Source organism: Myodes glareolus, chromosome 3, assembly GCF_982192425.1.
Source record: "Myodes glareolus chromosome 3, mMyoGla1.1, whole genome shotgun sequence".
NCBI lineage: Eukaryota > Metazoa > Chordata > Mammalia > Rodentia > Cricetidae > Myodes > Myodes glareolus.
The window spans coordinates 3,486,458-3,592,747 of NC_142028.1; the positions used below are offsets into that span (position 1 = coordinate 3,486,458).

Here is a 106,290-nt window from a genome sequence, read left to right on the forward strand (position 1 = left end):
CACTCATCCTATAATTCTAGATATTTATACAAGGAAGTTGTAAGAAGGCATGTGTGTGTTGAATGGATACATTATCACTATTAATTATTTATTGTGGAATAAATTGAAATCATAGCTTGTGGTTTCTGCTCTCCTTGCATTTATGACTTTCAGATGCGATTTGTGTGCTGGAAGATTTACTATTATGCTTGTAGTTCTGTGGTTTTAGGTACGTAATTTGTCATTGCCACCGCTGTCTATAACTTTAGGAAATAAATTACAGTTTTAAGTCCTTTCTAACTTCAATTTTCTCCTGTCCCCCAGACACATTCTTACAGATGAGACTGTGTGGTGTCTGTTCTGCTGAGCTGCAGTGGGCTTAACCCTCAGTCGGGAGGCAGGTGATTGCCTCTGCACAATGCACTCTCAGTACAGATAAGATGTGTAGCTGACCAAGCTGTTTGAGCAAGCCAGACAGTTCCAGAGGAACCTACTTACTGGTTCACAAAGCGGGAACTTGGAAAGGAGTAAACAGCCACCAGGTTGCTTGAAATACCAGAACTGTCAAAATCACAACCAAACTGCCAGATTTACTCACCACCTTCTCAGATATAACCTGATTTGAGGCATGGCTGTGCTGTGTCTGTCTGGCTTCACTACAGAGACTGATTAGATGTTTTGGTTTGAACATAAGTGACTCCATAGATTTTTATAAAAATATGTTCAGTTAGTTCTCAGGGTTCCCCAAATCTTAAAATGGTTAAATACAAACCACCACTTAGCCGGGCAGTGGTGGTTACACCTTTAATCCCAGGACGCAGAGGCAGAGGCAGGCTGATCTCTGTGAGTTCGAGGCCAGCCTGGTCTACAAGAGCTAGTTCCAGGACAGGCTCCAAGGCAACACAGAGAAACCCTGTCTTGAAAAAACAAAAAAAAAAACAAGCCACCATTTAAGGAGGCCCCTGTAAACAGTGCGAGGAATGAACACCCCCGTGGTTTACTGCAGATTCCCCGGTTCCTCTTAAGGGCATGGGAAGGGGATTTAAAGGCTAAGTGGTGGTCATCCAATAAGAGACAACTTGGATGCTTGCTTCGTTTTTCACAGCACTGTCTAGATGAGGATGGACCCTGGGTTTCTGCTCCCATCCGACCCTTGTGCAAGCCAAAGCTAGCCCACAGGAGTGTGGTGGACTGTTAAAGAGTCATCCTGACAGGCTGATGGGTTGCTTTTGTGTCTGTCCTCACCAAGAAAATTATGATTGGCCTCACGGTTCAGTACTGGCCATAGTTTTGGTGTGTGTGGGGGAGGACAACTGTGGGGGTAGAGTTTGCACACTGTCAGCTTGGAGCTTTGTTGTGTACTTCCTTTGTCCTTGCTCGAAGAGGCTGAGGTTTCCTAGCGCTATTGATGATTGTAAGAGGAACTGTGGACTTCTGACCTTGATGGCAAGGGTGTTCAGAGAACAAACAGGAATATACACGGCTGCTTTCTTGAGTCTTGTCATTTGATAATGTTTTGGCTAAAGTGGCATGACCATTTGCTCGGGAGGACATTTTCTTTACATTTTCCTCTGAGTTCAGGTTAAAAGAAAAAGCCTCAGATTCGTTCTTCAGTCTCGCTTCTAATGGTCCAGCTACTGTCTTAACAGTTTTTACAGGTTAGGTCAGACTTAGTAATTGAAAAGTGTATTAGTGGCCTTATTTATTCATCCATCTTTGTCTGCTTCCTGCACAAAGAAAACACCAAGAAACACTGGAGTAACAGTTGCTGGCTTAGCTGTTGTGGTCTCTGAGTTCAAAGCCAGCCTGGGCTACAGAGCGAGTTCCAGGACAACCGGGGGCTACGCAGAGAAGCCCTGTCTCCAAAGCAGAAACAAACCCAAGATGCACATGCCTCTGGATATTTGGTCACCTGTGAACCTCTGTACTCTGCCGTGGTCCACTGAACAGCACTGGGCTCAGACCAGAGATGATCTAGTGGCGGGTAGAAAGCTTCATTGCCCATATTTACTTCTAAAACATGTATAAGCATGGTCTGTGGTTATAAATATCAACATTGTATGTGCAAAGAGAATTATACTTTTTTTCTTTTTTGCGTGATGTTTTGTGGTAGTTGGTAGTTGGGTATACACCTCCTGTGGTTGGTCCATTGGGGTTTAAGTTTCCATGTTTATTTTCCCTCCACTTGGCAGATCAAACTGATCCCATGAATTCATGGCAGTCCTGCCTCAGTCTCCCTAATGCTGCTGAGATTAAAGGCATGTGCCACCATGCCATCATGCATTGCCTTTTGTGCCCCCTAATCCATCTGCTGAAGTTGACTTAGATGTGGGGTCTCACTGGCCTCCAACCTAAAGATAGTTTTTACCTTCCTTAATATTGGGATTTTGACCAGAGGAGTTAATTCCACTCATTGGTGCATGGACATCATTTCTAAACTCTAAGGTTGGGTTTCTGTGATTTTCATATCTTCCTTTCAGCTCAAGGTGATAAATTTCCCATTTATCCCCTGTTTCCATAGAGCACAGTTGATGTGTGGAGTTTCTTGTGTCCTGGGAACAGAGGTCTTGGTGAACGCATACAACTTTCCTCCGGGGGAGTTACATTAATAATACAAAGGCACAAAATGCCAAAAGTGTTATAGAGTTTTAGTCATATTTCTTAATGGCGTGCGTATGCGGGGAGGCACAGTGAAAGAAAGAACCAGCATGACTGACTGCTCATTGTATGATGGTTTATATGTGGATATGAGAGAGAACAGCCGGAGGCATCTGGAAGAGTCCAGAGCAAGGGAGAAGGTAGATTGGACATGGCCAGGGTTCTGTAAGAAAAGGGAGAATAACCAGAGGTAGGGAAAGTAGAGAGAGCATAGTTGGAGGGAGTTTAGGGTAAAAGAGGTGAGAAGGGCTAGTGTGAAACGTATAGCAGGTATTTGTGATACTGAGGGACCCTAGAGCCCAGAATGGGCTTTGATATGCTGATAGCTGCCATGTTCCTTGAGGATGTGGTATAGTTAGTTGATAGGGTATGTAATTTAAGAAAAATTCTGTTCTCTTTTAGAATATTTGCAAGGAGAGATAAAGGAGATAGTGGGTGCCTCCCAGCTACCCAGGTATTTCTGCGTGTTCTGTGTACTGGCCCTGGTACTGTGGAGTAGTAGATCTGGGGAACCCTTCTAGTTTGTTTGACTTGGTTGTAAAATTACCTGTGCTGGGGGTGAGGTGGGTGGAGCAGAGGAAAATCCTTGCATGGTTTCTTGTCATTGCCCTCAAAAAAGCTGTGTCAATCTCCTTGTCTTTACAGCTACTGCCCAGAAGAGAAGATGTTTGGTTTTCACAAGCCAAAGATGTACCGAAGTATAGAGGGCTGCTGTATCTGCAGAGCCAAGTCCTCCAGTTCTCGGTTCACGGACAGTAAACGCTACGAGAAGGACTTCCAGAGCTGTTTTGGGTAAGATTAATTATGTTCCGTTCTTAGAGGGAAAATAGTCAATGTGTGTGGAAATATTTCCACGCAAAGCAATGGGAACAATGTGCTAATATTTAAAATCACCAATTTTCTAATATCTGGGTTAGTGAGGATTCCATGTTCTTAAAATGAGTCAATACCGACAGCTTACTCTGCCTAATTAGTTGTGAAATCTTTTATGGTTCCAATTAGACAAACCCTTTTGTTCTTAACTGTTGGGTGTATAAGTAAATTTTCAAAACGTGTCCTTATTCTCTTACCAATAGTGGGCCTCCAGTGCTGTTTCTCCATTGTGCTTATCCATAATAGACTTACGTTTTAACTTGCTGAGGAGGAGGATGACAATATATTTAATATTCTGCCCTGAAATTTACCAGAGTATTTTTCTAACAGATACCTGGATGAAATAAAATATTTAATGTTGAACCACTTCCCATGATAGAAGATAGTGTGCTTGAGAGAGAGTGCATTTGCATGAGATTGATTTTGTTTGGTTGCATGTGCACTTGGTTTTCCATACAGGGCTTCCTGTAGACCAGGCTGGCCTCTGCCAGCCTCCTGAGTGCTGGGATTAAAGGCGTGCATCACCATTGTTTGCATGTGAACATTTGAGTGCTTGTATGTGCTGTGATTCATGCTGGGTCGGGCAACCTTGGCTGTTGATCCTTGCCTTAGAGATAGTCATTCTATTTATTCCTTGCTTGTTAGGCCAGGCTGGCTGGCCTGTGAACTTCAGAGAGTCTCCTGTTTCCACCTTTCTACTTATAGATGAGAACTGGGATTACAGACGCACATGACCATGCTTGGTGTTTGCTGTGTTTTGCATTGCACACCTCCACACCAGGTTTTATGTGATTTTTGAACCCAGATCCTCCTGAAGTTTGTTCAGCGAGTGCTTTTTACCCTCTGAGCCCCAGACCGCACACTGCTTTTTCTTTACTTACTGATTGCTCATTGTTAGTTAGTTCTAGACTTAGACTTTGTCCTGCTGTTTTGTTTTTTGAGACAGGATGAACTTGCCCTGTAGGTAAGTTCTTAACTACTGGCGCTGAAGGTAGTACCTGGCCTCCTGTGTGTTCTTAAAGAGCGTGTGCTATGCTAGCCCATGTTTCTCACAGTAGCCCTCCTGCCCCTACCTGAGTACTGAGATTGTAGGCTCACATCACCAGAGCTCATACTTGGTACTCTTCAGTTTTAAATCTTGGGACTGAAGGCTCAGCAGTTCAGAATACTTGTTGCTCTTGCAGGGTCCTTCTGATCTCTGGCACTAGGCATACACGTGGTACACATGGATACACGTCAAAATTAAATAAATCTGATTTGAGTTTTTCTTTTTTCTTTTTCTTTTTTTCTTTTTTTAAAGGCAGGTTCTCACTAAGTAGCTTTGGCTGTGCTGTAACTTACTATGTCTATACCAGTCTGGCTTTGAACTCACAGAGATCCACCTGCCTTTACCTCCCAAGTGCTGGAATTAAAGGCATGCACCACTATACTTGGCTTAAAAGAGATTTTTAAATGGAATACATTGATATTGACTGGGTCTCTTGAAGCTAATGATTTCTTAGAATTGAAAATTTCGTGTGTGTGCGCACGTGCGCGCGTGTGATCATTTCTTCCCACCATTCCCTGTCATCATATTTCTCTTCCAACTTCAACTACATAGGCTCTTCTCTCTCTCTCTCTCTCTCTCTCTCTCTCTCTCTCTCTCTCTCTCTCTCTCTCTCTCTCCTTTTTAAAAAGAACCCTGATGCGTGTCTTTAATCCTAGCACTCTAGGAGACAGAGACAGGCAGATCTCTATGAGTATGAGGCCGGACCAATCTACAAATTGAGTTCTAGGACAGCCAGGGGTGACTAATAAATAAAACATAGAGGTTAAAAAAAAAGAAAAGAGTTTCTTTTAAAATACCCCTGACTCCACCTAGTGCTGTCTGTATGTACGTACGTGGGTGTAGGACTTACTGGTGCTTTAGTTTCGTATCTGAAATGCGCTAGAGGAACAGTGGAATAGATCATCTTAGGGTAGTCAGAAATTACATCGATGAGCGCATAAATGGATGTATTTTTCTCCAAGAGAAGTATCCACACCTGAAGCCTCATGAGTGAAAAGCAAGATAACACTGTTTTCCTGTCAGGTTGCACGAGACTCGCTCAGGAGACATCTGCAATGCCTGTGTGCTGCTCGTGAAAAGATGGAAGAAGTTGCCGGCGGGATCAAAAAAAAACTGGAATCACGTTAGTTTGTCCTTTTCTATCTCTATTAAAATAGCGTCAGCATCAGCACTCCCAATTTAGGAAGTTCTGTATCACTAAGATAGAAAATACTACAAGAATAAAGAAAACACTAGCCTGGTGTAGCATTTCCTGGAATGTTTACAGTGTCCTTATATTACACGTGGATCCCTTTTCACCCCTTAGAATGACATGTTGCTTTGAACTCGTGAGCACATAAGTTTAGTCTTGTTTTGTGTTTACTACTTACTACTTGTAGGCTTCTGGCTACAAAGCTGTCAGCTATCCATAGAGCTACTCTGGGGCCTGAATGAGGTGGTGCCTATAAAACAAAATACAAGGTGGATACTGTTGCGTAGGCTGTGATTAGGCCAACGGTGTTGGTGTGAGTTCTGTTACCCTTTTTACTTTATTGCCCTGTCACTAGACTCACGTAATATATATTTAGATCTATTTTTTTTTCTAATTATTAGTCTGTGAGTGTACCAGAGGTGTGGGCTGTTGGATCCTTTGGAGCTGAAGTTGCAGGCAACTGAGCTGTGTCTGTTAATGCTAGGCGTGGTACTCAGAGTCCACTGGATGAGCAGCCCCCTTATTTAATTGAGATGATCTGAGCAGCACTTTTTAGTGTTATTTTTGAAAGATGTATTTATTTTATTTTTATAAATTTGTGTGTTTTGTCCACGTTTATGTATGTGTGCTGCATGCCCCTGGAGTTCCCACAGAGGCCAAAAGATTACATTGGATCCCCTGGAACTGGTTACTGAGTGCTGAGCCGCCAGGTTGATGCTGTGACCTGAACTCACTTTTCTGCAACAGCATCAAGGGCTTCTAACCACTGTACCATTTCTCCAGCCCCCAGCGCTTTTGATTTTTCGTGCTGGGGGTGGAACTAGGGTGTGGAGCTTGCTACATTAAACCTGTGCTACTCAGCCGCCCCTCGTCTAGAGTTTTGTTAAATTCTTTAATAATGCTAGCCGGCTTTTCAGATACTTGTCTTGGTTTTTGCTTTATTAAGACAAAGTCTCATGTAGCCCCAGCTCAGTATGGCAGAAGACAACTTCGACCTTCTACTTTGACTACCCTGCCTCTCAGGCACCAGGGTTACAGGTGTGAGCCACCATCTCTGGTCAAGGTTTATGAAATTTACATTACATGAAATACTTTGCTTAAATAGCCATTTTTCTTTACCCCGCACAGTACTGTCCATTGATAATGTTAAATTGCTGCGATACATTTCTTAGGGACCTGTTATCCTAATATGTAAAGAAGTTTTTCTTTAATAGCTTAACTGAGGAAATCACAGTTGTGATGTTTGAAGGTGATGACGATCTTTTATGTTGAAGGCCCAAGAAGTAGAACCATGCCATGCTAGACAAGGGAGAGGAAATGCTGTGGTGGTAAATTTAGGGGTTAGCAGGCAGAACGGTCATAAGTAGTGCGTACTCTTTGTCATGTGACAGTTAAAGGCACACACAAACCCTCAAACACTGGTATCAACTGGTTCTTGAGTAAGCGTGGGCCTAAATGGTATTAAATATTCAGTGTTTCCTTCCAGGTGGTAGATGCAAGGGCAGGACCCAGTCTGAAGACAACGTTGAAACCAAAGAAAGTGAAAACTCTGTCTGGAAACAGGATGAAAAGCAACCAGATCAGTAAACTGCAGAAGGAGTTTAAACGCCACAGTGAGTTTAGTGTTTTATTTTTGACTGGTTTACAGTATGTGTGAATCCATTTCCTGCTTACTGTCTAATAAGTACTGGGGTGGTCCACTTCCTGTTTTTGAGTCTTGGCCTTTGGAAGGTACTTTTGACTTGGTGAATATGTTCTTATTTCTGTGAACTATGACTCTGATTTTGATATCTTAAAGTAACTAAAGGGGCTTGGGAGATTCTGCAGTGGATAAAGAGCTTGCTGCAGAGACATGAGGGTTTGTCGGATCCTAGCACCCACATAAAAGCTGGGTGGAGGCCTGCAGGGGAGCTCATCTGGAAAGGCAGTCGCTGCCCAGCCCTGGTCTTCAGGACCAGCGTGTTAGGAGAGAACCAACCCCACAAGTTGTTCTCTGACTTCTGCATGTGCACGTGACGTGTGTGTGCCTGTATACATACACAGAAATGCAGCAACAACCAGAAGCTGGGCAGACGTGCCTGCCTGTGATCACAGACCTGAAAGTTCAGAGACAGGGGGTCCCGGGGACAAGGTGGCAGGTTCAGTGAGAGACCTGCCTCAGGAAAGATGCTAGCCTGGCTTCCACATATCACATACCATGGATGAACATGTACACAGGCAAAACCAACATATTCTCATTCTCTCTCTCTCTCTCTCTCTCTCTCTCTCTCTCTCTCTCTCCACACACACACACACACACCAGAATACTGTATAATATCTGTTTAGCCCTTGTGACCTGAAGCAAAACTGCTCTGTTAAATATAAGAGTATTATTTCATAATAAGAATGTGGTTATTCACAGCAGATAGAATGGCCAGGTTGTTGTCTTTTTATTCATTTAGTAAATAGACGAGTCACTACTACAATAAAGATAAATGACGATTTCTAAGTGTTTTGGGCGTTCTGGTTCAAAGAAGCCCGAGGCTTTGTTGCCCACCTGTCTTGTGCTCTCTTGTTGATGCCTAAGTGATCCTTACCGATGAAGACGTAACAATTTCAGTTCTTCACTCTATGTAGTTGTTATGTATCTTGGTATCCTAAAGTTGTAGATTAAAATCTAAGGATACTGTAGCTTTTAAATGTAAAAATAGTACACACTGAAACTTTAAATGATTCAAAACCACTGAGCATTTGGGATAGTCAACCTCCCTCACACAGAAACTGTTTGCTGATGTTACTGGGAGGTTTAAATATCTTGCTAGATTACTCCTGAAGATTTTTTTTCTTTAGGAAGTTAAATACTATTTATTAAAGTGAATTAGCATGCTAATAACACATGACACTTAATTGAGATGTTTAATTTTACTTTATTTCTGTATTTTTTAAGAGGAACTTGTGAGATCCTTATATTCGTAAGCTTTTATTTTCCTTGTAATGCCGGAGCTCAAGCCCAGGGCTCTGTGCCAGGAAAGCACTTCAGTGCTAAACTCCGGGAAGATGTTTTAGTGAGGCTGGAGAGATGGCTCCGCATGCAGCAGCTTTTGCGGAAGACCTTGGTACCCATCAAGCACCCTTATCTGGTAGCTCATAGCTACCTCCGACCTCAGCTCCAGGGTGTCAGATAACCTCTGGTCTCCAAGACTGTATGTACATGTGCGCATGCACACACAAAATCTGAACTAAAGCTTTGCTGGTTCATAAATATCAATTAATTGTTTCTCCGGATTAGAGGACTATTCTATCCGTGTTTGTAGATGACAAGTTTAAATGGTGGTTGTGATATTCAGTACTATAGCATAGTGACCAATCAACTGAAAAGGTGTATTTTCTGGCTTTTATTTCTTTACTTTTTTTTTTTTTTTCCTTTTTTTGAGATTGGGTCTTTACCTTTCTCCAGCCATCCTGGAAATCATAGTGTTGACCAAGCTATCCTCAAACTTAGAAATTGAACCCACAGAAATGTGTGCCTCTGCCTCCTGAGTGCTGGGAGAAAGGGTGTGTGTTGTCACACTTGGCTTTATTTTCTGTTTATTTTCTGGCTTTTACATACATGGTGCAGAAACATGCTGGTGTAGCTCTAGGCTGGCAAATCACCTTTATTCTTGAGGTTATTTTCTCAATTAGAGAAATAGAGCAGCACCTGGACTTTGCACATGATGAGACTCGAATGTCTCCCGTCTTTGTTGCAGATTCGGATGCTCACAGCACCACCTCAAGTGCCTCCCCTGCCCAGTCTCCCTGCTACAGTAACCAGTCAGACGACGGCTCAGACACAGAGATGGCGTCCAGCTCTAGTAGGACTCCAGTGTTTTCCTTCTTAGATCTTACCTACTGGAAAAGGTAAAAGCAGAAGAAAAGCCTGTTTGTCATCACCTGCCCGTCTCCACCACTGGCTGCGGCGTACTGTGTGTGGAGCAGTTGAAAGTTAGTTGACAGATAACGGGTGGTTCAGAGAGGAGGTCGACTGAACAGGAATTGAGCAGACCTGGGGTGTAAGACATACATCAAGGTCCTCAGGTTTATATTGATAGAGTAGGACTAGCTGTTCTGAGAGTTGTCTCTTTAAAAAGGATAAGTGGTTAAAGTCTCTTCAAGTGTCATTAATAGGTGTCTTGGTTTCATTTCTGCTTACTGTGATAAAATATGTGAGGGGAAAAGGTTTATTTTAGCTCTCGGTCAGTTCAGGTTACAGTGTCTATCACCACAGGGAAGTCACAGTAATAGAAACTGGAGAGACCTGACCACGTCACGCCAGAGCAGAGCACAGGACACGGATCCATATGTCCTCGTGCTCAGCCAGATTCTCTGCTCTCACACGGTCTAGGGGTCTAGGCTTGGTGCCGCCCACAGTGGGCAAGTTTTCCCACCTCAAGTTGGCGGTCAAACTGTCATGGTGATGGGGACACTCCGACCAGTTCAGATGTGGACATGTGGCCAGAGAGCAAGAAGAGACAATAATTAGGAAGAGGAGAGTGTTCTCAAAGGAAAAGTAGTATCCCTGGGACACAGAACAGTTAAGACATTTCCTGTAGCCATGCCTAAAACTATACAATATGAAGGACAGTGTAGGATCGTGCAGAGAAAATACACTGCTTTCACAGGAACAACCAAGGCATAAGGATGAATTCTTTGAAACAAACAGAAAACAAGCTAGAAATCAGTATATATTAAGGTCTTCAGTTGGCTAGGAGATACTACCTCTGAGCCAGGTGTGGCCTTCGATCCCAGCATTTCTGCTGCAGGGGCAGCTGGATCTCTGAGTTCAAGGCCAGCCGGGTTCACCAAGCAAGTTCCAGGACAGCCAGAGCTACACAGAGAAACCCTGTCTTTAAGAACCGAGGGTGGGGGGCAAGGAGAGGAGGGAGAGACCCAATATAAACCTGTATTTACTGAAAAATACCTTATGAACAAGTGCATAAGACAGTTGACTGGAGCTAAGGTTGGGTTTGAGGCAACTCTGGGTGACATAATTAGGACCCCCCCACACGAAAAAAAAAAGTAATTGTGGAAGCTTAAAAATGAAGAGGAGCTAGAGAGCTTGGTGGTTGAACACTTCAGTTAAGTGCAGTTGGTGCTCGTGGACAGGACCTGAGTTAAGCTCCCAGCATCCTGCTGTGTGGAATTCACTACTGCCTCTATTTCCAGCTCTAGGAAATTTGACATTTTATGGCCTCAGTGAGCACCTCTACACACAGGAACACACACATACATAAATAATAATAAAATAGAGGGAGAAGGTTAATTACTTGTTAACATCTGTGGTAGTAAAGATGATGATGGATTTGAAATGTCCTTGCCTTGCCAATCCTAAATCTACTGAGGTCGCTAGAATCCTATGACGTGACTAAAGCCAGCAGACATGTCCGATCAGCGTGTTAACCCATATAGAAAATGGTAAATACAGGAAGAACAGAAAAAGTGAAGTAATGTGGTAGAATAGGGCTGGGCATAGGTTCCCTAATTATATGTGTAAGGACCTAGGTTCAGTCCTTACCTAGTTCTGGTCTAAACAGAAAGAAACACTAGAACCCAAATTCGTGATCATGGTGACAGCAACACTGAAAAGATGGGTAAACAAAGACTCTAGCAAAATAAAGTATATTCTATACAAGGTCAGAGACAGGAAAGTTCCATCCAGCAAAACAAAATAGTAGAAACCAACCCATATAAATGGAAGTGAAAGTATACTATAAATTGGAGCACTGGGAGGCAGAGATGGGACCCAGGGCTGTGCTGTCCAGCTAGGCTCTCCCGATTGCTGTGAACTCCGGGTGAGCTACTGTCTCAAAAATAAGATGAGGAACAATTGAGGAAGACACTCGTGTTGAGCTCTGTGTTCCACGGCAGGGTGTTTGGGTGAGTGGTCACTGCTTTTAGAGCAGTGTATAGATAGAGGTAGATTGAGCAGGATTTTTTGTAAATAATCTGAGTATCTAAGATCAATAATGTACGTAAATCCTAAAGGTCAGCATAGAAATAAGGGAGTCAAAAGGAAGTAGACAGAATCAGAGTAGAGTGGGATTTGCTAAAGAGAGTGACCGAAGAGTGCTTCAGGAAAGCTGGAGGGATGGCTGAGTGGGTAAACCTGACAATTTGAGTTGGAAAGAACGCCTGCTCGTAATGTCCTGTTTTCCTTTGTTTAGACAGAAGATCTGCTGTGGGATCATCTACAAGGGCCGCTTTGGGGAGGTCCTCATCGACACGCATCTCTTCAAGCCTTGCTGCAGCAGTAAGAAGGCAGCTGCTGAGAAGCCCGAGGAGCAGGGCCCGGCGCCTCTGCCCATCTCCACTCAGGAATGGTGACTGAGGTTCATGTAGAAGGGAACAAAGAGCGATTTTAAACTTTGAAAAGACCACAGAGCAACAAATTGACCCTCCTATTTTTAACTTGGATACCTGCTATTCTGCCAAAAGACATTTTTCTAGAATAGTTTCATGGGTTACCCATCCCCCCCATCCAACAAACTTTGAAGCCAGTTTCTTCTAGCTTACTACAAGAAAGAAGTGTACATAATATTTAAGATGCTGGGTATTTCATAGGAAAGCTGAATGCTGCTGTAAAGTGCTCTTTAAAGTCTTTTTTTTTTTTTTAATCCCCTCTAATGAATGGAAGTAGGGGAATTTCAGGGGACAGAGATGGGATTTGTGTGTGATAAATAAACCATATGTAGTTTAGTCTTTCTGTGGAGAGACAGTGGTTGGGGCATTTTTATATGGCTGGCTACACTTGTTTTCCCTCATGATGATTTGTCATAACTCAGTAGCACGACCTGCCCCCTAGAGGTAGTTAGGAATTTTTAAATGCTAAGGTGTTGCCAAGGCTCTGATGATTCAGACCTGTACTACTGATGATTACGCAGGACAGACTGAGCTTTCTGCAAATAGCTTGAAGGAGGAAGCAATCTCTGAACACACAGGCAGCACCGAGTCGCCTCCCCTCGTCATATTTGATAAAAAGACTTTATGTGAATCTTAGAAAACAGAACCAGAGCTCCTTCTGGGGAAGGCCAGCCTGTAGGATGAGCAAGGTCCTATAGGGATAGTACCAAAGCATCACCATGCGGTAGAGAACACGTGGTTATAAACTACTTAAACAGAATGTGTAAGTCCTGGGGATGCGTGGGGCACAGTTGATGCTGCTTGGGGCACATTTCTTAGAGGGCTTGCAGTGTGTAAACAATTGACATTGGTGTTACACAACTGTCTGGGATTCACTGAAATCCACACGATTCAGTTCTAGCTCTGGATTACCTCAGTTGACCTTTTGTGGAGGTTTTTTTTTTTTTTATCTATAGAGTAGCTCTTTGCCTTGTCATAACTTTATTAGGGTTTTGGGTTTTGTCTTATTGTTTTTTTCTCTCTCTATTTAAAGTTTGATTAGAAGAAAAGAGTTGTGTGTTGAGGCTAAGTTGTTTGGTTGGATTGGGTCGGCTTCTTGGAGTTGGGCTTCTGAACATCAAGATAGCTGAATGGAGCTCCTCGTGTGGAGATCTCAGTGAGGGCTTCTCAGTTGAGCCAGACTGAAAGTTGTCCGATTGCCTCTTTTCAGAGTTCAGGAAAAATAGTGCCATTTCAGACCTCTTCTAGAGGGAGGGGTGTGTGGCTGCCTTAGTATTCTGTCGCTCATGGTTATTTTAAAAACTGGAGTTTTAAAAGTCTGTTGGTGTTTCACAACGGGGAGGGCCACAGTTTGTGGCATCCTATAGTTTTATAGTTTTACATTTTGTGTGTCTCTTCCTTTTTGGAAAAACCTACCTAGTACAAGCCACCGCATGCACAGACTGCCCAGTGAGTGGGTTGGTTCTCCACGGCCCTTGGTGTAGTACAGAGTCCAGCCGTTACCATTCTCCCGCGGTGCTTTGACGCGGGATGTTTCTTTTGTACATTTTGGCTGCAGTATTGGTGGTAGAATATACTTTGATGGATCATCTCTACTTCTGTATTTATTTATTTATTACTAGACCTCAACCACAGTCTTCTCCCCTCCACTCTCTGCCGTAGGATGTACTGTATGTAGTCATGCACTTTGTATTAATATATTAGAAATCTACAGATCTGTTTTGTACTTTTTATACTGTTGGATACTTATAATCAAAACTTTTACTCTAGGGTATTGAATAAATTTAGTCTTACTAGAAAATAAAAGGAGCTGTTCTGTGGTTTTATTTTAAAGGTCTCTGGTAAGAGTGTTTTTCAGCGCTAGAGAGATCGCTCAGTTGTTAAGAGCACTGATTGGTCTTGCAGAAGACCCACGTTGGGTTCCCAGTACCACTCATATGACACCCCAAAAACATCTGTACTCTGATGCAGTCTGGCCTCTTGGAGATCAGACAGGCACACCGCGCAGTTAGTGGCAGATAAAAGCATCCCATGTACATAAAATATAAAATACAAACATGATGTAAGTTTATTTTGATGAACTGGGGTGGGGAATGAAGAATAAATGGATATTACAGCTGACATGTGGAGAACTTCATGTCTTGTTTTAACTTGAATGGAATGTCCACAGTATTAGAATGTCCATGCTAAGATTTAATTATCTGTGGGAATTGTTGTATAAAACAACTTTACAGAGTTATGAGGCACTCAAAGTCCAGATAGAAGCTTTAAACAATGTTTTTGAGAGTTATGTGTGCAAGCTGGTAGGATAGATAGGTAGTAAGCGTATGTGCTGCCAATCCTGAGTTACTCTGGAGTTACTACTATGCCACACTCTGGACCATTTCCCTCTGCCTTCGTGTGCCAAGGGTCAGAGTGCTCTATATACAGAACATGCTTCTCAGATGATACTACAAAATACCTCATTCCCAGGTTTTACTTTTTTTTTTCAGACAGGGTTTCTCTTTGTAGCTCTGACTGTCCTGGAACTTGCTTTGTAGACCAGGCTGACCTCTGAGATCTGCCTGCCTCTGCCTCCTAAGTGCTAGGATTAAAGGTGTGCGCCACCACCGCCAGTTTAGACTGTTTACTGCTGTCCTTAGTGTGTCAAGGGTCTGAATGTTAGCATAGAAACTGGAAAGCAGGAATTGAAGCAGGGGCCATAGAGAAAAACTGCTTGCTGTTTGCTTTTCATGCCTTGGTCTGCGGCTCAGTAGTGGCTGTGTCCTCAGTGGGCTGGGCCCTCTAACATTAATCTTAAATTAATCCCACAGGCTTGTCTATCAGGCTCTCTTATTAAGGCTATCCTTATTATTGTTCTATTGCTCTGAAGACACTGAGCAAGGCAACTGGGAGCTTGCTGATAGTTTCAGAAGGTTAGTCCATTATGGTGGTGATACTTTACATATTTACATATTTATCAGTAGACAATGGGCAGGGAGAGAGACACAGTCAAGCCCAGACGTTTGAGGAGGAGAAAGGACGGGTGGGTTTTTAAAGCCTAAAGCCCAGTCCCAGTACTTCCCACACTTTACCAACTGCAGCCCAAGTATTCAAAATTAGGAGCCTGTGGGAACCTTTCTCATTCAAATCTCAACCCAAGTTAATTTAAACTTGGAGAGTTGGCTCGGTGGTGAAGAGCAGTGGCTGCTCTTCCGGAGGACTCAAGTTCAATTCCTAGCACCCACATGGCAGTTCATGGCAGTTTGGAACTAGTAACTCTAGTTCCAAGAGATCTGGCACCCTCACACAGACGTGCACACAGGCAAAAATGTCAACGCACAAGGCCTCTTTGGCAGCTGAGTAGACGTGTAAAGAAGAGTGTGATGTGGATAAAACCCCACTTCTGATCCTCTTTTCTTTTTTTCTTTTTTTAAATGGTTTCTCTGTAGACCAGGCAGGCTGCCTTCAAACTTAGAGACCTTCCTGGCTCTGCCTCCCCAGTGCTAGGATTAAACCCTGCCCAGCAGTGTTTGCTTTCTTTCTTTTTAAATGATTTATGTATAACTAGAAACCTCAGGGTCCCTCCTGCCTCCGTCTCCCAACACCTGAATTACAGCTGTGCCCTCCCCACCCCCAGTGTGGCTTACTTTGTATGTGAATGTTGGGGTTCTAAATTCTGGTCCCCATCTTGTATGACAGTCACTCTACCAGTGAGCCAGAACCCTCAGTTTTTTAATGCTGATCTTCAAAATGTAAAGCGCCCATAGTAATATACACCTGTGATCCCAACATTTGGGAGGTGGAGGCAGGCAGCTTGCAACTCGAGACAACCTGAGGTACATGCGGTCCTGGGTTAGCAGTTGGACAGCCTCAAAATGTAGCCAGAATTTACTGCCTGCTGTGAAGACCTGAAGCTCTCCAGGGACTGGGGAAGGCTTCTTAATATTGCAGATCCAGCATCCTGGTGCCTGGCAGTAGGAAAGGGAGGAGACAGCCAAGTTGGATCAAAGTTAGGTAGTTTCACAGGTTCATTTATGAAAGAAAGGGACCAGAGGATCCTGCTGAGCGATTTCTCTATCTAGCGGTGGAGTTTGGTTACTCGCTATTGGTATCATGTTCCCCTACACCCTTGAGTATAGAATTGGGGGTGTGTGTCTTAGACAAGCCTATTCATTCAGCGTAGAAAGCGACTAAGATTAGAGCTGTCCTTTTGTCTCCGGGTCTGAAAAGGGAACTTACTCTGTTTTAGAAGGTCTGTACATAGCTTACCTGCACTTCACTTCAGCTGTGGGGTTTTACAGCTACAAGGAAAGATGGGGTTTATCCTTGTGTTTCTGCTTCAGTCTCAAACAATGGCTCAGCATTCTCAAGTTGTTTAGTAGGTCCCCAATAGCGTTAGAAAAGGAACCGAACAATTGTGCTGTTGTTTAACAAGTATATTCTCGGTCCTGAGCTACTTTGACAAACTCCCTGTTGACTGTTCCCACCACTCAAGGTCCCTGATGGCTTTCCTATGGGAAATGGCAAATCCCTTATAATCAGTCTCTCTGCAGGTGACCTCCTAGGGCTTCTGAGCTCCAACACCAAGTTACAAACTCGGCTTTAATTAGAGCAGAGTTTACCTGGCCTCAGACTCAAAAACTTGGCTAGGGGCACAGGGTGTAATCCCCAAGTTCAATAACAAAATCTTTTCATAGATTGTAAGTGGGCAGAATTACCGGGAAGGCTTTTGGGGAACTGTCTGCAGGAAGAGCTGCCTGCTGCAGCTGCTGCTGCTACTGCTGCTACGTACACAAACTTAACGGATTTCCTTACCTTACAAATTATGTACGAATGCCCACCAGGTGGCATAGTCGGAAAAAAACAATGAGAACATTGTCGGCATCCTTTTTAAAGACGGGATCTCCATCCCCAGCATGTGGAGCGATGGGAAGATGAGGGAACCTTTAGGAGGCAGAACCAAGCAGAGGAAGATAGGTCATTGGAGGAGTTCCCTAGAAGAGATACTGGGATCCTGAATCTCTCTCTCTGTGGCGTTGGTGTCTGTCTCTCCCTTCTCTCCCACCCTGCCCCTCATCTTCTTCCCCTTTTTCCTCTTCCCTAGCTCCTGTGTTGAACAACCTCCCGCCCCTGCAGGTTCTGTCACAATGCTCTGCCTCTTTGCTAGGATTGGAACCTTTAGTCATTAGCCAAAATAAACTTTTTCTTTTTATAAGTTGACTTTTCCAGGTGTTTTGCCACAGGATGCTTACTCACCTTAAAGACAGAAATAAGGCCTACCTTCAAAACTTTTCTTTTCGATAAGGACAAAGGATATTCCAGGCCAATATAACATTTTGATAATAAATCATTTTTATGTTAATCAGCATTTAATTACATCATTTACCCCCTTCTTCCCTTCAATCACAAAAGAGAGAGAGAGAGAGAGAAAGAAAAAGAAAAAAGAGAAGAGAGAAATTAAGAAAACACTTCACTTAATAATCTCAATTTAGATAAATTCACTGAATGGTCACCCTAATATTTTAGAACAAAAACAAGCTAACCTGTTGATTGACCCATAGTTTAGTAAAGGGTTATTTCAATCCAAATGCAAACTTTAAAAATAATTCTTTTTATTTTTGTCTTGTTTTTTTATATATGGGTGTTTTACCTACATGTATATGTCTGGGATTCCCTGGAGCTGGTGTTAAAGTTGTCCGCAGCCATGTGGGTATTGGGAATAGAACCCAGGTCCCTTGGAAGAATAGACCATGCTCTTAAACTGCTGGATGAGCTCTCCAGCACCCCACCCCTATCTGGCCCCAACAGGCTCTCCCTCTGTAGCCCAGGATGGCCTCAAACTTAAGGCAAACTCAGGGAATCCTGGCTGCCCTTGCTGCTTGACTGTTGGATTGCAACATAAACCATTGTGCTCAGTTTACAATCTGTTTCCATTTGTTTGACCAGGATAATTTAGGTTTTTCTAGACAAGGTTTCGCTGTAGTTTTAGACCCTGTCCTGGAACTAACTCTTATAGACCTGGCTGGCCTCGAACTCACAGAGATCCGCCTGCATCTGCCTCCCGAGCGCTGGGATTAACGTCATGCACCACCACCTAATAATTTAGATTCTTAGTAAGAACTCAGACAGTGACAGTTACAGCTAATGCCTGTAATCCCTGAACTTGAGACACAGAGGCAGGGTGATCATAGGCAAGTCAGAGCCTCAGTCATGACCCCCCCCCCCCTTTTTTTTAATACAACAACAATAAAAAGATTTTTTTGAATTTATTTGAATGTTATGATCGTTTTTGCCTGTAAGTTTGTATGTGTACTGTTTGCATTCCTGGTGCCCTCAGAAACTGAAAGAGGGTGTTGAAGCCCTGGGAACTGGACTTACAGAGAATTGTTGGCTGCCATATGGATACTGGGAACTGAACTCAGGCCCTCTGCAAGAACAGCCAGTGCTCTTAACTGCTGAGCCATCTCTCCAGCCCTTTTCATTTACTTATAAGGGAGGCATGTATGCCTGGTGCAATCTGCAATCGTGGTGTACTTCAAATTATTTTTAAGAGGATTTTTATTTTTATGTTTAATCATGTTACTGTCTGCGGGCTGTACATAATTGAATGAGGGTGCCCACAGGTACCAGAAGAGGATGTCAAAACCCATGGGAGCCAGTTTTTTGTTTGTGTGTTTGTTTTGCTTTTCTTTGTCTTTTTGTTGCTGTTGTTGTTGTTTTAGATGGTTTCTCTATGTAGCCCTGGCTCAGGATCCATACGTTGCCCCCATCTTGGTCATCAAATCCAGGGGCGTGGCGCCTGCTATGGAGGGAGGGAAAAGACTGTACCCCGAAGTATTTGTAGGCCTTCGTTAATTCCTATCATCAGGAACTGGAGTGTATGTGTAGGACTGGATCCTGGGAAAAGGGAGCTGAGTTTAAAATGGAAAAGGAGAGTTTACTTAGAACAGTCTTTCACAATACAGAATTGATTCCCTGACTAGGCATCCAGGAGATGGCGCTAATACACTGTAAGGTGTCTTCTAAGTACTGATCACATGACCTTAGGAAACCTTGGAAACTCTGCTGTAGCCACAGTGAAGGAAGTGGAATGCCCATAGAACAGCTATGCCAGAATGTATGTATGTATGTGTATATATATGTGTGTGTGTGTATGTATGTGTATATATATGTGTGTGTGTATGTATATATATGTGTGTGTGTATAATATATAACATATATATAACATATGTGTGTGTTACTGGGGAGGTTAAAGTAGGGACTATGAGTTGAAAAGTGAGTTTAATACCAGTCTAGAAACTTAGTAAGACTCTGCTTCAAAATAAAAGCATTTAAAGAAGAAAGGAAAGGAAATGCGGATAGGAAGGTAGAGTGGTGGGGAGCTTAGCCAGCATGCAAAAGGCCCCTGGGTTTGATCTCAAGTGCCTCATATCATAAAGGCCATAAAACCCATCATCGCTCATGTCAAATGGGAGACCCAGAGGATATTCCATCACACACACACACACACACACGTCTGGTGAGAAGGGGGCAAGAGTTGGGTGAGCGTAGTTAGTGGTAGAATATAGTATCACAGTACTGATGCCAGAGGCCTGTCAACAGCATCGATCATGGTTGGGGCCGCGTTTGATGAACATCCAGAAACAGTTGGTCATGGACATAGAAGTCAGGACGGGTCAGGAGGAAGAGATCCAGGATCAGCCCTTTGGCAGTTCAGCGAGGCCAAGTCTTCCCACCTGTGGTAGATGTGTTGTTTTCAGACGGTCTCATTTTGCAGCCCAGGCTGCCCTAGAACTCATCATTTAGGCCAAAATTGCCTTGACTTACAGAACTCCTCTTGTCTCAGTGTCTCTAGTGCTAGGATTATTGGCATATGCCACCACACTTAGACGCATGTCTACTCTTAGAGGTATGTCCCTTCCCATCTTTTCCTATAGGTCAAACTAACCCATGCCAGCCAAACCCTGGGCCTCATTTTTCATACCATTATTCAGCCAGTGTTATCAACCATATTTCAAAAACTGGGCTGCTGTTATTTAATCCATCCCTATGTGCAGACATTTCTTTATCACCAGTGCAATTAACCCGAAGTGTGATCATCGCTTATGTAGAATGCTAAGCATTTCCCTTGCTTGTCTCTGCTTCAACCTTGACTTACAATTTTTATTCCACGCTGCAGCCAAAGGGTTTTATACAAATACTAAGACTCAGATTAAAACATGAGATCATCTAATAACGCTGCTTAATGTCCTCTCTTCATTTCCCATCACACTTTGAATAAAATCCCAAACCTCTTCCATCACCCTCAAGACCCTGAGTGACCTTGGCTTCCCTCTCTGTTCTATTTTTATTATTATTCAAGCTTGCTTGAAACTAGATAGACAGGTTCTCTGTTTATCTCTCATAAAAAGTAACTCAAGCTTAACTCAAACTCCTCTAAGTGTTTTATTTTTATTTATTTATTTATTAATTATGTATACAATATTCTGTCTGTGTGTATGTCTGTAGGCCAGAAGAGGGCACCAGACCTCATTATAGATGGTTGTGAGCCAACATGTGGTTGCCGGGAATTGAACTCAGAACCTTTGGAAGAGCAGGTAATGCTCTTAACTTCTGAGCCATCTCTCCAGCCCTCCTCTAAGTGTTCTTACTGAGATACTCATGAACACTGTTCTATTTAGAAGAAGAAGGGTCGAAAAAGAATTAAATATTTTTTTCCTTTTGGTTTGATCAACTTGGATGGTGGTTCTGTTTACCGCATTGTTAATATTGGGGGGAAAGGAAGGAACTTGAGAATTCTGTCACTAGCTGATATTTGTAGGGTGTTTGGTGCTGTTAGCCTATTGCTGCATAAGAAATTAGCCCTAGATTTAGTATTTAATGGCTTAATACAACCTTGTTTTACAAAAATCTTTTTTTGACAGGGTTTTACTATGTAGCTCAGTCTGGCCTGTAACTCACAAAGATCCACCTGCCTCTGCCTCCTGAGTTCTGGGATCAAAAGCATGCACCAGCAGGGCTGGCTTAACACAGCTTTTTTTTTTTTTTTAGTATTTATTTATTATGTATACAATATTCTTTTTTTAAAAAAATATTTATTTATTTATTATGTATACAATATTCTGTCTGTGTATGCCTGCAGGCCAGAAGAGGGCACCAGAACCCATTACAGATGGTCGTGAACCACCATGTGATTGCTGGGAATTGAACTCAGGACCTTTGGAAGAGCAGGCAATGCTCTTAACCACTGAGCCATCTCTCCAGCCCCTTAACACAGCTTTTATTAGTTCAGTTTGTGTGGATCAGGGATTGTAGCTTGGCTAGGTTTTTAGGGGTAGTTAAGACTCCGCCATGAAGGCTCAGCTGCCCACTCGCTTGAACTGTTTGTTATGTGGGCAAGGTTCTACCGAGGCTTCATTTTCTCATAGCCTGGGAGTTAAAGGCTTGGCCCAGTTTCTTACCACACAAGACTCTCTTAAGAGCAGTTCACAAACTCGAGGGTGATGAGATTATTAGCAACAGAGGGATGGAGAAAAGGAAAAAGGAAAGGAGAGGATTAGGAAGTGGTATCATTTTGCAAACTGATGACCTAGGTTTCCTTCTAGCTGAAGAAAGGCCTAAGGACCAGGAAGCCCATGTTAGTGGGCAAAATTGGTGAAAGTGACTATCCTACCTCCAGCAGAGTAAATTTAGTCTGTGTTCCGATTGTCTTAGTGTCTTGGGTGATGCCCACCACATTAGTGAGTGTACTTTCCTTCACTCAAGCCCATACTTCAAATGATAATCTTTTCTGGGAATGTCTTCACAGACACAGACAGATGTAATATTTTTTACCAGCTTTCTGGACATCTGCTAGCCCAACTTTCACTGATATAAAAAAATTCACCACCCACCATCTATTTTGTTATAGTCCATGTTTCAAAAGGAAATCATTGTGCTCACACTCAAAGGACGATATCACACAGATCTGAATCAAGAATCAGAGACCATGGGGTACTATGTTGGAAGCTGCCTACCACGGGAAGGTGGTCTATGCAAAACACTTCACATGTCTTAATTCGCTTCAATTTTTCTTTTTGTGTAAAGATTTATTTCTACTATGTGTATGCATGCATCTGTGTATGTTTATGTGCACATGAATGCTCCGGCTGTGGAGGTCACAGGTATCAAATCCTCCAGAACTGGAGTTACAGGTGGTGGTGATCCACCCACTATGGGTGCTGGGAACTAAACTCGGGTCTTCTGGAAGAACAATGAGTGCTCTTCACTGCCAAACTGCCAGCCCCAAATCACAGGAATCTGACTGTGGCTTGCTCATCTTACCTTAAACGGTGCTGATATTGTTCCATTCATAATATCAACAGATAAAGTAATGTGTCTGAGGTCCGGCAACTTTCAGCCCACCCTGACCTGCTTCAGTATTTCTGTCTCCTCCTTTCTGGTGCTGGGAATTGAAAGCAAACCTTGAATACACCGAGAAAATACTGAGCTGCATCCCCGTGACGTTCTTTCTTTTAGATAGGGTCTTTCTTGCTCTGTAGCCCAGGATAGCCTTCAGCGTGCCATTCTTCTGCTTCAGCCTCCTGAGTGCTGGGGTGACTGGGGTGACTACCACATCTGGTTCAGCATCTGCATTCTCAGTGCGTTGAATGGAATGTGAACTAGAAGCTGAATTGCTTGGGTGAGCAGTGAGTTGGTGAAGAAATTCCCTGCGTTGAGAGAAGAGTCTAGGTTAACCTTAGGCGGTTCCTCCTCTCAAGCTTGCAAATCCCTGGTGCCAAAGATAGTTGCCTGCTCCTTCTGTAAATATTAAGACAGATATAATGGTGCACACCAGCACATGGGAGAGTGAGGCAGGAGGATCATAGGTCTGAGGTTGACCTGAGCTGTGTAGTCTCAAAATACCCTCCCCGTCCCATAAAGATTCAGATATTTTACTCACTGCCAAGCAGTTGCTGAAAAGAGTACTATTTTGGGGATTGCATTTGTAGCTCTCTGACTATAAAGATGATACATAAATTGAAAAGTTTGACTGACTTACTCCAATCATTCACTTAACTGTCATTTATTAAAACTTGAATTCTGTCACCATTAAATGTACCGCTATGGAGTGCTGCGATATTAGAACATAAGCAATTTGTGCTGGGTGGCGGTGGTGCACACCTTTAATCCCAGCACTCGGGAGGCAGAGGCAGGCGGATCTCTGTGAGTTCGAGGCCAGCCTGGTCTATAAGAGCTAGCTCCAGAGAAACCCTGTCTCAAAAAACAAAAACAAAAAGAAAAAAAAAAAGAACATAAGCAATTTGTAAATTATGTGCACAGATTTTAATCAGGCTTACTACCTTGGCTTTCTTATTATCTCCTTAGCAATCAAAGCCAATCAAAGTCTCCTCCACTTAGCATACAGAACTGAAAAGACCCTTCACAATATTTGCAGTTAAGATCCTTACCCTGTTACTGTTGCTTTTCCTGTAATCAAGCGCAGAATGATGTTCTATTTTCTATTTTATCAATAAATCTGTGTTCTTCCATTTGGTTCACTAATAACTCTCTATGATTTAATTTCAGAGATATTAAATACTATTCTACAAATTACACAATAACCAACTTCTCCAAATGAACCCTTAAGTTCAAACCAAAGCTAAGCTACTTTTTCTTCATTTGTCAAAGCTTGATAGTTCATTTTAGTAAGCAGAGTGGGCAGCATTCAGGAGTTAATTGGTAAGAAGTCTGATCTAGAACACAGAGAGGATATTATAGGAAAAAAGACAAGATGAAGTTACCTATGTTATCTAATTCATAATTTATAGTTGGAGAATATAATTGAAAGGCAACCTGAGAAGAACAATGTTGTTTTGCATTCAGCATTCATTAAATAATTGTGAAGAGAAATGGGTTGTAAAAGCCTACATATAAGGTGGGTGTGGTATCCAATATCTGTGATCCTAGCACCCAGGAGTCAGAGGCAGGAGGATCGTCACATGTTCAAGGCTAGCATAAACTACTTATTGATTTCCAGACTAGGCAGGGTACATAATGAGATCCTGCCTTAAAAACATCAAATCAAACTGGGCATGGTGGTGCAAGCCTTTAGTCCCAGCACTTGAGAGGCAGAGACAGGCAGATCTCTGAGTTCAAGGCCAACCAGGTCTACAGAGTGAGTTCTAAGACAACCAGGACTACACAGAAAACCCTGTCTCAAAAAACAAAAAAACAAACACAAAACAAGACTCGGGAGATGACTCAGTGGTTCAGAGAACAAGCTGCTCCTCTAGAGGACCCAGATTTGATCCCAAGTGTACCCGTGGTAGTAACTCACAACCGTCTTTAACTCCAGTTCCAGGGAATCAGACACCATTTTATGAATTCTGAGGACACTGGTGCATAGACATATATGCAGGCAAAATATTCATACACAGAAAAAAATATTTTAAAAATTAAAATATTTAAAAAACAAACCAAAAAAGCAGCAATAGTATATGGAGAATGTTGGGGACATAATGCCACCTGTGAAAAATGTATTAATTTTTGTTGTTGTTTGAAAAAGCATCTTGCTTCATAGCCTAGGTTACGTAGAACTTACCATGTAGCATATGCTGGCCTTGAACTTGTAGCAATATTTCTGCCTCAGTTGCCTGAAGGGTGGGCTCACAGGTTTGTGGCACTATGCCTTGTTTAAATATTTAGTTTTGATAAACATATGAACTACCAATCTGGTTATATTGTTATACTGTTAGATTTAGTTAAAGGACAATCAATTTCTTTTCTTTTTCTTTTTTTTAATGTGGGGGAAGGGAAGGGAGAGGGGGAGAGAGAAACAGCCCAGAGCAGCTTTGTGGGAAAGAGAGAGAGAGAAAGAGAGAGAGAGAGAGAGAGAGGGAGGCAGAGAGGGGGAAAGGAGGGGTACCAAGAGAGTAGAACAATCAATTTCATTTCGTTTTGTTTTGTTTTGTTTGAGACAGGATCTCTCTGTGTAAGAGCCTTCGCTGTCCTGGAACTCACTTTGTAGACCAGGCTGGCCTCCAACTCACAGAGGTCCACCTGCCTCTGCCTCCTGAGTGCTGGGTTTAAAGGCGTGCGCCATCACTGCCCTGCAACAATCAACTTCTAAGGGATAAATGGACACGGGAATGATTGCTTCATTTGCTAGGCCAGTTTTAAAGTTTTCATGTTGTAGCTATGGTAACACTCTGATGACTTACGTGGCTATGTCAGAGTCTTCTTATTCGTCTATTAGAATTGCTAAGACCTTCCTTCACCAAAGTGTTCATTTTTATGTATCTAGGATACCCAAACAGTTGTCCTCCAAAGAATATTATATCAGGAATTAAATGTAAAGAATTAAATATACAAGAGAGTTCACATTTGAGTCCTGGAAACGCACTGTTGGTCTAAATGAGTTCATCTGGCAAGCTTCAGTAGCCTTGAAACTCTCACTCTGTGACTCAGGCTCAGCTTCCTGAGGACTGGACCACAGGTCAGGGCTTCTTTCTTCTCTCCCTTCCTTCCCTGATCATGCCTCCCAACCCCACCTTCCAGACAGGGTTTCTCCATATAGCTCTGGCTGGACTTGCCTCAGACTGTGGCCCTCCTTCTGCCCCAGCCTCCCAAGCACTGGGATTATGGGCAAGTACTAGCTCTTAGTGTATTTCTGCGTACTTCAGCCTGTGAAACATTATATCTGTTGAACATCAAGATGCAACTTAGAGGTTTCTCAAGTATACCAGTAGACAGATCCGGTGGGCCACACTCTGGAGAGTCTAACTGGGCTCTGGCACAGACCTTTGTGGGTTTTGTTTTTTATTTGGTTTTTGATTTTTTGAGACAGGGTTTCTCTATGTAGCCTTGACTGTCCTGGAACTCATTTTGTAGACCAGGCTGGCCTCAAACACACAGAGATCCACTTGCCTTTGCTTCTCAAAGGATTAAGATTTTTACTGAATCTCAATTTTACCAATAAAGACTCAGGAGTCAGATGCTGGGGTTGAAAGCCTGCTAGCTCAGAGAGGCAGAGAAAGCGCCCAAATGACCTTCCTCCTCTGTCGACATCCCAGAAACCTCTCCTCTCTCCTACCATCTCAAACAAGACTCCTTCAACTGAATGTCCCTCCTTTCTACTTCATATGTGTCTCTCTATCCATGCTCCTGACTACTTTTCTCTCTACGTTTTTGTCTTAATAATCCTATATTGACTTCCTGTCGACTGGTTGCTTGCTCTGCCTCTTGACCTATGATTGACTTTATTTAATCCTGTTTACAATATTCAAGCAGAAAGATCTTGGATTAAAGGTATGTGCTAGGGCTGAGCCACACCACACCTAGGAATAGTTTTTTCCAGTAATAATGAAATTTCTTTCTTCTTCTTTTTTTCTTTTTTTTTGGGGGGGGGGGACAGGGTTTCTCAGTAGCTATGGAGCCTGTCCTGGAACTCCATCTGTAGACCAGGCTGGCCTTGAACTCATGGAGATCTGCCTGTCTCTGCCTCCTGAGCACTGGACTTAAAGATATGAGCCACCACCACCCAGTTACTAGCTAACTCATACAACTTTAAATAACCCATTTATATTAACCTACATTCTGCCACATGGCATTACCTCCCTTTCATTTTGTACCTCCTGTTCCTCACTCCACCCTTCTTCTTCCCAGTCTCCTTGGTCTGGTTCTCCCACTTAACCTTATCCTGTCCAGCTATTGGCTTGTCAGCTTCTTTATCAACCGATTCACAGCAATACATATTCACATAGTGTAAAAGAATATCCCACAACCCCTCCCTTTTTTTTAAACCCATCAAACTGTCTCACTGACCCTCTCATTTCTAAATTTTGTTTAAACATCAAACAAATGCCACACAGGCTGCTGTGAAGAAGCAGTGTGCTATAACTTAAAAAAATACTTTGGAATTGAGAACCATTATAGGTAGAGTATAAAATGTCCCCAAAGTCCATTGTGTTGGAGGTGTGGCTCTTGGCTGGCAGCACTACTGAGAAGTAATTTGATTATGAGGATGCTAACTTGATGAGTTAAACAATGGATGATTTTTACGGCTGGATGGATTATTAGGAGTTAGTGCCCAGTTGGAAGAAGTAGATCCTTAAGGTGTAACTTTGGTGTTTTCTCTCTCTCTTTTTTTTTCAAGACAATGTCTCTCTATACAGAACACCAGATGGTCTGGAAATAAGAGTAGCCTCCCAGTTAAGACCCTAAGCAGGGGCTGGAGAGATGGCTCAGTGGTTGAGCATTGACTGCTCTTCCAAAGGTTCTGAGTTCAATTCCCGGCAACCACATGGTGGCTCACAACCATCTGTAATGAGGTCTGGTGCCCTCTTCTGGCCTGAAGACATACACACAGACGGAATATTGTATACATAATAAATAAATAAATATTAAAAAAATAAAAGCAATAGTGGAGAGGGTACCTGAACTGGCCTTCCCTTAATTGTCATCATAGAATTTTCATCCAGTAATTGATGGAAGCAGATGCAGAGATCCACAGCTAAGCACTGGGCTGAGCTCTCAGAGTCCAGTTGAAGAGAGGGGAAGGGCAATAATATGAACAAAGGGGTCAAGACCATGATGAAACCCACAGAAACAGCTGACCTGAGCTAATGGGAGCTCACTGACTCCAGACTGACCACAGGGGAGCCTGCATAGTACTGAACTAGGCCCTCTGAATGTGGATGACAGTTGTGTGGCTGGGGCAGTCTGTGGGGTCACTGGCAGTGGGATCAGGATTTATCCCTAATGCATAACTGGCTTTTTGGAGCCCATTCCCTGTGGAAGGATGCCTTGCTCAGCCTAGATACAGAGGGGAGGGGGTTGGTTGTCCCTCAATGTGATGTGACAGACCTGTTGACTCCCCATTGGAGGCCTCTGAGAAGGAGGGGAGGGAGGGGAAACTTGGATTGATATATAAAATTAAAAAAAATACTGTTTTTTAAAGAGTAGCCTCAAACTTCTGGTTTCAGGGGTCTCTGTTACCATCATAGGCATTAGAATAATAACCCAAGGGATACAAGAAGGTAGTTTGGTTCAACAGGACTAAGCTCGTGTTGGTTCAAACTTCTAGAGTCTGACCCTGAGTAGTTTATTTTACTCACATTTAAGCACAGAACAATGTTGGCAAAAAATTTGCTGATGATAATTAACTCAATCCCATGTGTACAATAAAGTATAAAATACAACTGAACGTGACTACATTGAGAGTCTTTCTAAAGTACATGTGGCACCTTCCATAAAGATGGGTTCTATAGATTGGTTAATAAAAACAAGCTTGGGATGGAGAGATGGCTCAGCAGTTAAGAACACTGACTGCTCTTCCAAAGGTCCAGAGTTCAATTCCCAGCACCCACATGGTGGCTCACAACCATCTGTAATGAGATCTGGTGCCCTCTTCTGGCCTGCAAGCAGATATGCAGGCAAAACACTGTATACTTGATAAATAAGTAAATCTTAAAAAAATAAGTCTAAAACAAGTAATTAAAAAAAAACCTAATAAGGGGGCTGGAGAGATGGCTCAGAGGTGCTGAGTTCAATTCCCAGCAACCACATGGTGGCTCACAACCATCTATAATGAGATCTGGTGTCCTCTTCTGGCATGCAGGCAGACATGGAAAGAATGTTGTATACATAATAAATAAATAACTCCTTTAAAAAAAAACCCTAATAAATAAAGAAAAAAAGAAAAAAATCTAAAAAATTAAAAAAAAAAAAAGAAAATGAAAAACAAGCTCACAGTAAGAGTCTGGGAGAGGATCTGGTGTGGTCTTGGCCAAACAGGACAAAGGTTCTAGGCTACTTTCTGGGTAGATAGCAGGTTATGTACCTCTTCCTTTGCAGGAACAACTCTGTGTGTTTAACAATCCAGGTTCCGCAAGTGCTTATCTGTGAGTCCAAGGACCTCCATGCCTCTGACATCTGGGATCCTTTTGCTTCTTCTGTCTCTGGAGTGCTGAGATGATAGGAGCATGTCAACTCCTTGGCTTTCATGGTTGGAGCTTGTCCTTGCTGTCTCTCATCACGGACTTCCTGGCTGCCATGAGTGAAGAATGCCCTGCAATCCCCATAGGCCCAGCAGACACAGCAACAGAGCCAATGGTCTGTGGAAGGGAATCTCTGAAACTGTGAGCCCAAACCAACCTTAAATCCTTCTAGATTGATATCAGGCATTTTGTCACAGCGACTGAAAGTGACTAATACAGTGATAGTTAAGTAGGTAGGGATACCAAAAGCAGTTGTCCTGGAGAAGATGGTACTTTAGCATTGGCCGGAGTCCTTCAGCATGGGAAGCATGTGCATGGGGATCTGTGCTCCCCTAAGGTGAGGGCTGTCTTAATTACTTTTCTCTTGTTATGAAGAGACACCATGACCAAGCCATTTACCATCATGGCAGAAAGCAAGGCACAGTACTGCATCAGTAATTGAGAATTTACAATCTCTCTCTCTCTCTCTCTCTCTCTCTCTCTCTCTCTCTCTCTCTCTCTCCCTCCTTCCTTCCTTCCTTCCTTCCTTCTTTCTTTCTTTCTTTCCTTTTTTTTTGAGACAGGGTCTCTCTACATAGCTGTGACTGTCCCAGAACTCATCATGTAGACCAGGCTGTCCTTGAAATCACAGTGGGATTCCCCTCTGTATGCTGTAAATACCATTGGTTAATAAAGAATCTGCTTTGGGCCTATTGCAGCACAGAATAGGGAAAGGCGGGAATTCCAAGCAGATAGAGGAGGAGAGAGTAGGTGGAGTCAGGGAAAAGCCATGTAGCCACCCCAGGAGACAGACACTGGACACTTGACAAACCTTACCAGTAGGTTACAACCACGTGGCAATACACAGATTAATAGAAATGGATTAATTTAAGATGTAAGAGCTTGCTAGAAATATGCGTAAGCTATTGGCTAAACAGTATTGCAATTAATATAGTTTCTGTGTGTTTATTTTGGGTCTGGGTAGCCGGGAAACGAACGAGCAGTCTCTGTCTACATAGAGATTTGCCTGTCTCTGCCTTCTAAAGGCTGGGATTAAAGACATGCACCACCACAATTGGCAAGAACTTGCATTTTATCTACAGGAAGCAAGCAGAGAAAGAGAGACTAGGTAGGCCTGACATGGGCTTTTGAAATCTCAAAGCCTACCCCCAGTGACACGCCTCCTACAATAAAGGCACAATTACTAATCTTTTTAAACAGTCTACCAACTAGGAATCAAACATTCAAATAAATGAGCCCACGGGGGGGGGGGATGTCATTCTCATTCAAACCACCACAGGGGATGCCTTATTTTATGAACTCCTATGTAGGGATCCATGTCCTTCCCTTTGGCTGCCTTTAAGAACTTTTCATGAGTCACGTATTTTTCTATTTGCTATGAAAATTAACATGCTAGTTTCTTTTTATCCTCCGTGCCCCGTAGGTTGCTAGCTTGTAGGAAGAATATCATTCTCTCAGGATTCCTCATGAGATGACATGAAATATTATTTTTCAAATAATTCACTGAATTTATTCTGATACAGGCATTCACTTTAAAGCTTTAATGAGTGTGGCATGATTTAAAAGAGGCTAATTTCCAAAATCTTTAAAAATAAAATTATGATGGATGAGGCAAATGGAGAGTCATTTATTTCAAAGAATCAAAAACTCAGTTGCCATGGGGGATAGAACTTGCTTGCACACCTTCATCTAGCTAATTCTTTCATTGTGATGTGTAGTGTGTGTATCTATTTGTGTGCACATGTGTGTGTGTGTGTATGTGTGTGTGTGTGTGTGTGTGTGTGTGTGTGTGTGTGTAAGCCAGAGATCAATGCTGGGTGACTCCCTCATGTTGTGGAATAATCTTTTTGTACATTGTGAAGATGTGTACTTGTATTGGTTTAATAAAAAGATGACTGGCCAATAGCTAGACAGGATTTTGGGGTCACAGAGGATGCTGGGAAGAAGGACAGACTCACCAGCTAGACACAAAGGAAGCAGGATGTGCAGGAGAGGTAACTGCTACCAGCCACGTGGCAGAACACAGATTAATAGGAATGGGTTAATTTAAGTTATAAGAACTAGTTAGAAACAAGCCTAAGCTATAGGCCGAACTTTTATAATTAATAATAAGTCTCCATGTAGCGATTTGGGAGTTGGCTGGTAGGACAGAGAAAGACTTGACTTGCTACACCCTCAGTTGCCCCCTATCTTATTTTTTGAGACAGAGTCTCTTGCTGAAAGTGAACTCCTTACCACTTCAGCTAGACTGGCTGGCCTGCAAGCTTGAAGGCTTCTGTCTCTGCCTTTCTAGTGCTTAGCTGACAGACACATACTAGCATATTGTGTTTTTTAATATTAGCTCTGGGAATCCAAGCCCTCAGGTCTTCATGCCTGGATGGCAAGCACTTACTGACTGAGCCATTTTCCTAGCTAGTTTTTACGAGACAGGTTCTCACTTTGTAGACCAGGTTGGCCTCCAACTTGCAAAGATGGTCCTACCCAACCTCCTGAATGCTGGGATTAGGGGCCTGTGCTACAGCTGGCTTTCTGATACAGTATTCATAAAGAGAATTCAAAGTAGAACTTCAAAGTGTGCCGGACTCCTTAGCCTTAATCCCCAGGGAAAGGTGAGTGCACTCTCTCCACAGCCCCAGGATGCAGGGCAATCAGATCTGCAGCCCCACAATGCAGGACAATCAGACTCAGATGCGATAGGGAATCGAGTCAAAGCAGGAACTCAGTTTATTACTGTGAGCATCAGCTTATATAGGTTAAGTGACATCATGGCGATGTGGGGGTATCTCCAGCCAATGAGAGAGAGCCAAACCTTCCCTCTGGCTGGAGGGACATCTACCTAGATTTTGCTGGCTCATCCTCATTTGGTAGCTTTGAGACTGTCCTTCAAACTCAAGCCAGGCTTTTCTCTGTTCTACAGGCCTTGAGGTACAGGCCCTGAGATAATTTCGGCCCAAAAAAAGTGGGCAGGTTGGAGGTGATACCAGAAGGGGAAGAAGGGAAGTGTCAAAAGTGAGCATGTCAGGTAGCCAGCAGCTACTCAGTGCTCTCCCAAGGGACATCAAGGGGACTGAATGACAAAACATAAAGTAGTCGCTCCAGTCTCACAAACAGCATAAATAAGTTACTGAAACATGTTATAATGTGAAGGAAAATATAAGCCCCTCAGACATCAGTCTTAGCTGGGTGTAGTGGCACATGCCTTAGACCCAGAATTTGAGATGGATCTCTGTGAGTTCCAGGCTAGCCTGGTCTACATAGCAAGTTATACTTCAGACAAGGCTGTGTATTAATTGATTAGATGAATTAGTGTCGTAGCTAGGTTAAGTGTGCTGTGAAGAGTCACCCTAACCACAGCGACTCGCTTACACAGCAGAGGTTTAGCCCGTTAGCATTATGATAGGAAGCAAGGCAGCTGCACAGACATGGTGTTAGAGAAGGAACTGAGGTTCTTACATCTTGACTCACAGGCAACAAGAAGTGGTCTGAGATACTGGGTGTGGTCTGAGTATATATGAGACCTCAAAGTCCACCTCCCCAGTGACACACTTCCTCCAACAAGGCCACACCCACTCCAACAAAGTCACACCTCCCAATAGTGCCACTCCCTTTGGGAGTCATTTTCTTTTAAACCACCACAATTAGTTAGAAACTAGGAATTATTTCAAAAATACTCTAAATGGAGAGAGGACGGGAAAGAATGTGTGTGGGGAAGACCAATAGGGGTGTTGAATAAGAACAACATTTAGCAGGGCATGGTGGCGCATGCCTTTAATCCCACTATTCAGGAGACAGAAGTAGGAAGATCTCTGTGAGTTTGAGGGCAGCCTGGTCTACATATGGAGTTCTGGTGCAGCCAGAATTACATAAAGAGACTCTGTCACAAAAAACCAAGCTAAACAATCAAGCAAACAAAAAACAAACCCCAAAATGAACAAAACAAAATGAAAACAAATTTAGTGATATGTATGAAAATGCCATAATGAAACCCATTACTTTTTATAACTAAAACGGCTATTACGTGGATATGTGTGGTGATAGCAGCAATTTCTTCCTGTCTTAGTAACTGTTCTATTGCTGTGAAGAGACACCTTGACCAAGGCAATTATAAAAAAATCATTTAATTGGGGGCTTATTGTTTCAGAGGATAAGTCAATGATCATGATGGCAGGGAACATGATGGCAATTATCATGATGGCAGCAGCCAGACAGCTACGCATGGCCCTGGAGCAGTAACTAAGAGCTTACATTTTAATATGCAAGTTGGAGGCAGAGCGTAGCCCAGGCTGCCCTCAAACTTGGGATCCTCTCGTACCTGAGCCTCTTGAGTGCTGGGAGGCGTGTGCCTATAAAGGTGTGTGCCTGGCATCACCCCTGGTTGGAATACTATTTTTAGGTTCATTATTGCATAGGCTAACAAAGGCATAAATGCTAATGTAAATATGTCAGTTGAATTTTCCCAAGATGTGCTCATCACAGGCTTCATGTCCATTCTGTGTGGTGAAAGGTGAGTGTCTTAGTTTTCCTTCTCTCAGTTGAGTAGTGTGTTCTTCCTCTGGTATAAACAAGGAGGAAACAGACAGACTAATGTTTGTCTAATGTTCAAGGCACATAGAGGGTTCAGAGAGTCAAGGCTAAAACACAAAATTAAGGAACCGAACAGGAGAGGGAGGAGAGATGGCTCCATGGCTAAGAGTACTGGCCGCTCCTCCAGAGAAGCCCGGGGCTCAATTCCCTGTACTCACACGATGGCTCACAAGTATTTGTAACACGTTTCAGGGGATCCAACACCCCTTTCTGGTAACCATATATATATACACACAGACAAAACATCCATACACATAATACAATAAAATAAAACAAAATAAACATAGGTATATAATACCACCAGGATGAAATCAAATGGTAAGTTGCAAAATACAGAATCAAGAAATGCCAAAGGCAAGGTGATCTTTTGTGGTCTTGGTTAGACTTTAAATTGGTTGTGCCTTTGCTCACTACTGACTTTTATGATTCTTTTGAATGTCTTGTTCTAAATAATTATTGCCTCACGAATGGGACTTACAATCTATGCTAGTAGTTGGGTGTGGTGGCACACACTTTTAATCTCAACACTTGGGAGGCAGAAGTAGGCAGAGCTCTGTGAGTTCAAGGACAGCCTGGTCTACAGAGGGAGTTCCAGGACAGCCAAAGATACACAGAGAAACCCTGTCTCAAAAAGCCAAAAATTAAAAATAAAAATAAAAGAAATAGAGGTTAAAATAAAACCACGTAAAGATGAAAAATACATAGACTCTGGATACTGTATGTAATTATGTTCTCCTTGAATTGTTTGAATGCTGAAGAAGGAGCGACAGCTGATAAAAGATATTTGTTTGTAAATGCTGCTGAATTAATCCAAGATAAGTATTTTGAAAATACCTTGACTTCAAAATTGAAGTCAAAATATATGCTACTTTGGAGAAGAGATTTTGTTTTTGTTTCCACAGGAAATGAAAGGCTGTGGATTCATTCTGAGTTAAGAAAAATCATGTTTGATCAAGGAAGACACCCTGAGAAACCTGTTAGGAGTGGATTGCCCAGATGTCTGAGTTCTATATCCAGAACAGATTCAAGACTGCTGCCTGAGATGATCAAGCCTCACAGGATACTCCAGTCAGGACTTGATCATAATTCAAAATTTTCTATAGGTCCCCAAAAGATTATCAGCGCCCCCAATCAGCAAGAAATAGCCTAGAAAAACTACACCCACTTTCCCCAAAAATGGATTATAAGTGTTTGCCTTTGTTTAGAATGTTGGTTACAAGTTGTTATGGTTAATGGTCAGTAGAAAAGCTAAACAAAGGGGAAAAAAACTATTCTACTTGGTAAAATACTTGGACACAAATTGGGGGCAAGTCATTGTTTTTAATTTCTTAGTCTTATTACTTGGTTTATTTATTTTTTGCCTGTCCCAGCCTTCCTAGGATTAGGGAGTAAGCCACCCCCACTAAAACTTCTTTTGATACAGGAAACATCACCAGTCCCTCAGAAGTTTATATACTTCTAGTCTTTATATACTTCTAGTCTTTTCTACTAACTTTATGCAAGTTGATAATTCTACCAGCTTTCAGGAAATGAATTGCTTCATTGCTACATACAGCCTTGCCGCCTATTATACACACCCGCCTATTATAGTCATTGGCTCTGCTTTTGTGGCAGGGCTATTCCAGAGCGTTCTAATCTGACAGGCTGAGTCCTCAGAGAGGAAAGGGTCTTCATTTCACAGTGAAGGAAAAAAAAAAAAATCACCGGGTGGCGGGGGCAAATATGCTCTTTTATTTTAAAAGTGCGGGAAGGCCAGCCTGGTCTACAAGACCTAGTTCCAGGACAGGCACCGAAGCTGCAGAGAAAACCTTTCTCAAAAATAGGAAAAAAAAAAAGTAAGTGCCCACCTAACCATCAGTGCACACGCCTTCCGGCCTCTTTTTCAAGGACTGCAATCATCTGCACAAAGTCACGCAAGCCGCTAGTGCTGGCGGACACGAGTGGGTCCACCGAGGTCGAAAAAGCTCCGAGACCGCAGGCGCGCTCAGCAGAGAGCAGCGGAGAGCAGCTCGGGTAAGGATCCGTCCCAGGCTGGTCCGCGGCCCCGGAATGAGGCGGCTGAGGAGCCGAGGAGCACGAGAGGGGGCGGGGCGAGGACTGGGCGGGGACACCTGGAAGGCGAAGCTTCCACAGGGTAACTCGGGGGCGGGGCAGAGAACAGGAAATGGGCGGTGTGTAGGCGTGGCCTCCCGGAGCGCGGCCTACATAAGCTGCTCACGCGCCGGGCAGGGCGAACTTGGGCGCGAGGCGGAGTGGGTTTCGCGCTTCGTCGGCTGCCGGAGTGCGGGGTGGCGCCGGCTGGCGTCGCAGCGCGCCGGCTCCCGCGCGCTTTCGGAAGCAGCCCGGGAGGTGATGCTGGGGGTGGTGGGGTGGGCGGGCTACTTGGTCAGCGGCGGGGGCGGGTTGCGGTGCCTCAGGCTATTTTAGCGGCCTTGCAGAGCGCTCTGCGTCCGGGGGGCTGCGTGGGCCTTTGAACCTGTGACCCCTGCTGAGGCGCCTCTAGTTGGCAGCTGAGGGCACTGGAAGGAGCAGTGGCGTGCAGGAGCTGTCCGGCTTTGGCTTTGCTCCCTGGGTGGAGGTGGAGTGCCCGACACCTTGGTGTCTTGGGTCCTTTGGTGCGAGCTGTGGAAGTCTTGCTGGTACGGGAGTAGATGGTTGTGAGTTAGTGTAAATACAACCGGAAGCCACCTCGGTATGCAGTTTGTGAGAAGACTTAGTTGGCTACGGTGTCCGGGGGTGATGCACTTGGCTAGGCCCTGGGCCAGCCAAAAACACCTTAACATTCTTGTTCAAGAAACTTGCTTCACGTAGACTTTGAGGGAGATTGAAGTTGGGGCTAAAGTAAAGGCTCAGGTAAAAGAGGTGCTACTGTGGAAAGTGGTTGCTCCGCCCCGGGTGATGACCATAGAAATTATTCAGAATGAGGAGTCAGAAGCCTTTTGCTTGTTTGGCATTCTTCTCCGTGTGGGAAATAGAACTTCTGGAAACGTTCCTATAGTGTAAATTTTGCCTGCGTATGGGCTGTCTTTATTGGCCTTTGCTTGCGGCCAGTTACCTTAGTGGGGGAGTAGAAGTATGCTGTCTGAAGCACCATTGTGTTTTGAGTTCATTTCTGTGAAAGTGAAAAACTTTCCAGAGAAGTTAAAGCTCGCTGTGCTCCTTTAGTTTACGCTGGTTGGTACTTAGTCGTCGTCTCCCCCTCCCCCTTCTGTGTCAGTGGTGCAACTCTTCATCTTTTTTCTGTTTACCAGTCCCCTTCAGGCCATTCAGAGGAGGGAAGAGTGGGAAATATGACGTCAACCAAGTCCCATGCGAACCACAATCAGCACGGGGAAAACCACCAGGCCCTGAGCCCCCAGCCATCTACTCTCAGTTCTGCTGCTTCTCCTTCCCAGGCCTATGAAACCTATATCGATAATGGACTCATATGCCTTAAACACAAAATTAGAAACATCGAGAAAAAGAAGGTAACTTTTTATCCCCTCCAAGTTCTGAATGTGCATGACCTTAAGCCAGGGTTAAGGAGCTGACATAATCTTTATCATCAGAGAACACAGATCTTCCAAGAAATTTAGCTGACCTTGAGATTTAGTTGCCTGGGGATAATTAAGCATCCAGGCTAAATGCTTGCTTCATTTGCCAACATAGCTGAATAATAATAGTCTTCACAGTAAAATTGTTACACATACTGCTTTTGAAATATTTACTGTTTTAGGTCTGATTAATTTCTTGAATTATATTATCGTTTCTTATCCTAGATAAGGAATAGCTTGATATTTTAGTTCATTCTCCTTGTGATTGCATCAAGTGATACAGTGGTACAGCTGTTGCAGTCATTGGAAGCGTTTTATATGAGCCAGAAATGTTTTAACATTATTTTTTCCACTGGTTTAAGTTTGGTTCATGAAAGTATTATAGAGACCTTTGTAAAGAGATTTGGATTCTTACCAGCCTACCATTACAGTAAGTGGTATGGTAAAGATCCAGATAATTTCTCATTTCCTGAGTCATTTAGCCTGTGAAACTGTCCTTTGGGATGCACTGTTATGTTGTGATTCTCATTTGCTTCAGACAGGTAAGGCTGAATAAGTATCTGGACCTACGTTTTCTTAAAATGTGTGCTGAAGACCTAGCGGAACATTAGGAAAGTTTTTTTGTTTGTTTTTTATTTTTACTTTTTTTCGTGGAGTGATATGAAGAGATTTTTGAGTTTTATTAATTATATCTTCCCTTGCTTCCCTGTTTTGAAAGCTAGTGCAGAAGGACTGGTGGTTGGTAGTTTCTGATTATCTTTTTCCATGCATCTTTTGGATGAATGCATTTGATTACTAGTGTGACAAGAATATTGTGCCTGGGTCAGCACAGGTTCCTTAACCCTGAGAACCAGCCAGTGCAGTGTCTGTTAGTGGAGATTCATTAATGACTTTCCTAGCGGAGAAGCTGAATATGTGTGTTCCTGTATTATCCAGCTAAACCGTAATACTTTAATTCTGAATGTCTGTCTGCTACTACGAGTGTCTTTGTTTCCAGCTTCTAGAAAAACATTTTAAGACCTAATACCAGTGTAGGAGGAGCTTACAAAATGCTTGTGGTTTTATATCATGATTATGGGACTAATAAATGCAATATTTAAACGTGTCTTCTTAAATAGCAAATTTAGTATGAAAGACAGTGTAATATCTTGGTCCTTCTGTTAGAAAGTTAATTATTATGAAAATGTAACACAGTTCAACAGGTAGCAATTAGTAGTATAAGCAAGCATGAACTGGTGCAGAACTAGTCAGCCGTGATGCTACCGCTGTTTGTGCAAGATCAGTGGTTCTCAACCTTCCTAATGCTGTGACCCTTGAATACAGTTCCTCATGTTCCATAAAATTATTTCGTTGCTACTTCATTACTGTAATTTTGCTACTGTTATGGATTGTAATGTAAATATCTGAAATGCGACCCCCAAAGAGGTTTGCAACTCACAGGTTGAGAACCACTGTGCTAGATAATTTCTTGTTGAGAGACTGCCCTGAGCACCTGCTTAAAAGATGCCAGAAGCATTGTCTACTTCTAGACTCTGCAACTTGTGATAACCTCAAATATCTCTGGGAATGAATTGCCCTGGCTGAGCACCTATAGTTTGGGGTCTTTGGTTGACTTTAGACCCATTTAAGTAGACTTATTATAAATAGAAGCCATTAAGTGGAAAAAATTCAGGCTGTTGAGATGTCTTAGCTGGTAAAACTGTTTACTGCATAAACCTAATGACCTGAGTTCAGCCCCAGGATTCTGCAGTGGAAGATCACCAACTCCCCAAAGTCCTCTGCCTTCCACACATACACTTAAAATTTAAAAAGATTCGGGGCTGGAGAGATGGCTCAAAGATTAAAGAGTATGTACAGAAAACTGGGCATGGTAGCGAATGCCTTTAATCCCTGCACTTAGGAGGCAGAGGCAGGCAGATCTCTTGAGTTCAAAGCCAGTTTGGTCTACATGATGAGTTCCAGAACAGCCAGGGCTATGTAGAAAGACCCTGTCTCAACACCAACAGCCGCAAAGATTATTTAGAGCTCTTATTGAGGACCTGGGTTTGATCCCCAGCTCCCACATAAGGCATCTTACTCACCACCTGTAACTCCATTTGCTGGTGGTGGAGCAATGTTCAGTGATGACTCTGGCCTCTTAGGGCATCTGCACTTACGTGCATATACCCTCACTCAGATACACATAGTTAAAATAAGTCGGGCATGGTGGATTGTTCCTTTAATACCAGCATTTAAGAGGCAGAGGCAGGCAGATCTCTGAGTTCAAGGCCTGGTCTATAAAGTGAATTCTAGGACAGGCAGGGTTACACAAAGGTACCCACCCTGTCTTGAAAAACCAAAGAAAACAAAAACAGAAAAAAAAAAAGAAAAATTCAATCATTAGACTTATAAGACTTACATACTAGTTTATAATAGTAAACTTAGCATGCTGACAGCTCTGCGTATCTTGTTACTTGCCATATTTTTTCCTATAAAATTTTTCTTCATCAGTGCTGATATTTTTTGTATTCTAATTAGGTAACTCCAATGTAATCCTTTAAATAATCCCTTTCACACCTTATTTTACTACACACATTAAAAACCCCAAACACACCGATCTGCTTTTGTGTCTCATTTTGGAAAACGTCAGGTTCAATAATGCTTTTAAGTACAGTGAGTTTACTTTTTTTCTTTTTTTCTTTTGGTTTTTCGAGACAGGGTTTCTCTCTGTAGCCTGGCTGGCTTGGAACTTACTTTGTAGACAGGGCTGGCCCTGAACTCATAGAGAGCTGCTGGGATTAAAAGTGCACATCAGCACAGCCTATCTAGGAGTTTACATTCTTTTTTTTTCTTTTGGTTTTTCAAGACAAGGTTTCTCTGTGTACAGCTCTGGCTGTCCTGGAACTCGCTCTGTAGACCAGGATGGGCTCAAATTCACAGAGATTTGCTTCCCTCTGCATCCCGAGTGCTGGGATTAAATGCATGTACCACCACCACCCAACAGAGCTTACATTCTTAATAGTACTACTGTGGGTCTTTCTCCCAAATGAGGCTTAACTGTTGGATAATTTTACTGCAATACCAGGTTTCTAGGAATTCTATCATTCACATAGAAAGTTATTCCTGTGAGATTCTTTGAGTTAATTCATGGCAAAAACTCAATCCTCTAGCCGTTTTTTTTTTTTTTTTTTTTTTTTTTTTTTTTTTTTAAGTAGTGTATATCCAAGTGAAAGACTAGTGCTTATCTCAGAATTGTGGCCTAAATGAGTGGGGAATGGAGCATCTGCCACACTGCTCTGTCACCACATGACCTGTCCTCTACTTTAACTGCTGGGCAGGTTTGCCTTCTGAGAGGCATTTTCCTGTTTCCAGAAAGGGAGATCTTTGAGGTAGTTGAAATACCAGCACCAGTGCATTCCAACTACACTGGTTTGCACCTGTAGTGTTCAGCTTTTCCTTAGCAGCGTCCGCTCAGCCTCAGCTGCATTTTTGAGATGCAGACAAATTCTCGGAGCACAAGGCAAATTCTGGTTGGATGGAAGTTTTTCTTCTTCTTCTTCTTCTTCTTCTTCTTCTTCTTCTTCTTCTTCTTCTTCTTCTTCTTCTTCTTCTTCTTCTTCTTCTTCTCTTCCTCCTCCTCTTCCTCCTCCTCCTCCACTTCCTCCTCCTCCTCTTCCTCCTCTTCCTCCTTCTTCCTCTTCCTCTTCTTCCTCCCCCCCTTCCTCCTCCTCCTTCTTCTTTTTTTTTTGCATTGGTCAAGGACCTGAAATAGCTACCAGGTTGTGGTAGCTATTTCAAGTTTACCTGGAATCTGCTGGACTGATTACATGGGGCAAACAGCAGACCGATAATGCTCTATGTTTTTTCACCTTGCTTGGAACACAAATAAAGTTGCTGTCTGCCGAAATGAAATTATAGTCTGGCCTGCTGTCTTATTTCAAGAATCTTGTTTGCTTCTGTTTTTTTCTATCAGACTATACCATAAAACACATATTTCTGTTTTGTAGCTCAAACTGAAAGATTATAAAGACCGCCTGAAAAATGGAGAGCAGCTTAACCCAGACCAGTTGGTAAGTAGCTTGAGATCCTTTGTTAGGTGTACTGGTCCGCTTTCTTTTTTTTGTTTGCTGTGTTTTTGAGACAAGGTTTCTCTGTGTAGCCCTGGCTGGCCTTGAATTTACAGAGGTCTGCTTGTGTATACTATTAGATGATATTGGTTGGAAATGGGTTAAATAGAACAAATTAGATGAGTTACCATGTACATAGGAGTTTAATTTATGTGAGGAAGATGTGTATGCTCAAGTTCTCAGCTCCTACTGGTTTTATATAAACTTAACATCTTTCTCTTCTTCTCTGTTTCTTGTAGCTTTGTCTCATGATTCTGAGTTGCTCTCTTTCAATTTCTTTCATACTTGAGCTACGTCTCTAGCCTTTTAAAAATTAGCTTCACTATAAATATTGACAATACATATTTTTCTTTTGAACTTATAGTGGTACTCCTGTATCACCCTATGAAATCCTGGAATTGCAGGCATGTGAGGTGCCATGCCTAGCTACAATGTTTTCTTTTACACAGTTGGCCTGTTCATGGTATACCTGATAATTCCAGATTTTATCTAATTTGTGAAAGAGAACATTTGCAATATGGACTAAAAAAAATTCTTTATTGTTATTTGCTGTTTCTGCCTGATCACATTTCCTGCCTTTAAGATGGACAAAATGTGCCTGAAGTTATTTAAGATTCTTTCTTTCTTTCTTTCTTTCTTTCTTTCTTTCTTTCTTTCTTTCTTTCATTTATTCATTCATTTATTCATTCATTCATTCATTCATTCATTTATATTTTCTGAGACAGGATTTTTCTGTGTAACAGCCCTAGCTGTCCTCAAACTCACTCTGTAGACCAGGCTGGCCTCGAACTCACAGAGATCTGCCTGCCTCTGCTTCCCAAGTGCTGGGATTAAAGGTGTATGCCACCGCTACCTAGTTTAATATTTATTTATTTATTTATTTATTAATTATATATACAATATTCTGTCTGTGTGTATGCCTGCAGACCAGAAGAGGGCACCAGACCTCATTACAGATGGTTGTGTGCAACCACGTGGTTGCTGGGAATTGAACTCAGGACCTTTGGAAGGGCAGGCAATGCTCTTAACCTCTGAGCCATTTCTCCAGCCCTTAAGATTTATTTTTTAAAATGTATGTGTATGCTTGTATGTATGTGTGTGGGTATGTGCATGTTAGTGCAGGTGCGTATGGAGTCCAGAAGAAGATGTTGGATACCCTGAAGCTGGAGTTACAGGCAGTTAGTTCTGAGCTGCCCAGTGTGGGTGATAGGAACCAAATTCACATACCCTGGAAAGAGCAGCAAGTGCTATTAACTACTGGACTGTCCCTCCAGCGTGAAGTTATTTGATCTGGCTCATGGACTTGTTAACCTTTTATCTAAAATTTGGTTTTGTATTATAGATTTTAGACACTCAAGACTTTCTCTCCTTGCTGTGTTGTCATCTCTGACTCAGAAGTTCTATGGTGTAGAAATTAGATTCTACTGAGGCATGACTTTGTGTTGTGTCACCTTTGAGCATGATATACCCTCCATCTGGTGAAGGGGCCTGGCTTTAGCGAGCATTATTTCTTGTTTTTGTTTTCATGCTCTGTTTACTAACTTCCAAAGCTTCAGAGAAGCCCTGTCTCGAAAAACAAACAAACAAAATTAAAAAATCCTAAAAAGCACCAATGGACCTGGTGCGCACACCTTTAATCCCAACACTTCGGAGGTAGAGGCAGTAAGTCTCTTGAGTTTCAGGGTCGCCTGGTCTGCACAGTGAGCTCCAGAAAACCAGGCTACACAGGGAGACCCTGTCGTGAAGCAAAACAAAATAATAGCAAAAAATGTGTGTGGACAGTTGTAACATGAGGGCCAGCTTGTTGGGGTTTCTGTCCCGCCGGGTACCCCACAACCGGCAACTCCCAAGGAAAATCACGCACAAGACTCCATAAGATTATAAAGCTGATTGGCCCATTAGGTCAGGCTACTTATTAGTTTTTTTTTTTAAATATTTATTTATTTAGTATACAATATTCTGTCTGTGTGTATGCCTGCAGGCCAGAAGAGGGCACCAGACCTCATTAAAGATGGTTATGAGCCACCATGTGGTTGCTGGGAATTGAACTTGGGACCTTTGGAAGAGCAGGCAATGCTCTTAACCACTGAGCCATCTCTCCAGCCCCCTACTTACTAGTTCTTATAACTTACGTTACCCCATTATCCTTATCTACGTTAGCACATGGCTCCGTACCTTTTCCAGCTGGGCAAGTTACATGCTGTCTCTTCGGTGGTCTGCGCAGGAGTGGCAGAGGGAGCTTCTGCTTCCAGAATACTCCCAGTCTCTTTGCTTCACCCCTACTTCCTGTCTGGCTTTCCCGCCTATACTGCCTGCCTGGCCAATCAGCGTTTTATTAAAATATAGTTGACAGAATACAGACAATTCTCCCACACCAGACAGTGCTTGAAAACTTATATCTGAGGTTTCTCTTTGGCTTCCATATATCTGTACTTACATGAGAACACACATATATGCAGTAACATTAAAGAGGAATCACAGAATAAGGTTTCCTATGAAGGTAGAATTGAATTTGGTCTAGGTACCAGGTAGGACCCTTCATTCCTGGGTGAAGAGAAGGAAGAATGGTACACACTGATAAATTGAGATACTCCCTGACTAATTATTGCTGCCTCTTGAGAGAGGGTGTGGAATGGGATTCCTTCTAGTTTTATAGCCCTCTGAGGATTATATGCTGTCATTACATTTTCTGCCCATATAGCTGGAGAGCTTCTTTGTCTTTTCTATTATGAAATCTATGGTTCTGACAAAATGTTACTCTTAAGTTACAATGGATATAAAACAAGCGTAAGTGTTTATCTTGACTCAAGTAATACATACAAACATCACTGATGGGTCTTTTTAAAAACTTCATTTGGTGGCAGCAGCGGAGGTGTAAAAGTTCCACCAGGCCACTGCGCGAGAAGCGGGCCAGTAAGTTCATAGCTGCAGTTACTGGCTGAAACAGCAGTAGATTTGGGTGCAGCTACTGTGCCAAAAGAAAAACAGTAGAAGAGGATATTGAATCCTTTGGAACTGGAGTTCTGTATGGTTGTGAACCGCTGTATAGAGGATACTGAATCCTTTGGAACTGGAGTTCTGGGTGGTTGTGAATCGCTGTATAGGTGCTGGGAATAGAACCTGAGTCCTCTGCAAGAGCAACAAGTGCTCTTAACTACTGAGCTATCTCTCCAGCCCAGCCCCTGCTTTTGTTTTCAACAAAACCTGTTTATTCCTATTAAATTTATTAGAACTGTTTTTTTGTACCTTATGATCAATTGTTATATATTTTACAGTTTGTCTTTATTTAGAACTAGTCACTCAATTTTTATTAATGTAAGTAGCTTTATTTTATTTTTTGCTTACTTACTGTGTATGAATAGATGGACACTTCAGTTGCTTTTGTTTTTGACAGTTTGAACAGTTCAGCTTTCATCACTTTTACATATTTTGATAGGTGAAAGGCTTTCTTTTCAGGGAACAGATCAATCATTGGTTGATATCAATGGCTCTCAACCTTCCTAATGCTCTGTGACTCTTTAATCCAGTTTCTTTTGTTGTGGTGAACCTCAACCATAAACTTATTTTGCTACTACTTCATGACAGTAATTTTGCTATCGTTATGAAACATAATGTAAATATCTGATATACTACTCTAAAGGGGTCTTGACCCACAGGTTGAGAACCAGTGGTCTATAGAGTTCATCTGTAGTTAATTTTGTAGATAAAAATGTCTGATTTTTAGAATCATCATATTCATTTATAGTAGTGGGTATTTAGCAGTTCCTCTTTCTGCATATTTATAGAGACTTACTATTACCAGAATTTTATTGTTATCATGGAAATTGAGTCTAGGGCCTTGCTCTTGCTAGGTTAGTACTCTACTTAGCCAGTTTGTCAAACTTTTCTTCTAGCAGCTGTACTGAACTATAATGTATGTCACAAAGAAAATTTAATTATACAAATTAATTTATAGCATATTTATACAGCCAGGCAATTCTTACCACAATCCAGTTTTGGAAAATTTTTATCAACTTCTGATGTTCCCTTTTATCCTCTGCCTTGTTTTTTATCTTTATAAATTTTCGTTTTCTGGACATTTCATGTAAAGTAAAGACTTAAAAACATTATTTTAAAGCTAGGCACTTGGGAGGCCAAGGCAGGTAGATATCTCTGTGAGTTCAAGAAGGCCAACCTGGTCTACATAGTGAGTGGACAGCCAGGGCTACATAATAGAGAGACCTTGTCTCAAAACAACAATAACAAAAAAAAAATCTTTAAAAAACTTTAATGTATGTGAGCATTTTGCCTGCATGTGTGTCTGTGTAACACTGTGTTCCTGGTGTCCTTGAAGGCAAGAAGAGGGTATTAGATCTCCTGAAATTGGGGTTAAGAGCTACCATGTGGGTAGTCAGAATTGTACTGGGGTTCTCTAGAAGAACAGCCAGTGCTCTTAATTTCTGAATCCCCAAAGTAAATACTTTGAATCTAGAGTCTGTTTTTAAATATAGCTATGAAACTTTTTTTTTTTAAGTTGGGACTGTGCTAGGGATTGATCCCAAGTATTCAGGTGATGTATTTGTGTATTTATGTATTTACCAACTGGACCATATTCCCAGAACTCTGTTGGGTTTCTCTTAATGAGCGTAATATTTTTGAGGTTTGTTTGTGTTTTAGTATGTGGCAATGTTTTATCACTCTCAGGAAGTTGGGTTTTTATTTGGGGCTATTATGTATAATCCCTCTAAATGATCTATTTATTTTTATTTTATATACATTGGTGTTTTCCTGTATGTATGTCTGTTTGAGGGCATCAGATCCCTAGGAGTTGGAGATCCAGACAGTTGTGAGCTTTCATTTGGGTGCTGGAAATTGAACCTGGCTCCTCTGGAAGAGCATCCAATGCTTTTAACTGCTGAGCCATTTTTCCAGCCCCAGGAATAATCCTTCACTGTATATTGACATGCACATTTATCTAGATATATTTTCTTTTGAGTAATACCTAGGAGTAGAATAATGCACTACCTGTAAATATATGCTGTGTTTTTCTTCAACATATATTTGCTTGCTTTTTGGATGTGTGGATGTTCCTTTACTATACAGTGTATGTGAAGGTCAGCGAACAATCCACAGTAGTCCTTTCCTCCTACGGTGTGGGTTCTAGGAATTGAACTCAGGTTGTTGGTTTGTACATTCATCCACTGAGCAATCTGTTGATCGTACTACACTATCTTAATTACTGAGACTCCAATATTGCTCTAACTGCTTGAATAAGTTTCCTAACTTGTTCTGTTCCAAATGGACCTTGTTTTTTTCCATTTTAAATTAAAAAGGAGCTGGGCATTGTAGCACACACCATTAATCTTAGAATTAAGAGGCAGAGGCATGTATAAATCTCTGTGAGTTTGAGGCTAGCTTGGTATAGTGAGTTTCCAGACTACCAGAGCTACATAGTAAGATCTGTTTCAAAAAAACAAACAAACAAAAAACCAAACACCCTCTCAGACCAAAAAAAAAAAGCTCCAAAAAAGCCACAACAACAAAAACAAAACAAAGCAAGCAAAAACAACAACAACAACAAAAAACAACAAAACAAAACAAAAAAACCAAATTACATTTATTTATTTGATTTATTTGTATGGTGTGGAGGTCCGAGGAGAACTTGTAGGAGTTAGTTCTTTTCTTCCACCTTATAATTCCTGGGGATCAAAGTTGGTAGTCAGGCTTGGCAGCAAGTGCTATTATCCACTGAGCCGTTTCATGAGCTGGTCTCAAAATGACTTTTGTCTTTCTACACAAAGAGTTAAATTACCAAGACAAACTTCTCTTTCATTACCAGTTTTGTTGAGTATGAAATCTTTTGCCGGGCAGTGGTGGTGCACGCCTTTAATCCCAGCACTCGGAAGACAGAGGCCGGTGGTGAGTTTGAGACCAGCCTGGCCTACAAGAGCTAGTTCCGGGACAGACTCCAAAGCTACAGAGAAACCCTGTCTCGAAAAGCCAAAAAAAAAAAAAAAAAAAAAAAGAAATCTTTTATATATTATTATACTTTCTGTGTGATTATTTTGGACTTAGCAGCTGGGAACCAACAAGCGGCCTCCTTCAACAGAAACCCTGTCAAAACACACACATACACACACACACACACACACACACACAAGATTTCATACTAGAGGGTTTGGAAAAATGGCTTAGGGTATATGAACACTTATGCTCTTGCTGCTCTTGCAGGGGACCTGGGTTTGTTTCAAGCACCTATGTCATGGCTCGCACCATCTGTAACTCCTGTTCCAGGAAAGACAACACTCTCTTCTGACCTACGCAGGCAAAATGTACATACAATAAAGTAATTAAAAATAAATAAATAAAAGATGTGTGTGTGTGTGTTTGTGTGTTTGACAGGGTTTCTGTTGAAGGAGGCCACTTGTTGGTTCTCAGCTGCTAAGTCCTGAAATAATCACACAGAAACTATATTATTTAAATCACTGCTTGGCCCATTAGCTCTAGCTTCTTACTGGCTAACTCTCACATATTAACCCATTTTACCCATTTCTATTCATCTGTGTGGCTGTGGCTTACTGGGTAAAGTTCTGTCCAGCTCTGGCAGGGCTACATGACTTCTCTTTGACTCCTCCTCCTTTCTCCCAACATTCAGTTTACTTTTCCCTGCCTAGCTAATTTCTACTGTGCTGTAGGTCCAAAGCAGTTTCTTTATTCATGAATGGAATTCACAACATACAGAGGGGAATCCCACACCAGGTTTCTTTGTGTGGCCTTTGTTTTTCCTGGAGCTAGTTCGGTAGACCAGACTAACCTCAGACTCATAGAGATCCACTTGCCTCTGCCTCCTGAGTGCTGGGATTAAAGGTATGCATCAATCACTACCTGTTATGGTATGAAATCTTAAAAAAAATACTTCTTTAATTTCAATAGAATAGTGCTTATTATAATACTTACATCAGGTATTTATACATTTTCCACCATGTTTTAGATGTTTCACAGTTGCTGTTCTCCTGTGTGATACATATTATTCCTGTAGTATATTTGAGTGATGAATGGTGTTGATGAGGAATCTTAATGGCTTAGTGTTCTTAAAACCCATAGCTATCTCTAACTTAGACATTATAGATAGGGTAGAATTAGGGATCTGATTTCTATTTCTTTTTTCTTTTTTGCTAAATGTATGTATATGTGTGGTGGGTCAGATGGCAGCTGGCTGAAGTTGGTTCTGTCCTCCCACCATGTGTACCATGTGGATTCTAAGGACTAATTCAAGTCTTCAGGTTTGGCAGTAAGAACCTTTACCCACTGAATCATCTTGATGGCCCATGACTCTGATTTCTAATATAAAATTTGAGGTCAGGCATGGTAGTATATCTAAAGATATACTTGAGGGATTGAGGCAGGGGAATCACAAGTTTGAGTCTAGCCTAGAGTACATATGAGTTTTAGGCCAACCTGAGATACAGTGAGAACCTATCTCAAATAAAAGTTCTAGCATTAAAATAGATTTTTAAACATTATATAACTTGTAGATACTTTTCTATCTTATAAAGTCTTATTTCCTTTATCAATTAAGAATGATTTATGTTTATTTGTATGTGTCTGTTTGTGTATGCAAATGTATATGCAGGTGTCTGTAGAGGTCAGAGGAGGATGTCAGATCCTCTAGTACAGGCGTGCCTGATGTGGTGCCTGGGAACTCAGATCCCCTAAAGAGCAGCATGTGCTCTTAACCACTAACCCATCTCTCCAGCCCTTTAACAATTTAAGGAACACTTACTGATGCTGAGTTACCACTGATTTGCTGTTTTTAATTCTGTCTGGTAGGAAGCAGTGGAGAAGTATGAAGAAGTTCTGCATCATTTGGAATTCGCCAAGGAGCTTCAGAAAACCTTTTCTGCGCTAAGCCAAGATGTGAGCATGTTTTCATTGCTTTTCTTAGAACCACTTTAACCACTGACCTTGAAGAATATGCTACTACCTAAAAATGGTATTTGCTTGCCATTCATCTGATACCGTGTTGACAGTATACTGAGGAAGTCTCACTAACTTGCCTAGAATGTCCTTGAACTCACTGAATATAACCCAGACAAGCCTGGGTATCTGGGATTATGGGTGTGCACCACTATGCTCGGCTCTTGGCTACTTTTATTTATTTATTTATTTATTTATTTGCTAAATTTAATTAGATTTGATCTACTTGACTCTGAAGAGATTTTTCACATCTTTTTGTTTAGATAGAAGCATATTCTACATATACAAATTTGTATAAATTTGTATATATTTGTTTTCTTAAACAAATCTTCTTAAAGCTGCTTTCTCATATTTTAATTTCAACTTAGGTTTTTTTCCCCCTCATCTATGATCATTTCTTTTTCTTTTTTTTTAAAGATTTATTTATTTCATGTGTATGACTGTTGCTTCAATGTATATTATATACACCATGTGCATTCCTGGTGCCCACAGAGGTCAGGAGATTGTGTTAGATCTTCTGGAATTGAGTTACAGATGGTTGTGAGCTGCCATGTGGGTGCTGGGAATTGAGCCCAGGTCTACTGCAAGAGAAGTATGTGTTCTTAACCATTGAGCCACCTTTTCTGCTCAGGTTTTAAAACTATTAAAGAAAACAGCTGCTGGTTGTCTGTGTAGCTCCACTAGATTGTTTTCAGCAGAGTAGTTGGAGATATAGAGCCCTGTTTTATAAGTTTGGGATCTGAGACCCATGACAAATGGAATTTACTAAAAATAATGGCCAGTAAGTCACAGAACCAGGATGTGACCTTGGGTTCTTGGATCCCTTGAAAGATGTATTCTTTCTCTTAGGGCACTCATGTATGTTTTCCACCATGGTGGTTGAGAGGTAGCATCTACCTTGGCAAGTTATGATGTGTAGTCAGACTTTCTTTTTGGGTCAGCAGCCCCCAAATAATGATACTGAGACTTAATTAATTATGAAAGTTTGGCCTTTAGCTTAGGCTTGTTCCCAACTAGTTCTTATAACTTAAATGAATCAGTTTCTATTAATCTGTGTTCTACTGTGTAGTTTATACCTCTTTTCCATTCTGTATGTCTTTCTCAGTGTCTTGCTGGCATCTCCCACGTAGCTAGATTCTCACCCTCTAAGTTCATTTCTTTGCCTGAAAGTCCTGCTAACCTCTCCTGCCTAGCTGTTGGCCAGTCAGCTCTTTATTAAACCAATCACAGCGACACATCTTCACACAGTGAAAACAAATATTCCACAACAATGCTGGTTCCATGAAAGCATTTTCTCCTTTATCGTTTGTCTTTTTTTCCCTTCCAAGACAGGTTTTCTCTGGGAAACAGTTCTGGCTGTCCTGGAACTCACTTGGTAGACCAGGCTGGCCTTAAACTCACTGAGATCCACCTTCCTCTGCCTCTCAAGTGCTGGGATTAAAGGCGTGCACCACCACTGCATTTTTTTGATGATTCCTTTTTTAAAAAATTAATTGTTGTGAGTTGCCACTTGAACCAGGGTTCCCTGGAAGAACAGCCAATGCTGTTAGTCTTTGAGCCTTCTCTCCAGCACCCATGAAGGCATTCTTACTTGCTGCCAGTGCTTTAGATCTTTCCTTTACCTCTTACCTCCCCCCTCCCACATATACCTATTTGATGTGACAAATGCAATTTCCAGGATGTCATAAACCCTTAAAACACCTTGTAGTCTGAAGGCTTTTCTCCTCATCCAGTACCACTGGACCGGTTTTTCTCCATCCACTGGGTCTTGCTCACTAGATCCAGAGCTTATGAAATAACCACTCTGAGGCTTATTATCAGTTACATTTGTTTGTCCAATGTCTTAGGCTTCTTACTGGCTAACTCTAACTGTTAAATTAACCCATTTCTATTAATCTACTTATTGCCATGAGGCATGTTACTCCTTCAGCCACTATGTGGCGTCTCCTTGACTCCACCTACTCTCCTTCTGTATCTTTGTTTGGACTTCTGCCTGACTTTACTCTGCTAAGCCATTGGCTGAAACAACTTTATTCATCAATCAATAAAAGCAATACGTACAGAAGAGTATCTCACATCAACATCTAGTCTAATTTTTGGAAATAGGCTAAAGAAAAATATGAATATTTATTTTTTGTGTGTTGTATGTGTTCGTGTGTATATGTGCATGTGTCCATACATGTGCATGTATTTGGAGACCCAGTGTTGACTTTGGATTTCTTGATTATTCTCTATATTGAGATAGGGTTGCAAATGAATCCAGAGGTCACCTATCAGCTAGTCGAGTAGCCAGATTCATCAGGGATCCTGTCTCTGCCTTGTGAGGGCTTGTGTTACAGGCAGCCACCATGCCTACCTGGCTTTTAAGTAAATCCTGGGGATCTGAATTCTAATCCTCACACTTGTACTTGGTCAAGCACTTTATCCACTGAGTCATCGCCCCAGTTCAATGGTGTGGTATATGCCATCATGAAGATCTTTCGGGTAATTATTTGCCTTTCTTGTATATACTTAGATGAAATGTCTTGGAAGAGTTAGAAGTAGCACCTTTATCTTTCTGTCCTCAGACAGAAACACAGAGCCTGTAGCTTTGGGAAGTGTGACCAGTGAAGCCCATATCCAGGTCTCAGAAAAAGCCTTCGTGTGCCTTTGCCACCTTCAGAGCACAGCCCTTTTCATGCAATCCCTTCCTGTTGTCTCTTTTCTTCACTAGCAAGTTTTATTAAGTTGCTTCTAGTCTCTTAGGAATGAACTGAATATTTTTGTATTTCTTTTGAATTCTCTAATCTCAGTTAGGATTTATGGACATCGCTCTTAGGGTTTTGTTGCTATGAAGAGACACATGGCCATAGTAACTTTTTTTCGAGACAGAGTTTGTCTGTGTAACAGTTTTGGCTATCTTGGAACTTGCCTTGTAGACCAGGCTGTCCTCAAACTCACCGAGAAATAGCAACACTTTAAAAAAAACATTTAATTGGGGCGACTTGTTACAGTTTCAGAGGCTCAGCCCATTATGACAGGGAGCATGGCAGTGTGCAGGAGATGTGGTACTGGAGCTGACAGTCCTTGTTTCTTGACTCAGAGGCAACAGGAAGTCGACTGACAGGCAGACTGAGGGAAGCTTGAGCAAAAGAGACCTCAAAGCCCAACCCTCAGTGACACCCTTCCTCCAGCAAGGCCACACCTAATAGTTCCATTCCCTTTGGGGGGGCCATTCTTGTTCAGACCACCACATCATCTTTTGCTTTCTGTCTGTCTGTCCGTCCGTCCTTCCTTCCTTCCTTCCTTCCTTCCTTCCTTCCTTCCTTCCTTCCTTCCTTCCTTTCTTTTCTTCCTTATTTTCCTCTCCACCTCCCCTTTCCTTTGTCTTGCTGGGTAGACAAGGCTTGTTTAAAACTCATCTTGTGGTTGGCTATGCTCAAACTTGTGGCTCTGCCTTAGTCTTCTTAGTGCTGAAACCTTAGGCACACCTCACTATACTTGGCTGGACTGATCGTTTATAGTCTTTAAGATACTTGTATTAGTAACCCATTTATGGGAACAAATCTTGAATGTTTTCTTTCTTTGCTGTTTTGTTTTTTTTAAATAACTAATATTATGGAAACATAATCATAAAAACTATTCAGGAAAGCTATATACCTTTAGTGGAAACAGATCCACTATTTAAAAAAAATTAACCTTATTTTTAATTTTGTGTATTTGAGTGTTTTACTTGCATGTATGTATGTGCACCATGTATGTGCCTAGTGCTCAAGGAGTTCACAGGATATCAAATTTCAAACTGGAGTAACACGAAGTTGTGATCCACCATGTAGTGTTGGGTCTGAACCTGAGTCCTCTGCAAGAACAAGTGCTCTTAATTACTGAGCCGTCTCTCCAACCCCCAATTATTATTATTTTTGAGGTAGGGTCTTACTATGTAGCCCAGGTTGTCCTGAGTTTCCTATGGATACCAGGCTGGCCTTGAACTCACAAAAATTTACCTTCCTTTGCCTCCTGAGTGCTAGGATTCAAGACATGTGTCACCATGCCTAGCAATATACTTTTTATTTAAATGGTATGTCACCTTGCTTATATAACATGTTAAACTTCAATATATAGTTATGGGGGCTAGAGAGATGGCTCAGTGGTCAAGAGCACTGACTGCTTTTCCAGAGGTCCCGAGTTCAATTCCCAGCAACCACATGGTGACTCACAACCATCTGTAATGAGGTCTGGTGCCTTCCTTGCCAGCAGCACATTGTTTGGTTAACAAATAAATAAATCTTTAAAAAAAAAAGAAAAGAAAAAAGATGTAGTTATGAGCTGGGTGGATCCCAGCACTCAGGTGTCAGAGGCAAGTGAATCTCTGAGTCTGAGGACAGCCTTCTACAGAGTGACTTCCAGGACAGCCAAGACTATACAGAGAAACTCTGTCTCAGGAAAAAAAAAGTTAATAAAGTTGGGAAAGTTGATATGATTATGTTGGGTGAGTGAGTGGATGGGGGTGAGCTAGACGGGAAGGATTAGGGGATGGATATGACCAAGGTTCCTATTGTATTATACATGAATGGAGTTTTCAAAAAATAAAAATTGAAAAAAAAACCCTAAGTCAATTAAAAACTTTAATGGTGGAAGTGGAACATTAGGTTGTGTTTTTGTCTCAAATGCCTGTGGTTAGAAATTTTGGCTTTTAGAATAATTAATTACACATATAAAATGAACTATTTTGGGGATGAGACTTAATTCTAAATATATTTAATATAACTTGAGGGTAATTTTCTATACTACTTTTAATGTGCTTCATATTTAATTTTACATTTATTTATTTTGCATGTGTGTGTTGGGTGGTGGTGTGTACATGCCACAGCACACATGTGGAGACCAAAGAGCCACTTGTGTTTCTAGTATGTGGAGTCTGAGATTGAACTCAGGTAGTCAGGCTTGAGGGCAAGTGCCTTTAGTCACTGCGCCGTCTCCCTAACCCAGGATACCTACTTTTTTGACTGTGACCCATTACATGGGGTTAGATGTGGAATTTCACCTTGGTACTCAATTTCAGATATTTTTTGTTGTTGTTGTTGTTGAGACAGCAGGGTCTCTCTGTGTAGCCCTGGCTGTACTGAAACTCACTTTATACATCATGCTGGTCTCAAACAAGCAGAGATCTACCTGCCTATGCCTCTCAAGTGCTGTGATAAAAAGGTGCTCACCACCACACCCAGCCTCTGTTCAGTTCTTTAGTTGCAAAATGTATCATTTAATTCCAGCTATTTTGGGTTAGATTTTGTTATATATAAATTGCTAACATGGGTAGTTGAGATATGTGAACCTATATTTATTTTAACATAACAGCTACTGAAAGCGCAGAAAAAGGCCCAGAAAAGGGAGCACATGCTAAAACTTGAGGCTGAGAAGAAAAAACTTCGAACCATACTTCAAGCTCAGTATGTATTACAAAGCTTGACACAAGAACATGTACAAAAAGACTTCAGAGGGGGCTTGAATGGTGCAATGTATTTGCCTTCCAAAGAACTTGACTACCTCATTAAGTTCTCAAAACTGACCTGCCCTGAAAGAAATGGAAGTCTGAGGTAAGTCAGAGAAATGATCTTCATGAAATAGAGCTTGTAGCACTTTTAGCTTTTCTACTGTAGGTAGTTAGGAATTAACTAAAAAAAAAATATTAATTTGATTCAGTATGGAAAACTTAGTTATGTTTGACAGCTCATTCAGAAATTCAGTAAGTTTGAATGTCCTCATTGACATTGTCTTTCGTATAACACTGGTTTTAAAAATAATGTGTGGCCAGGTATGGTGAGACCTTCTCTCAAAACAAAACAGTTTGATCATTGTCTTAACCCTATGCAGATATTAACTGTGATACTAATTACAAATTAACTGGTAATTTAAAACTGCAAAATTGAAATTACCTAAGATTTTCTTTCCCAGTTAGCTACTATTTTTGTATGAAATGTATCAGCTAACAGACAGATCTTTATGCTTTTGCTTTGTTTAGTATGGATTGGTCCAACTCTTTGTTAGCTGTGAAGGCAGAGCCAAGAAGAGCTCATCTGTTACTAAAACATCAGCCTGGTGTAGGGAAGAAGCTAGATGAAGCTCAGTCTACTCTAGAGAGCTGCAGGCCTCACTCCATGCCGATGCCCTGTTCCTTCTCACCTACTCACTGTTGGCTGCTGCCCTCTCCCTTCGGCTGGTTCAGGGAATGAAGCTTTGAGCGTTTCAATTTCATTTTTATTTCTGAGACACATTTGATAACTCATGATACTTCACTGACAGCTTAAACTCTTGGTCTATTCCTTGATAGCTGTATTTGGTAAAATCTTTTTTTATTTATTTTAAGGAAGGCATTTATTTTTGATAAATATATATAAAATTCAATATTTTGCTTCCAAATAGTAAAAGGATAGAATTAGCATATTTACATATCTTGACTATGGATGGGTTATATTTCATATGTACATTGTTCTGCTCTTCATGTATATGTGTATGTCTAAAGCCATTCTGTTCTGCTGCTGCTTTTCCTTGTCAGTGTTGAAGACCAGATGGAGCAGTCGTCCTTGTACTTTTGGGACCTTTTGGAAGGTAGTGAGAAAGCAGTGGTAGGAACGACATGTGAGTTTCGTGTACTCTGGACTTAGGCAGTAAATAGTAAACCTTTTGTCTAGAAGTTTAGTATGATATTGAGGGTCTAAACTGTGTTAGTCCATCAGAATTTACATGTCTGACAATGCTGTATTTATTGAAAGAATGATACACTTATTTATTTGTTTGTTTACTTTTGGTTTTTGAAGACATGGTTTCTCTGTAGCTTTGGAGCCTGTCCTGGAACTAGCTCTTGTATACCAGGTTGGCTTCAAATTTACAGAGATCCACCTGCCTCTGCTTCCCAAGTGCTGGGATTAAAGGTGTGTGCCATCACCACCCGGTTGACCACTTTATTTATATTAAAAGAAGCTATTGTATATTCCTGTTTGCTGAAAGGGAAATAACAAAAGTTTCATGTGACAACCAATATGATTTGGGAACAAAAGCTTATTTCTAGTACTGATTTCAATACTAGCTTAATCATTTTCAAGTTTAGTTTCCTATTCTGAATAGTGGTACCTGTTCTATTTGAGATCTTTAAATCCCTACATTGTTTATATAAGACTTATTTAGTAGGTCATTGTAAGAAATGACAAATGGTCTGTCTAGTCTGTTGGATTGTCAAATGACCACATTCAAATTGCCAGACATGAAATATGAAGTACACAATTTAGGATCATAAAAACTCCCTATAAGCTAATAAATATTTCCATCATCAGTTGACTTCTTCCTCTTTAGAAAATATACAAGTCTAAGGCCTAGAATATGGCTTAGTAAAGTGTTTGTTGTGTAAGCATGAAACCTGAGTTTGATCTCCTAGTATCTATTTAAAAAAAAAAAAAAACCCAACTGGGCATGTAGTGGCTGAAATCCCATCACTGGGGACATGAAGAAAGGAGGATCCCTGGAGCTTGCTGCCCAGCCACTGTAGCTGAATCAGCAAACTTCAGATTTAATGAGAGAAAGTGATTGAAGAAGAGTCCTCATACTGACCAATGGCCTCCATAGACATGTGCACATGCAACCGCACACAAGTACATATATCTACAGAAAAATAAGCCATGTAGGTATAGCTATCAAGATTTATAACTGTTTAAAACTTAAACTGCAAGTTAAAATTTATATTTTTGGTCCCGGCATGGCAGGTAGAATGTACTCTAGTCCTATTCAATCAGAAGACTGAGGTCAGACGGTAGCTTGAACCCAAGAATTCAACACTAGCCTGAACAGCATGGCAAATCTTGTCTTGGAAAAAACAAAACAAAACAAAACAAAAAAACCAAAAAAAGTGGTTTGGAAAAGAATTTGGCACTTCCTCATAAAATTAATTGTATTCTTATTGTATAGCCAATTAGTCACATGTCTCAAACCCGATAGAAATGAAAACAAGTTCTCACATGAGTACCTGTCTACAGTGTTATATTGTTTATTCACAGGAGTTCTCAGTTAGCGTTAGTGTAGATGCACAGCAGTAAATTGATAAACAAATTACGCTATTTTCTTCCAATAGAATTTTAGCAATTAAGAAATGTCTGTATCTGTTTCCCATGTCTGTAATCTCTTGGGGGGCCGAGGTAGGAAGATCATTATCAGTTTGAGACCAGCCTAATCTACACAGTGAGTTCTAAGCCAGTTCTAAATTCTAACTACATGGTAAGAGCTTATTTCAGAACAAACAAACCAAACCCTCCCCACCAAAAAATCATTAAACATGCAAGAACATGGATGAATCTCAAAGTAATTATGCTTAGTGAAAGAAGCCAGACGACACATGAAAATATATGTTGTATGACTTTATATGGAATTCTAGAAAAGGTCACTATATTGTTAGGTGAGGTAACTAATTCAGGAGGGCCTTGTGGGATTTGGTGGGTGGTAAAAATGCTTTAAAATTGTGGTTCTATTGGTGATTGCATGATTTTGCATCTGTTAAAGCTATGAACTTGAAATGGGTGAAAAGTTTGGTTTGTAAGTAATACTTCAAAGATGACTAAAATATAGCCGTGGTGGTACAAACCTGTAATTCCAGAATTTAGGAAGCTGAGGCAGGAAAATTGCTGTGAGTTTGAGGTCAGTTTGGCTACAAAGTGAAACCCTGTTTAAAAGGAAAAGAAAAAAAAAAGGCTGATTAAAAAGTATCAGGCTGTGTGATGGTGGCGCACATGTTTAATCCCAACACTTAGGAGACAAAGGCAGGCAGATCTCTGAGTTTGAGGACAACCTGGTCTACAGAGTTCCAGGACAGCCAGGACTATATGGAGAAACCCTCTCTAGAAAAAAGTCAAAAACAAAAACCCACAACAAAGAAAAAAAAAAGTGAACGAATCAATGTTATAATATGCTGTGAATAATAGGCACAGACTATGGTTGTTTTGCCTGGGTTGGAATTGGGTTATTTTAGATTTGTAAAGTAAAAAATATGCAACTTTGATATTATTTTTACAATTTTCAAAAAACTATTTAGTGCCAGTTTGTTAGGAGTGACATACAGTATAACTTGAGTGAAATCTAATGAAGGAATTTTGTAATTTTTAAAAGTACTTAAGCCAGTTCTGATGGCTCAAATCCCAGCTCCTGGTGGGTGGGAGATGGCTAAGGTAGGAGAATAACTCGTTTTAGACTGCCTGGGCTATTTAGTGAGAGTTGGTTTCCATATAACCAACCAAATAGAGCAACAATAAAAACGGGAGTGTTAAAGATAAGGTTTCCTATTGGCTATGGTGGAGGAGCTAGCTTTTGTTTATGCAAGTCTTTAATTAATGGTCAACACAGAGTAGTAACTAGTTATAATATCTTGGAGGTAGGTAGGAAAAATGTTTCAATTCAGGGAATATGTGCTTCTCACATGCTCCTTGTTTAGGTTCTTTGTTTGTTTTGTTTTTTTTTTTGTCATTTTTCAAATGATAAAAATGGAGACCCAGAGAAACTTCAGCTATTTGTTAAATATCTGGTCTCATCATTTACTGTTTGTGTTGATTCAGCATGAAGTATAAAGATGAATTACTCTTATTTTGCTGGCACAGACGATTCCAATGTCTCTCCCTGCCATCCACTCTTGTGATGGTTGACTGTAAGCAGGGTAACATTGAGATTCTTGTTTGCCATAATTTTCAGTGAACTCTTAGGTTATATGCTAAGTCTTAATCACTCTTTCTTAGACAAACATGTGAAAGATCTGCTGTCTAAACTGCTGAACTCAGGGTATTTTGAAAATGTCCCAGTTCTCAAAAATTCTAAGGAAAAAGAGGAAGAGATGGTAATACAATCAGAAAAGAAGAAACAGTTACTGAAGACTGAATCTATCAAAGAGTCAGGTTTGTTGTAATCTTTGAAGTTCTTTAGCTAGCTATGCATTTTTATTTTTATTTTTTGGGGACAGGGTATAACTCTGTAGCCTGGGCTGGCTGGACTTACTGTGTACAGCAGGCTAGTCTTGAACTTGGATGATTGTCCTTCTTCTATTTTCTGAGTACTGAAATAAATAGGTTGTACCAGGACTCCTGTTTTGATTTTAAATTTTTGCTTAGCATACAAAGAAATGGGTTACACTATGACGTTTTCATTTTCACACATACATCATAAACTTTGTTCCTAATGATGCTTGTACTCCCTCTTGGTGGTATCCTCTGCTTTCATGACATATTCCATTATAAAGGTCGCATTTCTCACTGTCACCACCTCCTGGCTGAAATGTATTTCTTGATTAGCCATTTATTTCTGTCGTTCCCTTTTTTAAAATTAAAAAAATGTTACTTGGGTGGTGGCGGTGCACACCTTAAGCCCAGCATTTGGGAGGCAGAGGTAGATGGATCTCTATGAGTTTGAGACAAGCCTGGTCTACAAAGTGAGTTCCAGGACAGGCTCCAAAGCTACACAGAGAAATCTTGTCTTGAAAAACCAAAAAGAAGAAGAAATTAAAAAAAATGTTTTTGTTTGACAGGGTCTCATGTATCCCAGGCTGGCCTTACTTAAATTTACTGTAATTTAGGATGATTTTGAACTTCTCAATTCTACTACCTCTGTCTCCCCAGTGCTGGGATTAAAAGTTTGTACTCCTATTACTAGTTTATGCTGTATTAGGAACCATGCCTGGGAACCCATGCCTTGTGCATACTAGGCAGAAACAACCAGCTAAGATGCCTCCTTAGTTCTGCTTCATCTTAGTGCTAAGTTCAGTGCTTCTGTGTCTCTCTCTCTCTTGACCATAGTATGGTTTCGGTGAGGCTCTATTTCAAGCTGAGATTACTGATTTGTACTTGTACACCTTAGCTGTAATTGCAGTTTTAGTAAGGCTATTTGTGGGTGGAAGGAGATTTATTTTAATTAGGAATAAAATTTAAAACCAGATCGTGTTGACACATGTGTTTAAATCTATTGCTCAAGAGGCAGAGGCAGGTGGATCTATGAGTTTGAGGCCAGCCTGGTCTGTAGAGCGAGTTCCAGGACAACCAAGGGTACACAGAGAAACAAAAAAAAATTTTTTTAATGGATATGATGGTCCACACCTGAATTCCAGCATTCAGGAGACTGAGGCAGGAATATTGAGAGTTTGAGGCCAGGCTGGACTACACAGTGAGACTCCATCCTTAAAGAAATGAATTTTTACCGGATTTAGTGGTGCACACCTTTGATCCCAGTGGCAGAGACAGGTGGATCTCTAAGGATTTGAGGACAGCTTGGACTACAAAGTGAGTTCCTGGACAGTCAGGGCTACACAGATAAACCTTGTCATAAATAAGTAAATACAGCAAAAGAAACTTGGAACTTCAGTAAATATAAAATACTAGCTTCAATTACAGTTATCCTTAGAACCCATTCTCTTTTTTCCTTTCTTTTTGCTGGGGATCAAACCTCAGGCCTTGTGCATGCTGTGCACATGCTCTACCACCGAGCTACATCTTCTGACCAATAAACAATAGCTGGAATAGTCCTGCTATGAGTATATTTAATTGTATTAATTTTTTATTCCTCTGAGTACTTTGAAATTTATTGCTAGAATGAATTACAGCTATAATTAGACTAAAAACTTAGAATTTGTATTTATTTACTTTTTTTATCTTCTCAGAATCTCTTGTGGAACTTGTGCAGCCAAAAATACAACCACAGGAGGTAAGAAGTGAGCAGGTCGTTTGCTGAAGTTGTTTACAATTTTCATGTTACTGTGGTTTTAGAGTCTGAGGCTTGGGCAGACAGACTGAACTTGAATCCTGCCTTGCAGCTTATTAGCTTAGTGTCTGGCTAGATTGTTCTCCTGCGTCGTGAAGACTGCGATCATATCTGGTATCACTGTGAGGGTTAAAGGGGCTAGTCTGATGCACAGTATCTTCTTTAGCATTAGCTATTGCTGTTTTCAACCCTTATATTAGACTTTAAGGAGCTATAGAATTTTGTTACCAGATTTACACTGGTAGCAGAAGACAGTGTTTACTATTTTTAAGAGACATTAAAATTTGTGGAAGCTGAAAAGAATTGGAGAAACAGGTGTATAATATAATAGATATGTGAGGGAAGTAGAGAAAAACTTGGGAACTGAGGAGACACATAGCTAAACAGTATAACTTTCAGTGATTGAACTGTCCTGGCTGTGACTTTTAAAGGATGGTTATAGTTGTGTGGAAAGACCCTCAGGCAAGCAAAGACAGAATTGCTTAGGTAAAGGGACTACATAAAGTGATTGTGGTACTATAATGTGTAGTTCCTTATAGTCTTAAATGGGTCACAGATTTCTACTTTTGAAGTATCAAAGTTTGCATTTCAGTTACAAAATAGTCTAGTTTCTTCATTAGGGTAAGGATAAGAGTCAGGTCATGTCACAGTTTCGTGTGAGACTGATAGATATAGGAATACTAATAGAGTTGAACATTGCATTCAAAGTTTATATATTTTAAGCCTGAAGCACATTGTTTATTTCTCTGGCTTAGTTTCTGAACAGACGCTATATGACAGAAGTAAATTATTCAAGAAAACAAGAAAATGAGGAACGATCTTGGGAAGCAGATTATACTAGAAAACCAAATCACCTCAAATGCTGGAATATGCTTCCTGAATCAGATGGCCAAGAGAAGAAGCAGGAGTCCTTGGAGTCTTGGGAGTCTTCTGTTAAGTTCCAGGAGGTATCAAAGCCTGTAGTTTCCTTCGATCAGGGGGATCTCCGGTCAACATTGCAGGAAGAGCAGAAACAACAGATCTCTATGACACCTGTTAGTCATTGGAAGCCAGAAAACCCTGAGTCCAAAGTGGGCAGCCCTCAAGACGAGCAGGACATACAGGATACACCAAAGCCATGGGTGGTTCAGCCTCAGAAAGAACAAGATCCAAAGAAGGTACCTCCTGTATCCTGGACAGTCTCTGTGCAAAGTGAACAGAGCAGCAGCAGGTCCTGGACCACTTCTGTGTGCGGAGAACGGGATTCAACAAAGCCTCAAACTTCAATGTCCAGGGAAAACAATGCTGAGAACCAGAAACACTTCTCAGCACCACAGTCACAGACTCCTCTAAAGTCCTGGGGAGCAGCTTCAGCTGACCTGTTACCAAATGACCAGCTCCTGCCCAGGAAGTTAAATGTAAAACACAAAGATGTGAGTAGATCCTGTTGATGATAAATCTTTCTCTAGGATGTGAGGTTTATAAGAAATGATCCTTGGATAACCTCGGCTACTATTGCTTGTTCTTAAATTCTACATTACTTAATATTGCTTATAAAGCAAACATGTCATCACTTTGCTGAAGACTTCGCTTCAACTTCCACCCCAACTTAGTAGTTTTCTTTTAACCACTTGCTTTTTTAAGTCAGCAATGTTCTGATCAAGTCTTTGGTCATCTAATACTGTGAAGAATCATTTTGCTTGGAGAGGTCAAAACATTGCTTTGTAAATAAACAAACTGCCTATCAGTGCTGCCTTATAGAAAGAATTTTAGAATTTTTTTTTCCCTTTTTTGAGACAGTGTTCCTCTATGTAATAGCCTTGGCTGTCCTGGAACTTGCTTTGTAGATCAGGCTGGCCTTGAAATCATAGAGGTCCACCTATCTGCAGAGTACTGAAATTAAAGGTGTGTGCCACCTTTAAATTGTTTTTGAGACAAGATCTCATTATGCAGCTCCGGCTGTCTTGGAACTCATTATGTAGACTTGTCTGACTTTAAAACTGATAGAGATCAACCTGCTTCTGCCTCCTAAATGCTGGCACTGGAGACATGTGCCACCTTGCCTGGCTTTTTTCTTTTTCTTCTCTCTTCAGATGCTGATTTTTTTCTCTTCTTTTCTTCAAGTGCTGATATCTTTATCTCATTTCTGCCCTTGTAGAAGATTGACAGCCACACATCATTAATTTATAAATAACATCTAGTAGTAATTGTATGATTGTTGTTTTTGAGGTACATATTAAAAACTTCATTTTAATATCCCAATAAAACAGTAAGACAACAGAACTCTAATTTGAGAGTTTGAGGCCAGCCTGGTCTACACATAGCAAGTTTCATGCCAGTTAGTGCTACATAGTGAGAGACTGTCTTAAAAAATAAACAGAAAACCAAAAAAGGCCCTCAAGTCCCTCATTATTTGCAAATCTGCTAGGTATATTTGAACCTTTACCATACTAGAATATTGATCTCATGCTATTTATTGAATGGTATTGAAAACTAGGGCTATTTAGTTATAAAGGTCCAAATATCTTGAATTTGTTTTTTTCTATCTAAATTAAATAGCTTTTCATTTAATTGTTCCATTTTTAAGCTGTTTAGCATATTATACAGAGACCCAAAGCCTTCTGTTATAAAAGTTTCCTCTTGGGGGCTGGAGAGATGGCTCAGTGGTTAACAGCTCTGACTGCTCTTCCAAAGGTCCTGAGTTCAATTCCCAGCAACCACATGGTGGCTCACAACCATCTGTAATGAGGTCTGGTGCCCTCTTCTGGCCTGTAGACATACACGCAGAAAGAATATTGTATATATAATAAATAAATAAATATTTTTTTAAAAAAGTGTCTTCTTCCTTTTTTCCTTCCTTCCTTTCTTTCTTTTCCTTCCTTCCTTCCTTCCTTCCTTCCTTCCTTCCTTCCTTCCTTCCTTTTTTAATTTACTAGATTAAAAAAAAATACCAATCCAAGTTTCCACTCCCTCCCCACCGCCCATTCCTTCCACACACCCCCCACCTCACCCCCATCTAATCCTCAGAAAGGGTAAGCACAGTGCCTTGTGGAAGGTCCAGGGCCCTCCCTACTATATCTAGGCTGAGCAAGGTATACCTCCAAAGAGAATAGGATCACAAAAAGTCAGTACATGCAGTAGGGATAAATGCTGGTGCCACTACCAGTGACCCCTCAGTCTGCCCCAGCCATGCAACTGTCAACCACATTCAGAGGAACTAGTTTGGTCATATGCTTGTTTCTTTCCAGTCCGGCTGGAGTTGGTGAGCTCCTATTAGCTCAGGCAAACTGTTTCAGTGGGTTCCATCATGGTCTTGACCTCCTTGCTCATATTCTCATTCCTTCCACTCTTCAACTGAACTTTGGGAGCTCAGTCCAGTGCTCCAGTGTGGGTCTCTGCCTCTGCCTCCATCAGTTACTGGATGAAGGCTCTCTTAAGTCCCCTCAGTATTGGAACAAACTCTTGAATTTGTTTTTATGGTACAGGCAGCATTATGTTGAAGTTTAGGCTCAGTAACTAAGAGGGCATTCACTTCTCTATGAACAGCTGATCTCAGCTATAAAAATACGGCTAAAGGCTGAAAAGATGGTTCAGTGGTTAAGAGCACTCACTGGCTGTTCTTCCAGAGGAGACTGTGGTTTGATTCCCAGAACTCTTATGGCAGCTATAACACCTGAATCTCCAGTCTGGCTATCCCATGCCTTTTAGCCTCTGTAGGTACCAAGCACGTTCATGGTACACACACACACACACACACACACACACACACACACACACACGCACGCACGCACGCACACACGCATGCACTCACAGAGACAAAACACCCATACACATAGATTTAAAAAAAAAAAGCAAGAACTGTAAATGTTAATAGGGTAAATTCAAGATTTTTATCAACTTATCATGAGAGCTTCTAAACAGTAGTCACCTCCAAGAGTATACTTTTAAATTAAATTTAATAAAGTATTTCCTCAATCCTATTGTATGTATATTGCATATGGATATGTATATATTGATATATATGTGTTTATAAATATTTTAGTAACTGAAATCATATGTATCTTAAAAATTGGATGCATATTTAATGCAATAATAGTAATTTTTGCCTTGATGAGAAGTATTGTTATGTGTCATAGTCAGTGGCTTATCACAGAGAACAAATGGTATAACTATAATGAAATACTTTTAAAGGAAGGGCCTTTATTCTGGGTCTCTGTAGAAAGAGAATGCTTTATTTTTTAGAAAGATTTTTGTTAAAGTTGTTTTGAAAGGGGAAAAATTAATTGGGAAAATGGATTTATGTAAAAATTTTTATTGTGATAAGTCTAATAAATAGTATTTCCATCTGATTTCTGAAGATGTAATGTAAACTTTCTGATTGAGACTCACATACGGTGGGTTTGTCTTGTAGGTGCCTAAGTCCATACCTCAGCCTATAGACTCTTCCTCTCCCTTTCCAAAGGATCCACTGTTGAGAAAAGAGAGACTGCAGGACCTCATGACCCAGATTCAAGGAACTTGTAACTTTATGCAAGTATGAGCTGTTTTGTTTTATTTTGATTTTAGGATTTTTTTTATTCTTTGACAATTTCTTACATGTATAGTATGTCTTGATAATATTCAATTCATATTTCCCTTTCCCATTGTCTCTTGCAGCCCCCAGTATTTCCCAGTCCTACCTTCGTATTCTCATCCTCTTTTTAAAAATAAACCACAGCAGCTGGGCGGTGGTGGTGCACACTTTTAATCAGGAGGCAGACACAGGTGGATCTCTGTAAGTTCGAGGCCAACCTGGTCTACAGAGCAAGTTCCAGGAGAGGCTACAGAGCTACAGAGAAACCCTGTCTCAAAAAGCCACAAAAAACTAAAAAAAACAAACCAAAACTCCACAGCATTTAGTTAGTGCGGCCTGCATACTTGTGAGTGTAGAACCATTTACCCATTTACCAGAGAAAAAACAATCTGGCAGCCACAAGAAAAGTGATGTGCTCCCTCCACCCCAGCACCTCCAGCAGCTGTCAATTGCTGATAGCTCTTCAGCTAAGGGTAGAGCCTCATAAATACCTAATGTCATCCATGCTAGGATATTGACTGGCTTGGATTTCTGTAGGTCATCATAGCTTCTGTGAGTTCATGAGTGCAAGAGCTTTGTCATATCCTGAAGAGAGCGTTTCACAGCACTCTTCCCTGCGCTTGCCTCTGGAACACTCCTTGAGCTTTGTAGGAGTTGATATATGTGTCCTATTTAGAGCTGAGCATTCAACATTCACTCCAAACCCTTTGACCAGTTATGAGTCTCCTCATTGACTGCTGCCCACTGCAAAAGACTTCTGACCAGGGTTCAGAGTAGAACTAATCTGTGGGTATAAAGTAAGTATTTAGAAGGCAGTTTGAGACAGATGGTAGTGGTGCACGCCTTTAATCCCAGCACTCGGGAGGCAGAGGCAGGCGGATCTCTGTGAGTTTGAGTCCGGTCTGACCTACAGAGAGAATTCCAGGACAGCCAGGGCTCCAGAGAAGCCTTATCTCAAAAAAACTCAAAACAAACAAACAAAAACCAAAATACCACAAGGTAGGAATTAGCTAGATGCCTGCACCTTTAGTAAAAGTTGTAGTCAGTACAGTGAACTGTTTAATCGTTTTAAATAAATAGCCTGTTTTCCTCACTGTTTTCAATCCTATCTTCAGGAGTCTGTCCTAGATCTTGACAAACCCTCAAGTGCAATTCTGTCATCACAGCCACCTTCAGCTTTTCCAGGTAACCCAGCCCAATAATAATAATAATGTTTTCTGAGAATAGTAATTTTAAAGACTTAAACAGCTTTATAGCTAACAGTTATTTCTTTTATGAATCATTCATTCCAGATAGCTTGAGTGTTTGTTAATTTATTCTAGTTGTATATATCAGTCAGTAGAGTTGCATAGGGATAAATTATCATTAGGCTATAAGTATACTTCAGTAACATGTTTACACTTGTTAGAGAAAAGTTCTCAGATGGGCAAGTAGAAAAACTTAATAGCTGCTGTCACAATTTTCCATGGTCTTTCTGGGGTGATTTCTGACTAGAACCTACTTGACCTTTGAACTGTGAATCTACTGTGGAGGCTTTTGGGTACTAATATTTAGAACAATGAATATCATGTTAACTAATGATGGAGTCTAAATAAAAAACTGGTGTGATGCCTCAAAGCTTAGGCCTCTGGCTTCATGCTAATTTCTCTCAGGTAAGGAATAACATGCTCAAGCCATAGTCCAACTGTGGTAAGCATTGAACACCTGCTAAAGACTGATGCTGTAATGCTGGGTGAAACAGAACAGTTAACAGAAGTGACTGATATTAATAAGAGAAACCAAGCTGAAAACTACGTAATTGTAAAAAGTATGTTAATACATATAACTACAGGGGAAAAATTTGAACAAACAGATTATCAACTAAGACTTACCATGAAGATTATATGTATCAGTGGCTTAGTCTTTGTCTTCCAGATTATTTTCCCCAGTGATTTTTTTTTGAAAGTCTTCCAGATTATTTTCCCCAGTGATTTTTTTTTGAAAGTCATAGTTCTTTCCTTTTGGAATCTTTGAAATGCTGCTTTTACCCATATAACCTTAAAACCTCACCAAGGGGACTGGAAAGATGGCTCAGTGGTTAAGAACATGTATTATTCTTGCAGAGAACCCGAGTTAATTCCCAGCACATGCCCATATACAGACATACACACATGTGCACATAAACAGATAATAATAAAAATATTAAAAACAAGAACAAAAAGAGAAAAACCACATCACCATATACCGTAGATGGAATTAGTATTTCTAACTTGTCTACTTTCTTCAAAGTTGTAGTAGGAACCCGTTCTTCCAACTGATACTTTGTGAAGAGTAAACTTTGTTTTGTCCAGTTGATATGTATTAACACTTCTCTCCCCTTGTTTTGTTTATTTTAGTCTCTACAGTATCTGCAGAGCAAAACTTGTCCAATCAAAGTGATTTTCTTCAAGAGCCATTACAGGTAGCTTCTGGATTAATTTGTCTTACACTCTTTTTTGCTTCAAGAGGAAGACTTCTTACTTTGGCAAGAATAATTGAAAAAAAATTCTCTAGGTTTTATCTTAGACCTACTAGAAGAGGATTTCGTGTGTGTGTGTGTGTGTGTGTGTGTGTGTGTGTGTCTTAATGTAGCCCAGGCTGGCCTTGAACTCACTCCGTAGCCTTGATTGGTTTAGAACTTGTGATCTTCCTGCCTCGGAGTACTGGGATGTTGCCCCGTGTTAGTATGCTAGTAGCATTTGTGCTTTGAATAACCTCTCTAGGTGAGAGTTTGCACACCTACATTTAGAAGCACTGGTCTCAAACACCATGTTTACTATTATGAAAAGCTACTTCTGGTTACTCTACTTAATGTGATAATTTAGAAACAAGAGTGATTGCAACTTATAAATGAATATTAATATTAAAGATTTTGTTTTTGTTAAGTAAAATGTTTTCTTTTGCCCAATGTGGTGTTAGACATTGAGTAAACCTAGCTTCTGTGGTTGTCCACTCGGCAAGTTCCACTGAGCTACAGCTGCAACCCCAGTAAGTGAAACTTTTAAGTAAAATTTGTTATTTGTTTGTATTTTGAGTCAGGGTTTTGCTTTGTAGTCCAGGGTGGTCCTGAACTTGTGATCTTCCCATCTCATTCTTCTAGCCCTGGCATAATAGGTACATTCCACGGCACTGACTTTCAAAGTCTTTTTAGCTTGACTAATAAATGGGCAAAGACTGAACTTCTCTGAATGATGGACTGCAGCTGTAATATAAACAAGCCCTTTCCTCCCTGAGTTGTTTTTGGTCAGAGTCTTATGGCAACAGCATGGACCCTGAGACATTGTGGAGTGGGGACTCACTCTGAGACTTGTCCTCTCTAGTCCTTTAAGTTCCTATGTGATATATTCATTACACAGTAATGATTATGATAAAGTGCTTTAGGATTCTGATTAGATTGAAATGCTTTTCTCTAGATAGCATTCTAAAAATTATACCTTGCCTTTGGCCTTAAAACTACAAGGCCAAAGTTGTAACATAGTTCCTGGGAATGATCATCACACAGATGTCAAAATTAGTCAGCTTTAGATGGACATTGAAACACATTACATACTGTATTTTGATAGAGTAACATTTCCTATGCCTGGAATTCTTTGTCATCATGAAATCTTCAAACTCCTAATAAAAATGGGCATTTATCTTCATATGAATGAAGAGAAAATAAAAAAAAAATAAGTGGACAAAGGAAGAGTAACTTAGTGTCTGTGGGTTTCCCTTGTACACAAGTATACTCAACAACAACCAGACCCAGTTATGATGAGTTGACTTATTATTTTAATTCAAAGTACTGAAAAAAAGCATAGTTTAAAAACAGTTTCATAAATCTAATATTTTGGTTAGATCTAAATCATATGTGTTTAGTATATAAAATGTAAAGTATTAAAACAATTCCCTCAAACTCTTCCTTTGGGGTGGTGGTGAAATGGACGAGGTCTGGCTATGTAGCCCTGGTTGACCTGGTAGACTTGGTAGACCAGGCTGGCCTCTTTCTGGTGTGAAAATGTGTGAATGTGCAGGTGCACGCGTGTGTGTGTGCCTGTTCTGTCTTTTTGTTTTATTGAGACAAAGTCTTTTGCAACAGTAGCTCAGGCTGGCCTGGAATTCACTGTGTACTTGAGGAGGATGACCTTGAACTCTTTCCCCTCCTGACTCTACCACCCCAGTGCTGGGAGCAGGTTATAGAAACATAACCACTCTGATGTTTGATTTCTGGTTCACCTGTATTGCTGGAGCTTCTGAGAACCACGAAAAAGTCTTGGGATACAGGATTGGATGCACAAACACTTTGCTATCATTACTGCTACATTTTTTCCCCTTAGGTTTCTCTTACATTCTAATACCATAGTTTTTCTACCAAACTGCTCTTGGTGTTTTATTGTTAAATTGTCACAGCCTTAATTCCTTTTGTGCTTGTTTTTAGTTTTTTTTAAATTTTTTATGATTTATTTATCTTTATTTATGTGCATTGGTGTGAAGGTGTCAGATCCCCTGGAACTGGATTTTCAGACAGTTGTGAGCTGCCATGTGGTTGCTGGGAATTGAACCCAGGTCCTCTGGAAGAGCAGTCAGTGCTCTTAACCGCTGAGCCATTTCTCCAGCCCCTTGTTTTTAGTTTTTATTTTATACATGCTTTTAACTCTTAATTTTCTCTTAGAAATTTGCTACTATTTTGATTTTTGTAACACTTGTCCATCCTTTTTATACTTCTGCCTACCACTGTAAGGCATGAAAAGTCTTCAGACCAGAAACTTGATTAGCTCTATGCCTAGCTTACTAGTACGCATTGTAAAGTGTCAGTCACATTGTAGATATGGCTCCAGATTTTCAGGGCCAAGAAACTTGGTCAACAAGGCTGGGGTTATGTCCTAGAAAGGTAGTAAGGCAGTGTATGAATATAATTGTTCTGTTATTGAACTTTATTCTAATCTTGGGCAGATTACTTCACCTTTTTTGCTCTTGCTTCTTTTTTTCCTTTTGGCTATTTTCAAGACAGGATTTCTCTGTATAGCCTTGGCTGTCATAGAACGTGCTCTGTAGACCAGGCTGGCCTGGAACTCAGAGATCCAGAGATCAGTCTGCTGTGTCTTGAGTGCTGGGATTGAGGTGTGTACCACCTGCCCAACTAACTATTTGCTTTTTCTTGATGTCACTAAAATAAGGATAATTGTGCTTACCATACAGGTTTGTTAGGATTAAGTGTATTAATATATGTAATGCACTTAGCATACTGCCTGCACTACTGAGTGCTAGTAAAAGCAACAAATCAAGGAGTCCAGCACCCAGGAAATAAGAAGTGACCACACAGCTTGTGTTGACAATGTTTTCTGTCTTTCTGTGTCTAGGTGGCTTCTTCTCCAGTTACTTGTAGCTCAAATGCTTGCTTGGCTACTACTGATCAGGTTTCTTCAGGAACTGAAACAGAATATATGACCTCAGAGACCCCTGAGGTAATGAGACCCATGGTCTTATTTTTTTTGTGTCTTCAAACAATGACAGAATGAGCTTATGAATTACTGGCATGATTAATGGAATTATAATGTTTGTATTTATTAATGCATTACTTTCTGTAGATGTTGTGGTTCGAGAACATATACAGGTCACTATTTTGGCTTTGCCATGTATGTAGGTTTAATAGTACTTACCTTACCTGATGTAATAAATATATATTTTTTAGAATTATTATTTTTAAGTTTAAAAATTTCTTTATTTTGTGCATGTATATATTTGCACTACGTGGTGCTTGGTGCCCAAGGAGGTCAGAAAAGGACATTAAATCCCTGTAACTGAAGTTGAGGATGGTTGTGAACTACCATGTAAATGCTAGGGATTGAACCCAGGTCCTTTGCAAGAGCAACAATGTTTCTAAATTGATAAGCCATCTTTCCAACCTTCATATTACTATTTTGAGATGATCTCCTGTAGCTCAGGTTGACCTTGAATTCTTGATCCTTTTGCTTCCACTTTTCAAGTGTTGAGATTACAGTAGAGTATGGCCCAGCTTAGTCAATATATTAATTTATTTTAATAAGTAGCATTCAGGACTGGAGAGATGGTTAGTTCAGTGATTAAGAACTTGCATTGATTTTGGACAGAACCTGAGTCTTGAGTCTGCACTCACCACAGGTAGCTTACCACTCCCTGTGACTCCAGCCTCAGGGAATCTGAGGCGTTTGACTTTCACTTGTACTCCATGCACAAATACAGATATTCGCACATACACATACTTAAAAATAAAGTATTAGGTTTCCTTATGGCATTTTTAATATAAAAAAGAGAAAATCTTTAGGTAGGATTAGGATAAAATATCCATGTAACCGAAGATTTGTTTTTTTATAGTCTTATTAGCACTGAGTTGGAATGAGTTACAGTCTTTCTGGCTCATCTTATCAAAGTGTTTTGGCAAGCCAGAGGTGGTGACCCATGCCTTTAATCCTAGCACTCGGGAGACAGGTGGATTCATGAGTTTGAGGCCAGCCTGGTGTACAAAGTTAGTTCCAGGACATCCAGGGTTATAGGGGAGAAACTCTTTCTAAGAACAAACAAACAAACAAATAAAAAAGGAGCATTTTGATAGTATGAGGTTTGTGTGTGTAGTTCTAAATTTCAGCCTTTGCTGTTTGAACAAATCCTTGAACTATATAGATATGGATAGGATGAATTTTGGGGACAATTCAAGAGCTGTTAGGTTTTTGAGTGAACTAATAAATGAGAATTCATGACAGACTATAAGAAAGTATAGATGAGGATTAGTTATTATAGTGCTCATTTGGTCTAAACTAAGATAGTGGGCTTCTTTATGACAAGGAAAAAGTGATTTTTACCACATGACTGTAGTGATCTGCTTTATAATCTTCTTGGGATTGGGTTTGTGTCATACTAATTTCGCTTTATAGGTAAGGATTGCTTAAATTATATCAAAGTTGTTTTATTTTTTTAGGCAGAGAATTGAGAAATCCACTAATTTTTTAAATAGAAAATTAACACTAAGGAACTAACCCAAAGCTTTTCTTAAATTCAATCTTTGCATACATTTGGAGTAATATTAGATTATAAGTTGGAAAATAGCAATTCAGGGCTTGTAGAGAGCTTGGTGATGGTAGGAAGTTGAGAGCCCCTTGTGTGATATCACTTTGTCAGCACCCTATCAAAAGCAAGTGCTGAGTGCATCCTCAGCAGCCGAGGTTTAAAAATTGTAAGCAAACTCTGCTCTCTGCATTCCTGTGTTCCCCTGTCATCCTAAAGAACTTGCTGACCTGTGCCAGCTTGGGGCTTAGTGTAAATTCACCTCGTCATGTGGAAAGTGTGGCTGACGCAGCATTTCCCCTCCACAGATGACAGTTCCCCCCAGCAAGCCACCACCTGCACTTGTGTCTCCAAATCCTCCCTTGTCAAAAGGCTTCCAGTTACCTCCTGCAAGGGGAAGCTCAGCAGCTGTTAGCACAGTGCCCTTTCAAGCCATGCAGACAGTGAGTATGAAGGGAAAGATGGCTGTTGGTACTGGATGGAAAGTTTGCCTTCGTGTTGCTCCTATCTGGGCTGCGTGCCAATATTTGTCCATTGAAAATAATGTTTGTGACAGAGTATTAAATCTGTAACCTCTAGAATTTTGAACAAGTATTTTTTCTTTTTATTGAAAATACATTTTTTTCATATAGTATATTCTGATTATGGTTTCCCTTCCCCTTCCTCTTCCTAGTTCCTCCACACCCTTTCTTTCTCTCTTTAGAAAACAAACAGGCATCTAAGAAATAATTATAAAGTAAAATAAAATACAATAAAAAACCAAATCAGAATATGACAAAACACCAAATAAGAAAAAGCAAAAGAAAAAACACAAGAAATACATGTAGACACAGAGACACAGGTTCACACACAAAGGAGTCCCATAGAATCCTCCCAAACTGGAAACCATAGTATATATGTAAAGGACCTGTAAGGTAGAGGAAAAGTTCTGACTTAACATGAGACAGAAAACCTTCAAAGATGCTGTTGAGTTTGCTTTCTCTTGGCCATCTTCTGCTGGGCATGGGGCCTACCCTTAAGAGCGATTTGTTCAAGGAATATTTTTTATCAGAGCATTGCTTTCTTTCTGAAAATTAATAGACAAAGCTTAGGACCCATATAAAAATGTGTGTGGCTGATCCCCAGTACTCCCTCCCTACAAAAGAAATATATGAGTGATAAACACATTGTTTTACTAACAGCTCATTATTAATCATTGTTGGTTCTGCATTACTGAGGGCCCTAGTTTTAGTAACTTGAAGTAAGAGGATGCATATATGAGTTCTATCATTGTTGAAACATTCATTTTGTTTTAGTCTCATTCTGGTTTAGGTTTGTTCAGAATTGGATGTGTGTGCTCATTGTGTATTCCTCTACAAATTGTAGTCTAAAACTTAAAAGATATTACAGGGCCTGGAGAGGTGGATTAATGCTTAAGAGTATTTTTCAGGGGGGAGAAAACCATTCAATGAAGCAGTAAGTGCCTTTCCTGTTGGTGCTTCATGTTTCACATGATTCATACCAGGACCTTGGGGAGAGTGGCAGTGGGCCAGCAGTGTAGAGCAGGGCTGCTGAGCTCAGTAGCATGAATTCATAGATGTTCCTATTCTGGCTGCACAGTTTGAGGGACTTTTTCTCGTGTTCTCCCCCCCCTCCCCCGGCCACTCATAATATTGCCACTTAAATTTATTTTTTCTTTTGCCTAATTAAAAACAGACCGTGGTTCATCACGTGATGAAATACAATCCTTCACCTGAGCTATTGAAGTCCTGTCTAACCTGTCAGACCAGTCCACTGGACTTGCTTGTCTTCTGTTGTTCTGTCCAAGTATATCTTTGTTGATAGTTCTGTCTGCTCTTCCTCTTTGCAGCTTGCCCGGTTCAAGCAGGTTCTCACTCATTCATTTTATTTAGCAGGAGGTTAAGCACTATTTATTTTTAAAGATTTATTTTTTTCTTATTTTTAATTACGTGTCTGTGTCTGGATATATACATATAAACACAGGTGCCTTCAGAGGCCAGAGGCATTAGATCACCCTGTAACTGTCTGTACTCTTCTGCAAGAGCAGTACCAGCTCTTAAAAGCTGAGTGCTTTCTCAGACTCTTAAAATCTTGTACCAGATTTTTGATTTTTTTGCTTGTTTGCTTTGTTTTGGAGACAAGGTCTCACTATGTAACCCCAGTTTATCTGGAACTCACTATGTAGACTAGGATGACCTTGAACTCACATAGGTTCAGCTAGGCACTGTTTTTTTGTTTGTTTTGAGACAGGCTTTTTTTTTTTAAATTTTTGTTTTGGAGACAAGGTCTCACTAAGTAACTCTATTTACTCTGGTACTTTCTACTAGACCAGACTGTCCTTGAATTCAAAGAGTTCTGCCTGCCTCCTAACTTGGGATTAAAGGTGTGCTCCACCATGCTGGCCTCAGGAATTATTTTTATTCACCAGAGGTATAGACATGAAAAATAAAACAAGCCACTAAAGTCTTTCTGGCAACTGGTCTTTTACTATGGAATGGAGAGAGTTATTCCTATCGGTTATGTGTGCTATACACAAAAGCTTCAGAGTAGGGAAGGCAGAGGGAAACAAGTGTTAACTCATGACTTGTGGCTAGGTGTCTGGAAAACTCCTTTTTGGTAAAAATTTAATAACTGATTCCTTTTTTCTTTATGGAGATTGAACCTAGGATCTTGCATATATACTAGGCAAGAGTTCAGCCTTTGAAGTTTTTAAGATTTTTTGAAAATTTATTCCTTGAAAAATTTATACATTTATCCAATCTGTTTTGATCATATCTATTCACCATTACTTCATATCCATTTATTGCTACCCATAATGTGGGGACCATTAGAGGTCCCCACAGCTTCCTCTAAGACCCCTGTCTTTAACTCCTTTCTAATGCCATGTTCTTTTTTTGCTAATATCAGTAATAATCCTGAGTCCACTTAATGTTACCTGTATATACATGGGTGTGGGACCATTCCCTGGGATGTGAGTAATGTACTAGTTGGTCACATTCCTAAAGGAGGGTGACTGTCCCTTTCTCCACAGCCATCAACTGCCAGTAGTTCCTCTGTCGAGGGTGGAGTCTGGGGACCTCTCCTCCATCCGTGAATTTTGACTGGCTTGATTTTGTGTAAGTTTTGTGGAGGAGACCATACCTACTGTGAGTTGATGTGTACAACAACCATGTCATGTTCAAAAGTCAGCATTCCATAGCTCCTGTTCTCATCTACCAGCTCTTAAATTCTGTCTACACCGTCTTCCACCGTGTTCTCTGTTCCCTGGATGAGGGGAGCTTGATAAAGATGGTTTATCCACATCTGAGTGATCACAGGCACTTAAACTCAGCTAGTGTCTGCATTAAGAAAGAAACGCCGGGTGGTGGTGGCACACGCCTTTAATCTCAACACTTGGGAGGCAGAGGCAGGTGGATCTCTGTGAGTTTGAGGCCAGTGAGTTCTAGGACGGCCAGGGCTACACAGTGAATCCCTGTCTAAAAACCAACCAACCAAACAAACAAAAAAAGAAAAGAAAGAAAAAGAAAAGAAATAAGAAGCTTCTCTGACCAAAGTTCAGAGCAACATATATCTCTGGGTATAAACAAAAATATTTGGGAAGTTGCTTGACATAGTAAATATAAAACAGTAACAGTAGCTTTTGGCCAGGTTTACAGTACCAGGCATGAAATCCCTCCTGTGTACAGGCCTCATAGCCAGTCAGAAAGCAGCATGTTACCCTAATAACTATTCTGCCAATCTAGCACCAGTTGGCTCATTTTGCCAGATTAGTATTTTTCCATGCAGGGTCCATCACAGGGTGAGACTTGATGTCTTTTCTCCTCTAGTAGCTCCAGTAGCACCTTCTTGTATTATGTAAACCAGCTAGAAGAGAGAGAGTTACCTAGTCAGGTTGATTTCTCTCATCCTGCATCCACAGTGAGTGGTGTCTTCAGCAGTAGGGTCCTACATTTAATTGGCATCCTTGAGCCATGGCAATGCCCTGTTTGTTTGGAGCCTACTGACCAGAAACTCGCAGCAAGGCATCCCTTGGTTGGGCACTGCAATATTTACTTACTGTTTATTTAATTATTTAAGACAAGGTTTCATTTTTGTATCCCTGGCTGACCTGCAACTTAGGCCAAGGCTGGCTTTGAATTCAGAGATGCACATGCTTCTGCCTCCCACGTTCTGAGGTCAAAGGCATGCAATTACCATGCCCAGCCTGGTTAGTTTTATTGCACTCTCGTCTATGGGGCATTGTCTTGATTGCTAATTGATGAAGGTGGGCCTCCCCCCTCGTGTGTGTGTGTGTGTGTGTGTGTGTGTGTGTGTGTGTGTTTGTTCCTTAGGCAGGTGATCTTAAGCTGAATAAGAAAGCTAAGTTTCTAGAATGAGCCATCAAGCAGCCTTCTCTGTGGTTTCTACCATACTTCCTTGTCTGTGATTGAGTTCCTCCATGACAGTTAATGGTGCTGCATGGAATAGCAGCAGACTTGCTTTCAAGTAACTTGGAAGTTAAGCCATATAAACCCTTTATAAATAAAACACTGATCACAGCGTTTTATCACAGCAACAGAAAGCAAACTAGAACACTCACTAGATTGTAATTCCCAATATTTCCCCCTTCCTGAACCTCTATTCTACTTCTGCCTCTAGTTACTTATCTAGGTAGAAGTGAAACCATCTAATTCTTTTCAGAACCAATATGATTTCTCAGCATGTGCAGAGCAGGCGCACACTACAGCATGTGGAGGTCAGAGGGTAGTTGTGTGGAGTTGGTTCTCTCCTCCAGCTTGTTTCACTTAACATAATGTTTTTGTCATGTATTACACATCTTATTTTCATTCTCTTTGTGGCTGAGTAATATTTAAAGTATGTGTCTCATTTCACTCAGGTTCTGTTACGTTTTACTCTTAGGAATAATGTTGATAAGATCATAGTCTATCTGTTCAAGTCTTAACTTTCACTTCTTTTGGTGGATGCCTACCATGAAATGGGTGGGTTTATATTCACCTCTACAAGGAGCCATTATCTTTTCCCACAGGGCTTGTACCATTTTACCTTTCCATCAGCAGTGAGGTTCCAGTTCCTCCTCCTCCTTGCCTAGTCTTGTTTTTCATCTTGTGACAGTGGTGGGCCCACTGGCTATGAAATATCTCCTAGTGGTTTTGGTTCACATTTTCCTGATGACTGGTGATGATTAGAATGTCACGTGCTTATTAGTTGTTTTATTCTTTGGGGGAAATGTCTGTTCAAATCCGTTGCTCATCTAATGCCTCAGAATCTGGTAGAGTTGTACAGATGCTTTTGAGACATTTCCTCTGAACCATACCCAGTGTCTTTGTGTGCTCTTCTTTAAGGTGTTTAATGTTAATGCACCTCTCCCTCCACGGGAAGAACAAGAAGTGAAAGAATGCCCTTATTCACTTGGCTACAATCAAAACTTTACTTCAGCAAGTACGCAGACAATATCCCAATGCCAGCTCCCAGCCATACACATAGAACAGACAGCCCAACCTCCAGATACTGGTAAGACCTCTGCGTATATTCTGTGGCCCTGGGATTTTCAAAAAACAAAAAACACTTTTTATGTGTGTTTTGCTTGCATGTCCTGATACCTTCAGAAGTCAGAAAAAGGCATCAGATTCCCTGGAACTGGAGTTGTGGATAATTGTGAGCCATCACATAGTGCTGGGAATGGGACCCGGGTCCTCTGCGAGAGAAACTTGTGCTCTGAACTGTTCAGCTATCTCTCCAGTATCCTGAACTATTATTTTGAAGACCTATTTTTTTTAACAGTTTATTTATTATGTATACAATATTCTGTGTGTATGCCTGCAGGCCAGACCTCATTACAGATGGTTGTGAGCCACCATGTGGTTGCCGGGAATTGAACTCAGGACCTTTGGAAGAGCAGGCAATGCTCTTAACCACTGAGCCATCTTTCCAGCCCTTGAAGACCTATTTTTATTTATGTGTGTATGTATACCACATGTGTTTGGAGGCCAGAAGAGGGCACTGGATCTCCGTGAACTGACATTCTAGCTGCCTGATGTGTGTCCAGGGGCTTCTCTGAAAGAGCAGCAAGTGCTCTTAACTGTCTCACCTGCCCCGATTTGAATTTGGAGAGGTAGAACTTCAATGTCTGCTTTAGATTCGTTGGCTCTTATTTTGAAGTCTGGCTGTTTTGGTTACCTGGTGATTGAGACAGATGGGGGCACTCTGGCTGTTCTGGTGAAGATTCTGAAGCTTTGTGTTACATTGTGTTACCCTGTAAGCACAGATGATGGCTCGTACAGAAAATAAAATCTGATGTGAGGAGATTATGTAGAATGTTATTGTACTGTTAGCTCAGAGAATGGGGGACAGTTTTGATCTTTTAAAGCTGTTTTGAATGATAAAAGACATAGATAACCTTTTCTTTTTAAAAAAACTCTTTTTAAAATAATTTTTAAAATTTCATTTTTTAAAAACCTCTCTTCTTAATACTGGTAGGTTTGTGGTGTTGGCATTGCAGCCCTTAATGTGCTGATCAAATAACTGAGACTCTGGGTGCTTTCTTCTTCAGTGGCAAAGCGAATTAGGCAGAGGTCCTAGATTTTGATATGGAGGCACTTGATGCTGTTATTACTGAAATATAGGGCGGTTTACATAACAGATGCTTTGGCTAGAGGCCTTCTCCATTTTGAATTCTAGTAAGATTAAGTTTCATGGCCTGGGGATATAGCTCAGCTATAAAGTGCTTGTCTAACGTGCAATAGGTCCTCTGTTTCATCTTCCGCACTGGCATAAACTAGGCATAATGGAAGATGCCTACGATCTTAGCACTTGGGAACTGGAGAAGCTAGATTGCAAGTTCATGATTATCCCTGGTTATATAAGAAGCTTAAGACCAGCCTGGGCTACATGAGACCCTGTTCCTCCCTCCCCCCCAAAAAAGATTAGAATTAATTTTCTTTTACTATTTGTAGTAAAGTGTATATAAAATAAAAAAAAAATCGAACCTTTTTTTTTTTTTTGAGGTCGATCGATCGGCTGACTATATTGACAAGATACTGATTGGTTACATGTTGAAGAAAACATACAATACAAAATACAGAAAAAGTTGGTTCCATCCCCTCCCACTCCCCCCTCACCCCCCCAAATACTCATCATCGTGATTTGGTCAGAACAGGGCTCAGAGCCAGAGGTCAGGGTGACCAAGGGTGGAGGGGTCCTGGGCCATGGTGTGTGGCTGTCACAAATGATGCTTAAGTAATGCTGCAGTTGGGAGTCAGATGGGGAGGCTGCAGCCTGAGGACAGCCAGCTGAGGGAAGCAGCTGAGGGAAGCGCCGCCTGTCCCTTCCCCAGCCCAGGGCCTATCCACTGTCCTGGGACCAAGACCACTCCCAGCAAGGTAAGATGTGGGTGCTCTTGCTGAGTCTGCTCTCCAGCAAGAAGGAAAGAAAGGGTAACTGCTCCAACCCGTCCCCACAGACCAGGGGCTCAGGAGGGTAGCTACTACCAGCAAAGGGCAAGTGGGAGAGCAGCAGAAAGGGGACTGGGAAGAGCAGAGATCATATATATTAAAAAAGTGACTTAAGACTTAAAATTGAATTAGTATTTGTACAGAAAGGTGCAGGTGGAATAACTCCCTTCGGCCTAGGATCAAAGTTATGCGGAGAATTCATGTTGGACCCCTCCCCTGCCCCCAGTGGTGGCCCGAGTCGTTAAGTGCGATTGGTTAGAGTGGATTCCAGTCGGGTCATTCTGGTGGAGGAGTGGGGGCAGTGGCAGGCAAGGGGGCTCAGTTGCTGCAGCACTGGCTCCGGCTGGCTGGGCTGCTCTCCTGCAGATCCACACCTCTGTTCCGGCCTGGAGCACCAGCTACATTCTGGGGCTCGTTCTTGGGAAGCTTCTTAGCTATTGCCATGAAAATTTCATTCACGTTCATTGCAGTTTTTGCTGATGTCTCCATGAACAGCAAACTGTTGTCATCTGCATAGGCTTGTGCTTCCTGAAACTCCACAGCTCTCTTGCTGGCCAGGTCTGCCTTGTTACCCGCGAGTGCAATGACGATGTTGGGGCTGGCCTGCCTCTGTAACTCCTTCACCCAGTTCTTAGCCCGTGCAAATGTATCTGTGTTGGTGATGTCATAGACCACGATGGCTGCTTGGGCCCCCCGATAGTACATGGGGGCCAGGCTGTGATATCGCTCCTGTCCAGCTGTGTCCCAGATCTCAAACTTGACCGTTGTATCGTCTAAGCAGACAGTCTGTGTGAGGAAAGCCGCTCCAATTGTGCTCTCCTGATACTCGTGGAATTGTCCCTTGACAAAGCGGAGAACAAGGCTGGATTTGCCCACTGCAGACTCCCCCAAGAGGACCAACTTAAACTGACAGATCTTGTTGCCAGCAGCTGGTCCATTGGGTCGTGCTGCACCTCCCCGACCAGCCATGGCCCGATGCTAGGTAGCAGTACCAATGAGCGTGGGGGTGGGGCCGGTGCTATGCAAAGAGGCACTTAAGGGGAGGGAGGCCTTCAACGGCGGCTCCGGAGCGGCAGCGTTACTTGGGCCGGGGCTCCTACAGACTCCGCTCCTCTCCCTCCCGGCGGTGTCCCAGGCTCCGGCCTCCACTTCCCTTTTTGTTTTGTTTTTGAGATCTCTCACTATGTATCTCTAGTGGATTAGGAACTTGTAGTATAGACCAGTACAGTCTCAAACCCAGAGAGATTCACTTGCCTCTGTTTCCCAGTGCTGATTTAAAGGCATACATTGCCATCCCTGGTGTCATCTTACACATGGAGTTCCTTGATCTCACATCTGGTTGTTGAGTGGTCATCACCCTGTCACTGGCTGTAACTGTACCTGTTTATCACTAACTCCTTTTCATTTCCCACTGGCCCCTGGAATCAACCATTTGACTACTCTGGCTTCCTCATCTGAGTTGGCATCATATACTTGTTCATGTATCCTAGTTCATGTAACATATCACCTTCAAGGCTCATTCGTACTGTGACATGTGCCAGATCTCCTTTCTCTATAAACTAAGCAATGTTCTGTTTGTCATATATATGTATTTATGTATTGTAAATATGTTTTTAAAGGAAGAAAATATAGGTGAGAGGTTTATATATATTACGTATATGTTAATATATATTTTGATATATATTGATAACATGGGGACTTTATTACCACTTAACTCTTGGACTTGTTTTCTCATAAGCTACAGGTTACCATCCTGATGGAACTGTTCAAGTAAGCAATGGCAACCTCGCCTTTTACCCAGTACCCACGAGTGTGTTTCCCAGACCTGCTCAGACGTTCATCAGCACTCGGGGGTCTGTGAGAGGATGCACACGTGGAGGAAGGTTACTAATGAACCCCTGCTGGTCTTCTTGTGGCTACAAAGGTATGTTTTGAATCTTGTGTACTAAATTATTTTAATATGTGTATTTTCCTGACTCAAACTGGACTCAATTTTAACTTTTCTCTGTTCTCTTTGTATTACCTACCTATTAATAGGTAATAGAGTACTTAAAAATTTTTTACTTATTTTTTATTTATGAGTATTTTTTCCTCAATGTAAGTGCAGTGCCTACAGATGCCAGAAGAGGTTGTCAGCTCTCCTGGAACTGGAGTACCAGACAGTTGTGAGCTGCCCTGTTGGTGCTGGGGTCTGAACCCTGGTTCTCTGCAAGAGCAGCCAGTGCTCTTAAAGCATTGAGTTATCTCTCCAGCCCTCCAGTATTTTCAATATACCTGTTCTCTGCAACAGACCTAACTTGCTGTCTGCAAAGCAGCTTAATCCTGTGGCTTACTGAAGAGAGGTTGATCAGTTTGGTTTTCAAGGGGGATTTTGATTTTCATATTTGAACGGTATCTCTTAATGATTTATTTAACTCTTAAAAATGTTTCATAATTAACTCTTAAAATGTTTCTTAAAAGGCTCATTTTCAAGTTATTTCCAAAGTATATTGCAGATAAAAACAAGAGAATTTGAATCCACATAGTGTATTCTTAAGATTTAGATTTAGTTATGGTTTCAAATATTGTGTTGGCAGTTTGATATTAGCAAAAGAATTTGATGCTGAAGTTTTAAGTACCAATTACATTAGCCCCACCCTCACCCAACCTCAACTCATGTTTCAGTAGTGTTAGAGGTCAGCAGAAGATGCTGGGCCTGGTGGTGCATGCTCTTAACCCCAGCACTTGGGAGGCAAGGCAGGGGGATTTCTGAGTTTGGGTGCAGCCTTGTCTCTAGAGGAAGTTCTATGACAGCCAGGGCTATACAGAGGAACTCTGTATCAAAAAAACAAAATAAATAAATTGCTAGCAGAATTATGGTATTTTACTGTAGAAACATTTTAGTATGTTTTTACTTAAATAAGGAGCACATCTCTTTCACTCTGGCCCATGATGCCAACAAGATGGGCAAATATTGTGGTCTCCTTACGCCAGTCTCTGACAGGACCTGAAGTGGTATGATGAACAATACAAGAAACCCCACTTGGAGTTTGATCCTTTTGGGGGTGCTTGCAAAGGGAATTGTGCTGAAAAAGTAGGGGTCAAAGCCAAATAGCCAAATTCTGCTATCAGGAAGTGTGTCAGGGTGTGGCTCATCAAAAATGGCGAGATTGTCTCAGCATTGATACTCAGTGAGTTCGCTTGAACTTCATTGAGGAAAATGATGTTCTGGTTGCTGGATTTGGTCAAAAAAGTCATGCTAGCTGGGAAAAGGTGGCACATACTTTAATTCCAGCACTCGGGAGGCAGAGGCAGGCAGATATCTATGAGTTTGAGACCGACCTGGCCTACAAAACAAATTCCAAGACAGCCAAGGCTACACAGAGAAAGCCTGTCTTGAAAAACAAAACAAAACAAAAAGGTCATGCTTTAGCTGTTATTCTTGGAGTCTGCTTTAAGGTTGTTAAAGTAGCCAGTGTTTCTTCATTGGCCCTGTACAAAGACAAGAAGGAAATACCAACCAAGTCCATAAATTTCGACAGTGGGAACACAGTAATGAAGTTTCATATTCTTTTAAAACAGAGAAGACATATATCTAATGATGACATTGTAAGATCTGTCCAGCTGTCCCTGTCCAGGTTAACTTTTAGAGTCAGAGTTTAGTGAGCTTCATTTCCCATCATTTTATGCATGTTGTTTGTTTACTCATTAGGTTTTGATAGTTGCAGAGGACCCCTTTCAGCTTCTAATGGGAATTACAGTCAACTGCAGCTGCAAGCTACAGAATATCCTGGCACACCTTACACTCACGGGGTAAGTTATTGCTACTGAATTGTGGGACAGTTGTGAATGTTAGACTGGCGAACATTTTTCCTATCATAAGGGAGGATGAAATTTAGAAGGTATAAAGGACCTTACATGTTCACATAAGCTCATTTACTCTTCCACTTTATAGGAGAAGGGTCCAGAGGTTGAATTCTTTGTTGGTTGGTCACTACATTGCAGAAAAAATTTTTTTTCAAACGTACAGTGCTTGTGTTCCTTAGTGTCACTAAACTACTTTCAACTTGGCTGGAGAAATAGCTCAGAGGTTAAGAACATTGACTGCTCTTCTAAAGGTCCTGAGTTCAATTCCCAGCAACCACATGTTGGCTCACAACCATCTATAATGAGATCCCATGACCTCTTCTAACATTGTATATGTAATAAATAAATAAATAAGTCTTTAACTACCTTCAACTTAACTTACTTGTAATGTATAGCAGAGTTCATCTTTACCAATTAAACTGTTTTGTTTATTCCAATTTAATCACTCAGCTAATTTTTGTCCTTATATCTGAAGAAAACTGATTGGGGTTTAGACATTACATTTTAGCAAACCTTGTAAACGTTCTGTCATGGTTATATATGGGTTACACCATTATTTCTTTTTTAAAACTTTATTTTATTTACTTGTTTGCATGTGTGGGGTGTATATGTGAATGCATGTGTGCACATGTGTGTGTATTTTGGCTGGAGGATAATTTATAGGAATTGATTACCTCTTTCTATCAGGTGGGTTCTAGAGATTTAACTCTAGTCAATCAGGCTTGGTGATGAGTGTCCTATCTACTAAGACTTCTTGCTGACACTAATTTTTACATTGATGTACAACCTGGATTATATTAACTAAGTTATGTGACTATGCCCTTTTATATTAAGATGAATGACAGAGGCCATCTCTGCTTCTGAATTTCCATCCTTACTCTGCACTGTATATGGTGTTCCCTAAATGCTAATTAATCTGTACTTTTGGTGCCAAGTTAAATATTCATGTATTCATTTTAGGATAATTTCCAGCAGTGTTATAACAGATCAGGGACATCTAGTGGTCTTCAGGCAAATTCAAGAGGTAAGGGTAATTACCTGTATAGATTACGAAAGCATGCTTGTACTTCACTGTATCCTGTCAACTTCTGTAAAGCACATTGCTTTCAGCATTTATCTGTTGAAGTTTCAGTTTGCTTAACTGTAGTTCTAAACTATTGAATGAGGAAGTGAACTACCAAGAAGGATATGGAAACTGTCAATTTAATTGTGTATGTTTATTTAACCCTTGACACAATTCCCCATGTTAACTTTAGGTTGAGTCTGATGATTCTAATTGATGACCTTTTTTTTTTTTTAGATTTATTCATTTTATTTTGTGTATGTTTTACCTTCATGTATACCTCTAAACCATATGCGTGCTTGGTGGTATCAAGAAGGAATCTGGGGGCTGGAGAGATGGCTCAGAGGGTAAGAACACTGATTGTTCTTCCAGAAGTCCTGAGTTCAATTCCCAGCAACCACATGGTGGCTCACAACCATCTGTAAAAAAAATCTGGTGCCCTCTTCTGGCCTGCAGGCACACATGCAGACAGAACACTGTAAACTAACTAACTAACTAAATAAATCTTCTTTAAAAAAAAAAAAAAAAAGAAGGAATCTGATCCCATGGAAGTGGAGTTACAGAGGTTGTGAAACAACCATGTGGGTGCTGAGAGCCAAACCTAGGTCCTCTGTGAGAGCAACAAGTGCTCTTAACCACTGACCACTTCTCCAGCTCCCAGAATGATGGCTTTTAAAATAATTGGTATAATTTATACCACTGATACATGGTATAAATGATATAGGACAGTGATAGATTTTAATAAGCAGCAATTAAAACACAGGTAGTGTGCTTAATCACTCTTGTTAAAATGAGACATGACCACTAAATGATTCAGTGTAATTGAAAAAGAGTTACTACAGAGACATTTTTCACAGGGTTTCTTTCTTTCTTTTTTTTTTTTTTTTTAATTTTGTTATATGTACAGTGTTCTGCCTGCATGTATTCCTGCAGGCCAGAAGAAGCTATTATAGCTCATTACAATTGATTGTAAGCTACCATGTGGTTGCTGGGAATTGAACTCAGAACCTCTGGGAGAACAGTCAGTGCTCTTAACTGCTGAGCCATCTCTCCAGCTCCCGAGACATTTTTCGAAGCAAAGAAGTCTTCCTATTTTGAGAAAATGGTCAATGTCTATAATACTCTTCCTCATATTGAGCAGTGTTTTTCACACAGTACCTAAAACATTATTATTTCAGGTCTGGGGAGGTGGTTGTGTGTGGTGAAGTGCTTACCATGGAAACATGAAAACCCGAGTCAAGATTCCCAGCATTCATGTAAAAAGCTGGGTGCTGTGGCATTTGCCGGTGCCCCTAGTGGTAGTGGGCAGATCTTAGAGGCTTGCCAGGCCTTCTGTCAAGCTCTTGGTGAGCTCCAGGGTCAGTGAAAGACTCTGCCTCAAAAAAAGGGGTAGAGAGAGACTGAGGAAACTGAGATAGCAACCTCTGGACTTCTTATGCACATACATGGCACCTACACCTACATGTTCACACACACAAAATTTAAACTTAGAAATGAGAATGAAATCTTTACCTTGGGGCTTTAGTCCTCCTGTCAGAAGGAGGCTGAATGGCTTAGCAGTTGGTAGCTCTAAAAGCTGATGTCTTTTAACTAATCTTAAATTTTCTTGAGCCCTTTTATATTATCTACTTTGAGTGGAAGACTGGTCACTGAAAAATTAGCTGAGTGACAGTTACTGATATTAATGAGTTTTGGTAAATTACTCAATTTGGGGAGAAAGATATATTTTTTTTGACCTTTTAAAAAACAAAAGGCAATCGACACAAGATATCTTAGGACCTTCTGGCTACATTTTATTGCTTTTGTTTTGAAATTTTGTGTTTTCACGAACTGATTAATATTAAATGTCCTGTCAAAGCTAATGCCTCTCTAAAAACTCATTGTTATTAATGAACAACAGGGTGGAGTGACTCCTCTCAGGTGAGCAGCCCAGAAAGAGACCATGAGGCTTTTAACAGTGGAGACTCTGGGCAAGGAGACTCCCGGAGCATGACCCCTGTGGATGTGCCAGTGACAAGCCCGGCAGCTGCCATCTTTCCCGTACACGTCTATCCCCTGCCTCAGCAAATGCGAGTTGCCTTCTCAGCTGCCAGAACATCCAATTTGGCTCCTGGAACTTTAGACCAACCTATTGTGTTTGACCTTCTTCTGAACAACTTGGGAGAGACATTTGATCTTCAGCTTGGTAGATTCAATTGCCCAGTGAATGGCACATATGTATTCATTTTCCACATGCTAAAACTGGCTGTGAATGTACCACTATATGTCAACCTCATGAAGAATGAGGAGGTTTTGGTGTCAGCCTATGCCAATGATGGTGCTCCAGACCACGAGACAGCTAGCAACCATGCCATTCTCCAGCTCCTCCAGGGAGACCAGATATGGTTGCGCTTACACAGGGGAGCAATTTATGGGAGTAGCTGGAAATACTCCACATTTTCAGGTTATCTTCTTTATCAAGATTGAAATTCAGTTCAGAGTAAAAGATGAAGTTCTCACTAGTGGATCTAAGGGAAAGTAGTCCTTACCCTGGTGATTAGCTGGTTGGGGAAAATATTTTGTTCCTAGTGGAAGAAGGAGGTCCTTACTTTTTGTTTTCCTCTTTATGTGAAAACTTTGAAGCGGAGTTACAGTTAGCACTAATCTGGCACTTTACAAATTGTGATGTAGTCTTGCTAGTCACACAGTGAATGTGAATTGTTTGCACTTAGCCCTCAGCTGTGTTAATGGTCCTGACTGCCTCAACTTCAGACCAGTTACAATGCCTTGTTGTGCCTCAATAAAAACTTAGACTGCACCTCCAGCTGTTTCTGTTTGCATAAACATTTGATTTGAGAGGTAAGAATTAATCACTGATAACTCTGGAATGATGGTTGACTGAAGGGTTCGTGGGTTATTTTAAAAGAAGACCTTTTGTGTACTAGGTGTACATGTGTATACTCTGCTTTTAGTAAGATGCTGGATTTAGTTTGCATAGACAAAGTGCTGAGTAATCAAAGTTTAAGCTTTGTGTTTATATCCTGCCTCTCCTACTCCTAATTAACCTTGGATTAGCTATTTTACCTCTAGGATTGAACTCTCTTTTCTTCCCTTCTTCCCTCCTGTTCTTTATAAAACTTTATTTATTTAATACAATATTCTGTCTGTGTGTATGTCTGCAGGCCAGAAGAGGGCACCAGACCTCATTACAGATGGTTGTGAGCCACCATGTGGTTGCCGGGAATTGAACTCAGGACCTTTGGAAGAGCAGGCAATGCTCTTAACCACTGAGCCATCTCTCCAGCCCTTCACTCCTGTTCAGTGTAATGGGGGAGTTGTGAAATTCTACTAAGGACATATCTAAACATGTAACCAACACAAAGCCTGGCGTATGTGTGTGTGTTTACATACATACATACATACATGTATATATGTATATGTATATATGAATATATATATACACATACATAATACACACACACTATATATATAGTGCTATAGTTCCCCCACATTCTGAAAACTAGGGTTTTGTGGATATGTGTCACAGTCTGAAACAGTTCACAGCTACTGTACCTTTGGCATTCATTTGAGACAGCATTGTCTCATATTTCACTTTATTTTATTTCTCAGTTACTCTAAGGAGTTGTTTCCAGAACTGCTTTGTTATAATGCTAGAATATATGAAGATTGAAGAATGACATGGATGCAACTCACCTTCCAAGGCAGAAAGTTGTTTTGATTCTTTTTGTTTGGTTTGGTTTTTCGAGACAGGGTTTCTCTGTGTAACAGCCCCGGCTGCCCTGGAACTAGCTCTAGTAGACCAGGATGACCTTGAACTACAGAGATCTGCCTGTTTTTACTCCCGAGTGCTGGGATTATGGGTGTGCACCACCACTGCCTGACTGTTTTGATTCTTGATTTTCATGTCCAGAATACAAAGTACATAGAGAAACACTGATATCATTAACACCTGAAGGCAGAACAGCGCTCAGGAGCAACGAGTTATCAGGTCGGGGCTTTCTCAAACCTCTGAATCTTTAGCTTAGTCTTCATTTTCACCATACAATCAATGCATTTACAGTGTTGTTGGCAACTCTATCCTCTGAGGTTAAGTCCTGTAACAATAGATTTGCTCACTAGGTTGTCCCCTAGCTGTCTGGAATTTCCTATGTAGACCAGGCTGGCCTGGAACTTACAGAGATCTGACGATCAATGCCTACCAAGCACTTGAATTACAGGAGTGCACCACTGCGGCTGACTACTCTCTGCCTTTAAAGAAAATACTTTGCGTGTGTGCCACATGCGTGCTGGAGCTCCAGCAGGTCAGAAGAGAGCATCGGCTCCCCTGAAACTGGATTACAAGTGTTTGTGAGCCAGTGTGTTAGTGCTGGGAACTATCAGAGCAGTAAGTGCTTTTAACTAGCAAGAATCTCTCTAGCCCCCCATTTTCCACCTTTTTTTGAGACAGAGTTTCTCACTAAACCTGGACCTCAGTGATTAGGTTAGGCTGTGTTTCCCCTTGGCTCGGGAGATTTGAACTGAGGTTCTCATGATTGAACAGCAGCCCCCTTACCCATTGAGCCATCTCTCCAGCCCAGATGCCTTTTTTAGCCAGAAAGTCTGACACATTCTTTTGGCAAAGTCTGCTCAGGGCTTCTGGTAACTCATGCTATTTTAAGGGATATTATCACTGTCATTAATATAGTACCAATTTTTTTAAATTTATAAACTATGTATATGCTCTCACTAGGCACCATGATCCAGAGCCCTGCCAAGATAGGCTCTTTTAGAATCGAGGTGCACAAGCATAAGCTAAATAACATTCACTGACAGATTATTTAACATGATCTTAAATGTGCTCTTTTAAACTGATGAGATTTACTTGTTGATTTTTGATCAGATGAGATCAAGTGCCTTATGGATGTTGTGGCAGTAGACTATTGTTTTTTGAGACAGGGAGTCTCATGTATGCTAGGCTGGCCTCAAACTAGCTTTGTACCTGAGGCTGGCCTTGGACTAAAGATCCTCCTGTTTCTATCACTTTAGTGCTGGAATTATAGACTTGCACCACCATGCCTGACTCTAGGTAGTTTTTAGGTCTGGACTGTTAGCTTTCATTTTCTCTCTACCGTATGAACTACTGACAGATTAGTAGATGGGCTACTGTCCACAGATTGGGTGGACAATAGTTATTTTGTGTGATATTCTGTTTGAACAGCTAAGGCATTAAAATCTTTAAAAAGGCCATAGTGGCAGTGTCTAGGTAAAAATTACTTTGATATTTCAAGCAGTAGCTATGCCAGATAATTCTCACTCTGAGCCATATCCCCTGGTAGGGTTGTCCATATGACTTCCCTGGGTATAGAGCTGTTTTATTTTATGACTTTAGCCCTTCATTCACTTTTCTTCCCCTGCCAACTCTTGTAGGAATGTGGGTTTTCCAGCTGCTCAATGAAAGTCTCTAATTGAAGCTACAGCACTTAGCTGGCATGAAAAGTGGCCTCAACTGAAGACTGGATAAGAAAAATGTGGTTCATTTACACAGTGGAGTACTACACAGCAGAAAAAAATAACGACAGCTTGAATTTTGTAGGCAAATGGATGGAGCTAGAAAACATTATTTTGAGTGAGGTAACCCAGACACAGAAAGACAATTATCACATGTACTTACTCATAGGTGGTTTTTAAACATAAGACAAAGAAAGCCAGCCTACAAACCACAATCCCAGAGAAGTTAGACAACAATGAGGACACAAAGACTTACATAGATATAATCTACATGGGAAGTAGAAAGTAGAAAAAGACAAAATCTCCTGAGTAAATTGGGAGCATGGGGACCTTGGGGGAGGATTAAAGGGGGCAGGAGAGAGTCAGGGAGGGGAGCAGAGAAAAATGTAGAGCTCAATAAAAATCAATTAAAAAAGAAAAGAAAAGAAAAGCAGCCTCCCTAACCCAGTCCACTTTACCTTGGGGTAGTGAACTTGCCATCAAAGCTACAATTTTACAACCACTTGTCTTCCCATAGCTAACTTTTATGTCTACCTAATCTTACAATCCTGTTGATCTACCCTTGAGATGCTGCATTGTGGCTGTCCTGTTTGTGACCTCCATCACGCTTGCATTCATTTTCTTCACTCAGGACTTACTAATTGCTTATGCAACATAGAGTGTGAGCCTATTGCCAAAGACAGAATAAGGTGGCTTTTCGATTAAACAGACGTTTGTAACAGTCAGTACTTATTGAGCGTGCCTATGTTTATCTCATTAAGTCCTTAAACAGCTCTTGGAAGAGGATGGAGAAAACAGACTCATAGGTGAAGTATATATGCAAATCATAATAACAAGATATCCAGGCCAACAAAAGCGAGGGCATCTGTAAAAGATAGCCTCTTATGCAAAATAATATAAAAAATTGGGATGCATATTGAGTCATAATGAACCATAAGATATAACCATAAGTTATAGCTGAGGGCAAGCCATTTAAGAATGTAAGGACATTTGAGAGCAAAGTTTGAGCTTCCTGTTTTATGCTGACTTCCTGTTGTTTTGGCTACCTTTAATAACATTGTCTTTAATGAGTATTCTAAGTAGCTTTCTATCGCTGTAACAAAAATTCTGACCAAAAGCAATTTGGGGAGGAAAGGGTTTATTTTCTCTTACAACTCTAGGTTAAAGTCCATCATGAAGTAAGGGCAGGAAGTCAAGGCCTGGAGGTGGGACCCAAGTAGAGACTGTAGAGTAATGCTGCCTACTGGCTGGTCTTCATGGCTCACTCAGCTTGCTTTTTTTTTTTTTTTGGTAGAACTCAGGAGCACCTGCTAAAGGATGGCACTGTTCACCGTGGGCTGGGCCCTTTGGGCTTATCACATCAATCTTTAATCAAGAAAATACTTCACAGACTTGCCTACAGGTCTATAGATAGATTCATTTGAAGTTCCCTCTTCTCAGATGACCTGAGCTTGTGTAAACTTGATGAAAAACTATCACATGGAGTCTGTCAAAAAATAGGGAAAATTGGCTTTTAAATTATATATTCTAAATTATTTATTTAGAGACAAATGTAGGGTCACATGTAGTTGTTAGAAATAAGATGGATTCCATGAAATCTTACCCAGTTTCCTTCAACAACAACGTCTTGTAAAACTAGTCCAGCATCACAGCCAGTATGCCAGCACTGACAGGATAGCATTTTCACCACAGAATCCTTGGGTTTCCTCTCTGTAGCTTCACCCACTTCCTCCTTATGTCCTCTCTCATGTTAGTTCTTAGAAACGTCAGATATTTTAATAATTCTTATGGGATTATATAAATACAGACAATCTACATACAGGTCTCTGCACATGTGTTCAGGTTGCTGTCTGTTTCATTGTGTCTTAGTTCCATTCTGTGATAAAATACTCTGACAAAACAGCATGGTGGAGAAAGGGTTTATGTGAGCTCACAGTTCCAGGCTATAGTCCATACAGCAAGGAAAGGCAAGGAAGTTGGCAATAGGAGCTTGAAATCTCTAGTCACGCCACATCCATTATCAAGAAGCAGAGAAGAAAAATCCATATATTCTTGTGCTTAGCCTGCTTTCTTCACTTACACAGTTCAGGATCCCTTATATTGCCATCCATAATGGGCAGAAATGATAGAAAAATATTTCTTCAAATCTTTGCATTAATATAGTGTTTCTTATGAAATTATGAGACTTCTAGTGCATTTTCTATTAATAGCTGATTAAATTTGTCATTACCTTGTGCTGGAGGGCCTGATAGACCCATATAGGATCTGATAGGTGATATATACAATGGATGATTGCTGTTTCTGATTACTTGTTGTAGTTGAATAAATAGCGAAGTTAATTATGAATCATCTGGAATAATTTCAGTGGTTTCACTGTGTAAAAAGATTCTGCATTTTGAGTTCAGTAACTATATTGAGAGATTCAGGAAAATCTAATAACACCATAAAAATAGCATACAGCTCTGATTTTTTAAACTGAACCATACGGGTTTGGAGTCACAGTACTTAATTTTCTTGAATTGCCTTTCCAGTTTTATCTGCATCAGTATAGAATTTAAGAGCTTCAGAAGTTGGTGTCCCTGTTACTATATGAGGAAGAATCCAATTAGTTCTTTTTATAAACTGAAATCTTTTGCTTCTGGGGTATTTGTTGTTAGTCTCGGAGATAAAGTTCCAATCCCTATAAGCTAGGGATTTATCTCCTGAAGAGGTCAATCTGGATGCCAAGACTTTGTTGAAATTATTGTTACATCTGCATCTTTGTTACATCTGTGTCTATATCTAAAGTTTCAAATTCAGTGCCATTTATTTGTATTTTTAGCTTTGGTCTCAGGTCATTTATAGCAGTTTGCCAAAATACTTGTTTTCTGGTCTTTCCTGAATTTTTTTGTTTTATATACTGAAGCTGTTCTGTTTTGATTACATCCAGAGCAGTGTTTCTAGCAGGACCACCAAGTCCCAAATAATGACACAGAGGTTTCTTATTAATTATGAAAGCTTAGTCTTAGCTTAGGGTTGTTCCCAACTATTTCGTAAAACTTACATTAACCTGTTTATATTAATCTACATTCTGCCACATGGCTTGTTATTTCTCTTCAGTACAGTAGGTCCGACTTCCTTCACACATTGCTGGTGAATCCTCTGCCTCTGAGATTCCTTCCCAGAGTTTCTATCTCTTTCTGGAAGTCCTGCCTATCTTCTCCTGTATAAGCTATTGCTGTTCTGTTCTTTATTAAACCAATCAGAAGGTGCCTTAGGCAGATGAGGTAAAACATCTTCACAATGTACAAAAAGATTATCTCACAGCAGTGTTGTTTTTTTCCAACAGATATTAAATATTTTAATTGCTCTGTGGATGAGTTTCTGACATGGAATGATTGAATCAAATTTGATATCAAGGCATTCTCTCTATCTTGAAAATCTTGCCTAGCTACTGGCTGTTCAGATTTTTATTAAATCAATCTGAACGACAAATCTTCATAGTGTACAAAAAGATTATTTCACAATTTTCTCTTTTTGTCTAAATAAAAAAGAAAGTTTTTTTTTAATTGATTTTTATTGAGCTCTACATTTTTCTAGGCTCCCTCCCTGCCTCTCCCCTCCTGGTCAACCCTCTCCCATGATCGTCATGCTCCCAATTTACTCAGGAGATCTTGTCTTTTTCTACTTTCCATATGGATTCGATCCATGTATGTCGCTCTTAGGGTACTCATTGTTCTCTAGGTTCTCTGAGATTGTGATTTGCAGGCTTGTTTTCTTTGTTTTATGATTAAAAGCCACTTATGAGTAAGAGTGTATTATAATTGTCTTTCTGGGTCTGGGTTACTTTACTCAAAATGATGTTTTCTAGCTTCATCCATTTGCCTGCAAATTTCAAGATGTTATTTCTTAGAAATTCATATAAATAGAATATAGGAAATACAGATGCATGGAGTTGACTTCTTTTGCTTCATGTTTTTTTCAAGATTCCCTCTCTTTATAGCATACCTCAAAACCTTATCCCTCTTCATAGTTAAATAATATTCTGTTGTATGGATATACCATGTTTTATTCATCAGTTCACACATGTTTGGGTTCTGTGCATTTCAGGACATCATAAGGAAATTTCGAAGGCCCATGAGAAAGAAATCTCTACTTTTATACACAGCTCTGCAGGAATATGGTGGACAAAATATGATTTAATGATATAAGACCTCCACATATAAGCAGGATATGTATCACAGGAAGATCTTCAGGGTATATCAGAGAGTTCCATTCCTGGTTTCATGACCTGATTCAAGAAGAAAGGTGCAGAGGCGAGAAAGACTTCCCACTGCCCTCTCAGCCTCCTCTGTTTCTAATGACCAAGTCACAGGAAAGACTTGTGAGTGCTACAGAAGCTCGCTCCCCCTACTCACGACTGGGTCAGTCGCTCTAGTTAGGTGGTCTGTTTAGTTGTTAGTTTTGGTTTAGTTGGAGGTGTTGTTTGTGATAGGATCTTGCCATATAACCCAGGCTACTCTTTCTCATTGCTGGGCTTAAAGGGATGTTGCCACTCCATGTTTGAAAAGACATCTTTAAAGCTTTGCTGAACTATGCTGATTTGGATCACACATGTGCAGGAGATGCAGAATCTAGTGGTGAGCTGTCAGAAACCATCATGTTAGTAACTGGGGTCATCAGTCAGAGGCTCCTAGGAAATGTACCTCAACCATGTGCCCCACTATTGAACCAAAGTGGAGTCCAGCCTGCAGCTTGCCAGGTTTTCGGTCTGTCCACTGTCACAGTTTCAAGTGGCTCCTCTGTAAAATCTGCTTGGCAGCAGGTTCGTCCATGGACCAGAATGGAGGAAACTGGCCTCTGGCTTGATCTCCATGGAGACCAGAAAAGTGACTTGTCTGTCAATGTGTTCAAAAGGAGGCTGTGCTGTGCAGGTCATTAGGGTGAGTGCACATCTCAGCTCAGGCAGGTGCCTCTTTTCTAACAAATAGTTTTGCTCTGAATTTGTTGGACAGCACAAAAAGCATCACATGGGGGATATATAAGTGATAGTTTACAGAAATCTTTAACAAAGTTTTCCAAAAAATTAAGCTATTTACTCCAACTGACCGTAACTTGTAGTCAGAGGCTGCTTGTTTGTTTCTGGCTGCCCAGATCCGAATAGTAACACAGAAACTCTATCAATTACAACGTTTGGCCAATAGCTTAGGTATATTTTTAGCTAACTCTTACATTTGAAATTAACCAATTATTATTATTTTTTTTAAAATCATAGTCTTTTTTAATTTTAATTTTATTTATTTATTTATAAAAATTTCCACTTCCTCCCCTCCTCCCAATACCCTCCCACTCCCCCCACTCCCTCTCCTCCTCCCTCTCCAGTCCTAAGAGCAGTCAGGGTTTCCTGCCCTGTGGGAAGTTCAAGTTCCTCCCCCCTCCCTCCAGGTCTAGGAAGGTGAGCATCCAAACAGACTAGGATCCCAAAAAAGCCAGTACATGCAGACGAAACAAGTCCCAGTAACCTTATTAATGACTTCTCAGTCAGCCCCCATGTCAGTCACATTCAAAGAATCCGGTTCAGTCCCAGTCCAGCTGACCTTGGTGAGCTCTCATTAGATCAGTCTCCTTGAACGCACCCCTCACAGTCCTGACTTCCTTGTTCATGTTCTCCCTCTTTCTGCTCCTCTTTTGGACCTTGGGGACTCAGTCCAGTGCTCCAATGTGGGTCTCTGTCTCAATCTCCATCCATCATCGGATGAAGGTTCTCTCTGATCCTGACTTCCTTGCTCACGTTCTCCCTCCTGCTTCTCATTTGGACCTAGGGAGTTAAGTCCAGTGTTCCAATGTGGGTCTCTGTCTATCTCCATCCATCGCCAGATGAAGGTTCTATGGTGATATGCAAAATATTCATCAGTATGGTTATGGGCCAAGGCCAGTTCAAGCACCCTCTCCTCTGCTGCCAGGGAACAATCTGGGGACCTCTCCTTGGACCTGGGAACCCCTCTAGAATCAAGTCTCTTGCAAATCGTAAAATGGCTCCCTTAGTTGAGATATATACTTCCCTGCTCCCATATCCATCCTTCCTCCTTCCCCCCATCCCATTCCCCCAAGCTATCCCCCAATCCTCCCCTTCTCCCTTCTCTCTAACCATCTCCCCTTACTTCCAACTCCCGTGCACCCAAGTTTGCCTGGAAATCTTGTCTACTTCCAATATCCAGGAGGATAACTATATGAATCAAATGGACTTAACAGACATCTATAGAACATTCCACCCAAATAGGAAAGAATATACCTTCTTCTCTGCAGCTCATGGAACCTTCTCGAAAATTGATCACATACTCGGTAACAAAGCAAACTTCCACAGATACAAAAAAATATTAGTAAACACCTCTGTCTTGTCGGATCACCATGGAATAAAGTTAGAATTCAACAACAGTTCTAACCCCAGAAAGCCTACAAGCTCATGGAAGCTGAACAGTCAACTACTGAATCACCCCTGGGTCAAGGAAGAAATAAAGAAAGAAATTAAAGTCTTCCTTGAATTTAATGAAAATAAAGACACACATACTCAAACCTATGGGACACTATGAAAGCAGTGTTAAGAGGAAAGTTCATAGCACTAAGTGCCCAATTAAAACGGAGAAAGCACACATTGGAGACTTAACAGCACACCTGAAAGCTCTGGACAAAAAAGAAGCAGACTCACTCAGGAGGAGTAGAAGACTGGAAATAATCAAACTGAGGGCTGAAATCAACAAAATAGGAACACAGAAAACAGTCCAAAGAATCAATGAAACAAAAAGCTGGTACTTGGAGAAAATCAACAAGATTGACAAACCCCTAGCCAAACTAATCAAACGGCAGAGAGAGAACATGCAAATTAATAAGATCAGAAATGAAAAGGGGGACATAACCACAGACACAGAAAATTAAGAGAATCATTAGATCTTACTACAAAAGCTTATATGCCACAAAGTTGGAAAATAAACAAGAAATGGACTTGTCTTTAGATAAGTACCATTTACCAAAGTTCAATCAAGACCAGGTGAACAATCTAAATAGATCTGTTAGTAGCGAAGAAATAGAAGCTGTTATCAAAAACCTCCCCACCAAAAAAAGCCCAGGACCAGATGGTTTCAATGCAGAATTCTACCAGAACTTCCAGGAAGAGCTAATACCTATACTCCTTAATGTATTTTACAATATAGAAACAGAAGAGTCATTGCTAAATTCTTTTTATGAAGCTACAGTTACCCTGATACCAAAACCACACAAAGACACAACCAAGAAAGAGAATTACAGGCCAGTCTCATTCATGAACATCGACGCAAAAATTCTCCACAAAATACTGGCAAACCGAATCCAATTTTTATTATTTTATATTTTTCCACTAGGCTTATGGTTCACCAGTAAGGCTCTGGGGTCTGTCTTCTGCAGCTATATGGCATCTCCCTGACTCTGCCTACTTTCTCCCAGTATTCAATTTAGTTTTCCCACCTAGCTCTATTCTGCCCTGCCACAGGCCAAAGCAGTTTTTTTAAATTAACCTATGGTAATAAAACATATTCACAGCATACAGAAGGGAAATTCCACATCACTAACTGACCCTGAAGCATTCAGTATTGCAAACATACCATTTATCAAGTAATATTTGTATGCAGGATCCAGCATTTATGGTGGGTACTTGTATAAAGTTACTTGCACTAGGTTACAGCCATCAGTAATCCCCCTTCTGTCCCCATTGTTTGGTCTATTTTGAACACTAATATACTGAAATATACAGTGTGTTTGGTTTTTTCTGCTCAGCACATTTTCTGGGTTCATCTATGTTTCAGCACATAACAGTACTTCATTCCTGACTGACCAAATAATGCTCCATGGTATGGATACCACATCTTTATCCATCTGTTGGTGGACACTGGACTCTTTCCACTGTTGGGCTACTATGGATACTGCTTCATGTCAGAGTTTTGGTATAAATGCCCTTCTACTTCTCTGGTGTAAGTGTCTACAGAGATGGAACTGCTGGGTGTACCGTTCTGAGGAGCTAAAAAAACAAAACTGTCTTCACAGTGGCTCCCTCTGTAGGTGTTCCCCGGTGTTCTGTAAATGTTCTGATTCCTCACATCCTCTCAGGCACTGCTCCTTGTCCAGCATTTCACTGTGGCTGGCCTAACCGGCCAGTGTATCACTGTGCTTCTCGTGGAATTTGTCTAGTGAGCATCTTCTCATGAGCATTCGGCCATCCACACTTCTTGTCTCATGAAGTGCTCACTTTCATCTTTTGCTCCTTGTTTAACTGGCTTATCTTTCTCTATTGCACTGGGAAAATCCTTCATGGATTTATATCATATCAGATATATGATTTGTGATCATTTTCTCCTGTAACAAATATTTTGTGAGCTGTCTTTTCACTTTCTTGATAGGTATCCTTTAAAGCACAAAAATTTAAATTTCTGTGAAATCCAATTTTCCATAACTTTGTCTTTCTTCTTGAATTTTTGATGTCTCATGTAAGAATTCTTCACCAAATCCCAGATAGGGAAGATTTTTGTGTGTTTTCTTTTATACCTTTTGAAGTGTCATACTTCATCTCTATGATCCATTTTTAGTTCGTTTTTGCCTGAGGGATGAGTTGTGTGTTGAAATTTTTAGTTTTGTGACTACAGGTGTTATTATTACAATACCACATATTGGAAAGATTATCCTGGTCAGGCAACATGGCTCTGGTAAAGGCACTTGCCATTAAGCCTGACAACCTGAGTTTCATCCCCATCAACAATCACGGAATATTGGCCTTTTGCTTGAAAACGTAGCTAAGTTGACTAATTGTAGTTGAGTTGTACTTGTTGAATTGCTTATACAATACTTGGGATTCCTTGTATATTTTGAAACCACCTGTAGATAAGGACAACTTTATTTCTGCTTGTAAGCATGCATAGCTGTATTTTACACAGTAGAGTACTACACAGCAGAGAAAAATAACAACATCTTGAAATTTGCAGGCAAATGGATGGAGCTAGAAAACATCATTTTCAATGAGGTAACCGAGACCCAGAAAGACCAGAGGGTTCGAAGTGGACGAGGGTTTGAAGTGGGGGAGGGGTAGGGAGGGCAGCAGAGAAAAATGTAGAGCGCAATAAAGTCAATAAATATATATCTATAAAAATAAATATGCTTTTTTCCATTTGATATTTTTTGCTTATTTGCTTATCAGGTGTTCGAAGGTGTGTGGATTAATATCCAGGTCTTTCAATCAGTTCCATTGATCCTCCTGTCTGTTTTTATGCCAACACCAGGGTGTTTTCAGTACTGTAGCTCTGTAGTAGAGTTTGAAGTCAGGGATTGTGATGTCTCCAGAAGTTCTTTTATTGTACAGGGTTGTTTTGGCTATCTTGATTTTTTTTTTCTTTTCCATATGATGTTGAGTACCATTTCTTTGAGGTCTGTGAAGAATTTTGCTGGGATTTTGATGGGCATTGCATTGAATCTGTAGATTGATTTTGGTAAGATTGCCATTTTTACTATGTTAATTCTACCTACCCAAGAGCATGGTAGATTTTTCCACTTTTTGGTGTCTTTTTCAGTATCTTTCTTCAAATATTCTACATTCTTGTCATCCAAGTCTTCCACTTGTTTGGTTAGGGTTACTTGAGTCATTTTATGCTATTTGTGGCTATTCTGAAGGGTGATGTTTCTCTGATTTATTCCTCTGCCCATTTATCATCTGTGTAAAGGAGAGCTACTAATTTTTTTTGAGTTAATCCTGTTTTGTGCTACATTACTGAAGGTGTTTATGAGTTGTAGAAGTTCCTTGGTAGAATTTTTGGGGTCGCTTATGTAAACTGTCATATCATCAGCAAATAGTGAGAGTTTGACTTCTTTTCCCCATTTGTATCCCCTTGATTTCAAAGGGAAGGTTTTAACTCTAACATAATAAAGCTATAAATAATAAGTACAATAATCAGGTAAAAATTACCTTTACAACGTCCAGTTCATTTGCATTTGTATTGTATTTCTCTGTACCACCAGCTACCAAACAACCACACAGAGACTTATATTAATTATGAAAGCTTGGTCTTTAGCTTAGGCTTGTTTCAACTAGCTCTTTTAACCCATTTATATTAATCCATGTTCTGCCTTGTGTCGTTATCTCTCTTCCATCCTGCATCTTCCTTTTTCCTCTCCGTGTCTGACTGGTGACTCCACCTTTGTTCTCTCCAGTGAGCTCTCTCCCTGTCTGCAAGTCCCATGTAACCTCTTCCTGCCTAGCTAATGGCCATGTAGCTCTTTATTAAACCAATGGAAGCAACACATCTTCACAGCATACACAAAGATTGTTCTATAGCACTAAAGCCAAAGATGCAGTTTATATTTGTCTGGCTTCTGGATCTGATACTATTCTACTTACAGCTGAAGCCAGACTTTGCCAAAAAAAAAAATCAAAAACTTCTTTTGGGCCTTGTGTAATTAATTACTCAGACCTCTTTCCTGATTCTTCAGACTTTTCCCAAGCATTTAAAGCTGCTAAAATCATATAGTGCCAAGGTCTGATCCCCAGTTGAAGGTGCCTTTATATATTCAGCATATTGACCTTCATCTAGATATTGGAAAATATTAATCCCTCTAGCCCTATTTTGTTGTTCCATGGCTCTAGCTTCCTCTTTCCACCATGTTCACCATTGTAACTGAAGATCATCTTCCAATATTGCTGTTGCCAAATCTTTCCAGTTTTTGGGCATAGTTCTGTTCTTATTTGCCCATGAAATTAATATATGCTTCATGTGTGTGAATACATACTGTATGAAATGACCACATCCTTAAATCTCAGATCTAGTATTTCTTTTTTTTTTAAATATTTATTTACTTATTATGTATACAATATTCTGTCTGCTGACCAGAAGAGGGCACCAGACCTCATTACAGATGGTTGTGAGCCACCATGTGGTTGCCGGGAATTGAACTCAGGACCTTTGGAAGAGCAGGCAATGCTCTTGACCACTGAGCCATCCCTCCAGCCCCTAGTATTTCTTTTATAAATTTTTTATTAAGATTTTTTTTAGTACATTATTTTCTCATTTTACATAGCTATCCCTATTTCCACTTCCTCCCCTCCTGCCATCCCACCCTTTTCCTTCACTCCCATCCATTCTTCAGAAAGGATAAGGATTCCCTTTAAAACAGAAGCAGAAAATAAAAAGATGAACAACTTAACTGTAGCATTATTCAGGGTCGTATGATATTTCCAATCCTTAACATGGGAAAGGTTTTTCTTTTTATCTGTAGCTGTCAAAATTTCTATGTCTTTGTGATCATGCCACATGCTGTAGGTGCCAAGTGTTGTTTTATGATAATCTCAATTGTCCAATTTCATCAATGAAATCCTGGAATCCAGATACTGATATGAAAGCCTGCTAGCTCAGCAAGGCTGAGAAAGCACCCAACTGCCCTTCTTCCTCAAGCAATGTCTCTGAAATTCCTCTGCTGTTGTGGAATAATCTTTTTGTACACTGTGAAGATGTGTCACTCTGATTGGTTTAATAAAAATCTAAATAGCCAATAGATAGCTAGGCAGGATTTTCAGGGCAGAGAGAATGCTGGGAAGACGGCAGAGACGCCAGGAGACATAGAACAAGCAGGATGGACCCCATGCAAGAGATGAGTTAATAAAGATAGAAGCAGAAAGTAAACTAATAGAAATGGGTTAAGTTATAAGAGCTAGTTAGAAACAAATCTAAACATCAGCCAACCTTCCATAATTAATAATAAGTCTCCTTGTCATTATTGGGGAGCTGATGGTCTCTGATGAAAACTTTGCCTGTACTCTGTTATCTCAAAAAAACCAAACCAAAACTCAAACATAAAGCAAAGAAAACGCGCTCACAAATCACAATCCCGGAGAACCTAGACAACAAGGAGGACCCTAAGAGAGACTTACATAGATCTAATTTACATGAGAAATGTCCCTCCTTTCTACTTCCTGTGCATCTCTCTCTCCATCCTCCTGACTCCATCTTACTCCCTGTGGTTTTTCTTATTCACTTCCTGTCTGTTATGTGATGTTTTATTTTCTCTTTTGACTTTTTAGGGGGGTCCATCACCCAGGTCCCAAAGAAATCACACATCGAGACTTATTCTTAGTTATGAATGCCCTTCTTTAGCTGGGCTTATTTCTTTCCAGGTTTTCTTAAATTATCCTGACTACCTTTTGTTCCTAGATTTTTTCCCTTTTGTTACTTCTTTTTTTTTTTAATTATTTATTTATTTTATATACAATATTCTGTCTGTGTGTATGTCTGTAGGCCAGAAGAGGGCACCAGACCTCATTACAGATGGTTGTGAGCCCCCATGTGGTTGCCGGGAATTGAACTCAGGACCTTTGGAAGAGCAGGCAGTGCTCTTAACCTCTGAGCCATCTCTCCAGCCCCTTTTGTTACTTCTTTATATCTTATTTTCACTCTTACATTTTTCTGATTGGGTGGCTGGTCCCTGATGCCCTTCTCTCCTTGTTCTATCTTGTTCCCTCTCTTCCTCATTTCTCCTTCTATTTATACTCTTTGCCTTCCAGCCCCACATATCCTTGCTCCTGCCTCACTATTGACTGTTCAGCTCTTTATTTTACCATCAGGTGTTTTAGACAGACAAAGAACCACAGCTTCACAGAGTTAAACAAATGCAGCATAAACAAAAGCAACACATCTTTACGTCATTAAACAAATGCTCCACAGCATAAACAAAAGCAACACACCGTAAAATAACAAAATATTCCCAGCACTGTCCACTGGTTGCTTGCTCTGCCTCTTGACTTATGGTTAACTTTATTTAATCTTTACAGTGAGCAGAAAACTCTTGGATTAAAGGTGTGTGCTGAGTCATACCACAACTAGAAAACAGGTTTGTTGTGGAATAATCTTTTTGTGCATTGTGAAGATGTGTCACTTTGTTTGGCTTAATAAAAAGCTGATTGGCCAATAGCTAGGCAGGGTTTCCAGGCAGAGAGGATGCTAGGAAGAAGAAGGGTGGAGATGCCAGAAGATGCAGAGAAAGCAGTATGGGCAATATAGAGTAAAAGTCACCAGGCCATGTAACAGAAGTAAATTAAAAGATATGGGTTAACTTAAGTTGTAAGAGCTAGTCAGAAATAAGTCTAAGCTATGGGCCAAGCTTTCATAATTAATAGTAAGTCTCCGTGTCATTATTGGGGAGTCAACAGTCCTCATGAAAAAATCTGACTATAAATGGTTTCTAAAGTGGAACTAGAACCCATGACCCTGAAACTAGGAGTATCATGCGCTACTGACTGAGCTAGCTAGACTTAAATTATAAAAGGAAGTGGGACAAGCCCAAACTATAGACCAAGCTTTCATAATTAATAATAAGTTTCTGTGTTGTTTTTTGTGAGCTGAAAGTCCAAAGAAAAATTTGTGTACAAAGGTTTTTCCAGTAAATAATGCAATCTTGAGGTTTACAGTATGATCCAATACCTGCCACAAAGGAGAACTAATATTTTCTTCTGCCTACTTTGTGCATTATGTGCGCAAACACGCATCCAGTCAAAACAACAAAAGACAATAAACAGAATAAAACACGGCTACAACCAGCGGAAGACAATTTAGTATGAGGAATTAAAAAAACAAGGACCTGCTGCATTTGGTCTCTAAAGGGACCAGTCCTGATCTTGTCAGTTTCAAGCGAAACAAGGCCAGAAAGTTGGGGATAACTGTTTGATGCATGAATGGAAAGAAAGAGGAGAAATAGAAAATGAAGAGCATTCTTTGCAACAAATTTGAATAAAAATTAGGAATTAGTATCACTTAACGTTTTTATGTTTTCCCTATTTTTTTTTTTTAATTTTTGAGACAGGATCTAGCTATTGTCCAGGCTGGTGATTCTTTCACCCCAGCCTTCTACCTAGCTTTTAGGCTGAACTTTAGTTATTGGGGAGAAAGAGGCTGGATATCTCGGGGGGGAAAAGTCTTATTTGTCAGCAAAGAACATTTAATAAGTACCACAGATTTATTTTATTTTTATGTTAAAACTTTTTAGATTTATTTTACATATCTTAGTGATTTGCTTGCTAGTATAACTGCACCCTGTGCGTGCCTGGTGCCTGAAGAGGTCAGAAGAGGGCTTTGGATTCTCTGGAACCTGTGCCATGGGTGGTTGTGAGCCAACTTGTGGGGGCTGAGAATTAATCCTGGGTTCTCTCCATAAGCAAGTGCTCCTAACTACTTACTCATCTCTCCAGCTCCCCCTGCCATTTATTTTAATGAAAAAATAAGCAAAATAGAGCCAGGCCCTGGAGAATATGGGAGAGGTTCTGTTCAGGATATAGGGACTGAGGTGCAGAGGTGCAGAGGTACAGAGGTGAATTGGGGGTGAGTGAATACTGCTGCCAGGGGCTTTGCTCATCTTTGTAGTGCTCTCTAAGGCAGAGTGGGGGTACCTGCAAACATCCCTATGGTCCAGAACAGCTACCAAAGGAACAAGAGGTAGTATTGGTTGAAGACAAGGAACAGAATTGTGTCAAGCATAGTAGGTCGGAGGACAAACTGGAAGACAAGAAGCAGAAAATGATGTGTAGTCTGCAAGAAATAGTTCAAGAACCAAGGGACAAGGGAGTTGAAGAATAGGTGTAGTGTTTCTAAGGGGAAGATAGAATAGGTTATGTGGGGTTACGAACAAGCAACCTCTACCTACAAACAGGTTTTACGTAGTAAGGAGCATATTGAAGTGAGGTTCAGGATTGGAATATCAGCACTGGAAAGACTGAAGCAGCAGGATTGCCAAGAGTTTGAGACCAGCTATGAAGAGAGATTGTGTATCAAAACACAGGGAGAAAAGTCTCTTAGAGTTAAGATTTCACAAGTAAAGGAAATTGAGGGTTGGGGTAGGAAAGGCACTGTTTCAAATTGAAAATGTGTTTTCATGCTGATGGCTGAGCGCATAAAGGACTGAAATGGGTGACGCTGGAAGCAGTCCCCATATCACGCACACTCTGTCTCATTTTGTATCTTTTTTAGGTTTTCAAGACACAGTATCTTTGTGAAGCCTTGGCCTGTTCTGGAACTCACTTTGTAGACCAGGCTGGTCTCAAACTCACAGAGATCCGCCTGCCTCTGCCTCCCTATTGCTGGGATTAAAGGCGTGTGCCACTACTGCCGACCTTCCCCGCCCCCACCTTTTTCAAACCTAGTTAATTGAACCAATATGTCTTGATTATTGCTCCTGGGAGGATCACAGCCTCTCAACAGTATTTGCCCACAGTCATCCTGACTGTGTATTTAGAACCCTCTTTTGGGTTCACCGGAGGCAAATTTTGCTGATACTTGTATGCGTTGCAGTTGCGGATGGAAATAGTGTAACCCTTCCTGCCTTTCACGTTGAAAGTCTGGACATTTTTTGGCACTTTTAGTCATAAGGTTTATCTACATATGGATATTTGATTACCTTTCTATTAGATGGTGAGTTCTTCCATACAAACTTGCATTAATTTCGTCTTGTTATAATATTATATCTAAAAATTATAATATTCTGTTTGAAAACACATTTTTTAAAACATGTTCAAATAGTGAATGGCAGGATGAAGGGTGTCTCTCATACATTGAAGGAACCTTTTCCAGAGGTTTTATGATTTCAAGGTCCCAGCAAGATTGTCTTGAAACAGCTCAATTGTGATGCCCAGAGGTCTTGAACAAGAGGTTCCGCTGCACTTAGATATGCCTAATTTGCAGCATCTGTAAGTAGATGCCAGGCCAAGTAACTTAGATTACACTGGTGGGCGGGCAGGCTAGGGTTTCCGTACAGCATTATGGCGGCCGTCTGCGGGAGTTCAGCGGGCGGAACGAATCA

General features: G+C 40.8%; 3 protein-coding genes across 7 annotated transcripts in view; 2 read left to right on the forward strand and 1 right to left on the reverse strand.

Moving 5' to 3' along the window:
• Positions 1 to 14,249, forward strand: part of Sinhcaf (SIN3-HDAC complex associated factor) — a 24,248-nt gene extending 9,999 nt beyond the window's left edge. For 2 of the 3 annotated variants that reach the window (XM_048432728.3, XM_085687411.2), the window contains exons 2-6: positions 3,283 to 3,429; positions 5,582 to 5,681; positions 7,237 to 7,363; positions 9,479 to 9,629; positions 11,933 to 14,249. In XM_048432728.3, coding sequence (XP_048288685.2) covers positions 3,302 to 3,429; positions 5,582 to 5,681; positions 7,237 to 7,363; positions 9,479 to 9,629; positions 11,933 to 12,092 — 666 coding nt within the window. In that variant the 5' untranslated portion in view covers positions 3,283 to 3,301 and the 3' untranslated portion in view covers positions 12,093 to 14,249. Of the gene's footprint in view, positions 1 to 2,969; positions 3,092 to 3,282; positions 3,430 to 5,581; positions 5,682 to 7,236; positions 7,364 to 9,478; positions 9,630 to 11,932 lie in introns of those variants that run through there. The other variant, XM_048432729.3, reaches the window with a different exon arrangement.
• Positions 14,250 to 35,909: 21,660 nt separating this feature from the next.
• Caprin2 (caprin family member 2) lies at positions 35,910 to 87,769 on the forward strand. Of its 3 annotated transcripts, XM_087903938.1 has the most exons (19): positions 35,910 to 36,022; positions 36,925 to 37,140; positions 41,193 to 41,255; positions 49,122 to 49,208; positions 54,603 to 54,841; positions 55,801 to 55,883; positions 59,015 to 59,170; positions 60,922 to 60,965; positions 61,778 to 62,434; positions 65,413 to 65,535; positions 66,690 to 66,759; positions 67,950 to 68,014; positions 70,932 to 71,036; positions 72,921 to 73,055; positions 77,955 to 78,123; positions 81,802 to 81,987; positions 83,755 to 83,855; positions 84,870 to 84,933; positions 86,873 to 87,769. In XM_087903938.1, the coding sequence occupies exons 2-19, from the start codon at positions 36,964 to 36,966 to the stop codon at positions 87,436 to 87,438; spliced, it is 3,090 nt and encodes a 1,029-aa protein (XP_087760064.1). In that variant the 5' UTR covers positions 35,910 to 36,022; positions 36,925 to 36,963; the 3' UTR covers positions 87,439 to 87,769. The 3 variants fall into 3 exon arrangements, with proteins under 3 accessions (XP_087760064.1, XP_087760065.1, XP_048288683.2); XM_087903939.1 differs by lacking the exon at positions 72,921 to 73,055; XM_048432726.2 differs by lacking the exons at positions 35,910 to 36,022; positions 36,925 to 37,140; positions 41,193 to 41,255; positions 49,122 to 49,208; positions 55,801 to 55,883 and having other exon boundaries at positions 54,712 to 54,841.
• Positions 80,143 to 81,150, reverse strand: LOC148122527 (ras-related protein Rab-5C). The gene has a single exon (XM_087903937.1). The coding sequence runs from the start codon at positions 81,030 to 81,032 to the stop codon at positions 80,382 to 80,384; it is 651 nt and encodes a 216-aa protein (XP_087760063.1). The 5' UTR covers positions 81,033 to 81,150; the 3' UTR covers positions 80,143 to 80,381.
• Positions 87,770 to 106,290: the final 18,521 nt, after the last annotated feature.

Bases quoted from the DNA above. Each gene is read 5' to 3' on its own strand.
- Caprin2 (XM_087903938.1), top strand. From the start codon at position 36,964: ATGACGTCAACCAAGTCCCATGCGAACCACAATCAGCACGGGGAAAAC. The intron at 59,171-60,921 runs GTTTGTTGTAAT...TTATCTTCTCAG, and splicing joins TGAATCTATCAAAGAGTCAG to AATCTCTTGTGGAACTTGTG. The intron at 73,056-77,954 runs GTGAGTATGAAG...CTCTTCTTTAAG, and splicing joins CCTTTCAAGCCATGCAGACA to GTGTTTAATGTTAATGCACC.
- LOC148122527 (XM_087903937.1), bottom strand. From the start codon at position 81,032: ATGGCTGGTCGGGGAGGTGCAGCACGACCCAATGGACCAGCTGCTGGC.